Source organism: Cryptomeria japonica, chromosome 3 (assembly GCF_030272615.1).
Source record: "Cryptomeria japonica chromosome 3, Sugi_1.0, whole genome shotgun sequence".
NCBI classification, from domain to species: domain Eukaryota; kingdom Viridiplantae; phylum Streptophyta; class Pinopsida; order Cupressales; family Cupressaceae; genus Cryptomeria; species Cryptomeria japonica.
Genome location: NC_081407.1, coordinates 484,801,144 through 484,945,322, shown reverse-complemented (window position 1 = coordinate 484,945,322; position 144,179 = coordinate 484,801,144).

The following is a 144,179-nucleotide window of genomic DNA, read 5'->3' as shown; positions in this document are numbered from 1 at the left end:
TTTTCAGGACATTTTTCAATTTTTTTGGATTTTTTCAAGACATTTTTCAATTTTTTTTTTGAATTTTTTCAGGACATTTTTCAATTTTTTTTGGATTTTTTCAGGACATTTTTCAATTTTTTTTGGATTTTTTCAGGACATTTTTGCAATTTGAAAGCTCCAGTAATTGATCATGACAAGGGGCGCGCACCCAATGAACATTTGAAAAATATATACAGTGACCAGGACTGAAACATATGCATAAGGACTGGAAACCTGAGTATGCAAGACAATGATGTTGACCACCCACAAGCCTGGAACATAACATTGGGTCAGGACAAGGATAAGTGTGATAAAGCTATAGGGTCATGATAGATGATAGAGCAATAATCTTTTACACATGGCACCTATTTGCTAGGTTTTCACCATGGTACTTGCCCAAAGCGCCTGTTTGCCAAGTTTTCACTAGAGGGCGAATTATTTTTCTTTAGTTTTTTTGTTCTGTTCAATTTTTCACTTTTATTTGATTTTGTCAAGATCATATTTAAAGAACTACTGACAAAAAACTATGCCCAGTACTTGTGAAGGTGCATGCCATTTACAGGATCTGACAAAGGTTCACCTTCTGGGGTTGCAAGTTGATATGCCCCCAAGCCATAGGCGACAATAACTATGAAAGGCCCAACCCAATTAGGTTCAATCTTTCCTTTGATGATGTTAGTAGATTGTGCATTCTTCGGGTTCACCTTTAAGACCAAATCTCCCACTTCGAAGTGTTGCCCTTTGACCTTCTTATTATAAGAGCGAGGGAGATAGTTTTGATATGCTTGCAAATGTGTCAGGGTTGTCTGACATTTCTCATCTAACATCTCAAGTTGATGCAACCAAGAGACTCTGTACATCTCATCATCAATCAAATGTTGCAAGGAAACATGAAAAGAGGGAGTTTCCACTTCCAAGGGTAAAATGGCTTCCACACCATACACCAAGGAATAAGGTTTTGCGCTAGTAGGTGTGTGGATGGAAGTGCGATAAGCCCATAGTGCTGGATTCAACTGTACATGCCAATCTCGACCAGTGTCATTGACAACCTTTTGCAGGATCTTAATAATGGTTTTATTTGATGCTTCGGCTTGACCATTACCCTGTGGATAGTAAGGACTGGAGAAACGGTGTTGGATGTGAAACTTTTCACAAAGTTCCTTGACATCTTTGTTCTTGAATAGACGACCATTATCTGTAACAATTGCAAGGGGAACCCCATATCTGCATATGATATAATTCAGTAGAAACTTTGAAATTTGGACACCAGTGATATAGGTCATGGGGATAGTCTCGATCCATTTTGTAAAGTATTATGTTCCCATGATGATGAATTTGTGTCCGTTTGTAGATGTCGGATGAATCTTGCCAATAAGATCCAATCCCCATTGAGAAAAGGGCCATGGAGATATGATGGAGTGAAGTTCTTGGGCTGGTGCATGAATGTAATTTCCATGGATTTGACATTTGTAGCATTTCTTGACAAAATCATGAGTATCCTTTTCCATAGTGGGCCAATAATATCCAGCATGAATCAACTTTTTAGCTAGACTCAGACCATTGAAATGGCCCCCACATATACCATCATGAACCTCGTGTAAAGTTGTTTGTGCCTCATCAGAATCCAAACACTTGAGGAGGGTGTGGTCAAAGGAATGACGGTAAAGGGTGTCTGCGATGATGACATATTTAGTTGTCTGGAGGATGAAGGCTCGGCATTGGTTAGAGGAAAGGTTAGGTGGTAAAGTTTGGGATTTCAAATACTGATAGATATCATTGTACCATAGGGAATTAGGACCAACAAGAACACACATCACATCTTCTATCAAAATTTCAAAAGAAGGGATAAGCAACTATTTGACCAAAAATTCACATCTATCCATATTGTGAGGCATATTTAAAATGGAAGCAATAGTTACCATCGCATCTGCTGACTTGTTTTGAATTCTTGGAACTTGACTTAAATGGATAGCCGTAAATTTTGTCTTGAAGAAATCTACCATATGCTTGTAGGGAATAAGCTTTTCATCCTTCATTTCATAGTCATCATTCACTTGATGGATGACTAACTGGGAATCTCCATAGACTTGCAAATGTGTAATGTTCCAGTGGATCGCTACTCAGAGTCCTATGATGAGAGCTTCGTATTCGGCAATATTATTGGTGCAATGGAAATTTATTTTGTAGGATTTGGGAATAGAATCACCTTGAGGGGTGACAAACAATATACCTGCTCCGGACCCAAATTTGGTATGGGATCCATCAAAATATAATTTCCATTCATTAGAAGATGTGACAGCAAAGACTGATTCATCTGGAAAATCCGTCAACATTGGATGATCATCATGAATAGGTTCCTCTGCAAGTTGATCCACTATGATTTGTCCTTTTATTGTCTTTCTCTCAATGTACTCAATATCAAACTCACTTAGGATCATAACCCACTTTGCTAGGCGACCTGTCAAAGCTGCCCTGCTAAGCAAGTATTTCAAGGGATCAATTTTTGCAACTAGCAATGTCTAATGATTTAACATATAGTGTCGAAGCTTCTGTGTTGCAAAAACCACTGCTAAACATGCCCATTCAATAGTTGAATAATTCAGGTCATAGCCTACTAGTGTCCGACTGATATAATAAATAGCCCGCTCTTTGCCTTTCTCATCCTGTTGGGCTAAGAGAACTCCCAGTGCCATTTCAGTTGCAGAGATATACAATATGAATGGCTTTCCTTCTATAGGAGGCATTAGAATAGGTGGTGATAGCAGATAATCCTTGAGAGTTTGAAATGTTGACTAACATTGCTCAGTCCATTTAAAAGTGACACCTTTATGCAATAAATGCTGGAAGGGATGACATTTGTCTGCCAATTGAGCTATAAACCGGTGGATGGACTATAACTTTCCTTGCAGACTTCTTAGTTGATGAAGAATTGAAGGAGGAGGCACATCCATTATTGTTTTAACCTTTTCAGGGTCTACTTTGATGCCTCTGTGAGAAACAATGTACCCTAATAATTTGCCGACTGTGACACCAAAGACACATTTCTTTGGGTTGAGTCTGAGCTTGTAGGTTTCCATTCGATCAAAGATTCGGCCAAGGATGGCTAGATGACTATCTCTTGTGACGGATTTGCATAATAGGTCATCAACATAGTCTTCCATCAAAGTATGCATAAAATCATGGAAAATTGTCGTCATAGCTCTTTGATATGTTGCGCCAGCATTTTTAAGACCAAAGGGCATCACATTCCAGCAGTAGGTACCCCAAGAACATGTGAATGCAGTCTTATGTTGATCTTCAGGAACAATACGAATTTTATTATATCCAGAAAAACCATCCATCAATGATAGCATCTCATATCCGGTAGTCATGTCAACTATGATGTCGATATTTGGCAGTGGAAAGTCATCTTTAGGGCATGCTTTATTGAGATCCCTAAAATCCATACAGATTCTGATGCCCCAAGTTACTTTGCTAACAGGTACCAAATTTGAAATCCAGTCTGCATAATCAATGGGTCTGATAAATCCCACATCTAATAATTTTTTTAGTTCTACCTTGACCAAGAGAGCCACCTGGGGATGCATCTTTCTGAGTTTCTGTTTGACGGGCTTGGCATCTGATTTTAATGGCAAGTGATGAAGGACTAATTCTGGATCAAGGCCAGGCATATCTACATAGGACCATGCAAAACTGATCTTCTTCTCAAGAAAGAAATTGACAAAATCTATCTTTTCCTGTTTTGATAGAGAAGCAGCGAAATGAATGACCTTAGGGTTGTCGGGTGTACCCAAATTTATCTCTTCTGTCATTTCCACAAGCAATATTGATTTATCCTGACTTGATAGGGGTATGTCCAATCTTCCACCGTTGGGCGCCTCAAAGAGGTTTTCACCCACAGGTACGTCTTTTATTTTTACTTTTTCATGATCAAAGAGCGCCTTACGGTTTTCACTCAAAGACCTATTCTTTTGATTTTTTACTTTTTCTTTTTCTTTTTCATTTTTATAACTAGAAGACGGAATTGACTCCCCAAAATATGCTGTGGAATATAGATCAATAGTAAATCCTACCTTATGATCACCTTGTGGTATGCCTTCTCGGAGTCCAAGAAATTTGTCAATTGCTTCGTCATTTTGAAAATAATCTAATGTGAGTGGTTCTTGTTGGTCATGTTGGATAAGCTGTGGATAGACAAGGGGCATGTCATCATTGGTTTAAGGAGAGAGAGGGCCGAGATGGTAAAGATGTAAATGTTCATGGTATCACTGTCTGAACTGCTCGTATCTGATTCGGAGCTTGGGTCCCAGAATGACTCTATCCAAGAATTAGGGCACGTTTTAGGAGGGCAAGTTATTTCATGTTTATCTTCCATGGGCAAATCATCAGGGTCAAGGAAAACATTGTCAAGGGCATAGGAGCTAGAAGAAAAGGAACTCCACTCCCATTCATTGGAATCAGTTTCAGGTCAGGTATCCTTAGGTGTCGTTTCATCATCAAAGTCATGCCCCTTTCTACATGTGGTCACTTTGGTAGACGAGGGTCCAATTCACAATGGTACAAAACCTAAGCCTAAAGTTGGAGGTCGCATCTTGGGTATAATAGGTTCTAGTCTTCCTTTCTTGTCAGGGCCCAAGCCACTGCAGCCATCATATCCCTTTTTCTGCAGCATAGTAAACCCTTTGCCATACCGCTCTACTGGCAACCTGACAGGTGGTGTCTCAATGGGATCCTTATAAAGCCAATCTATGACATCATCGTCCAAAGTTTCTTTGTCAAGTTCACCCCATCTTGTAAATGTAGTGGGGGGCTGATATTGAATGACTATCTTAGGTTCCTTTTGCAACAAATGTGGTTTACCATGTGATTTTGGAGATATTGGTAAATTCCCAATGAGGAATGTTTGAGCCATTCAATACTCTCCACATCCTTGGTCCTGTATCTTCAATTTTCCTTTGATAGCATCTAACAATTCATTAGGATCCACATAATTATGTGAAGTGGCCTCTCTATTGACTAGGACTTGTTGCTACGGGGAATCCTTTAGATTAGCACAAAATTGAAATGGATTATGATCTCCTGGAATTGTTATCTCAGTCCCATTGTAAGGATATTTTAAACACTAATGATAAGTAGATGGAACTGCTTTCATTGCGTGGATCCATGGATGGCCAAGAATCATATTGTAAGGGAGATCGAGGTCTAGGACCTGCAGGAAAGTGTTTTCTGTCACTAGACCAACTCTAATAGGCAATGAAATTACCCCTTTAGATGGACGCTCAACATCATCATATGCTTTGATTGTAATTATTTTGGAAGAATCAATGTCATTTTCTGTATAACCAAGACCAATGACTACCCTCAAGTTATAGATGTTAAGACCTACTCCACCATCTATCAAGACTCATCAGATTTTGCAATTATGGACAAAGACTTCGAGATGTAAAGGATCATTATGAGGGAGCTTATTAGGAGAAATATCGTTATCAGAAAAGGCGACGTGTTGGGAAACAGCTAGATGTCCAATTCGGGCTTGAAACTAGTCAACATCAATGTCTGTCGGGATAGTGGACTCAATTAAAGCTTTGTCTAGGACTGCGTGATGCATAGGGGACATTTTCAACAACTCAAGAATTGATATTTGTGCAGGTGTCTTTCCCAGATGATCTAGGAGATTATACTGACTTATAGGAGTTGATTTGGGAGGAATTACAGGAGCTCCTTTCAGGACTATTTTGGATCGACGAGTGGTGACTGTGCAAGAAGGATCTTGTCCCTTTATTCTTATGGTGGAAACATACTCATTTGATGCTTGAAAACAATTGATGACATTGTTATAACCATTATTTGTATAATTAAGATTTGTTGTTTGGGTAGAGTTTGAAGAAGATGCTTTACCCTTGTCATGATCAAGCAAAGGAGTTTTGAAAATTGTATGATCAGTGTTAGAGGTCGCGTTGGGCGGGTCTACCTCAATTACTCCTTGATCTAACAAGTCTTGAATCATATGTTTCAATTGAAAACACGATGCGGTTTTATGTCCTTTTGACCGATGGTATTCACAATATGCATTATCATTCCACCAATGCGGCTTTACCAATGGTTCTGCCTTGATATCTGGTAACTTGATAAACTTTGCTTGTATTAATTGTTTCATTACTGACTTAGTAGGCTCTCCCAATGGCGTAAACTGTCGAGGAGGCCCATCCCTTGATCAGAAAGGTTTTTGTTGTTGGTTTTGTTGCTGACCTTGTTTTTTATTATATTGTTGAGTATATTGTTGGTATTGCAGCTATTGAGTAACATTGCTTGCTAGTGTTTGATTTTGTTCCATAGCCAACATATTAGGAGCACTCAATTTCTTTATTGTGAACATGGGTTGATTTGCATTCACTTCTCTTGCGTCAACAACTCCATCATTAGTGACATTCTTGTTTTTGTACCAAAGTCTATTTTTGTCCCCTGAATTGTTTGTGTTGTCACTGTCTTTGTTGAGCTTAATGATTCCCTTAGCTACAAGAGCAGTTTCAATGTTCATCCCTTTCTTAATGAGTTTCTCAATGGTACTGGGACTTTTCAATTTGAGTTCATACATCATTTCTGGGACCAAATTTTGAATAAATAAGTTCACTTGTTGTTCTTCAAGTATATCTAGGGAAGAACGACTATACAAGCTTCACCATCGTTGCAAGAAAGTCACTAATGGTTCACCTTGCTTTTGCTTGGTGTTGCATAAATCTGACATGGTCACTTCACTGTCAATGTTGAATACGAAGTGGGATATAAAATTTTGAGCCAATTTCGACCATGTCTTTATGTTTCCTGGAAAATGCGAATACCAATCCATGGCTTGTCCTATGAGACTTCGTGTGAATAAGCGCATTAAATATGTTTCCTCATAACTCACTTTAGTACATGCTACGAAAAATGCTCGAATGTGGTCTTGTGGATTGCCGTTCCCTTTATATTTCTCAAAATTAGGTGCCTCAAAATGCTTAGGGAAGGGAGGCATGTACAAGCTCTTGTCAAATGGATTAGGACATAAATCTTGATCTATGTACAATTTCTTTGTTCCTTTGGTTTCCAATGCATCGACTTGTCGTTGCAACTTCTCAAGTTGTTGTGCAATTGTGTCAGATTTTGAAGGTTCATCATTGATCCTGGTGGGTACTCTTTGTCGATACATCATGTTTCCCATCGGCTGTTGATGCTCAGAAATTGTTGTCTTTGGTGTCTCTGGCATATAATGTTCTTGGTACAGCTCTTGTTGCGGTGGTTGTGCCATGCCTTGATATTGACCATGTTGTTGTGCTTCTTGTGATGGGATCATCATTGGTAACCTTGGTTGATATTGCAATTGAGGGTGTTGTTAATATTGCATGGACATCAATTGTGGTTGTGAAGTATGATAACTTGTTTGTCTTGGCACATATTGAGGCTCATGTTGTTGTTGATGCTGACGAATCGGAATTTGTTGACTTTGTGCCAATTGTTGTTGTCTCAATGTAAATCCCATCATTTGCAAAAAACTTTGTTTGGGAGGTTTTTGTTGTTTCTCCTTGAGATGGGGTATGGCACTTGCATTGACTTGTTGTGTTGTTTGTCCAATCCACTGTGGTGGTTGCAAGTTTGAATTAACTTGTAATGGTGCAGAAGACACCACAACATGTTGTTGAATGCGATATTGTTGTTGTTGTGCATTGCTTGTTTGCGCATTCGATTGTGCTTTTTGTGTATTACTCAATTGTTGCAACATTTGTTGTTGGTGTAAACCGCTATTTGTAGCTCTTTGTGTTTCCATTATCGAAGGATCTGCCACAATATTTTGCATAACAGGCAGTTGAGTATTTGGCAAATATATTGAACTTAATGGGACATAGAAACTTTGTTGCATTGTGGAATTGTTTTGGACATTGGTGAGATCAGGCATTCTGGTTGTAAAGCTTTCTTGTATCTTAGATTTTGATCCACTTGTAATTATTCAAGGAATCATTTCTTGTTGAGGGATAGTTGTCAATATTTGTGTGGCCCTCATTTGATCTTGTGTTACAGGTGTTGTATTAAATAACAGATTGTTTATTGTTTCAAATGGTGACTTCTGAGGAATAGTCACTGTCAACGTTTTTGAAGCATGTTTACTCACCAAGGTGTGTTGAGTTTCTTGTTGCACATTTTCTTCATTTGGATGTGGAGAAAAACTTAACAACTCACCGCCTTGTTGTTTTTGCACATTAATTTGCTCACTTGAGGAGGTCACATTACTCATCATGTCAAGATATTTTTGTGGGAACATCTTAAATACCTTGTTCAAGAATTTATCCATCTTTTTTGTCAACTTTGGATCTTTAAGGAACATATCAACATCATTGGAAGCATCAAAGTTTGATGAAGAATCTGGTAAAACATTTGGATTTATTTCTTGTTGAATGCCTTGATCTGAACCAAATCCTTGTGAAAGAGTTTATTCCTCATGTAATGTTTGAATTTCATGTTGCAAGTTCGGTTGATTCCAATCAAAAGGTGCATTTTCTCCTGGTGTTGGTGGAACACTCCCATATCCTGGTTTCATGGGTACAAACACTAGTTCATATAATGGAGGTGGTCCAAGTTGAAACATTCCATATGGTGGTAATGATGTGTTTGACGAACTTTCAATTTGTACTGTTTGATTAGTTTGAGACTGTGAGTTTGATATGTTGTCAATGGGTTGATATGTTGGTTCGCCCATCTTCTTAGATTTTGACCTTGTTTCAATAGGCATGTCACTATGCAAATGCAATATTTTCAAGGATGATGTATGATATGCAACTAAATGCAAACTAAATAGACGAAAATGCAATCTATTGCAAGAATGCAACCTATGGTTTTGTTGTTTTTTCAAGATTTTGACAAACTCATGAACGCAATTCTAAAAATGAGACCCTTAGGAAATTTAAATGATGTCTAGACCTCAAAGGACAAAAGGACCAAGTGACAAAAGGACAAAATGACAATGTCTTCCCTATATGCTTGGATACTAAGCTAGGTTTGACCAAATGATATTGATGACAAAAAGACAAAAGTTTGATAAGGTCTAGACTTCCTAACAATGACTTAGGGTTTATTCAAAGATTTGGATTACTCAAGTATGAAAAAACCTAGTTTTTGAGACTACATGCAAGAAGGCAATGATTATGACAATGACTTAGGACATGAAAAGTATCTAAGGATATGATATGACAAGACAATGATAAGGATATGTGAAAACCAATGACTTGGAATATGCAAAATGCAACCTATGCAACCTAAATGGAAATCTGTCTTGGATATGACAATGAAATGCAAACTTAGGGAAAATGATCTTGGACCTAAGTGCAAAATGAGGACGCTTGCAATGAAAAGGACTAAAATGAAAGGAGATGACAATATGCCTTAGGACCTAAGTGGGACTATGCAAAATCTAGCCTAAAGTGACATTCAATGTTTTGACAAGCCATGTTCAAATGTTGGATGAATACTTGGACAAATTTGGACCTTTGTTCGGATTGCATTTTGAGTTGAATGTTGTTGATTTTGAAAATCCAAGTTGATTATGAGTACTTTTGAAAGTTTATTTTTAATTTAACCTTTGACAATCACGGAAGACAAAATGTTTGTTTGACCTTGACTCAAGACAATCAAGCATATTTACAACAAATCCTATGGTTGGCAAGGGCAATATCTATTGAATCCTCTAACCATAAAATACAACACTTAGCTAGATAGCTAGACGCTTCGTAGCACTGGCTCCCCCTTACAATGCACTCACTTCTTGGGCATACCAAGCTTCAAGTTCAAGGGGCATCACTTCCCAAGAACTTTCTATCTCTAACTAAGGAGTACATGAGAGGTGTCTTCGGCATGCACGTATCACAATGCCTAAGCCAACAGATAGAAGGTTTTTGGCATCTAAACAAGAGATTCTAGTAAGGGCATCCATTCGGGTGGGTATTGATCTGGCGAATAAACCGTCGCAATACCATTCCAGCACCCGTTGTCTACAACTTTTGTTGCATCCATAGTTATTTAGAGTGGTTCGGAAGAGCTTGGCTTTAGCCCGTCACCACTTAGGGTCGTTCCCTCTCACCAATGCCTATGCGAAGTGCCAGGCAAATCGGGAGGAAGACCCAATTCTAAGGGTTAAAACATGCAATCAAACTAAAAGCAAACAAAGCATGCATGGTGTTCATTAACCTTCAAGAAACTAAATGTGCAAATACTTTAAAAATCACATGCAAGATGTTTTAATAGAAGTCTTTGACCGCGTCCTGCATAAGATTTGTTAGTAGTTTCATTCTTAGTCTTTGTCACATGTAATTCCAAGGTGCTACATAGAGAATCAATACCAAAGAAAACCCAGAATATAAGAATAGAATGAAAACAAAGTAATTTACAAGTAAAAACACTGATTTTCACCTCTGTTTTTGGCCTTACACAGGCGTAGAATGTCTCAACACAGGTGCAGAATGCCTTGACACAGGCATAGAATGTCTTGACATAGGCGTAGGTCTCTTTGACACAGGCGCAGGTCTCCTTAATATAGGCACAGATCCCTCCTACACAGGCACAGAAGTGTCAAGAAAGCTCTGGGTCGCCCTGTTTCTTGATTTTTTCACCTACAAATCAGCTCAAAAGCACTCAAAAACATGGTTAGGGGGTTAGTTCAAGTCGGGTTCACCAATTAATGTAGATAGGAATTTGGAATTCATCAAAGCAAATAGAAATTAGACTAGCTCAATCACAAAAACTAGATTGCAATGATAAGAAATCCTAAACACATTCAATAGAGATATTGAAAATAAGGCATTCAAACCAAATGCAAACCATTACAAACACGAATGTCTCCTCTAGAATTCTCCATTGTCCTTCTTTCTCCTTCAAATTAGTGTGTTTGTGGATCTCACCTAGAAGTGCACAAGCATAGTATGAAAGCAAGATTGACAAGATGAGATGACAGCGTAAGGATACTAGAAGCGTGATTGATTCTCTGAAAAATGTGATTCGAAAGTGTGATTAATTGATCCATTGACAAAGGAACTCATCCAATTTATAGATAAATTGGAGAAAAGACAAGATTAGCATGAAGAGATTTGAAAGGAAATTCAAATCAAGAATAGCAAAATTATGACAAGTGTATGACAAATTGCTATGCAAGGTGTTATGACAAATTATGACAATTTATGACAAATTATGACAAATTGCTATGCAAGATGTATGACAAATTATGACAAGATTGAAATAGAAATAGAAATTAGGAATTAGGAGAAATTAGCAAATTAGAAAATTGAGGAAAAAGATGAAATAGAAATTAGGTGAATTAATTAATAGGTTTTCATCCATTAATTAATTCATTTATGACAAGATTGAAATAGAAATTAGGAATTAGGAGAAATTAAAAAATTAGGTGAATTAATTAATAATTTTTCATTCATTAATTAATTCACAAAAAGAGAGGGAATTAATTAGCCAATTAAATAAATATTTAATTGTGACAATAAGACTTAGGATAAATAAATAAATTATTTAACTAGAGGGAAAATGACAAACAAGATTAAATGAATAAATCATAAAACCCTAGAAGATGAATTAGAAATGCAAGGACAACAATTAGGTCTTGACAAAAGATAATTGATGTAGGGTCGATTTGATCATGATTTTGACTAACAAAGGACCAGTGTTGATAAATGATTAAAATTGGTTGACAAAAATCAATGACAAATTGACCAAGATGGGCAAGGAGATCAAATTGATAGACGCCAATTGACGAGGAACAATGACTAATTGATCCAAATTGACACGATTGAAAAGGACAATGATCGATGACAAATCGATCACAAGATTGATGAGATTGACAAGAGGATAAGGATCGATGATGAATCGATCGCAAAATGACAAGATTGAAAAGAACAAGGATCGATGACAAATAAATCGCAAAATTGATGAGATTGACAAGAGGACAAGGATTGATGACGAATCGATCACAAAATGACAAGATTGACAAGAGGACAAGACCCTAATTCAAAAGCTATAAAAATGAGGAATGCAGAAGAAGGACTCAATGCTTGCAAATGATAAAGACCAAGTACGCAACATAGAAGAAACGTTAATGTGACGCAAAAACCCTAAAATAAGGCAATGCGCAAATGTTAAAGTATGACTCTGCAAGCGTTGACCATTTTTAGATGTCTACAACCTCCTATCGTCATGATCATGACATGTACAAACAACCTAGGCCTACTACTCCTCATTACAATACCATACCAAGTGGCCCATATGCTATCTACAATTATGTCCCCCTTCCATATGAGCACATCTATGACCAATATCATCCATACATACATTATATCCCTCCTCCTCAACCCAATGGCTTAGGCATGGGACTAACTCAATGAAATAAGACACCACCTAAGAATGACTTGCAACAACAAATCAAGAATACACCAAAGAAATAATACACAATGAAAGACACATATCCTTATCCAAATGAAAAGAGCATTACCAATGCCTCCTTTTCCTCCATATTTTATGACATCAAAATTTGACAAGTATAGAGGCAAGGGAGATCCTAAAGCACATATAAGAGAACTGTTCACGGATTGCATTGAGGTAGTAAGAGAGGAAACATACTTGATGTGACTATTCCCACAAAGTTGAGGTGGACAAACTATGGAATGGTTCTCTCAACTCCCACCTGGAATCAAGTCATAGAGTGATTTGGCAGAAGCTTTCATGCAACATTTCTCATACAATATTGAAACAGATGTGTCAGTGACTACTTTGTGTAATACCAATGGAGATTCCTTTTCTTCATTCTTACAGTGATTGAGAAGTCTTACTAGTCGATGCTCTTGTGATATTCCTAAAAAAAAGGGTAAAATTTTTCACTCAAAACAACAACAAGGACATTGGACATGAACTAAGTAAAGCTTGTTTGTCCACTTTTAATGAATTTATTGAAACGGGATTAGTAGTAGAAAAAGTACTCATTGAACAAGGCACCATTAAATTATTCAAGGACAACAAAGATGAATCTAATGGGAAATATAAACCCCACTTTTGGAACAAAAACAAGAATATAATTAACGATGGGGTAGTGGATGCAAATATGGTAAAACCAAAGATGACTTTATTGGGTGCAAGTTCATCCAATTCTAATAATCAAGTGAACGCTCAAAGGCCATCAAAGCCAGCAAGAAAATATACTCCATTAGGAGATCCAATTGAGACAACATTTAAGAATTTGGTTGTGAACAAGCTTATAACAATACCAAACAATCCATCTTATGAAGCAAAAGTAAAACCTACATGGTGGAATGATGATGAGTTTTGTGAATATCACAAGAGAAAGGGACATAATACTAGCAATTGTCATAGATTGAATAACTTCATACAAGATCTTATTGACCAGGGTGATATAGAAGTTGATTGTCACACTTTGAATGAGGAACATACGATGTTTAAAGAACTGTTCCCAAAGCATGATAAGGGAAAAGCTTCTAAATTAGATTACAATGCCAATTATATTACCACAACATGTGAGAATATATTCAATCACATTTCCATGAATAATCATGTTTCAACTATTGTTATAAAGGATAAAACTCCCACAGGTCCTACCCGAAGGAGTAAATTTGTTTTGAAAGTAATTTGACCATCCCCTTCATCATCATCTAATGACGAAACCCCTAAATGAAATGTTACAACTCGACGGGGTAAAGTCACCTTACAAGGTGTTTCATCCAAGACCACAACTTCACCATCTACCATAAATGAGTAAGACCTTGTAAACCAATTAGGGAAGACACTTTCTCTTATCTCCATCCTTGAGTTATTGTGTATCTCTCCTTCACATATGGATATTCTTGACAAAGCATTGAGAGAAATCTTTGTTCCCACTGATCTAAACATGGACCAGTTTCAAGCCATGGTGGGATACCTTTCCACTCCTCATTGCCTCACATTCATAGAATTCAACGATGCATCTTCACGTCAACCACACAATTCACTTCTCCACATTGAAGCCTTTCTCCATAAAAACCATATCAAATAATTCATGATAGATGGAGGAGTAGGTCTAAAAATTTACACATTGAAAACAATCTTACAATTGGGATACTCTAAAAAAATTGTGGATTCAAGGAATAAGATCACTATCAAATCATATGATTATGAAGATCGCTCATCCAAAGGAAAAATCACCTTACCTTTAAGTGTCAACCTAGTGACAAAGGACCTGGTTTGCCAAGACCTTGACCTTGATCCCACCTACAACATAATTTTTGGACATCCATGGATACATGAAATGAGAGCAGTACCATCAACATATAACCAATGCATTAAGTTTCCACATAATGGAGTTGAAGTAACAGTAAAAGGTGATCAAAATCCATTCATATATTGCAATAATTTGCAACCAAGACCAAAAGTAATAGTCCCAATTAATAAAGAAGTGATTCCATCATCAGCATATGTTGATCTAGAATCATTGAAATCTTCTACATCAAAACAAGGTTAGATCAAAGGAAAATACAAAGATAAAGGCATGGGAGAGTATACTTTGAATCAAACCATGTACTTAACACAACAAATGGATTCCCCTAAGGACTATGGATGACCACATCCTTCAAAGAAAGTATCTGCAATTACCATAAAATGGGATCCCACTACATTCAAGAAATGGGATGAGATGGAAGATGAAGACCTTTATAAATTACTTTATAAATAACTTGAAGAAGAACTTGTTGTGTCATAAAATTGTGACCCCTACAATTTTAACCACATTTTAGGTTCTCACATCGACAATGACATCTTCTTCCCTAACCGAGACCTATTTTTGCATTCTCACCCCTTTACCCTTCCTCCTTCATGTCTTATGTCTTCTCTAGACCCTGTCCAGGCCCCAAAATAGGGCAGGATAGGGGCATGGTGCCCCTATCCTCCCAGGACAGAGGCATGGAACCCTTGTCCCCACCCCTTAGGGTTGCCCTATGTCAGGTCTACCTAGGCTCCTATGCATTATTTATCTTTGGGGTTTGCAATTCCTTCTTGTCCACCTTTAGTGGTTGAAAATTAATCCTTGGGGCTATTAGGATTCCCATAGATATTGAGAGGGGGGGGTGAATCAGTATCTGACTGGTGAATGGAATTTCTTAACTTAAAACATGCAGAACATAATATAACAGTGTACCGGTATGCAAGAAATAATGCAACCACATGAAAAGCACACCATAACACAAGATTTTAATGAGGAAACCTAGTGTGGGAAAACCCTCAGTGGGATTTGTGACCCACAATATTCACTCACTGGCCAATAAGAGAATATTACTTACAATAGGGGCCTGCACATGCAGGAAGGCCAACTGCCTAGAGCTCACTGCTCAATGGGAAGTCTCACTGACTTACAATGAGGATTATACAAATCCAATAACTTGTACTACTTTACAATAGCATCTTCAATGCCAGATTCAATACCGGTTCCTACTCTGCTCTTTACATATACCCCTTAACCTATATTTCGCACAATAGGTCTACCTAATATTTTCCTTATACTTATTGTCTCCTTCTTTTTTATGTCTACAATGATCTCTTTTATATATAAGAGTCATTTTACAATTTGCCAAGTCGGCTTACAAAGTTTTTCAATAATAAACAAAATATAATAAAACAAAAACTTGTCGGCCTTTGTGTCGGTATACTTCCTTTCTTCTATGCCGGTGCCAGTGTCCTGAGTGCCAATGTAGAGTGTGATCTGTTGATGCCGGTATAATTTCTTTGCCGATGCCATAGGATTGCAAGGTTGCCATCAATGACAAAACCTTCAATCACATACAATATCTCATTGGAGTGTGCATATGCCAACAATCTCCCCCTTTGGCATTAATGGCAACACTCATGAGAAATTTCAAAAATGATCCAAAAATGTGAAGTCCAAAAATTTTACCAAAAATGTGTCCAAAAATGTTACCAAAAATGTGTGTGCTCCCTCTGAGCATATGATTCCTGTGATATTGAATTTTCTCATCCTACTGCTCCCCCTTTGGCATCAATGACAAAGGTTGTCAAGATGTCAGTAGAGTTTGTAGTTTCAACCTTGTAACTGGGTGGTTACAATTTGAAAAAGATCTCCCAAAATCAAGTTTATACTGTCCATAAACTTTTTGCTATCCTTTATTGTTGTCTCTGTTCTCTTCACTGTACCGGTGAGATGTTGCAAATGCTCTGCCGGTGTTTTCTTTCCCTATATTAATGCCTCAGATACTTCCTTCCGTAGAGATTCTAGATAGTCAAATCTTGGACTTAGCTTTGATCTCAAATGCTTTTCCTTATTTACTATTCTTTCTTTCTCTCTTTCCAATTTAAGTAGTTCTTCCTCAAAATTTGTTATCTTTTCCTCAAAAACTAATAGTGTATCAGGTGAGTTGACAAAACTATCTGCAAGTTTATTGATCTCATCCTGTACCTTGCTTATTTTCTTGTCTATATCTACAGTCAAAAAGTTTGTTTTACAGGTATCTTTGTACAGATTTTTGTACTCTTTCAACAAATTACATAATTCTAGTAGAAGTGTGTCAAAATCTCTGTTACACTTCTTTATTTGCTCATCAAAGAATTTCTGTTTTTCAATTTCTACCTTATCCTTCAATGAGTCTTCCTTTATTTTCTCAATTTTTTCTATGATATATTTACATAGTGTATCAAGTTGTCCTAAAGAATCTTTGTTATCTATATTACAGTTAGGAGCAATTACCTTCAAAATTGGTATGGTATCATCAATTGCTTTGTAAGCTTGTGAGCTGCAGTCGGTTATTTTCTTGATTGAATCTAATAGTACCTCAGTCACATTAGTTGATTTGTATCTTGATGATGAATCAACAATCTGAGTACTGGTGGAAGTAACCAAGCTTGTATTGACCTCTGGTAGGTCTGTTTGTGTCTACATTTCTTTAAGCAATGGTTTTTCTGCTTCACTAGTTGCCGGTGGCACTGTTTCCTTATGTACCTGTTCTTGTTGTTGTTGTTGTTGCTGTTCCAGAGCCTTTTGCTCTGTTTGTTCCTCTATTTGTTGTGTTGTCTCAGTTCATGTCTGAGTCTCTACCTTTTTCTCTTTATCTTCTGTTGGTTTCTCCTGTGTGTTATTAGTTTCCTTAGCTACCAGAGGCTCACTAGCCATATTAGTCTTATCAGTTCTATCTTTGTCTACCACTATGTTGATCTTCTGAGTATCAACATCCACAGTATATAAGACTTCAGGATTAAGATTATTATCCTCTACATCCATACTCTCAGCTGTCGGTTGATCATCTATAGTTATTGTTTTTACCAGTGGATTAATTAAAGGAGGTGGAGGTAAGTTGTCTCTAACCTTGATACTAGGTGGTCCACCAACTTTTCCTTTCCCCTTGTCTCTATCTTTCTGATAAACTTTTATGGGTTTGGGGTTCCTGTATTCTTCTTGTTTTTCTTTCTCAACTAGGAATATGTCCCATCCATCTTTAGTTTCTTCAGTCACCTCATTTACTCTTCCAAACATTAAAGCAATGTGCCGGTGTGCAGTAGAAAATACTGTCTTGTTGGCTTGAGCGATTAGGTCATCAATTTCTTTGTGAGAGTTTACCGGATATATAGCAAGTAGCTTTTCAATTTTTATTTTCTTATCCAGTTCTATTACTACTTGTCTTCTTGCTTCTAGTCTTTTGAATAGTTCATCTGGAACTTCATTGACTACTTCCATTAAAAACTTCTTATACATATCCATGTGCAATATAACACTATTTTCAACTTGCTCTTTTTCATCAGCTATTAAGGTGTCATATATTTTCACTATGTTCTTCAATTTTCCTTCCTCTATGATTTCATTCAGCAGTATATCAAGAGGGGCCAAGTCTTTGTTTGTCCTCTTCTTCTTCTTGGGTGTTAGTTTCTTCTTTGGTGTGGCCTTTCTTACCGGAGATCTCACTGCTTGTTGTTTATGCCTTGTCCTTATAGGTGAAGGTGTGGTTGCTGGTGAGGGATCTCTTTTTCTTACAACTCTTTTGAAATTTGTAGGCATGTCTTCTTCTTCTGAAGTACCTACCGGTGATAGGTGAGTTTTAGGTTGTGGAGCTGCTAACTCATCCTCTGTTATACCGGTTTTCTTCAATACATCTTCTTTGATGGCTTTTGCCTGTCTAGAACCTTTTCTCACAACCGCTTCAACCTTTTTCACTCTCTTCTTAGATTGTATTTGACTTTCTATGGTTTCAGCACTACCAAATACTTCTTCCTTGGGTTCATTTGGTTCTTCCAGAAGTGCTTTAGCATAAGTTTCAACTATGTGATCATCAGTCTCATAACCCATCTCTGTTACCCAGATTGTTCTAGGGATGACTGCTTCCATCCAGATTTCATCTTTCTTGATTACAAAGCATATTTCATCTTTGTATTTGTCAACAATCTTTTGTGATAACCTTATTCTTTTCTTCATTTTGGCCTTTAATGCTTGAAAAAAGTCATGAATATTGTTTTCCTTGTCTTTTCCCATGTTATTGAATAGTTTCGTTAACTGTTTGTCTACTAGTATATCATATCCAAGTTCTTTGTAGCCTATACAGGGAACCTATTTTGTTATATGTAGCATCAGACATACTAACAGATTTCCAAACCTGAAAGTTCCTTTCTTGTCCTTCTTGATCTTTCCAAGGTTGTCAATTAATTCATCTTTTAACCACTCACATATATCAATTTTTGCATTATCTATGACCATATCATAAGCACTCAATGCATAAACTTGAAACTGAATTGAGTCTATTTACCTGAGTAGATTTATACCCTAATATCATGCTGATGAATCTCACATTAATGTCTATTTCATCATTAACTCTTAGGGACCTCTTGTCGAATGTTGCACCAGTTAGGTTTATAACTAGGTCATTGGAAACTTTCTTGGTTTTATCTAGTCTTTTACCGGTGGTCGGTAACCCTGTGACAGCTTTCACAGCTTCCTTGGTGATTTTGTGGACTGCATCCAACCAGAAAAACTCACCATGTACCCTACTTAAGACTATCCTAAACACATCCTTGGGAAATTCAGGAATGCTAAGGATCCATGTAAATCCTAGGGTCTCAATGATTTTGTGTTCATCTTTTACATTGCCGGTTTTATCACATATCACAATTTTAAACATGGTTTTAATTTCTTCATCTCCTAGTTCCTTAATGTTACAATGGATGTACATTTTGGGGTCTTCAGCATAAACAATTCCTTAGGAACTTGAGAAAAAAGCACCTAAGGTATCATATTTCTTTTCTATCTCGGGAACTAACTAAAATACAGGCCTAGGTCTTTTTATCACTTCAACAATAGTAGGGTTTGCTATATATTCAATTGTAGAGGTGGATGCCATGATTAAATACCTTTTACTACCTTTAGGATGGATGATTTCTTGGAGTGTTCTTGCTTCTTTCTCAAAATGCCTTAGCTCAGAATCTTCACGCTCTTCGTAAATTTGAAATCTCGGTGAAATGAAATGGAGCCAAAACCTTAATTTTGTAGTGTCTATTCGCCATCTACCATATTAATTGCATGCCGGTTAAGTATTCACTTAACATTGTTTGCCGGTAATAAGTAATTTTCAACTTCTTATCTCTAATCGAGGGAATAATAATACATGTGTCATTAGATTGCCAAACCCTGAAAGAAACTTTCTTCAATTGGATGAAGAACTTCCTACCAATGGAGCACTACTCTGTCCTTCTGGTGAAGCATCACTCTGTCCTGTCGGTGAAGCATTGGTTTGTTCTACCGGTGGAGGAGTATTCCCAATATTTAGATCAGCTTTTCCAATCCATTGTTTTGTGAATTCTTGCTTAACCTCTTCAACTTTTTCTTTACCTTTCAAGCTAGAACTTTTGTTGTCTACTGATGTTCCTTTACTTCTACAAAATTTAGCAATATGCCCAATTTTGTTACATGCATAACAAGTTACATTATTCTTCTGAATAGCTTTTCCATAACCTATGCCAGTGTGTGTTCTGCATTGATTAGATAAATGTCCAAATCTTCCACAAACATAACATCTCACATTCATTCTGCAGTTTTTAGAGTTGTGACCAACTTTGTTGCATTTAGAACATTGACCGGTGGGTGTGTTGATATTCTGATAATTTCTAGATCTACATTCATTTGCTCTATGACCATACTTATTACAATTAAAGCATTTTCCATTGAATTTATAAGCATTAGGTTATCTTACCAGTTTGTTGTGATCCTAAGTATTTGCAGTACCGGAGCTTTCACCAATTTCAAAGCCAATTCCAGAAGTGTCACCTTTAGGTTTTTGATTCTTCAGCAAGGTGCCAAGTTCCTTTGAGCTTTTCTTGAGTTTTTCTTTATGTTGATTTGCAGTTTCTAGTTCTCTTTCTAAGACTTCCTTTTGTCTCATCAGTTCATTTGAGTCATTCTGAGTATGCATCAGATCTGTCTTCAACATGTCATTTTCATAGCTAAGTCTTGTGTTCTCATTTGCTGCATCACTTAGTCTTCTGGTCAATTCTTCTTCATTCTTCTTCCTATCCTCAATCTCTTTGTAAAATCTCATAGTCATATCTTGCATCTCATTCTTTGTTGTCATGATCTCTTATTACAACTTGCTTATCATATCATTAAGTGATTCCTTTTCATCATTCTCATTTTGCAATTTTTCACAAAGTTCTCTTCTCTTATTTCTTGAAACAACAAAATTTTCTTGAAGTGCCTGAATGATATCCTGAGCTGCCCTTAAATCATCTTCTAGTTTCATATTTTTCAATTTCTCTACATCATCATTTGTAAGAGCTCCTTCAAGTTGCTTCATTATATTTTCCATCTTTACCGGTGTCAAGATCTTCCTCAAGTTGTTAGGCTTCTAAAAATAGAGGACCAAGCTCTGATACCAATTGTTCAGAATTCCACAGATACTGAGAGGGGGGGGTGAATCAGTATCTGATCAGTGAATGGAATTTCTTAACTTAAAACATGCAGAACATAATATAACAGTGTACCGGTATGCAAGAAATAATGCAATAAACATAATCAAGAACATCCACATGAAAAGCACACCATAACACAAGATTTTAACGAGGAAACCCGATGTGGGAAAAACCTTGGTGGGATTTGTGACCCACAATATTCACTCACTGGCCAATAAGAGAATATTACTTACAATAGGGGCTTGCACATGCAAGAAGGCCAACTACCTAGAGCTCACTGCTCAATGGGAAGTCTCATTGACTTACAATGAGGATTATATAAATCCAATAACTTGTACTGCTTTACAATAGCATCTTCAATGCTAGATTTAGTACCGATACCTGCTCTGTTCTTTACATATACCCCTTAACCTATATTTCGCACAATAGGTCTGCCTAATATTTTCCTTATACTTATTGTCTCCTTCTTTTTTATGTCTATAATGATCTCTTTTATATATAAGAGTCATTTTACAATTTGCCAAGTTGGCTTACAAATTTTTTCAATAATAAATAAAATCTTGTCAGCCTCTGTGCTAGTATACTTCCTTTCTTCTGTGTTGGTGTCGGTGTCCTGAGTGCCTATGTAGAGTGTGATCTACTGATGCTGGTATAATGTCTTTGTTGGTGCCATAGGATTGCAAGGTTGCCATCAATGACAAAACCTTCAATCACATACAATGTCTCATTGGAGTGTGCAAATGCCAACAGGGGCATGTATAAAAAGGAAATAAATTCCCTCATTTAGGGAGAGAGGAAAATAGATGATAAGGGATAAGAGGCATAAGGAGAAGATACAATATTTCAAGGTCATCATCAAGAATTCTAGCATTCAAGTCTTCTTCATTCATCCATTGGAGCAACATTACAACATTCATTTGCAAGCATGTGTGTGTGTTAGGGTTTTATCATGTTACATGCCATTTCATACAACATTTGTGGTTACATTCAAGAAGCAAAGCAATCATCATCAATAGTTGCAGATCTACAAGGTATACATTTCCATTGTTTACATTCAAGCATTTTCAATTAATTTCTTTCAAGGTTGATTCCTCAACCAGGGTTTGACTTAGGCAAACCCCTATCCAAAACCATTCTCCCTCTCTTTTATGTGTGTACGTTGAAGGTACGTAGTTGTAATTGCAGGTTTGGGCTTCATTTGTAGAGACGAAAGAAACCTTTTCATTTCACAGATTTTGTGGAGGACCATGTACGTTCCCGCCACGGTCCCGATGACTTTTCTCCAAATTTGTCGGGCAGATCCACATCAATCTAATTAGCTTAGATCCAAAGTTATAGCATGATCTCGAACTGGTAGCTCCTCATTTCCTCTCTTTTCTGCATAGTCAACAAGTCAACTTTCTCATTTACAGAAGGGGGTAAATCACCCTTCAACTGCTTACAATCCACTCAGAATTCACATCCTTATTTCCCTCGAATTTGGATCTAGCAGATTCAAGCCCCTCTTTTGAATGTAAAGTATTTCCCAAGTGAAAATCATCCCAGTGATTTCCTTTCTCTCTCCTAGGTGGGGAATCACTAAGGTTCAATTTTCCACTTTACATTTTGGTGAACCCAACGTCTTACACATTAATTATAATTTCTCATTCTTAGATTTATTAATTGCAATTTGGATTTCAAATTTTTATTTTCAAGTTTGATCTATTTGCAAATTTTAGAGGTTAATTGCATAAAAATCCTAATTTTTCATTTTGAGAAAATTAAGCTTGTGAAGTGTACAATTTTAATTGCTTGTTTTAGATTTGATTTCTATTTCAAAATTACAATTAAAATATGTCTCTTTATTCTGAAAATTCAGTGGTTAAATCATTAAACCCGAATTTTCAAGATTCTTCTATTTTCAACCTTTAACTGCATGTTTGACCGATCTAGACATCTCCAAATCGGCTGTTTTTTTGGATTCCACATTAAAATCATAATCTCTATCATCCTTGAAAACTTTGAAAAAAGTTGGTCGGACTGTGTGCGTTCCCGCCACAGTCCTCGATCTTTTTCCCAAAATTTTGGGAGACAGAATTGACTCTATGTTTCTGCTCAAATCTAGAAATTCAGCATACTTTATCAATTTTAAAACTCTCTAAGGTCAAACACAAATTCAAAATTCATCAAATTCACATCTTAAAATTGATTTTCATAAAAAGGTCCTAATTTTAGATCTATTTTTCCAGCAAATTCAGATTTCACTTAAGAGACTTTTAATGACAACTAATAAATTGGATTTACTTGCTCTTTCACATGTGATCACATTAATTTTTGCACATATTTATCATGTGTCAGATAAGAGTTTCTTCCATTTCTTGTTGCTTCTCTTCCTTCATAGCACTTGGTCATATTGTGTTGTTAGGATTTCCAAATTATTTTCTTTTCAATTAGATCTCAAAGCTTTCATGTATCATTTATGTTGCATTATGGTGATGTTGTTAACAAAATGCATTTCCTATGTTAATCACATTAAAGATTTTGTATATCCTAAACCTAAAGATCCTAATCTTTGTACCTCTCCTAGTGTATCTTGTGTAAATCATATAAGACCTAATGCTTTAACCAATGATCTCTCTAAAAAAGAGAAAGCATTGGAAAGTAACATGGATCCATCTTCTTCTCATACACATACCCTTGAGTAAGGGGGGAAATATGAAAACATCAACATTCTTACATCTTTAGATCCTCCTTATTCTCCTAAGACTTATCATCAACATCAAAGTCTATGTAGGGAGGATGATGTCATGAATTTTATTCATGACCTTTCTCCTCGCATAGAAATCACTAAAAATGAGCTTTTAGATGATGAATATGTTCTTCCCCAATCTTCCAAAAAGAATAATCTTGATAAAGGAAAAGAGATTCTCATTTCACATGATACTCCTCCTTCATCTACAAATCCTTTTCTACCTCCTTACACATCAGATTTCAAACAAGTTCATGATCCTGTTGCTCCATTTGGTCAATTGCAACATTCTTATAGTTGTGGCTTTCATATAATTACAAAACAAGGTTGTAAAGGACAAGGAGTTGGGAAATTTTAGCATGGAATTTGTGTCCCTATAAACCCTCCTACACAAACTACTACAAGAGGCCTAGGAAGTGGTACCTCTCTTTCTATGGACAAATTCCTTAGGCTTCAAAATTTTCAAGATTATCTTCAAAAACAACAAATCAAGAGAGCCTGCAAGAATGCTTCTTCTTCAAAGCATCCTTTTTGTTCATTTCATCAAACCCATGAACATAATGCTGATGATTGCCCTAATTTTTGAAAATCTATTCAAGATAGCATAGCTAGTGGCAAAATTAGAATTGTGGATAATGAAACTTCTTCTTCTAACAAACCCTCTCCTTCATGGAAAGACAATATTTACCATCCTGACATATTAGCTGCAAGAATCTATTGGAGATTGAAATATGACAAGAACATTTCCTTTCCTCGTCAAAATAAAAATAAAAATCTTAAGCAAGTGAAAGGTATTGAATATTGCATTTTTCATGATTCATATTCACATTCTCTTGGAAAATTTTATGCATTTAAGAAAAATTTTCAACTACAATAAGATCTTGCATACATTTGTCTCACGAAAGATCTAGCTATATTTCTTGGTAAAAACATCATTCCTTAGCACTTCTTTTCCCTTCAAGTTTCTCTCCACCCTATGGCATAATTAGCTCATTTAATGGGGGCTCTTTATCATTAGTGGTGGTATTGTTTCACTTTAACATACTTTGGGGCAGCAACATGAAGTCCATTTTTCTTCTTCTTTCTATATATTTATCTCTATCTTTGTGTATTATTCATTATTAGATCTCTTTTTTTGCGTAGGGTTATTCTTATGTGATCATATGATTGTTCTTTGGTTTCCCTCCTTTCTTGGAGAGGGGAATCTTTAATGAGTACTGCACTTCTTCTCTTTCCTTCATTCTCTTGGAAATCTTACCTCTTCTATGGTTTTGATTATTCGTCAGTATGATATGCCCCTTAGCAGGGAATGATCTCTTGAGAAGTATGTGTCCCTTCCTTGAAAGGATTTGGTCCACTAGGATGACATATCACTTGAAACTAATCACCATCATAAAATGTGTAATGTTTCTCCTTGTTCTCCTCACTTGGGGGGTAAGTATTTTCACTCCTTTTCCTTTCTTTCTTTCTCATTTATCATTATTTCCTTTAGGGGTTGTATTTTTCATATGTGATTATCATTTCTTACAATGGTATGTTTTTATGATTAATCCCCCTTGGAGAATCTATGATGCTTTTCCTCTCTTCCTTTTGAATATTACCACTTCTTGAGACATGTATTTTACATTTACTAATGTCTTTTCTTGCATGTGTTCATGTAAGTTCATCACACATTTTCTTATGTTTAATCTCTCTCTAGTAGATTGAGTAAGCTCTTCTCATTGTCCCTTATCTTGGGGGACAATGATCCTTATCTCTCGCTTTCTCTAGGGATCCAATTTTCCCTATTAAGTCGATGGTGTGAGCTCTATTACTTGATGTCATTCCTTGTGTGGAATTGTTGTTGTTCACTCAAGGATTCTCTCTTATACAAGAGGTGTTAGTCCTTGACAATGACCTCTTTTACACTTGGTAATGTACATCTATGATAAGTTCACACATCCCTCTGGGGGCTAAAAGTGAGTCATCCCTCACCAAGAATCCCTTTCACCTAGAAATAGGAGGAAGGATTGCATTATTATTCTTTTCTTTTCTTGTTCTAGAAGATGTTATATTTGTCTAAGACAACTCCTCTTGGGGGTAGATGTTTTTTGAGCAAAGACCTCTTCTCCTCCAAGGATCACCTTTACACTTACAACAAGATATCTCTTTTCAACTATCTTATCCTTGCTTGAAGAGTATTCCCTCTCTTGCTTTGATTTATGACATCCTTGCATAGAAGGTATCTTCTTTGTGATGAAGGTAGGTAACCTTGTTCTTGTTTCCTTAAGATATCAACATCAACCTATGTTGACATCTTAAGGGGGGGCACCCACACTGCTCCTTTGTACTATACTTCTCTCATGCATTGTACAGTGAGACATTCTTGGAACTAGAGGGAAGGCTATTAGAGAAAGATGTTGTCACTTTTATTGTACAATGGGACATTCTTGGAACCAAAGGGAAACCTCTTAGAGAAATATGTCATCACTTTTTGTATAGTGGGTCATTCTCGAAACCAGAGCACGGTCTCTTAGAGCGAGATGTCTTCACTTCTTCTTTTATTGTACAATGAGACATTCTTGGAAACAGAGGGAAACCTCTTAGAGAAAGATGTTGTCACTTTTCTCTTGTATAGTGGGTCATTCTTGAAACTAGAGCACGGTCTCTTAGAGAGAGATGATGCCACTTTTCTTTTATGCGGGGTGATTATTCTTGAAACTAGAGGACAAACTCTTAGAGCGAGATATCACACCTTTCTTGACACTTGTACTATACATTCAATATAGGTTGTAGCATACTCGGGAATAGACTCCTATGATGCACTTCAAACCTCACTTGCACACACATGCATGAGGTTGAGTGGAACTAATAGTGTTCTCACTCTCTCCCTTTACATGGATCACCTAGATAGGCTCTAGGGGTGAGATTTTCCATGTCCTTCTCTCCATGGATCACCTAGTTTTAGGGGCAAGACATCCATGGTTTCTTTCTTCTTCACTTTTCTTCTCATGGATCACCAAAGTGTGTATTCATGTTCTCTCTCTTCTTCCTATCATGAAATCATAGTTTTACTATTGATAGTTCATGGATGATGTCATATTTTCTCTTTTATGTGATCGCTCATGTTTATGTGATGGCATTGGTCTTTGTGTCCTATTTAGTCTATCATCTTGTGTCTTGTTCTTGTCGTGTGTCTTTTTGTGCTTTATCTTTGTTTTTGTGTGTCTTGTGCCTTTCTGTTTTGTGTTCTCTTGCATATGTTGGTGTGAGTTGAGACCCTAAGATTGGGGGATTTTTACTCCTCAATATTAGTGTTGTCTTATACTCCTTGTGGTTTTTCTCTACATCTCTCATCTTCATCTCTCTTTTCATCTACTTTATCGATAGTAGTGGCATAAGCCATACCCCCACTAAAGTGGGGGCTAAATGTAGTGTCATAAAATTGTGACCCCTACAATTTTCACCATATTTTGGGTCCTCACATCGGCGACGACATCTTCTTCCCTAACTTAGACCTATTTCTGCATTCTCACCCCTTCACCCTTCCTTCTTCATGTCCTATGTCTACTCTAGACCCTGTCTGGGGCCCAAAATAGGGCAAGATAGGGTTGTGGCACCCTTATCCACCTAGGATAGGGGTACATCACCCTTTTCCCCATCCCTTAGGGTGGCCCTCTATCAGGTTTGCTTGGTGTCCTATGCATTATTTGTCTTCGGGGTTTGCAATTCCTCCTTGTCGGCCTTTGGTGGTTGAAAATTAATCCTTGAGACATGTATAAAAAGGAATTCAATTCCCTCATTTAGGGAGAGAGGAAAACAAATGATAAGGGTTAAGAGGAATAAGGAGAAGAGACAATATTTCAAGGTCATCATCAAGCATTCAAGCATTCTAGTCTTCTTCATTCATTCATTGGAGCAACATTACAATATTAATTTGCAAGCATGTGTGTGTTTTAAGGTTTTGTCATGTTACATGCCATTTAATACAACATTTATGGTTACATTCAAGAAGAAAAAGAATCATCATCAACAATTTGCAAATCTACAAGGTATACATTTTCATTGCTTACATTCAAGCATTTGCAATTACTTTCTTTCAAGGTCGATTCCTCAATTGAGGTTTGACTGAGGAACATCCACAACCATTCTCCCTCTGTTTTTTGTGTGTAGGTTGTAGGTGCGTAGTTGTAATTGTAGGTTTGGGCTTCATTTGCAGAGACAAAAGAACCCTTTTCATTCACAGATTTTGTGGAGGACTATGTACGTTCCCACCATGGTCCCAACAAATTTTCTCCAAATTTGCAGGGCAGATCTGCATCAATCTAATTAGCTCAGATCCGTAGTTACAATGTGATCCCGAACTGGTAGCTCCTCATTTCACTCATTTTCCTCTCTCTTTTCCATATAGTCAACAACTCAACTTTCTCATTTACAAAAGAGGGTAAATCACACTTCAACTGCTCGCAATCCACTCAGACTTCATATCCTTATTTCCCTCAGATTTGGATCTAGCGGATTCAAGACCCTCTTTTGAATGTAAAGTATTTTCCAAGTGAAAATCATCCTAGTGATTTCCTTTCTCTCTCCTAGGTGGGGAATCACTAGGGTTCAATTTTCCACACTACATTCAAGAAATGAGGTGAGATGGAAGATGAATACCTTTATAAAACACTTTATAAAGAATCTGAAGAAGAACCTACACAAGACCATATCACAATACCATGTGAAAACTATGGAAAGGGCTTTAAGTTCTTACAAAAGTTTGGATATGATGGAAAATCCCCATCTTGGGTTAAAAAAGAAAGCTATTGTTGAGATGTTACAACCAGAGCTAGTACCAAAGAAGCAACGCACTAAAGGACTTGAATTTGCACCATTGAGATTGCATGGTCTTAATTCTCAAACAACATTACAAATGATAGGTTCTACCTCCACTAATGACCAACAACAAGAGAAACATTATTCCACAGACTCTAATGAATGGGAATGGGGTTTAGATAAGTCATCTAGTGATTATGAACTTACAGAAACATTCATACAACCAGGTGAACCCACTAGCAAAGAGAAGTTTAGAAAATAATTCAGAGTTGGTCAAGCAACATTATCAGATTCTACATATCAAGAAAATAAAGATAGTGGAGAACCATGGATAAATACTTTTTGGGATCCCAAGCCCTCTATCTCTCAAGGCTCTAGGTTAAAACCACAAAGATTGAAGACTCTTGTTGTTGAGTATCCTTATAGTGACATCAATTTGGATTCATTTATAATCAAGGTTGATGAGGAGAGTACTAACAATGACCCTGATGATTGCATTAAAATAAATGAAGACTCTTGTGTCTTTACAATAATATCTATTGACTTTGAACACACTAATACTAATGGGCTTCCCCTCATTCATCCACAACTCATTGACTGGGACTAGCAAGGACCTCTACGACTTGAAATATTTAAAAATGATGAGGCCTTTACTGACTACCTTGGCATACGAGATGATCTTCCACTTGGGGACCACAAAGTAGGATACATCATAGAACTCAATAGCATGGCATATTTTAGTGAGGGTGCCAAACCTTCCAATTGCAAAAGTATAAAAATAAAAAACAAATCATGGGTCTTATGGTGAAAACCATATTGTGGCACTATCTGACCCCAAAAAAGTAAAAATAAAGGACACATCCAATGATGAAAATCTCTCTGAGGTGCCTGAGGATGGAAGGTTTGGCACTCTTCCCATGACATCATAAGAAGAAAAATTATAAATACTAATTGAGGAAACCATCAAGACAAATATTGGGACAATAGAGGTACCGCACATCTTCTTGGCACAATCCTTGATAGAGATTGAAAGACCGAAATTCATAACATTCATCATAGAGTGACAAATCAACTTTGCATGGTCATATGTCGATATGCCTAGATTGGATCCTAATTTTGTTATGCATCATTTGAGGGTTACTCTAGGCACCAAGCCAGTAAAAAAAAATCTCTGAAAGATGCATCTGCAGGTGGCACTACTAGTAAAAGTGGAACTTGAAAAATTATTGGACGTTGGCTTCATCAGACCGATTGACAACCCAGAGTGGATCTCTAATCTGGTACCTGTCAACAAACTTGATCACAACATCAGAGTATGTACAAACTTTAGAGATGTGAATAAATATTGATATAATAGTGAATCTCACAACCAGACATGCAATTTTGTCATTGATGGATGGATTCTTTAGGTATAATCAGATTAAATTCACACTTGAAGATCAACATAAAAAAACTATCTTTCATGATCTCATACTGATCAATATTAAGAGGGGGGGTGAATTATTATGCCCAAAAACTAAACCAAATTCTTAATCAATTTTACTGCAGATCGATATAGTAGTTTAAACAACAAACCAGTTAAAACACAAACAAGACAAATAGAAAATAAAGTATTCAACCACAAAAGCACAATCACCATAACATAAGATATTTTGACGTGGAAACCCAAATGGGAAAAACCACAGTGAGTAAAAATCACAAGTCAACTATCTACAGAAAAGTAACCAGACTGGTTAAGGTCTGACCGGTTAAGGCCTTACAATGTCTTCACCAAAACAGATCCTATTAGTAATCCATATCTCTATTAGGAGATAAGTCCTGTTAAAGACTACCCTGTTAAAGGATTTCAGATCCACAATTGTGAACCACCTTGTTAGAGGATTTACAAAAGGCTTGATTGGGCCTACTCGGTTAAGGGTTTTAGAATTGTCAAAGAGAATAGTAATCAACAAATGAATGATCTAGAAAGTAGCACAAACAACTTGATTAGATCCTTGACTTCTCTATGTTAATGCATTGCAGTATTACTTCAGTCTTCTATCCTTTGCATGTTCAATATCTATCACATGATGCTTCTATATCAACTTCACTCCTTCAACATACATATTCACATACATTACTTCATCATGTAAAACCCTAGACATGATGTCCTTAAATAGGAAGCTGATTTCATGTCGGTCCAATGAGTTGGATTACAATTTTCTAGGTTCAAAGCATCTAGACACATTTGGTAACAGGACACAAAAACACCGCCAAAGTGTCGGTGGATGATAACTCATCACACTCTACAATTTTACCGGTTTAACACAGTATACCGATTACCGATAAACAAAGACTAGTAAACTAGAACATAGTGTTCCGATCAAAAAGATTGATTTCCGCTAGGGGTCCTCATTCTGCTTGAGGTCTTCATACCACTTGAGGTCTTCGGTCATTCTTAACACCAATAGTCTTCTACAAACAAAGACTATACATTTAATGACATATAATACCGGTGTGAGCAATACAACACATATTACCGGTGGAGAATAAATCATACATAAAATAAGTGTGTGTCCATCAATTACAATAACAACTAAACATCATCAAAATACCAACACATGCATGTCACTATGAAAGACTATGTTGATGAGGTCTCCAACAAATCAACCACAAGGGAAACACATTTGGACATTCTATCAGTATTTTTTGATCATTTGTAAAATTACAAAGTCAAATTAAATCCCAAGAAATGTGTCTCTGGGGTGACCTCCGGGAATCTCCTTGGATACATTGTCTCACAAAGGGGAATTGAATCAGATCCAACAAAAGTCAGCCATATTGGAAATGCCACCTCCAAAGAGTATAAACCAACTCTGATCTCTACAAGGAAGACTTCAATCAATAGGTAGATTCATAGCACAACTTGTAGATAAATGTCATCCTTTTCAACATCTTCTTCACAAAAATATCAAGTCTAAGTGGCATTTTAGATTCTCAAAGACTATCTTTTGAATCCACCAGTATTGATGCCACCTATTCAAGGCAAGCCCCTATTACTCTACATATCAGCTACACATATAGCACTAGGAGAACTATTGGAACACCAAGATCATGATGGTAAAGAGCAAGCTATATATTACATCAGTCACACATTGGTTGGGTACGAGCTTATGAAGAGGAAAAATGATTCCCTGAGGTTTCATTCAAGGGATGAAGACCACTAGAGATATTTTTTGCTTAGGGCCTTTACATTCAAAAGGGGATGGGGAATTCACTAGTTCTAGTCATGAATCAGATCAAGACTAAATGCTAAGTGAATTCGGATTGAAGGGGGGGTTCCTCTTTTGTTAGTTGAAGTGTTGAAATTAGGTAAAATGCTGAAAAATGAAGGTAAGAGAATGAAAACAGTGAGCTACAGTCACAGGATTGCGCACCTAGAATCAAGCAATGTAAGTTGAATTTGACCTTCTCCCAACAACTGCTCAAAAATTGTTGGGACCGTGGCACATCACAATGATCCTCCAATTCGAATCAAGGAACACTGAGAGGGGGGTGAATTAGTGTTCTGTAATTTTTAACTTTATTAACTTGTTCTCTCAACCGCTTAATGCAAATGAACAAAATAAAGATGGAGAAACACAAAGTAATCAGTAACAACTTCATAACACCAAGATTTTATACATGGAAAACTCGGTCAAGGGAAAAACCATGGTGGAAATGAGACCCATAATATAAATATACTCTACAGAAGTATAAAATATACTACATTGGGAATGCACATGCATTCAAGCACACCGCCTAGAGCTCACTACTCAAATATCAAGAGCTACAACCCTAAGAAGATTCATTGTCTTACAATGTCCTTTACAAAATATAATTGGAGTGTCTGAACTGAGAAACAACATCTACAAATGCGAAAGTACAGTTTTGGTTAACCACAAAATACTTAATCACACATTAATCTATTGCACTTCTTTGTTCCACTGTTCTTCAATATTCTAAAGCATAAATCCTTCACCTGTGCATGTAAAACTATGCACAATAAAACACACACACTTTCCACACATTCCTTGATATATAAAATGATCATATCAATAGGTCTTATATATTTGCAACATGAAATTTAGGCCTTCTACATGTCGTCTTCAAGAATACATAACATATAATGAAACGTGCCTACATAGTCAGCTCAATCCGAACTCCAATGCATATGTAGACCAAAATAAATTGTCCACATGCTTCCCAAATGTCAGCTAAACATCCTTGATCACAAAAAACAATCACCAATATTACTCCATCAATTTTGCATAACGATCAACTATCCAAGATGTCCATACCACACTGTTCAACCCAAACACCTGTACACCAGATCTTCCAACTCACACGACAATCATCACCAGAGGCTAAGATTTTGGAATAAGGTACTCTAGACATCTAACTATCTCCCTCTAGCTCTTCAACACAAATTATTGAACTGAAATAAAATTCTAACCAAAATACTACATTATGTCGGATGCACTGTTCTAGCTCACTAGACTTATCCAAATCTTTATTCTACCTTCTGGTAGGATCAAATCACACACTATGGATGGAATATTTGACTTTGGTTGCCATCAATGACAATATTGGATGACCTGCATAGTGTCTCTTGCCAGCAATCTCCCCCTTTGGCATTAATGGCAACACTTAGTGAAAAATGATTGTGTCAGAATCAATACTAGCATATATACATTAGAAAACTCAAAATGCACAATTTCAGAAATCCCCCTAAGATGAATACAACATTTTCACTACTCTACACTCCCCCTTTGACATTAATGGAAAAGTTAGGCATTCAAATGCCAAAATTCAAGCCAAAATTCTATATGCAGACCACATATATACACATACTTTACTTCCTTACAAAAAATTAAAGATATCTACAAAAGTGTTTTTCAATGAGCCCAAATGGATATCACAGCCCTTCTTGAGACACTCAAGAACTGATATGAGTCCACTAAATAGGTATACTTTTATCTTAGCTAATTTAAGATCAGAGGGTTCACTAGTGACCTGAGCATCCTGAGCATCCTTCAAGGCACTAAGCAATGTGTCCAACTTGGGAGTGATCTGACTCCAAAGTTCACCAATGCTGCCAACAATCTTTTCCCTGTCGTATCTTAAGAACTTAATTTTGTCAAGTAGAGATATTACTTGATCTTCGTGATTGGTCGTAGAGACTAAGAAGGGCTCAAATGATTGAGATATATTGGCTAATTGTTTTTCATGCTCCTTGGACTTCTTTTCAATATTCTTAGTGAATTTTGACAATGATAGACATGATTTGTAAATATTACCTCCTTTGGATAATGCATCTTGAATGATCTTAACATAGGTATCCAACACAACTCTATCATTTGCAATCATTCTCTTCAATGTCCTGATCCTTTTAGCATAAAATTAATTGTAGACTTTGACCTCACCTAACTTCTCTAATGACTCAAATGAGTACTTACACAATTGATCAAACTTTTCAGATGGCTGGAAGGGGAATCATATGTATCCTTTTGAAATGTAGGCATTATTTTCTCCAGGATACCAGATGGAAGACTCACAAGCTCATTGTCCTCTATGTGAGACTTAAAGATATCCTCTCTTGCCTTAGCCCATGCAAGTGATGCTAGCTTTAGCTTTTGGATGGGAGAGAGAGAGTCCAAGTTACTTGTCCCTTGGGAAAATGTTGGATCATCAAAAATTTGCTTGTCCTTTTCAAGAAAATCTTTTAAATCATTTGCAGTGTCTCTTGCTTCAACCTTTTTGTCTTGTGCATCTATTTCTATCTTAACTTGTTTAAGACCTACATCATCAACAACTGAAGCTTTAGTCTCAATCGAGGGTGTTATATCCATGGGTTGATTTAGAGGATTCTATGTATCCTCATCATCATTATTATTACCTATCTCCTCTTCACCTTTATCTAACTCATCTCCCTATATCTTTAACTACATTTTCCTTTTCTGGAAAAAGGGAACACTTGTTGTCAATTGAAACTCAATTGATTGGTTCCAATATGTTGTCATTGATGGCAACATGTTCTGGCTTCATATTTTGGTTTAGTAGTGTACCAAAAGACACTTCACCAGTAGGTATCTTCACCAGTTGGAAGAAATTCTTTGGGTACCGGCATTGCAAGCCGACATGGTTCACATTTAGGTTATAGGTATTGGAGACTGACATCAACAATTGATTTTGTTATATATGTGTGTTTATGTTATTGAGTCGACATGTATATTCATATTGTAATTATCTTTGTAAGTCGACATAAGGCATGATGGATTGTAAAGGGGTATATAGGTCAGTTGATTAGATCATTTTGATATAAGAAATGATATGGATATATAAGGTTATGGAATGTAATGGAGATGCGAAATATATGAGAGAGATTATATATATGAGGATATTTATGTAAGAGGGTATTCCGGTAAGGGTTTAGGGTTTTAGACCACAACAGACAGAGCTTAATTGAAACTATATTCAGGCATAGAAGATGCTATCATTGTAGTTCAATCATTTCTCTGGATTGTAGTCTAGATTTATATGTAATCAGTGAGGCTCCTTTTGTGATTGAGCAGTGTGCTCTAGGCTGTAAGCCTTCCTGGAAGTGCAGGCCCCTATATTTTGTAATATCTCTTCATATGGCCAATGGATTGATATTGTGGGTGACAAATCCCACCATGGTTTTTCCTCCTTGATCTTTTCCACATATAATTCTCTATGTTATGGTATTCATTTGTGTGATTGGCTTATTGGTTGCTTTACTTCTTTCAATTCTATATGTACCGATATACCGATTAGTGAATGCATGTTTTAATAAGGTTAAAATTGATCATTCCGGTAGAACACTTATTCACCCCCCCCCCCCCCCCCCCCGCCCTCTTAGTGTTATTGGATTCCAACAATTGGTATCAGAGCCTTATGCCTCAAAGGAAGTTTAACAACTTGAGGAAGATCCTGAATCCAAAATCCATGGATATGAGTTTGGAGAAGCAAATTGAGGTGGCACTTGAAGATTATGATGTTGAAAGGATGAAGAACTTGAAGTTACAAGATGAATTAAATTCTTCTTAGGAATTCATTCTTGTCTTACAGGAGAGTTTGTCATCTACTTAGGCTAGGAGGAAGGAACTTTTGTAGAGCAAGGATAATGAAGAGAAAGATGCACTTAATGAGAGATGTCAGAAGCTGAGTCAGGAGAAAATGGTCATGAGGAATGAAATGCAAGCTCTAGCTATGAGGATGTCTAAGGAGATTGAAGATTGGAAGAAAAAGGAAGAAAATCTTGTTGTGACTCTGAAAAACAAATTTGAAGAATGTGGTAGGTTGGAAATTATATGTTGAGAACTGATTTGGTACAATCCCAGAGTAATGAACAAGAGCTTGAGAGACAAATGATAATTCTGAGAGATGATCTAACTATTGCAAGTGAGTATAAAGAAAAATTCAAGATTAGTTCAGCATAGCTAGATGAGTTGTGGAAAAGACAAAGGCAGCATGGAGATTCCAGTGGACTTGGATTTGAACAAGGTCAATGTTCTGGTATTGCAAATGAAGATCAAAACCAAAAGGCACCAATAAGGCAGCTTAATGCTTATAAATTTAATAGTAGATGCTTTGTTTATAATAAACTTGGTCACATGGCTAGGCAATGTAGAAATAGAGAAAATCAAAACCCTGATTCTACTCTCACTCAATGTTCTAAATGCAAAATGTATGGTCATAAAACAAAAGATTGCAGAATGAATGTTAAATGTTATGCATGTGAAAAATTTGGACATATGGCTAATCAATGTAGGTCAAGAAATTATACCGGTTTTAGCAAAACAATTCAAAATAACAATGTTACATATTATGCATGTAATGAGGTTGGACATATCGCTAAGTTCTGTAGAAGCAGAAATCCACCTGTTGGCAATGAAGGATCAAATGAGAAAGGGAAAGAGAAGGTTAATGAAATCTGACAAGATCATACCTAGAGATGGGTCAGGAAGTCAGAAGAACAATTAGCAGATGGAAATGCTCCAGATACTCAATCGGTTGAGGAGATTTCTCCTGCACTAGCAAGAAGCTCATCCAATAACTGAGGAAAATGGCTTAGGGGTAGGAAAAATTCATGAAGATAGTGCATATACCCTGGGAAGAGGTTCTAGAAGATGTTCTAGACATTGGAGATGCTTATCCAGCATGGAGATGTTTGATCGAGATCTGGTATCTTTCACCAGAAGTCATTCATGTCAATGACTGATTAGGGTTTTTATTGGAGGTTGAAAGGATGAATTCACTTAAATTTTGATCGCTTTGCATTCAGAGCAATTCAAAGTGATTTAGAGTGAGTCTAAAGGAATTTAGTGCGATCGATATCTTCTTGAGTGATTTCACCAATGATCGGAAGAATTCTTTAAGGGTTTCACCTGCATTTATTCACAGGTATTTATCTTTCATGATGGAAGCGGGATCATCATCTGTACCTATGTTTATTGCATATCCTACTGTTCTTGAGGTCAAGGACAATCCTAGGCCTATTTTCAAGCAATATCCACATATTGCTACTTTTGACAATTCGGTTGGCGCTTTTTCCTGTGTCTCAGAAGGAGTCATGTATGTTGAAGATGTCAAAGCTTACATTCACTACCATATTGAGGATTTGGGAAAGAGTGATATTAAGAGTATGTACATGAGAAAATTAATGGGAGATTCTGGAAAGATTAAGCCTGAGTACCAGCATATTCAGGATCTAGGGTTTACCGAAATTCTGGATATTCTGAAATTTGAAGATGAGATTGTTAGATATGATTTAAGCAGAGTGCATGGATAATTTATCTGGTTGGACATACCATATAATATTTTGAAGGAGGCCATCAGGGAAATCACTGGTTTACCATAGGTTGGACAACGTCTAGAGAAGAAGGTTTCTAATGATCAGTTCAACAAGATCACCAATGCAACATCAGACAAGTGATCAATGAGGGTTAGAACTATCACCCACAAAGATATAAGATTCATAAGCATGATTATTAGTTACAAGGTAACTCATTCAAACCAACTAAATTCTATTTCTAGCTCCTGCATTTATGCAGCTCATAAGATGATGAGGGAAAATGAGAAGTTAGATCTCTGTGGTTGGATGCTAGATGAATTATTGATTAACGTAGGGAAGATCAAAGGATAGAAGAAGGGAACATCTCGGTATGGAAACCTAATTGTCTTTTTAATGCTATTTTTCATCAATGAAATTCCTTATTTTGGGAAGAGATAATGGGCATTTCATATCCCGGTAGGGAGGTAACTAAAACAATTCATTGCTACATTGGGTAGTCAGCGTGATGACAAAGTGTGGGGTTAATTTAAGGCATTCCAAAAGGCTATGAATTATAGGGAGAACCTCCAAAGTACATTGTTGAGAAATATTCAACCGAGATATGCTTCATGGTCAAGAAAGATGAAACTTTGATGGAGGCAGTCAGGCCCCGAAACATTTGGATTGAGGAGATGGGTTATGAAGTTGATGCATAGATTCTAGATGCTTATGCATAATTGCTAATTGATGCACCTATTGATGAAACTGTAAAAACCTTTGGCACTGCTAAGCAGAAGAAGCAAGAGGTTGAAAATGAGTTTAACTAAAAGAAGAGGGAGAAGCTGCAGGGCAAGGAAATCAATTTTGTGGAACAGGTTTCACAGGACATCAAGGCATTAATCGATGTTGTTTTGGAAAAAGGAAGGAAGAGAAAAGAACCAAAAATATTCATTGAGCCAATTGTAGTAGAATCTGGATTTGATGATGACACACCCTTAGCATTCAAGAGGGTATTAATGAAGATAACTAGAGAGACTAAGGTAGAAGCAAAGAAGTAATTAGTTAGGAAACTTACAATCAGGGTACTGGGACAGAAAAGAGCACCAAAAGAAACACCTTTTGCCCCATCCAGTACTGGAAGATAGAAGAAGATGGATGACATCAATCTTGCACTTGTATCTGGTAATGTAACTATTATTCCACCCAAGACTTGTGCAGAATTGGTTAATGAAATTAGTAAAGATGGTATGTTGAAGAATGTGTAATTTTATTATGAGCTTTTGGATGATGATGAATAGAGAGAAGTTGAGGAATCAGTTTTGTTGTATTTGGATATTTATAAGAAAGGCTTGTTAGAAATTGAAAATCAAATACCGATACAGTTATATGACATTTGAGATACTAGAAGATTATCGGAAAAGCATATAAATATTCAAGAGTTGTTATCTATTTGTTCTTCTATTACTTCAGAGGAGATGGAAAGGACACTTGAGGTTGCAGATAGAAAGATTTTTCACAGCAAGAACAAAATAGTAAGTCTTATGTTAGGTAGGGTTAATGAGATAGTCAAGGAGACCCACAAGGAATGGGTTCAATTCTTTGCAACAAACCATAGTTTTTATACTTCATTGGAACCTAAGAAAGATACTACAGATATCCTGGTTGAAGGGAAAGGAAAAGGTATTGTGGGTACTTCACCCTCAATTTTGAAAAATATTAAGATATTGGATATAGAGCCCCTGATAGAAACCAATGTACAGGAAAATATTGAGATACTGGAAAAATCAGAGAGTGTATAGGTTACTAATGTTGAGGACAATAGTCCTCTAGATCAGAATGTACAGGATAAGGACACAGTTCCTAAGGAGGAACCGATAGTTACTGAGACTACACCAAGTGGAGAAGCCACCAGTACAAGTGAGGAATCTATAAAAGTTGAACCATCAGAGGAGAAGAAAAGGGAATCTGGCAGGGAACCGGTAGTGAGCCCATCATTATTGTCAATTATCACCTCGCAAGTTGAAAAGAAAATCATACTGAAGATGAGTTCTATTGAGCTCATGATGATGGTTGCACATAAAATGATGAAGGATCTATAGATAAAGGAGTTATTGATCAGTCTATCCCAATTTTGCATAGACTTGTACTAGAGTAAAAATTTGACAAAGAAGCAAGCCCATCTGACAAGATTAAAGTAATCATAGAACACATTTCAAAGGACTTTCAGTCTTTACAACAAATATCAAATCGACGGGCATTGGAGAGGTTTACATAGGAAAAGAGAGCAACATTTGATCCAATGATTGAGTCAGAGAGGAAGGAGATTAATGAAAAGTTGAATTTGATAGATAACTCTTTGAGGCAGTGTACTAATATTTATAGAGTATGTTGTAACACAGGTTTACTTACACTTGATTTTGATAAAAGGATTAAGGATATTCAGGAGGAGATTTTAGGTATAGTCAATTCTTTTGATGGTTCACATTCTTTGAATACATCCATAGATTGTCAAATTTTAGTTTTGGAAGCCCAAGTTTTAGCTCTTGAAAGGGAAAAAGATAAAATCATAAGGAGAGCCAGAGGTCTTAGAGGATTGGTGAGTCCCTAGTTGGATTCATTAAGTGTACATAAGGAGTGTATATATATGGTTGACAAGCCCACACCAATAGAGTTTAATGAGAAAGAGTCATATGCCCATATGCTATATGAAATTGTATCTATTTCCAGGACTTTCAAATCAGGTTGCGATACTTATCTGGAGCTTTTGGAGAAGGCCTATCCATAAATTTTCAAATATATTCAGCTTTGGTAAGGTATTTTGGGACATTCATTGTACAGTCTTTCATTCTTCATCCCGTTTTTTGGTATTTTTTGGTATTTTTGGCATTGATGTCAAAGGGGGAGGTATACCTGAAAATAATTAGGAGGTATGGATTATTTTGTATTGATTATGATCATAAATGGATATTCAACTCAGGGGGAGTAGGCTCGGGATGAAACCGGTAGATGGAAACCATTATCATTTTTTCACGAGTGTTGCCATCAATGCCAAAGGGGGAGATTGTTGGCAAATGAAACTCAATTGATTGGTTCCAATAGGTTTTCATTGATGGAAACATGTTCTAGCTTCATATTTTGGTTCAGCAGTGTACGAACAGACACTTCACCAGCACCAACACCAATAGGTATCTTCACTAGTTGGAAGGAATTCTTTGGGTATCGACATCATAGGCCAACATGGTTCACATTTAGGTTATAGGTATTGGAGGCTAACATAATTTGGGAGATCCGACATCGACAATTGGTTTTGTTATATATGTAAATATATTATTGAGCTGACATGTATATTCATATTGTAATTATCTTTGTAAGCCGACATAAGGCATGATGGATTGTAAAGGAGTATATAGGTTATTTGATTAGATCATTTTGATATAGGAAATGATATGGATATGTAAGGTTATGGAATTTAATGGAGATGCAAAATATATGAGAGATATCATGTATGTGAGGATATTTATGTAAGAGGGTATTCTGGTAAGGGTTTAGGGTTTCAGACCACAACAGACAGAGCTTAACCGAAACTATATTTAGGCATAGAAGATGTTATCATTGCAGTTCAATCATTTCTCTAGATTGTAGTCTAGATTTATATGTAGTCAGTGAGGCTCCTTTTGTGATTGAGCAGTATCCTCTAGGCTATAAGCCTTCCTGGAAGTGTAGGCCCCTATATTTTGTAGTATCTCTTCATATGGCCAGTGGATTGATATTGTTGGTAAAAAATCCCACCGTGGTTTTTCCTCTTTGAGGTTTTCCTCATATAATTCTTTGTATTATGGTATTAATTTGTGTGCTTGGCTTATTGTTTGCTTTACTTCTTTCAATTCTATATGTACCGGTATACCAGTTGGTGAATGCATGTTTTAAGAAGGTTAAAATTGATCATTTCAGTAGAATGCTGATGAGCTTCCTTGAGTATTATTTTTATTTCCTCTACTGCTATTACCAGACATATGCTAACTATTACATATTCCTTCAGTCTTTCATCTTTAACTTTAGCAGGTTGTCTTCTCATTTAAAAAATATCTTATAAACCTTTTGGAATCTCTGACATTATTTCTATAAGTGCCCTATTGTAGATGTTCAAATATTTAATTGTAGCTTCCTCTAGATTTCTTTTGCCATCATCATCAAACTTGTCATAAAAATCAAAAAGAGGCTTTAGATTACCTTGTACGGTTAATGCTTCTTCCACCTCTTGGGCTGACATGCCAAACTTGTTAGAATCTATCTTCAACTTCTTCTTGGATTGACCTTCACCAGAGGACTTGTCTTTAGTGACCTTTGAAGCTTTAGTGTCCCTTTTCTCTTCACCTCTTCATTAGACCCAGTCTCCTCCTCATCCTTTATCATCACAAATATTACTTTCTTCCTTTTCTCACCCTTGCTGGATGGCTTGGCTGGAGATTTTACTATGATGGTTTCCTTTTGGGAACTAGAGGAAGGTGCAAAGCTTCTTGTTTCTTTGGCTTGGGAGCAGAGACTTCCAGTTTAGCCTTCTTCTCCTTAATAGGCTCCTCAACAGGTAGTATGTTCCTTTTCCTTGCTTCCTAGATAGCCTCCTCAGTGATCCCTATTCTCTCTACATATGCTTCCACTTCCTTCCTCATTTTCCTCTGAATTTATGGCTTCTTGAATTGTTTATGCAGCTTCAAGATCTTCTCAACATAAGTACCAAATCTCTCTTCCAAAGGATCTACTGGTTTGCTTAACAAAAGTTGAGCATATAGTTCTCATATTTTCTCATCTACCTCATACCCCATGGGCATGATCCATATAGTCCTGGGTTCAACAACCTCCATTGAGAATTGGTCTATATCCACCATGAAGCAAATGGTGTCCTGATACTTCTCAACTACTGACTTGGGGATCCTCTCCCTATCATGCATTTCACTCTATTTTTTTTAAAGTAACCCCATAAAACAACTTTCTGGGCTTTAGTATAACCAACATTGTATAGTAATTCTCTGATCTGCACTCCCATAGGTCTGTGATAAGCCCATTAGACTTGACCAACTTTTGTAACTTTATTCATGAAGTAGAAAAACAAGCACAAGATCAAGGTTCTATATTTGAATAGGTTTTCTTGTCTTGTTTGATTTTGGCCAATTTCTTCATTATCTCACTCTGAAGCAACTCACATAGGTCATACTTCTTGTTCTCTGGGATCATCTCATATGTTGCATATATTGTTGTTCCAGATAGAAGAATTCTCTCTTCTAGAATAGTATATCTTATGCCCAATCACCATTGAAGCAAATCTAACATCATGCTGTATAATATCATTGATTGTCATGGCTCTTTTGTCGAATTTCAAACTAGTTGCATCTATGATAATTTGGTTCTTCACCAACTTCAATGAGGATAGTTCATCAGATGAACACAACCTTGTTACAACTCTAATGGCATTTTTAGTGATCTTAAAAGGCTTGTTTAACCACATGAACTCATCATGCATTCTTCTAAGCACATACTAGACCCACTCTTGTTCATCGAACATCAGAAATTTGACAAACTTCACAAAACCCTTTTCCTCCAACACCTAGAATTCCAGTTTTAGCCTGAAATTCCCATCAATCATCTGCTTATTATAGAGATTAAACAGATGAAAGATTCCCAACTCCTCGATGTTGCAGTGAGTGTAAACCTTAATATCCTCAATATGCAAAACACGATGTGGAATTAATGAAAATGCATTCTTCGGATCATCTTCCTATTTGCAACAATGCAACAAACTAAGAGGGAGGGTTAATCAGTTTTCTCTCAAACTCTACACAACTCAAACACAAAATTTAGATATGATAATAAACAGTGAAAACAACACCACATCAATAACACACATAACACCAAGATTTTTGACATGTAAAACCTGGTTAAGGGAAAAACCATGGTGTGAACCTACCCACAATGAGATAATACCCTGTTAGGAGTATGTGAAAATATTACAATGGGGAATGCACATGAATTTAGACACACTGCTTAGAGCTCACTACTCAAATCACAAAACAAGAAGGGCTACAAACCTGGGGAAGGCTCACTACCTTACAAAATCATTCAGATTATATCCAAGTATCATGAACTGATGAAATAACATCATCTCATGCCTGGTTATAGTTTTGATTAAGCACATAATACAAACTCTTCTCTTTCATACTTCTTCACACTTCTTCACACTTATCCTTTGCTACTGAAAGATAAAATTGACATTTGCACATGCAAATACATCTCTCACATGAATATTACATATATTTATACAAATCATCAACCTATATTTCAAGGTTGGCTAAATCCTCAATACAAACTATAGAACAATAACCTCACACACTACAACAATACATGTAGACCAAAACAATGTTGGCTAAGACATAGTTTGGACCTAAACCAAAACTGCATGAAAGAAACACCTCGAACATTTGTAACATGCTACAATCATCACGAATGTCGCATAACATGAAGAACACCACTAGATTAGGAAAATGATCAATAACACGCACAATGATAAATGCAGAACAACAACATAGATAGAACATGATCTAGAAACATCCACAAGCAATGTGAATTACCACAGAAACAACTGTAACATCACCTTTTACTAGAATGTTACATTATTATTATACCAAACCTCAAGAACACACACTAAACTAATTGTCAAACTGAATTAAGGACACATATGAATGTCCCAAACACTCTGAAAACCAAGATATTGTAATTCCAGAGCAATGCAAAGCAGAATCCAGAATATCGAATAATAAGAACAGCTGAATAACCAACCTCAATACCGGATCTCTCAACTCGATCAGAACACCATGTGAACCACTGAAAATTTTTCTGAATCAACTAGAGATACTTATCTCAAAAACTATTAAACCACAACACCTCATCTACAACAAACTGACCAAGCCAACTCATCCAATTTGACTGCAACACTGGAATACATAGAAGAATATGTTGATATCAATGACAACACATCATTCCAACAAACTTCTCATCAATATCCAACAATCAATGCAACATATGAATGTGAAAAACAATCATTGCAAAGAAAGAAATCAACACTCAACAATCTCCCATAACTCTCAACAATCTCCTCCTGAGATCAACACATGATATAGCAGTTTTTCACATGTTTCTCTCCCCCTTTGACATCAATGCAAAAGGAACATACAAATCATTATTCTCTCACCCTTATAAGATAATCTCTCTCCCATTAGGAAAAACTCACAAATAAGAACATTTGAACCACAGACTAACTACTCTCCTTGAGTAGCAACCTCACTCATCAATCTGGACCATAAGATATATTTGTGAAGTCCATCGGACTAATGCAACTCCATGCATCTTAGTTCTCATCAAGAGGGGAAATCACCCCTAGCTTCTATATGAGATACTAAAATGTATCTTTAGGTAAAGGCTTTGTGAAGATATCTGCAATCTATTCCTTTGTATATACAAACTCCAATTTGACTTCCTTCTCATTCACCTTCTCTCTCAAGAAATGAAACTTGATTTACATATGCTTAGTCTTTGAATGCAACAAAGGATTCTTAGAAATATTTATAGCACTTGAATTATCACACTATATAGTAGTAAGCTCATCAAAAATAACTCTGATATCCTTCAACATCTGCTTCATCCAAATCATTTGAGTACAATTTCTAGCAGCAATAATGTATTCAACTTCTGCAGTAGACAAAGATATAGTATTCGTCTTCTTACTCATCCATGAAGCCAATCTCTTACCCAAGAAAAATGCACCACCACTAGTACTCTTTTTTTCATCAACATCACTTGCCCAATCAACACCAGTAAAATAACTCAAAGTGAAGTCATCATCTCTAGGATACCGTAAACCAAAAGCAACTTTCCCTTTCAAATATTTGAAAATTCTTTTTATAGAAACTACATGAGGTTCCTTAGGATCATATTGAAATCTAGCAACAAGACATACAATATTCATAATATCTGGTCTAGATGAGTTAAATACAATAGTCCACCAATCATAGATATGTATCTAGTTTAATTTTCTTTTAGAGAGTCATCATCCTTTGTCAACTTACATCTGGTCAACATAGGTGTACCAACAGACTTTGTATCATCTAAACCAAATTTCTTCAACAATTTCTTCACATACTTAGATTTTGATATAAAAATACCTTTATCCAACTACATAATTTACAATCCCAAAAATAATTTCATCTCACCAATCATAGACATCTCAAACTCATTTTGCATATCATCAACAAACTTCTTACACAAAACATCATTTCCACCAAATATAATATCATCAACAAAAACTTCAACAATCAATATGTTATCCCAATCTTGAAGTATAGATTACTATCATCAATACCTTTATTAAATATAAGCTTGATCAGATACTTATCCAATTTGGGATATCAAGCTTGAGCTTGCTTCAATCCATACAATGCTTTCTTCAATTTCCAAACCATATCTTTCTGATCTATCAACTGGAATCCATCTAGTTGCTCAATGTAAACTCCTTCTTCCAGCTCACCATTAAGAAAGGTTGACTTGACATCCATCTGATACACTTTCAAATCTTTGTAAGAAGCATATGCAAGAAATAATCTAACAACTTCAATTCTAGATATCAGAGAAAAAGTCTCCTCAAAATCAATACCTTCCATATGAGAATAACCCTTACAAACAGGCCTTTCTTTATACCTAACAACATCATCTTGCTCATTCAATTTATTCTGAAACACCCATTTAGTTCCAATTACATTTTAATCCTTAGGTCTGAGAATGAGAATCCATGTATTATTCCTTTCAATCTAATTCAACTCTCCTTCCATTGCTTTAACCCAGTTTTTTGTATTTACAAGCTTCATCAACATCTTTAGCTTCAATCATAGAAATCAAGCAATAATCTTCAACAATTATTTTCCTAGTCATCACACCTCTATTCTTATCTCCTATGATCTGATTCTCTGAATGATTCAATCTTACATACCTGGGAGTCTTAGGATTTTCATGATTCTCAGACTCTTGACCTCTTTCTTCTGCACTAGCACTTGCACCTTCTTCATTCTTAGGCTTTTCTAGAACAATCTAACTTGGATTCTAGATCGCACTTCCTTTCCTTTATCCACACTGACATCCTGATCATCTGAATCATATCCACAAAATTTGATTTGTCTCTCATTGCCTTCATCAACCTTCACATTTTCACTTTCAACTTTCTTTCTCAATCTCTTATTATAATAGTGGTAGGCCTTACTCTTAATAGAATAACCAAGAAATATTCCTTCACTTCTAGCATCAAACTTCTCTAGATATTCATCTCTTTTGATATAGCATTTAATACCAAATTTTTTGAAATATCTAACTATAGGAAGATGACCAAACCATAACTCATAAAGAGTCTTACCAGTATCACCTTTGATATGCACCTAGTTAAAGGTATATACTACAGTACTCATATATTCTCTCCAATATATATGTGAAACATTTCCTTCAATCATCATGGTTTTAGCAGCTTCCTGAATTCTCATGTTATTCCTCTCCACAACACCATTCTGTTGAGGGGTCTATGGAGCAGATAACTTTCTCTTCACCCCATGTTCTTCATAAAAAAAATTGAACTCACGAGAGGTAAATTCACCACCTCTATTAGATCTCAAACACTACAACTTCAATCTAGTCTCTGTCTCAACAATAGATTTAAAAATATTGAACTTCTCCAATGCTTCATACTTATCCCTCAAGAAAGTAACCCACATCATCCTTGAATAGTCATCAATCAGCAACATGAAATACCTATCAACTTGCAAGATTCTCACTCTAGAAGGACCACACAAATCAGTATGCACAAGATCCAATATCCCATTAGAAGTATATTGTTTTATTTTGAAAGAAACTCTTGTCTACTTCCCTAACTGACATTCCTTACATACCGAGTTACTAGGCTTTACAATCTTAGGTAGATCTCTCACTGTTTGAGTAGAGCTTATCTTAACCATGCAGTCAAAATCACATGACACATCCTTCTATGCCATAACCAACTTTCATCAATATGAGCAATCAAACAAAATTTACCACCAGCATTTAAGTGAAATATATTACCTTTAGTCTTTCTACCTGATGCAATCTCTATTCCAGAGCTAATCAATATCTCACATTTTCCATTCTTGAATTGAAAATCATATCCCTTATCAACTATATGTCCAACACTCAAAAGATTATGATTTAGACCTTCAACATATAAGACATCATCAGTGTTATGCTTGCCATCAAGAGAAATAGAACCTCTACCACAGATTATAGCAACTTTGTCATCTCCAAATCTTACTACACCACCATCATACTTTTCCATACTCACAAACTTACTCTTATCACTTGTCATATGATGAGAGCAACCACTATCAATAGCCCATTCATATTTCTCTTAAACTTTAGCAGCTAAAGCTTTTCTCTTCATTAATGGATCTAGAAGAATCAACAGTTATTAGATCATCTTCCTTGATAGCAATGAACACCCATTCATCACCTAAATTTCCTTTCTCGAACTCATCATCAGTCACACCTTCATCAGTAGCAAAATAACACTTCTTTTGATATTTAAGCTTGTATGCCTTTAATGGCTTCTTAGAAAGTCTTTTCGGACACCTTGAGGAAAAATATCCTATCTTATTGCATAAAAACATTTAAGAGGCAACTTTCCTTCATACTTACCATCACTTTTAGGCAATCTTCTGGTAATCAAGGCTTCAAGATCTTCAAGCTCTCTTTCTTCTTCTCCAATACTCTCATCTCCTTCTCATATCTAGACATCCTTGTATAATTTTCTCCCAGATCATATTTTTGCTTCCCAAATATAGTAGCTTTGAATGCAAGTTCAGACTTAAGAGGGGCTTCATCAAATTCCCTCAACTCAAAAGCAGCAAGCTTACCAATCCACATGTCTCTAGTCACATCTATCATAGTTTGGATCTCCTCAATAGAATCCTTGTGCTTGTAAGAAGGAGGCAAGGATCTCAACACTATATAAAATTGAGAGGGGGGTGAATCAATTTGCTTTCAAACACTACATGGCTCAAAAACAAATTTAGATCTGATAATAAACAATGAAAACAACACCACTGTTGGCATATGCACACTCCAATGAGACATTGTATGTGATTGAAGGTTTTGTCATTGATGGAAACCTTGCAATCCTATGGCACCAGCAAAGGCATTATACTGGCATCAGCAGATCACACTCTACACCGGCATTAAGGACACCGACACCAGTACCGACACAGAAGAAAGGAAGTATATCAACACAGAGGCCGACAGGATTTTTGTTATATTATATTTTGTTTATTATTGTAAAAAATTTTAAGCCAACTTGGCAAATTGTAAAATGACTCTTATATATAAAAGAGATCATTGTAGACCTTTGAAATAGGAGATGTAAGAAGTAAGGAAAAATATTAGGCAGACCTATTATGCAAAATATAGGTTAAGAGGTATATGTAAAGAACAGAGCAGGAACTGGTACTGAATCTAGCATTGAAGATGCTATTGTAAAGCAGTACAAGATATTGGATTTGTATAATCCTCATTGTAAGTTAGTGAGACTTCCCATTGAGCAGTGAGCTCTAGGTAGTTGGCCTTCTTGCATGTGCAGGCCCCTATTGTAAGTAATATTCTCTTATTGGCTAGTAAGTGAATATTGTGGGTTACAAATCCCATCAAGGTTTTTCCCAAAAGGTTTCCTCGTTAAAATCTTGTGTTATGGTGTTCTTTTCATGTGGATGTTCTTGATTTTGTTTATTACATTATTTCTTGCATACCAATACACTGTTATATTATGTTCTGCATGTTTTAAGTTAAGAAATTCTATATATTGGTTAGATACTGATTCACCCCCCCCTCTCAGTATCTGTGGGATTCCTAACAATTAGTATCAAAGCCTGGTCCTCTATTTTCAGAAGCCTAATAGCTTGAGGAAGATCTTGACATTGGTAAAGATGAAAAATCTGATGAAGCAATTGGAAGGAGCTCTTTCAGACTATGATGCAGAAAAATTGAAAAATATCAAACTAGAAGATGATTTAAGGGCAACTCAGGATATCATTCAGGCACTTCAAGAAAATTTTATTGTTGCAAGAAATAAGAGAAGAGAACTTTGTGAAAAATTGCAAAATGAGAATCATGAAAAGGAATCACTTAATGATATGATAAGCAAGTTGAAACAAGAGAACATGACAACAAAGAATGAGATGCAGGATATGACTATGAGATTTTGCAAAGAGATTGAGGATAGGAAGAAGAATGAAGAAGAATTGACCAGGAGACTAAGTGATGTAGCAAATGAGAACACAAGACTTAGCTATGAAAATGACATGTTGAAGACAGATCTGATGCATACTCAGAATGACTCAAATGAACTGATGAGAGAAAAAGAAGTCTTAGAAAGAGAACTAGAAACTACAAATCAACATAAAGAAAAATTCAAGAAAAGCTCAGAGGAACTTGGCACCTTGCTGAAGAATAAAAAACCTAAAGGTGACACTTATGGAATTGGCTTTGAAGTTGGTGAAAGCTCCAGTACTGCAAATACTCAAGATCACAACAAACTGGTAAGACAACCTAATGCTTATAAATTCAATGGAAAATGCTTAAATTGTAATAAGTATGGTCATAGAGAAAATGAATGTAGATCTAGAAATTATCAGAATATCAACACACCCACCGGTCAATGTTCTAAATGCAACAAAGTAGGTCACAATTCTGAAAACTGCAGAATGAATGTGAGATTGTGTAGGGGAAAAAGAGAGACTAGGTTAATCATGCCCTAATCCTACCTTTTGACACACATTACGGAATACGAAAGAGACTAGAGATATCGCACAATTGGCTACTTCTTTTGGTGAAAGAGAGAGCCACGGGATATCTATTAGGATTCCTATTCCCTTGTTGAAATTGTAAGATCAAGTAATGCAAGTTCAAACCCTAATCTCAAAATGCGAGTATGAACTAATAACAAGATTGCAGAATTGAGATTAAACAATGAACAGCTGTAAGTACAAGGATGAAATAAGAATGCAGATATGTACCCGGAGTCAAAATCGGACTGAAAATGTTCGGGACGGGGGCGCGGGCGCCACTGTCCTGAAAACTGCACCGGAAACCACTGTTCTGCACTCTGAAACACTGTCTGTAAACTGTCTGTCCGGAGGACCAGGGCGCCCAGCGCCTCTGTCCCAGGGACAAGGGCACCCAGCGCCCCTGTCCTGGCAGGACCAGGGCACCCAGTGCCCCTGTCCTGGTCTCCTGCTCTGCAATTTCACACAGAGTGTTGTTCCAACCTTCTCTCTCTGGATCTGTATCTCGCGGCGTCGTCCGAATCTTGAAACCTGCAATAATATCTGAAAAGGGGGAGGGGCGGCTATATAGGGTTTTTCCTTAGTCAAACCCCCGCTTCGGTGATTTCCACCTCCATGAATAGCCAGGTTGTTTAGTAAAATGTATTGTGTGTGCAGACCTAGTGTGTGTGCAAGGTCCAAAATGCAAGAAAGCAAACTAGAGCAACCTAGAAAGTAAACCCTAATTGCTTGCAAATGATAATGTAAATGCTCTAAATCAAGATGCAATGTGATCTAAAGCATGAATAGATGATGTATCAAAGCTTATGCAAAGACCTGAAAACAATACAAAATCATACCCAACCCTCAAGGGAGGAGTACAAGCCAATCTTCAGTCGGTAATCTCCTATTGTTCTTCAATGTCCTCCAAGCCCTAAGTGGATGAATGAATTTGATAGATGCTTGATAGAATGATGTTGAATATTGTTGAAATCCTCAAAGATCTGCTCTTTCACTGCATATGAAGTTCCTGGAAACAAAAATCCCATCCCTTCAAAATTAGGAAAGAGAACTTTTATGTATGAAACCCTAGGTCGTAAATTCATATTTTGGCCGACCTAGAGATTGAATATCCCGCCAATTTCTTGGGGTTAAGCTTTATTTTATGATTGGATCGTGCTCCTAAAATTTCGGGAAAAATGTCCGGGACCATGTGCACCGGGCGCCACGGTCCTGACAACTTTTCACCAAATTTTCAGGGCCATCGGATATGATGATTTTAGAGAGAATCCCAAAGTTACAGGTGATTTCAAGATGTTTTGACCCCGAAAGCAAGCCCCCAAGTTCAGAATAGGACCTAATTAGGGTTTTTGATTAAGTGATGTATTGAAGGAATAAAATGCGAAGGGCGCGCTTTAGTGAAAGGGCCCAACTTTGTGATGTAGGGAATGATGAAATGGAACCTTAGACCTAATTAATTTGATTAATTAAGTGCTTAAGGAGAAATGCAATGCAGAATGTAAAATGCACTAAGGCGGGTGCTAAACTAGGTATGAAATTGTACCACCCTAGCGAGTGCATACAATTTACGCTGGTACATTTAGCCCCCACTTTAGCGGTCATATGAGTACTACGTGCATATGCAAGCTAAAGTACAGAAAAGTAAACATTATTTGAAAAAAGGATATATCCATAAGTTGTCGGACGAAGCCCCCAGCGGTATCTGCAGTACACAGTTAGGAACCGCACCCTACAAAACAAACGTTAGATCACAAAATCACCTAATGCTTACTAGGGAAAGTGATGAAATCTGTGAGTAACTATATGCCCCCCCCTATTTTGACTTGCTTATTAGGGAGGTGAAACAGGGTAGCATGGTTACTTGCAACAAATTGTGTAAGAGAGTATTGATGAGGGGTGTTCACTAAATAGGCTTCATCAGAGCACTTTTTGGAACATCCCGAGAGTAGGAGAAGGAAAGTACGATTCCAATGCAACAAACGGCTTGAAAATCGCATCTCCCAAACTCAAGTTATGATAAGATGAATGACAGAGGAAAAATTAGGGTTTCAAAAAGTAAGAACAAGCAAACGAGAGTATATACCTTGAAAGTGACACTTGTATTCGTCACTTTGTCAATTTCAGGATACTATTTAGTGTAGCGGAGCCCACCTAGCCATCACCATGCCTTCATGATGACTGGAGCATCCCACGAGGATCGAGATCCTGCGCCAGGCCGTGATCGACGATGAGCCACTGGATGAGGTGAGTTGATTGAATGTTTGACTTTTGATTTTTCGCATGTTTGACTTTTCGTGATCGTATGCGGGCCTCGAAGGCTAACCGGGGCCCACCCAGGGCGCCATGGTCCCTGAGGGGTGCCCTGGTCCCCCCAGGGAACCATGGTCCCTGACAGGGGCGCCATGGTCCCTGACAAGGTGCCATGGTCCCTGACAGGGCGCCATGGTCCCCAATCAGGGCCTGGCGAGAGGTTCCGGGGCTAGCATACGATGTGCAATGGTTTGCATTTGCGATTTCGATGATCGAGTACTAATTATCATCATTTTTTCGTGTTGCAGGTCTCCCGTAGATGAGAGAGCACACAGCGGGACATATTCTTCGCACTTTGCGAGATCAGATTCCCTGTCTGACTCAGTCAGAGAGAGACACACTATCGATTGTAGGATTGTGGTACGTGATTTTGATGTCGGCCATTCGATTTCATCCTGCGATGCTGATGGCCTTGATGGAGCGATGGGATCCTGACACATGCACCTTTCACCTTCCAGTAGGAGAGCTGACAGTCACACCCGAGGATGTGTACCGTATACTTCGTCTTCCTATCAGAGGAGCGACAGTTACATACGCGACCGATCGGTCAGCGGAGGATCATCAGAGAGAGCAGGTGTATTGCATAGGGAGAGTCATGCCGAGTGAGATGAGAGGTCGCATCATGGTTAGCTGGCTCTTACATCCTACAGGGGAGGTGCCACTTCTGAGACGCCTTATGATAGCCATCATAGCACTAGCCGTCTGCCCTAATGGGTGAGGGACACACATGCATGGGGGCCTCACATGGTGTATCAGAGCGATGGAGAGACACAGGAGAGTGTATACTTGGGGTCGGAGTATGCTTGTGCATCTCTATCATGACCTTGGGGAGTATGTATTCGGACAGGGTTGTAGTTTGATGACATGCACACTTCTACAGGTGTGGATTTTAGAGCACTTCACATGCACCAGGCCCGTCGGCTTTCGGCTTTCCACTTACCAGAGAGTGGAGATTTGGCGATTTGTTGTATTGGAGAGTGATTGTTGACAGACTGACATCCGAGGTGATAGTGTGGAGACCTTACCTACTGATGCACAGATGGGATGGTATGGAGAGACAGTTAGCATGTCTACAGAGGAACCGCCTACTGCGAGGACGATATGCACATATCATAGTCCCTTTCTACTTTGACCGAGTACGGAGGCAGTTCGGACTAGAGCAGTGTGTTCCAGCCGATGTGCCCATCTATACTCGACACTCACGGGTCCTTCCTAGACCTGGAGCAGTAGCGAGACCAATGGTAGATGATATTGAGATGACAGACTTAGAGGGATCTGATCAGGATGTAGTCACTAACTATTTTGCAGAGCCTGGAGCACAGCGTAGATATGTTTCATGGTTCATGAGATCATATCCAGGTCCTATCTTTTCACCAGATCATCCGACAAGCTATCCAGGCCCATGGAGACATGGAGATCGAGATGAGGATGAGGGATCCAGGTCAGAGGAGCCAGAAGAGGGAGAGGGTCATGAGGAGGCAGAAGATCCTGATCCACCTACAGGCGATCAGCCCAGTGACGAGGAGGAGGATGAGGATGCAGATAGAGAGGAGGATGAGGAGGATGCAGGTGATGATGCAGATGAGGACAAGGATGATGATGATGAGGAGGACGATGACGAGGAGGATAGAGATGATGAGGAGGAGTCGGATGCAGCTCCCCACCATTCAGGAGACGATACCATAGCTCTGGATCCACCCCCTATTCTCCAACAGGGGGAACAGGAGGCGATACGGAGACCTGTCACCAGTACTGTCCAGCCTACACCCATCGTGGATAGAGTATACGAGCGAGGGGAGCCTAGCGGTTCTCAGTCACAGATACTACCATATCATGATCCCTACTGGCGCGAGGGAGATCCAGGTATAGTAGGTTTATATTGATTGATTAATGTTTTGATGATATAGCATGGTACTAACAAAAAATCTGTTCTACTGCCACAGCTAATGTGCAGGAATGGCGTTCCTTGATTCAGCAGGCAATGACAGACATTTCCATGATAGCACAGATCCCCAGTTCCTCACAGATTGCCTATAGGCCTCAGGGGAACGCAGGTCGGCATGAGGATTTGTTTTTCCCATTCCGAGTATAGGTATATATATGGAGGGAGACAGAGAGAGTCCTATCAGAGGACCTCCAGCAAGCGCGGCAGAGAGAGAGAGTCCTATCAGAGGACCTCCAGCAGGCATGACGAGATCTAGCAGCGGCTCAGACCGAGGCTACCACCTACCGTGTGATCCTTATGGATAGGGATCGTAGGAGTTCCTCTCGGAGTCACTCATGATTTGTATCGTGCTACACACCCATGGGTCCACCTTCACGGCCAGATCAGGAGGGAGCGTCCAGTCGACACTCTCCAGCCACTAGCCCTAGGGATAGGAGATGATTTTATGATGTAAAAGAGAGGTTACATTTTGGATGTACAGTGACCTAGATTTGTATACGATACACACATATATATGTATATATACATGCTTCCCTTTTGTCTCAAATGTGTTATCTTTAATGCTTAAAATGATTTATATTTTGTTTTGATTAAATCTAATACATTTGGTAAATGTACATGTATGTTCAGAATTTAATTTCCATGTGATTGACTTCTCAATGCTCCATGATTAAATTGATACATGTGTGACTTAATTAAAATGTTTAATCAAGTACTACATTGATGATAAGGAAGAAATATGCATTAAGCCTAAGAATCATATAACTAATGTGATTTAATTCTGAATTTAAACACAACATGATACGATCCTACTTAATACATAAAGAAACTGTATAATATGCTAGCATAATAGGAATGTAAATCTTTTACAATTTACATAAATGAATTCAAGACAAACTATAAAGTAAGAAGACACGCTTGTCAGGAACGAAGCAATATAGATTAAACAACATAACATTTAATTCTATTTTGCTTTAATTAAGGAATACTAACATATTATCCAATGTTGAAGAATTGAAAAAGAAGATAGATGAAGAATGAAGAATTAAGCATAATATCTACGCAAGTGCATAGCATTAATAGGTTCTTTAAGAGGTGTACCGTCTACATCCACTATTTTGTAAGCACCTGATCCATAATCCTCAATAACGATATATGGTCCAAGCCAATTAGGACTAAATTTTCCCTTTTCTACAGGTAAGGCATTCACATTGCGCTGATTCTCATAAAGGACTAAGTCACCTACTGAGAAGGAACGTTGAATAACCTTGTCATTATAGCTTCGTTGTAGAGTTTTGTGATACGCTTGAATATGCTCAAGAGCGTTTATGCGCTGTTCGTCAAGCATCTCAAGCTGTTGAAGTCGTTGTTGCCTATAAGAGTCATCATCTACTATACCTTTGAGAGAAACCCTAAGTGATGGAATTTCTAACTCTAAGGGCATAATAGCATCAACACCATAAACAAGATTATAAGGAGTAGTTCCTGTAGCAATTCGTACACTCGTTTGGTAGGCCCAAAGAGCATAGATCAGCTGGTTACTCCAATCCTTACCATGCTTATTCACGGTTTTATGAAGAATTTGTTCAATTATCTTATTGGATGATTCGGCTTGGCCATTTGATTGAGGATAATATGGTGTAGAAAATCGATGTTTGATATGATACTTCTCGAGGAATTTCTTCACATCCTTGTTTTTAAACGATGTCCCATTATCTGAGATAATAGTGGAAGGTATCCCAAATCGAGAAATGATGTTTTCTAGAAGAAATTGACAAATCACTTCAGCAGTAGTAGAGCGAAGAGGAATAGCTTCTAGCCACTTCGTAAAGTAATCTGTTGTAGTTATAATGAAGGTGTGTCCTTGAGATGAAGGAGGAGAAATTTTTCCAATAAGATCCAAACCCCATGTGGATAAAGGCCAAGAAGCTACTTGAGAACGAAGTTCTTGGGCAGGAGCATGAATCAGATTATTGTGTTGTTGACATTGATGACATTTTTTAACAAATGAAAAGGAATCCTTCTGCATAGTTTGCCAATAGTATCCCATACGAAGCAACCTATGAACCAGGGATTTGCCCCCAAAATGCCCCCCACAGGCACCTGAATGTGCCTCTTCAAGAGCAACAGGGATTTCCGACTTGTTAAGACAACGGAGGACAAGACCATCATAACCTCTTCGATAAAGGACATTAGAAAGGATGATATATCTAGCAGACAGCTTGCGGATTCTAGCCCTAGTGTTCCTATTAGCGGAATCAGGAAAGGTACCATCAATCAAATATCTTACGATATGTGAGAACCATTCATCTGAGTCTACAAAGTCACAACATGTTATCAAGCTAGAATCATCTTCAATAGCCGGAGAAATAAGGTTGTGAATAACGAAATTAAGATCGACCATAGGGTCCTCTGAAGATACTAGAGAAGCCACACATGCCATTGCATCCGCATGTCGATTATCTTTTCGAGGAACGGGTTCCATGGTATAAGAATCAAAATTTTGTAATAAAGAGATAGCAAGGTCTTTATATTGTGATAGTTTGTCTTGTTTTGCTTGATACATTCCTGTTACTTGTCTTATAATTAATTGCAAATCTCCATAGATATGTATGTGTTTTATATTCAGAGCTAAGGCTGCTTTTATTCCCGCTATAAGAGCCTCATACTCAGCAATGTTATTGGTACACAGGAAATTTAGATGATATGATAAAGGAATGGACTTCTTTGTAGGAGAAATCAGAACAACACCTGCCCCCGATCCCGTACGACACTTAGAGCCATCAAAGTATAACTCCCAAGTTTCATCTTTCTCTATAGAAAGAATGAAGTCGTCAGGAAAGGATTATGGGTTAGGGAAGGAGAAAGGTGAAGGGGCCTCAACTAAGTGATTGGTCAACGCTTGTCCTTTAATTGCTCTTTGTGAAACAAATTTAAGGTCAAATTCAGTTAACATCATAACCCACTTAGCTAGACGTCCTGATAAATCAGTTTTAGAGAAAAGATGCTTCAAAGGATCAAACTTAACCACGACATGGACTTCTGAATTTAAAAGATAATGTCTCAATTTCTGAGTCGCAAATACCAAGGCCAAGCATTGTCTTTCTATCGCAGAATATCGGGTCTCATAATCGAGTAAGGTATGACTTATGTAATAAACCGGACATTCCTTACCATCTTTATCATGTTGTGCCAACAATGCTGCGAGAGCATGAGAGGAAGCAGCTGTATACAGAAGGAAGGGTTTAGAAGGTTCAGCAGGTTGAAGAATAGGAGGACTAGCCAAATACACTTTTAAATCTTCAAATGCTTGCTGACAATCCTCATTCCATTGAAAAGTGATATCCTTTTTAAGAAGTTGAGTAAAAGGAAAGGTACGATCCGCAAGCTGAGACACGAACCTACGAATAGCTTGAATCTTTCCTTGTAAGCTTTTAAGTTGAGACACATTTCTAGGAGGTGGCATGTTGACAATAGCATCTATTTTCTTAGTGTCCACCTCAATCCCACGATGCAAAACTATGAATCCTAATAGTTTTCCACTATCCACACCAAAAACACATTTTCGGGGATTCAAGCGCATGTGATATTTACGAATTGTTTCAAAAATTTGTCGAAGGATTTTAACATGATCCATGCGAAGAAAAGATTTGGCCAAAATATCATCAACATAATCCTCTAAAATCTTATGCATATAATCATGAAAGATAAGGGTCATTGCTCGTTGATAAGTTGCACCGGCATTTTTAAGTCCAAAAGGCATCATTATCCAACAAAACGTACCCCAAGGAGTGGTGAAAGCAGTTTTGAATTGATCTTGAGGGTTTATGAAAATTTGATTGTAACCTGAAAAACCATCCATGAAGGATAACAAGGCATGTCCTGCCGTAGAATCAACTATCATGTCAATGTTTGGAAGAGGTAAATCATCTTTCAAGGAAGCTTTATTCAAATCTCGAAAGTCAGTACACATTCTTATTTTGTTGTCTGGTTTAGCCACAGCGACAATATTTGAAATCCATGGGGAATAGTCAATAGGGTGGATAAATCCAGCCTCCAATAATTTTTCAATCTCAGCCTTAACAAGCAGAGCCACCTTAGGATTCATTTTTCGAATCTTTTGTTTCACGGGCTTAGCGTCAAGAACTAAGACAATATTATGAGTAACGATCTTAGGATCTATACCAGGCATGTCAGAATATGTCCAAGCAAAGATCTCAGGGCATTCATGCAATAGTTCTTCATATTGTTTTTGTTCCTCTTCATCCAAACATTTCCCAATTTTAATGACTTTCTCTTTATTGCAAGGATCCATCTTAACATCAGTGGTGTCACTTATGAGAAGATTACTTTGTTGAGGAGTATCCTTTAACTGGGGGAATTCTTTCACAATCTTATCGTTATCAAACTCTTTTCCAAAATAGGCTTCGGTGTTCAAACAATAAGGGAGTCCCCTATTGTGATGATAACGAGGAAGAGTGTCATAGGCTCCCAAGAACTCAGCTAAAGCATCGTCAGTAGGGAAGATATCCAAAGCACAATCACCCAAAGAATCCTCGTCAATATACTCAGGGTGTTGTATTGATAGAGATGTAGAAATAGCATTAACACTAATGCATGGTCTTTTAGAAGCTTTAGTACGTCTGCAGGGATTATAGCCAAGTCCAAAGGCATAATTGTGAAAATTAGTCTCTAGAGGAACTCTTATCCCTTGTTCATTAGCACCACAACCTTTTCCATGATACCCATGCTTAGCAAAAATGCGAAAACCACGACCCTAACGATCAGCCATTTCAGGAAGAGAAGGTGGTTTTTCATAAGACAAAGAATCAAACTCTTCATAATTATAGATGTGAGGAGAAGAAGTTTGAGAAGCGGCCACAAAATTATTACTCATAGATTCAGGTAAGGTTGATTGATTTTTAGCTTCTTCTTTCTTTTCAACTTTATGATTTTCAGCCTCTTCCTTCTTTCCAACTTTAATTTCTCTAGAAGGAACCTTATATTCACCTACAAAGGTAGGGTTAAAATCAAGAGATCCCCAATCATCCTCTGCGAGAACCTTCTCAGGATCAAAATCCTTTTCATGTGTATTTTCAAGTCGAGAAGGATCTTCTCCAGGAGTTCCAGACTCATCCGAAGGATTTTGATCATCGGAGAGCGAAGACTCATCGATAGGTTTCTTGTTTAAAGAGTCATCACTAGACGAGGATGGCTTAGAAGAATCTCCTTTGGAATTAGATGTTTGTAGACAAGCTTGAAAATTAGTATCACCCATCAAGGTGTATGTCTTATTGTTATAAACGAATTTAACTTGTCTATGCACTGTAGAGGGGACAGCTTGCATGCTGTGAATCCAAGGCCTCCCTAATAACAAGTTATATGTTAAATTTCCAGGCATAACATGGATAGGAGTAGGCAAAGTAACAGGTCCCACTATGAGAGGTAAGGTGATGATACCTAATGAAGTCTTAGCCACATTGTCAAAGCCACGAATGGGATGAGAGTCAGGCTCCATAAGAGATGTATCCACATTCATCTTATGCAATAAATTAATGCTACACACATTAAGGCCAGAGCCATTATCTACTAGTGTTCGTCTTATAGCAGTGTCTTTCATGACAACCACAATCATCAAGGGATCATATTGTTGTTGAATTTCACTAGTAGGCAACTCATCTTGGGTAAACACAATTTGAGCTTTAGGATTCATCACAGAGTTAACAAAAGATGCTATATTACTAGATGTATTCGATGGAGGAACATTCAAATCTTTCAAGGCATCTTGTAACATTCCATGATAAGCAGAAGAAGTTTGAATCAAATCCCAAAGGGATATCTTAGCAGGGGTAGCTTTAAGCTGTTCTATGAGATCATATTCCTTACCCATAATTTGTGAAATACGGGGAGCTTGAGGAAGAATTGGTTGAGGATTAGGAAGAGAGACTGGAATAACAGGAGGAGGATTAGGTTGCCTATTATTTCTGGTATGATAGGTATGGGCAACCGCATGATAACTCTCTCTAGTTATTTGCTTAGCATAATTGTAAGGACTTATAGGTTTTCTTCCTTGCGCGGTGATGATTGGTTTATTCAGAGTACGAATGGAATCATGATCATACCTTCCTTGGATAGTAAGGAGAGGAGTTTTAGGAATTTGAAAGGTGGGAGAAGGATAAGCACCTTGGACTTCAAAGAGAGGCTTGTTATATTCATTCAAATTTATCATGTTAACCAATTTAGAGGTCTTGTTTTTATTTAAAGGTTTCGGCAAAGCCACAAAGTCATCAAGAGCATCATCCAACAAAGCATGATCATATCGGTTAAAAGGTTTGTCTTTTGATTCAAAAGGAGACATCTCCTCATAGAGGGGATTATTGAAAACAACCATGTCACTAGATTTAGGGGAAGAGTGGATAGGAATGTATCCTTGAGAGGAACCATTCGACTTATCTTTCTCATCACACCTAAATGGCATAGTAACAAGGTTTATGAGTTTTTGGTAAAATGAAGGTTTAGCATCCTTAGGGTTTAAAAACTCATCTAAAGCTTCATCTAATTCATCTTGGCTATACTCATAATAATCATCAAAAGCATGAACATTTTGCAAATAAAAATCTGACATTTTGAAAAGATTGCATAAAATTTGAACGCACAATGCAAAGAAACACACTCCTCTTCTTTTTTTTTTTTTTCTCTTTTAATGAAATGAAATGAAAACACACTAAATCTAGATCTAGATCTAATAAATGCAATGCAAGAGGAAGCAATGATAGATTCACGTCAGGTTCACCAAAATGTGTAGGGGAAAAAGAGAGACTAGGTTAATCATGCCCTAATCCTACCTTTTGACACACATTACCGAATACGAAAGAGCCTAGAGATATCGCACAATTGGCTACTTATTTTGGTGAAAGAGACAGCCACAAGATATCTATTAGGATTCCTATTCCCTTGTTGAAATTGTAAGATCAAGTAATGCAAGTTCAAACCCTAATCTCAAAATGTGAGTATGAACTAATAACAAGATTGCAGAATTGAGATTAAACAATGAACAGCTGTAAGTACAAGGATGAAATAAGAATGCAGATATGTACCCAGAGTCAAAATCGGACTGAAAATGTTCAGGACGGGGGTGCGGGCGCCACTGTCCTGAAAACTGCACCGGAAACCACTGTTCTGCACTCTGAAACACTGTCTGTAAACTGTCTGTCCAGAGGACCAGAGCACCTAGCGCCTCTGTCCCAGGGACCAGGGCGCCCAGCACCCCTGTCCCGGTCTCCTGCTCTGCAATTTCACACATAGTGCTGTTCCAACCTTCTCTCTCCGGATCTGTATCCCGCGGCGTCGTCCGAATCTTGAAACCTACAATAATATCTGAAAAGGGGGAGGGGCGGCTATATAGGGTTTTGCCTTAGTCAAACCCCCGCTTCGGTGATTTCCACCTCCATGAATAGCCAAGTTGTTTTGTAAAATGTATTGTGTGTGCAGACCTAGTGTGTGTGCAAGGTCCAAAATGCAAGAAAGCAAACTAGAGCAACCTAGAAAGTAAACCCTAATTGCTTGCAAATGATAATGTAAATGCTCTAAATCAAGATGCAATGTGATCTAAAGCATGAATAGATGATGTATCAAAGCTTATGCAAAGACCTGAAAACAATACGAAATCATACCCAACCCTCAAGGGAGGAGTACAAGCCAATCTTCAGTTAGTAATCTCCTATTGTTCTTCAATGTCCTCCAAGCCCTAAGTGGATGAATGAATTTGATAGATGCTTGATAGAATGATGTTGAATGTTGTTGAAATCCTCAAAGATCTGCTCTTTCACTGCATATGAAGTTCCTAGAAACAAAAATCCCATCCCTTCAAAATGAGGAAAGAGAGCTTTTATGTATGAAACCCTAGGTCGTAAATTCGTATTTTGGCCGACCTAGAGATTGAATATCCCGCCAATTTCTTGGTGTTAAGCTTTATTTTATGATTGGATCGTGCTCCTAAAATTTTGGGAAAAATGTCCGGGACCATGTGCACCGGGCGCCATGGTCCCGACAACTTTTCACCAAATTTTCAGGGCCATTGGATATGATGATTTTAGAGAGAATCCCAAAGTTACAGGTGATTTCGAGATGTTTTGACCCCGAAACCAAGCCCCCAAGTTCGGAATAGGACCTAATTAGGGTTTTTGATTAAGTGATGTATTGAAGGAATAAAATGCGAAGGGCGCGCTTTAGTGAAAGCGCCCAACTTTGTGATGTAGGGAATGATGAAATGGAACCTTAGACCTAATTAATTTGATTAATTAAGTGCTTAAGGAGAAATGCAATGCAGAATGTAAAATGCACTAAGGCGGGTGCTAAACTAGGTATGAAATTGTACCACCCTAGCGAGTGCGTACAATTTACGACGCTACAAAGATGTTATGTTTGTGGAAGATTTGAACATTTATCTAATCAATGCAGAACACAAACCGACATAGGTTATGGAAAAGCTATTCAGAAAAATAATGTAACTTGTTATGCATGTAACAAGATTGGGCATATTGCTAAATTCTATAGAAGTAAAGGAACATTGGTAGACAACAAAAGTTCTAGCTTGAAAGGTAAAGAAAAAGTTGAAGAGGTTAAGCAAGAATTCTCTAAACAATGGATTAGAAAAACTGATCTAAATATTGGGAATACTCCACCAGTAGAACAAACCAATGCTTCACCGGCAGAACAGAGTGATGCTTCACTGGAAGGACAAAGCAGTGCTCCACCAGCAGGAAGTTCTTCATCTAATTGAAGAAAATTTCCTTGAGGGTTTGGCAATCTATTGACACGTGTGCTATTATTCCCTCGGTTAGAGATAAGAAGTTGGCAATTACTTATTACCGATAAACAATGTTAAGTGAAAACTTAACTGGCATGCAATTAATGTTGTAGATGGCAAAAAGACACTATAAAATCAAGTTTTTGGCTCCATTTCATTTCACCGAGATTTCAAACTTACAAAGAGAATGAAGATTCCGAGCAAGAAGCAAGAACACTCCAAGCAATCATCCATCCTAAAGGTAGTAAGAGGTATTTAATCATGGCATCCACCTCTGCAATTGAATATGTAGCAAACCCTACTGTTGTTGAAGTGATAAAAAGACCTAGGCCCGTATTTCAGCTAGTTCCCGAGGTAGCGAAGAAAGATGATACCTTAGGTGCTTTTTCTCATATTCCTAAGGGAGTTGTTTATGTCGAAGACCCCAGAATGTACACTCACTACAACATTGAGGAACTAGGAGATGAAGAAATTAAAACTATGTTTAAAACTGTGATATGTGATAAAACTAACAATATAAAAGATGAACACAAGATCATTGAGACCCTAGGATTTACAGAGATCCTTAGCATTCCTGAATTTCCCAAGGATATGATTAGGATAGTCTTAAGAAGGGTACATGGTGAGTTTTTGTGGTTAGATGCAGTTCACAAAATCACCAAGGAAGCTATGAAAGCTGTCACAGGGTTACCGGCCACTGGTAAAAGGCCAAATAAAACCAAGAAGGTGTCCAATGACCTAGTTACAAACCTAACTGGTGCAACATTTGACAAGAGGTCCCTAAGATTTAATGATGTAATAGACATTAATGTGAGATTTATCAGCATGATATTAGGGTATAAAGCTACTCATGCAAATAGACTCAATTCAGTTTCAAGTTTATGCATGAAGAGTGCTTATGATATGGTCACAGATAATGCAAAGATTGATATATGTGAATGGTTAAAAGATGAATTAATTGACAACCTTGGAAAGATTAAAAAGGACAAGAAAGGAACTTTCAGGTTTGGAAATCTATTAGTATGTCTAATGCTACATATAACAAAACAAGTTCCCAGTATAGGCTACAAAGAACTTGGATATGATATACCGGTAGGCAAACAGTTAACAGAACTATTCAATAACATGGGTGAAAACAAGGAAAACAATATTCATGACTTCTTTCAAGCATTAAAAGCCAAAATGAAGAAAAGGATCAGGTTATCACAAAAGATTGTAGACAAATACAAAGATGAAATATGCTTTGTAATCAAGAAAGATGAAATCTAGATGGAAGCAGTCATCCCTAGGACAGTTTGGGTAACCAAGATGGGCTATGAAACAAATGATCACATAGTTGAAACATATGCTAAAGCACTTTTGGAAGCCCCCAGAGAACCTAAGGAAGAAGTATTTGGTAGTACAAAAACCATTGAAAGCCAAATACAATCAAAGAAAAGAGTGAAAAAGGTTGAGGCAGTTGTAAGGAAAGGTTCCAGACAAGCAAAAGCCATCAAAGAAGATGTATTGAAGAAAACTGGTATAACAGAGGATGAGTTAGTAGCTCCACAACCTGAAACTCACCTATCGCCAGTAGGTACTTCTTTGGAGGGTGACATGCCTACAACTTTCAAAAGAGTTGTAAGGAAAAGAGATCACTCACCAACAACTACACCCTCACCCAGGAGGACAAGACAAAAGCAACAAGAAGTGAGATCTCCGGTAAGAAAGGCCACACCAAAGAAGAAACTGACACCCAAAAAGAAGAAAAGGACAAACAAAGACTTGGCCCCTCTTGATATACTGTTGAATGAAATCATAGAGGAAGGTAAATTGAAGAACATAGAGAAAATATATGACACCTTAACAGCTGATGAAAAAGAGCAAGTTGAAAATAGTGCTATATTACATATGGATATGTATAAGAAATTTTTGATGGAAGTAGTCAATGAAATTCCAGATGAGCTATTTAAAAGACTAGAAGCAAGAAGACAAGCAGTAGTAGAACTAGATAATAAAATAAAGATTGAAAAGCTACTTTTTGTTTATCCGGTAAACTCACCCAAAGAAATTGATGACCTAATTTCTCAAGCCAACCGGTCAGTATTTTTCTACTGCACACCGACACATTGCTTTAATGGTTGGAAGAATTAATGAGGTGACTGAGGAGACAGAAAATGGATGGGATATATTCCTAGTTGAGAAAGAAAAACAAGAAGAGTACATGAACCCCAAACCCATAAAAGTTTATTAGAAAGATAGAGACAAGGGTAAAGGTAAAGTTGGTGGACCACCTAGTATCAAGGTTAGAGACAACTTTCCCCCACCTTCTTTAATTACTCCATCGGTAAAAACAACAACTACAAAAGATCAACTGGTAGCTAAGAGTATGGATACAGAGGATGATAATCCTAATCTTGAAGTTTTATATACTGTGGATGTTGATACTCAAAAGATCAACATAGTGGTAGACAAAGATACAACTAATAAGACTGATATGGCTAGTGAGCCTCCGATAGCTAAGGAAACTGGCAGAAGACAAAGAGAAAAAGGTTGAGACTTAGACTCAGATAGAGGCAATGCAACAAATAGAGGAACAAACAAAGCAAAAGGCTCCAGAACAGGAACAAGAACAACAGGAATAGGTACATAAGGAAACAATACCACTGGCAACTAGTGAAGTAGAAAAACCATTGCTTAAAGAAATGCAGACACAAATAGACCTACCAGAGGTCAATACAAGCTTGGTTACTTCCACTGGTACTCAGATTGTTGCTTCATCATTAGGCTACAAATCAACTAATGTGACTGAGGTACTATTAGATTCTATCAAGAAAATAACAGACTGCAGCTCACAAGCTTACAAAGCAATTGATGATACCATACCAATTTTGAAGGTAATTGCTCCCAACTGTAATATAGACAATAAAGATTCTTTAGGACAACTTGATACACTGTGTAAATATATCTTAGAAAACATTGAGAAAATAAAAGAAGAGTCATTGAAGGATAAAGTAGAAGTTGAAAAACAAAAATTCTTTGATGAGCAAATAAAGAAGTGTAACAGAGATTTTGACACACCTACCAGAATTATGTAATTTATTGAAAGAGTACAAAAATCTGTACAAAAATACCTATAAAACAAACTTTTTGACTGTAGATATAGACAAGAAGATGAGCAAGGTACAAGATGAGATCAATAAACTTGCAGATAGTTTTGTCAACTCACCTGATACACTATTAGTTTTTGAGGAAAAGATAACAAATTTTGAAGAAGAATTACTTAAATTGGAAAGAGAGAAAGAAAGAATAGTGAATAAGGCAAAACATTTGAGATCAAAACTAAGTCCAAGATTGGGCTATCTAGCATCACTACGAAAGGAAGTATCTGAGGCACTAATATAGGGAAAGAAAACACCGACAGAGTATTTGCAGCATCTCACCAATACAGTGAAGAGAATAGAGATAGCAATAAAGGATAGCAAGAAGTTTATGGATAGTATAAACTTGATTTTGGGAGATCTTTTTTAAATTATAACTACCCAGTTACAAGGTTGAAACTACAAACTCTACTAACATCTTGACAACCTTTGTCATTGATGCCAAAGGGGGAGTAGTAGGATGAGAAAATTCAAATCACAGGAATCATATGCTCAAGGGGAGCTCACACATTTTTGGTAACATTTTTGGACTTCACATTTTTGGTGGATCATTTTTGAAATTTCTCATGAGTGTTGCCATCAATGCCAAAGGGGGAGATTGTTGGCATATGCACACTCCAATGAGACATTGTATGTGATTGAAGGTTTTATCATTGATGGCAACCTTGCAATCCTATGGCACGAGCAAAGGCATTATACTGGCATCAGCAAATCACACTCTACACCGGCATTCAGGACACCGACACCGGCACCGACACAAAAGAAAGGAAGTATACCAACACAGAGGCCGACGGGATTTTTGTTATATTATATTTTTTTTATTATTTTAAAAACTTTGTAAGCTGACTTGGAAAATTGTAAAATGACTCTTATATAAAAGAGATCATTGTAGACATTTGATATAGGAGATGTAAGAAGTAAGGAAAAATATTAGGCAGACCTATTATGCGAATTATAGGTTAAGAGGTATATGTAAAGAACAGAGCAGGAACCGGTATTGAATCTGGCATTGAAGATGCTATTGTAAAGCAGTACAAGATATTGGATTTGTATAATCCTCATTGTAAGTCAGTGAGACTTCCCATTGAGCAATGAGCTCTAGGCAGTTGGTCTTCCTGCATGTGCAGGCCCCTATTGTAAGTAATATTCTCTTATTGGCCAGTAAGTGAATATTGTGGGTGACAAATCCCTCTGAGGTTTTTCCCACATTGGGTTTCCTCGTTAAAATCTTGTGTTATGGTGTGCTTTTCATGTGGATGTTCTTGATTTTGTTTATTACATTATTTCTTGCATACCAGTACATTGTTATATTATGTTCTGCATGTTTTAAGTTAAGAAATTCTATATACCGGTCAGATATTGATTCACCCCCCCTCTCAGTATCTATGGGATTCCTAACAACCACATCAATAACACACATAACACCAAGATTTTTGACATGGAAAACCCGGTTAAGGGAAAAACCATGGTGGAAACCTACTCACAATGAGATAATAACCTGTTAGGAGTAAGTGAAAATATTACAATGGGGAATGCACATGCATTCAGCCACACTACCTAGAGCACACTACTCAAATCACAAAACAAGAAGGGCAACAACCCTTGGGAAGTCTCACTTCCTTATAGAATCATTCAGACTACATCTAGAGGATCATGAACTAATGAAATAGCATCTTCTCATGCTTGGTTACAGTTCCGATTAAGCTGTAGACACCTAAATTTGTCATGTCTAATTAAATAAATATTTTATTTATTTAATTATCTAAGCCTAATTCTTCTATTAATTAAATAAATTTTTATTTATTTAATTAATTCATTTATCTTCTTCTAGCCTTATTTCTCATTTAAATAAATACATTTATTTATTTAAATTATCCCTTTCCTAAATTAAATAAATATTTTATTTATTTAATTATCCTACTTCTTCTATTAATTAAATAAATCTTTATTTATTTAATTAATTCATTATCTTTTTCTACACATGACACATGTCATTCATCTCTTATTTCTTACACTACCTACCTCTTTCATTATTTTGGTATTTCTTATACCTACCCTCTAATCCTAGCCGACCTCTCTTTTTACACCTCTCAATCTTAACCCTCCATTTCTTATTGTGTCTTCTATTTAAGGAGATACTTTCTTCATTGTAAAACCCTAACTACTTGATCAATTGACTAGACTACAATTCTACTTGCAACCACATTCCGTTCTTTGTTGAGCTCTTGTGCATACAAAAAATCTGAGAGCAAGTATATCAAGCAAGATCAATGGAGATAGGAAGAATGGAGATCAAAACCCTAGTGGACATGTGATGGTATAATCTTTGTGATTTTTGAGTTATTTTGCATTGTCTTAGGTTATCTTCATATGTTATGGTGGATCTTTGTTCATTGTTAGGCTAGCGTTTGGTGGTTGAATCCATTTTAGTCTTTCAATATTGTTGTTATTTGCTATCCATTTTTGCAGGTTCCTGAAAGTCGCGTCTGTGATTCCGAATCGCGTCTGTGCATCATCTTATCGCGTCTGTATTATAAAGAAGCGTCTGTGTTCTGTGGCCGCGTCTGTGAATCACAAAACCGCATCTGTGTCGGACAGACGCGTCTATGTCCGGTATAACAGCGTCTGTGCATTCTGTTTTGCATTTTTTTTTTTAAGTTTTCTTGATTCGGATTTTCGGATTTTGTACTTAGGGTTTCAGATCTGGTTTATTTTTGCCTAACCTTTGCAGATCTAGCTAACCTGGTTTGTGCAGCTTGCTTTGGAGGCAAATACGTTTTTGTTGAAGGCCCCTTTTCACAAAGTCTTTTTGGGTTTTCTAAAAATTTACCTAACTTGTGTGCTTGCAGGAAGGGGTTATCATTTGAAACAACCCAAACTACTAACAATTTTGTTGCAGGGCCTTAGCTAGGGTTTTGTAGTTTTGTTGTGTGCCTTGTTTTCATAGCTTAGAAAACACTTCCATTGGTGCACTAAAATTGAATCATTGTCTTTTGTGTCTTGAGCATTAGGCTCTTTTTGTTTGATCTTTAAAGGGCCTGTCTTCCCGTGTGGTCATTAGGACTACTAGTGAGAAGAGAACGACCCAAGTGGTAGCGAGGAAAACCCACCTCATCCAAACCACTATAATCAAATGTATTCATGGTGAAAACTATGAATAACGTGTGCTGATTAGTTCATACCGACACTATGTCTCCCCATAAACCCGTTTGATCAAATTTATTTGATCATTTGTAGGGCGTAACCCCTACCGGCTGGGAGCCTTCTGTATTTACAGAGCTGAAAGTGCCGCATGTATGGCCACATGAGCGGATGCCCTTACTAGCACCTCTTTGTTTTAGATGCCCAAATCCTTCTAGTTGTTGAGGCAGGAGGTCAGACCTCTGGTAGCGGCCCACACACATACGGTTCTTAGTAGAGATACAAAGTTCGCCATGGGGAGTTTTCATGGGGACTGATGCTTGGCTGACCCAAGAAGTGAGTGCCGAGGGTGGAGCCAGTGAGGTCAAGCATCTAAGTATCCGCTCTGAATAGCGTAGCCTCGGGGGTAAAACCCCATGTGGGATCAACAACTATTGTCTTGGCCAGCCATAAGAATTGTGCTTGACTTATGATAAACATTCAAACAATCAAGACAAAACAGCAAAACATTGTGTCTTTTGTGTCTTCAAGTGTATGCAAAAAACTTTTTACATCAAACAACACACTTTCTTGGAGTCATTTTGGAGTCTAAACACTAGCAGACATTGAGTCATCAACACTGTGTCCTCTTGTCACGAAAAAAACAGTCGAACAATCAGATTTGGTCACAATAAAACAACTTCACAGATAGGAAAGATTGCACGAAGGTTACAGAAACGCGTCTGTGTCTGTTAAAACCGCGTCTGTGTCAGATAAACGCGTCTGTGAAGTACAGAATAGCGTCTATGTTTTTATCAGCGTCTGTGTCGAACAGATACACGTCTGTGTCTGGGAATCACGTCTGTGAAGTATACAGGCGCGTCTGTGTCCACAATAGCAAAAAAAAAAAAACTGTTACAGTCCAGCAAACATCAACAGGAAAATCTCAGAATCACGTCTGCGTTAAACAGAGTAGCGTCTGTGTCTTAAAACCGCGTCTATGAAGTATACAGAGGCGTCTGTGTCAGGATTTGAAAATTTTAACAGTCAAACACACAAAGAAATCAGTTTCGGCATACTTGAGCTTCCTAGGTTGTCTCTTCAGGTTTCATCTAGCATTCAACCTATCTTTGGGTCTCACATAGTCCATCATTGCTTCACATCTCATTTTACATTCATACTTGTCTAAACTTGAGTCAAAAGGTCACTTGCTTGTCCTCATCATACTTTGTCAACACACTACATACAACTACACTTTGCTAAGTGGTCCCTCATCAAGGTTTCTTACCTTTGGGTCTCATTTGGTCTTACTTAGAGTCAAGGTCAGCTTACCTCATCAAGAGAAATGATCATCTCTTTGGAAGTCACACCTACTCTACTACTTACATACTTGGTCTTACACTTTGGACATTGCAAGTACACCTCAAGATTCATTTACACTCCATACAACTCTTGGTCTTCCATACTCTTTTCATTTTTCATCTAGTTTCTCACATATTGCCAAACACCTAGTTCATGGTTGAAACCCGTCTTCAAAAATCTAGGAGAATAGTCAAAGAAGCTCAAGAATCCGTAAACATGAGTTCTTATGAGTATGACAATGATGTCTTCTACAATCTTGAGCACACTACATTACCAGACATGAATGTTTATAGACACAATCCTAATGTGGAAAGCGCAAACGCTATAAACAATAATGCTACACACAATGACAATGTTGACAATTCTTCAATACTATCAGCAGACATACAAGAATCTATAATGGATCCTCAATTCAATAGATTGGTTGAAGAGATAATGAGGAGAGATCGTCAATATTTCCTAAACATGATGGCACAAAGTGGAGCTAAAATACCACATGATTTTGACTTATCTCAACTTATGGAAAGTAGACCTTCACAACAAACTCAACTTAATAGTGGAGGACCAAATAATATGATGCCGGAGTCACCATCAGTTTTGCTTCAGAAACCAGCGATCCCACATACACAAGCTCAAATATATGATACTTACACTCAAAGACCATTATGGAGGCCCTATGCTCAAACACATGCTCAAGATATGGGTCAACCAAGACAAATGGATACTCAAGGACTTCCTCAAAATTTTGACACAAGGAGACCTCATGCCAAAATTGGGGGCAACACAATGGAAAATGAAAGACCTGTTGAATATGGTTTATACACACAAAACAGATATGGGGTCCCTCAACAAGAAATTATGCCAAGTGCTCCATACATGTCGCAACAATATAGACCTCCATATGGACATGTCTACGATCAGTATCATCCATACATGCAACAAGCTCCTCCTCAAATGGGTGTTTCAAACATGGGATATGCTACAAGAAATCCATCTCCTCCCAAAAACAATTTGGAGCAACAAATTAGAGATCTACAAAAGAAAGTGGAAGACATGGGCACATCAAAACCCACATATACTATGAGAGATATATGCCCTTATCCCTTCGATAAGAGCATTCCAATGCCTCCGTTTCCTCCGCACTTTGTGACACCAAAATTCGACAAATATAGAGGGAGAGGAGACCCCAAGGCACACATAAGACAATTCTTCACAGCTTGCATTGAGGTAGCGGCAGAAGAAACATACTTAATGAGGTTGTTCCCACAGAGCTTAGGAGATCAAGCTATGGAATGGTTTTCTCAATTACCTCCCGGTATTAAGTCATGGGGCGACTTAGCAGAGGCATTCATTCAGCATTTTTCTTACAACATTGAAACAGATGTCTCAGTTACTACCTTGTGCAATACGAAACAAAAAGAAGGAGAATCTTTCGCATCATTTTTACAAAGATGGAGAAACCTAGCTAGCAGATGCTCTTGTGAGATCCCGCAAAAACAAATGGTGGAGATGTTCACACAAAATGTTAACAAGGCTATTGGCTATGATCTCAGAAAAGCTTGTTTGTCTACATTTAAGGATGTCATTGAAAAGGGCCTAGCAACAGAAAAGGTCTTAATTGAACAAGGAGTTATCAAGCTATTCAAAGAAAACAAAGAGGACTTCAAAGGAAAGGACAAACCAAAATTTTGGAACAAGAACAAGAACACAGTTAATGATGGTGTTGTTGATGCCAACATAGTGAGACCAAAGTTCGTCTTTTCGGGATCAAGTTCTACCGACAATCAAGTGAACAATCAAACAACTGCTAAACCACGAAGGAAGTACACTCCATTTGGAGAACCACTTGAATCAGTATTCAAAAAGCTTGTAGCAAACAAAGTGATCATGGTCCCAGATTTTCTTCCATATGAACCAAAGGTAAAATCGAATTGGTGGAATGATGATGAATATTGCGAGTTTCATAAGAGCAAGGGTCATAAGACAAGTAATTGCCATCGATTGAAAAACATTGTAGAAGATCTCATTGACAGAGGAGATATTGAGATTGAGGGACATTCATCTAATCAAGAGCATGAGGTGTTTAAGGAACCATTCCCAAAACATGACAAGGGAAAAGGCAAAGTCACAGATGATCAAGCCAATTACACCAGAGCATCTTACAATTATGATTCCACTATTAATCACATCTCAATGGACAATCATATTTCTACCATTACTATCAAAAATAAAAATCCTGAGAATCCTCCTCAGCGACCTAAAATTGTCCTAAAAGGTGTGGGATCTTCGTCCACATCTACCTCCGAATGTCATGTTACAACCCGTCAAGGTAAGATCACATTGCCAGGTACCTCTACTAAGAATACCAATCTTCCGTCAACTAAGCCTGAGTACAATCTTGTAGAGCAATTAGGGAAAACACCCGCACTCATCTCTATTCTTGAGCTCTTACGTATATCTCCTGCACATAAAGCTGTCCTTGACAAAACCTTGAGAGATACTGCTGTCCCTACTGATCTAAACGTGGACCAGTTTCAAGCCATGGTAGGATACCTATCTGTTCCACACTCCCTCACATTCACAGAAGCCGATGACGCCTCCATAAGTCAGCCTCATAATGCACCTCTACACATTGAAGCCTTCATACATAAACACCGAATAAAGCGAGTCCTGATAGATGGAGGAGCAGGTCTTAATATTTGTACATTGAGCACCATCAGACAATTGGGATATTCTGACAAAGCTGTAAATTCTACAAACCAAATCACTATTAAGGCTTATGATGATGAAGAGCGTTCGTCCAAGGGCACAGTCATCTTACCACTAAGAATAGGGCCAGTCACAAAGGACGTGGTTTGTCAAGTCCTGGATCTAGACCTCACGTATAACATATTGCTAGGACGTCCATGGATTCATGAAATGAGGGCAGTCCCATCAACATACCATCAATGCATTAAGTTTCCTCATAATGGAGTCGAGGTAACGGTCAATGGTGATCCAAATCCATTCATATATTGCAATAACTTGAGATCACATACTGAGATTATCATTCCCAGCAATCGTGAGGCTACTCCTTCTTCAGCATATATTGATCCTGAGTCATTAAAGCCCTCGACATCCAAACAAGGTGAACTTAGAGCCAATTTTCAAGACAAAGGCATGGGAGAATACACTCTGAATCAAACAATGTTCTTACGACAAGTCATGACCTCTCCCAAGGAATATGGGAGGCCACATCCTAATAAGAAAATCTCCATCATGCTACTCAAATGGGATCCTACCGTCTTTCAAAAATGGGGTGAACTAGAGGAAGAAAATTTATATAAAATGCTATATAAGGACGCTGAAGAGGATGCACATGATCAAATTATAATACCCTGTGAGAACTATGGCAAAGGTTTCAAAATTTTGCAAAGATTCGGGTATGATGGAAAGAGTCCTCTTGGACTACGCAAAGAAGGTGTCATGGAGCCTTTACAACCGGAGCTAACTACAAGAAGGGAACGCTCCAAGGGGCTTGGTTTTCTAAATCCCAAGATTAAAAACAAAAGAACAAAACAGATATGGTGAGTCAAAGTGGCTGAAGTTCAACAAGAAGATGACTATTCTACAGATTCCAACGAATGGGAATGGGGTTCAGACAAATCCTCCAGCGACTATGAGCTCCACGAGACGTTTAGAGAGCCAGAGGAACCTACAGAGGAGGAGGAGTTTTACAAGAAATTCAGAGTTGGTCAAGAACCGACCCATAAGGATCCCGTACAAGCTTTGGTTCAAAGCCCTAGGTCCAGATCACATAGGATGAGGACACCTGTCCCTGAGGGTGCTACTAGTGATGATAATTTGGACTCACTCACGATCGAAACTGATGAGGAGAGTTCCATTGACGACCTCGATGACTATCTTGACATACCTGAATATAACCACATCTTCACTATTAGCCTTGCGAACTCTGAAAACACTAAAGACCTTCCCCTCATTCACCCCCAACTCATTGACTGGGATCAGGATGGACCAGCACAGCTTGATACATTTCAAAATGACGAAGCTATTGTCGATTATCTTGGCATTCGCAATGATCTTCCTCTTGGAGACCATAAAGCAGGATACGCCATAGAGCTAAATAACATGGCATACTTTGGTGAGGGTGTTGGGCCTTCTAGTCGCAAAAATGTGAAAATAAAAACAAAACAAGGGTCTTATGGCGAAAACCACACTGTGGCGCTATCTGATTCTAAAAAAGTAAAAAGAAAGGACGTATCTGAGGGTGAAAACCTCTCTGAGGCGCCCGAAGATGGAAGGCTTGACATTCTCCCAACATCATACGAGGAAAAATCATCCATGTTGGTAGAGGAGACTATAAAGACAAACATTGGTACGACAGAGGTTCCACATAACATATTTTTGGCTCAATCATTGACAGAGGCCGAGAAAGCAAGGTTCATAAGCTTCTTTAAGGAACGACAAGCCAACTTCGCATGGTCTTATGCTGATATGCCTGGACTGGACCCGGATTTGGTAATGCATCATTTAACAGTCAAACCGGGGGCAAAACCAGTAAAACAGAAATTGAGGAAAATGCATCCACAAGTGGCATTATTAGTTAAGGCAGAGCTGGAGATATTACTAGATGTCGGATTCATACGCCCAATTGATTATCCTGAATGGATTTCCAACTTAGTACCTGTTAGCAAACCAGATTGCAGCATCCGAATATGTACAGACTTCAGGGATATCAACAAGGCTTGTCCAAAGGACGATTTCCCATTACCCAACATTGATTTAATTGTTGATCTCACAGCAGGCCATGAGATGTTATCTTTAATGGACGGATTCTCTGGATATAATCAGATCAGGATTGCACCTAAAGATCAACATAAAACATCATTTACTTGTCCGTGGGGAACCTTCTGTTGGAATGTCATGCCCTTTGGGCTGAAAAATGCAGGTGCCACGTATCAACGAGCTATGACTACTATCTTCCATGATCTCATGCATGTAACGGTGGAAGATTATGTTGACGACCTTTTGGTTAAATCAATAGACAAAAATACACACTTGGACATACTTTCAGTTGCTTTTGATAGGCTGGAAAAATACAAGGTAAGATTAAACCCAAAGAAATGTGTCTTTGGAGTAACCTCCGGGAAGCTCCTAGGATTCATTGTGTCTAAAAGAGGAATAGAAGCTGATCCAGCAAAAGTCAAGGCTATCTTGGACATGCCGCCACCCAAGAATATCAGTCAACTTCGGTCTTTACAAGGGAGACTCCAGTCCATACGAAGATTCATAGCACAACTTGCAGATAAGTGCAATCCTTTCCAGCACTTGCTACACAAAAACATCAAATTCAAATGGGATGAGAACTGTCAACAGGCTTTTCAGGCACTCAAAGACTATCTTTTGAACCCGCCAGTTTTGATGCCACCAATTCCGGATCAACCATTGCTACTTTACATATCAGCTACTCCAACAGCGCTGGGGGCACTCCTAGCATAGCAAATACCTGACGGCAAGGAAAAAGCAGTCTACTATATCAGTCGCACATTGGTGGGATATGAGCTGAACTACACACCAATTGAGTGTGCATGTCTCGTTGTGGTCTTTGCTTCACAAAAATTACGACATTACATGCTTACTCACAAGACCAAGTTGATTGCCAGAATTGATCCACTAAAATATCTGCTCAACAAAGCTACACTTACTGGGCGACTGGCCAAGTGGGTAATGATTTTGAGTGAATTCGACATTGAATACGTGGACAGAAAAGCCATAAAAGGACAAGCAATTGCAGATCAACTGGCAGATGCTCCCATGATAGATGATGTTCCTCTACAGTCAGAATTTCCAGATGAGTCCATTCTAACAATATCACCTGCAAAGCCATGGCAACTATACTTTGATGGCTCATACACACAGCATGGGGCAGGAGCGGGTGTACTCTTTATAACTCCCCAAGGCAATTCTATACCAAAGTCATACCGCTTATCATTTTCTTGTACCAACAATATAGCGGAATACGAGGCATTAACAACTGGGTTAAGAATTGCAGTTCAGTGGAAGATCCAAGAACTTCGTGTTTTTGGGGATTCTCAACTTGTCATCCGTCAAGCAACTGATGATTATCAAACAAAGGATGAAAAGCTAATGCCTTACAAACAACTGGTAGATGATCTGAAATAGCACTTTGCAAAGATAGAGTTTGAGCAGATACCAAGAGAACAGAATCGTGCTGCTGATGCCATGGCTACAATTGCTTCGCTCATTGATCTGCCGCAAAATGAGACCTGCTATGAGTTCCTGGTTGACAACCTGCTGATTCCATCATATGAGATCACTCCTACGGAAATGATATGTGTTGTTGGTCCTGAATCCCAGTTATATGGTTCCATATTCACATACCTTCGCGACAATATCTTACCTCCCGATCTATCGAACAACCAACGCCGCACTTTCATTCGCCAATCCTCCCGATACATTATCCTAGCTGATATCCTATACCGACGAGGTCTAGATGGCACCCTTCTTAGATGTTTAGAGAGTGATGAAGCTCAGATTGCGTTACGAGAAGTGCACGAAGGGATATGTGGTCCGCATACTAGTGGTCCTACCTTGGCCAAGAAACTCATCAGGACTGGATACTACTGGCCTACAATGGAAAAAGATGCATATCAGTTTGTCAAGAAGTGTAAGAAGTGTCAAATTCATGGAGACCTTATACATGCACCAGCACAGGAACTACAGCCACTTGCATCTCCTTGGCCCTTTTGTTAGTGGGGACTCGATCTCATAGGCAAGATTCACCCTCCTTCTTCCAATGGACATAAATTCATTATCACAGCCACAGAGTATTTCACAAAGTGGATTGAAGCTGTGCCTCTCACACAAGTTACTGGGAAACAAATCGCTACTTTCATCCTGAACTATATCATTTGCCGATACGGGATTCCTACTTCCATTATCACCGATAACGGGCGTCCTTTCAAGAACTAGGATGTTCGTGAACTCTGTGAGCGCTTCCATATCTCTCACCGTTTCTCCACACCATACTACCCCCAAGGTAATGGCCAAGCTGAGGCGTCTAATAAAACAATTCTCAAAATACTTAAAAAGACAGTCGACGACGCTGGCCGTAACTGGCATGTCCAACTCAATCCCGCACTTTGGGCCTACCGTACCAGTGTCCGCACACCTACAGGAGCTACACCCTACTCACTTGTCTACGGCACTGAAGCCATCTTTCCTATTGAGGTTGAGCTACCTTCTTTACGGGTCTCCTTGAGAAGCATAATCAACGATGAAGACTACAGGGTCTCTCGCTTACAAGAACTAGAACTGCTGGAGGAACGACGACACACTGCTTTTAATCATCTCAAGGCTTACCAACAACGAATGAGTCGCAGTTACAATCACAAGGTCAAGCCTCACACATTTGAGGTAGGTGACTTAGTCCTCAGAGAGAACCCCAAAAATCAGCAAGACAGAGATAAGAAGGGCAAATTTGAACCCAACTGGCTTGGTCCTTACATCATTACAGCAGCATATGGATCTGGGGCATATCAGCTCTCAACTACAGAAGGTGAATCCTTGGAGGATCCTATCAACAGCATGCACCTTCGCAGGTTCTACACATAAGCTCTTTTTGAGTATCCTAATGCAGAAATACAAAAAAAAAAAAAAAAAATCAAAAAAGTTCAAAAATACAAAAAAAATTATAAAAACAAAAAAATCAAAAAAATTGAAAAATCCAGAAAAAAGTAAAGAGAAATAATTTCGTCCAACGGTGAAAATCACTTCGGTGGCGCCCTGGGCAAGTACCATGGTGAAAACTGGGTCACCAGCGCCATGCGTAGGGACTTTGCTCCTCCCTCCTTCAGGATTCTCTTTCATCCTTTCACTTTGCACACGCTCACAACCTATTCACTCACAATAAACTTACCCATTCCCATCATGGCTTGTTATTGATCTACCTAAGATTGGTTAGCCATCCATAACCCTCCCTTTTCACTCCCTTTTCCATCCATAATAAATCAGATCCTATCTGTGACTATGGCCAATTCCTACGTCTAGTAATGGGTGTGGAACTAAGAACATCACATGTTTCGAGGAGTACAGTTTCTTTCAGCTTTCTTCAGTCTATCTGCACACAATCCGCAATAAAGCAGCATTTGCATTGCCAGTTCGCAATAAAGGTCCGTCTTCTCCGCAATAAAGTATCAGTTTCATGGATTCAGTCAGTTTCAGATGAGACGCGACAGCAACAATGAGCTTCAACAAAATCAAATCTTTCAACAGACTCAGACAACATATGGTTCAGTGCTATCTATCCTTTTGTGAAAGTGAACATTGTGACCACAATCAAACATGACTTAAACAAGTGACAAGAGACACTAAACTTGAGGACTACAGTGGATGTTGGTGTCGAGTCTTGGTTTTCTTTTGATTTTATCTTTTGGTGACATGTCTTTTAGCTTTTCTAGGATGTCTTTGACTAGAGATTCTGTCTCCAGGATGTCTTTGACTAGAAAGGTGAGGATGGGGTATCATCACCTATTTGCATTTGCTGTCTGTGGATTGTCTTTTAGTAATGTTATGACTTGTCCAAGGATATGAGGACACTGTGAGTCTAGTATGAACTGGGGCATTCCTTGTTTGTGATTGTCCTATCTCCATGCAAACAGGTACAATGACTTTCTGGGCCGAACAAATGCCTCGATTGTCATAACCTACCTGCCATAATAAAGCTCAATGATGATAACGCACAAGAATCTCTTTCACATTCATATCTTCTGTCTTCCATCCCCCTTTCTTGATTGACTTCCATTGTCCTTCTCGAGTCCGCGTAGCCCGCTATCACATGACTGAGTATAATGACACACCAAAAACATTTGCATTTCATATAGTTACACCTACATCACCACATATAAGCATTTCATACGTACATATAGATATCACAATTGCATCACATCCTGCATACAACACATGTTAGCACATCTCACATTTTCATTATGTAAATAATCATTTGCATTATCATATTCATTTGCATTACATACATTCACATTTGCATCATGCATTACATATACAACATAAAAGAACAAAAAAAATATTGCATTACATCATATAAGCATCCATATCATAAAATAGGCATCACATAAGAACATTTCATCACATAAGGTACACATGCATATAGCTGCCGCAAAAATGGATCATCTCTCATATATAATCAAAAAGTGTCATGATACAATGATGTCAAAAGAATCATATGGCTACAAAAGAATCACCCGCAGGTGTCTACAATACAACAATGGTACATCTACTGATACAATGGGAGCCCACTATAGCTATGAGGAACTCCCTCCCTCGGAGCCGCCTCGCCTCGACGGAGTCTGAGCTATAGATGGACCCGCCCCTGGATCCCCCTGTCTCTCTGGTGGTGGTGGAGGCCCCATGACCCCACCGCTGGATGCCTGTCTCCTGCGGCTCCCTCCCGTAGCCATCGCTGTGCGCAACGATCTATGGAAGCTCCTAGCCCGCTGATCTGCTGGCACGGCTACATAGTATAGATCCCTCCAGTAGGCGATCTCCTCTCCGGCTCGCAAAACATATGCGTAGCCTGCCCCTGCATCCTCTGCTGCCCGCCTACCTGCCCTCAGAGCTGTCTCGGCCTCTGTGTATCTCTGGATGGCCTGATCCCTCTCCCGCTCTATGTCTCAGACCCTGATCCTGAGGTGATTCCTCTCTCGAACCAAATCCTCAATCTCATCTGCCTGGCCCTGGCAGATCTCCCGCAGCCTCACCACCTCATCCTCCTCAGAGTCTCCGCTCTCTGCCTCTGCCTGTGGCTCCTCCTCTACAGGTGCTTGTCCCTCAACCTCTGCCTGCACCTGTCCCTGTGCCTGTATAGGTACCTGTGGCTGTACCTGTCTCTGTCCCTCTGGCTGCACCTGTCTCTGTCCCTCTCTGGGACCCTATGCTGCTGGCACCTGTAGGGGCAGTCCACCCCGTCCTCTCACCACTGGAGCTGCTCTCTCCTGTCCTCCCTCCCTCCGAGGTGTCACCCGCCTCTCTCCCACCACTCCCCTCCGCCTCCGTCGGCCCCTACCTCCATCCCCTCCTCCATCATCATCCTCTCCTCCACCCTCTCCATCCACTGGCTCTGCTGGATCTGTCAATCTAGGAAATGGATGCTCTGCCCAGTACGCAGAGTACTCTGCGTCCATCCCTGCATCATCTACCTCTGGCCACATGTCCCATGGCATCGGCATCATCTCAGCTAACTGTGTCACTGCCTGATCATATGATAACAGTGGGCCAAACTGCACCTGATCTCTGACCGTCCGGGCATACATGCCCGAGCCTCGTGGCATCCGCTGAATCCGCCCGAACTGCCTGCACACCCTGTCTACCAGCTGCCTCTCTAGAATATAGGGCATCTGCCCCATCAGATACCTACTCCTAAACACATATGGTAGCTCCAAGGCATCGTCCTCCCACTCCTCGCACCCCAGGTACGGCCTCCAGATCACCATGTCAATTTCATCAATGACTCGCCTCCAATGCTCTAATCTCCCAATCCGAGGCTGGGATGTGATCATGTCATACAGGTGCACAAAACTCTGTCCCTGTCCTCTGCCTCTGAAATGAATGGGTCGTGTGATGGGAAGGTGCTCATAGGCCCACACCTGTAAGAGAGTCACGCCGCAGCCCAAACCCACTGATCCGTGGTATACAAACTGATGCAGCTCATAATACAAATGTGCTAGGACACATGGCCCCCATGCATACCTAGTGTGCTCTGCCATCAGCGTCTCCAAGGCCCCTCCCCAGCCCACTGCCAATCCTCGTGTGGCCCTGTCTGGACACAGATATCCACTGATAACTCCCCCAACAACTGCCGGCAATGCTAATCCTGTGGCAGTCATGGTGTCCCAGGCTACATGACCTACTCGCATCTCCACCTCAGGATCCTGAAAAACCTGTCTCAATGCCTCCCTGTCACCGTCACGGTCATAGGGAATCAACTCTCCATCAATAGGAACATGCAGAATCCTATATACATCCTCTAATGTCACTATCATCTCACCCATCGGCAGGTGAAACGTGCATGTCTCTGAGTGCCATCTCTCGGCCAACGCAGTCAGCAACCCCATGTTTGCCCGAAACTCGGGCACATAGAGCATATGTGTGAGACCCATCTCCTCAATGGAAATCATGTCCTGGATCGACAACTCTGGTCGCAGTCTCTGAGTCGATGGGAATCTCTCCCGTGACTCCAGCATCGGCAAATACTCCTGCAGTCAAGCAACTCAATCATGTCAGTTATCGTGGCATTCACTGTTTATCACAAAATGCTACTGGCTACCTAAATGCATCTGGTTATCTATCCTAGTGACACTCACTGTTCATCACAAAGTGTTGCTATCTACCCTAAGTAGTGCTCCCTGTTCATCACAAAGTACTACGTGTGTGACATTCCCTGTTCATCACAAGGTGTCACTCACATTCGCACTCCCTGTTCATCACAAAGTGCTGCCTATCTTGGTGCTCCCTGTTCATCACAAAGTGCCTGGATCTATCCTAATCTTTCTAGAGGACCTGCTTGAGTGTATCCTCTCAGCAGCTTATCCAATCGACAGCGTATTTTCATCACAGAACTGCCGATTTGACCTAAAAAACTAAAACCATGCATTTAAACACACAAACGCACTTTTACAACACACACGCACTTTTAACTCATAAACGCGCTTATAGACTGCCCAAACGCGCTTCTGCTACACAGACGCGCTTTCTGAACACAAACGTGCCTATGCCAGACACAAACGCGACCAGGGAACACAGACGTCCCTACATGACATAAACGTTCCTATAAAGCACAGACGCTGCTACATTTCTCAAACGCGTCCGCATTCAACACAAACGCGGTTCCAGGCACAGACGCGCCTGGACCCGACACAGACGCGCCTGTTGGACACAGACGCACCTGGCGCTGACACAGACGCGGTTGCGCGTTTTTGCACTTTTTAAATATCCTATTCCTAGCGCATTTATTGCTCCTAAACATGCATTTATGACAAAACTCGAAATGCGTGAAAGTACGAGGAGGTTTTCGGGTACTTACCGGCTCTCCTGCATCGGCTGGTCGCTGGAATCGGCGGACACGGTCGAATCTATGAATGAATGCCATCGCTGCTAACTGTTGCTGCTCTTTTCTCGCTCTGCACTGTGATCTTCTAAGGGTGTGGATGACAATGAGGATGTCTTTTGCCCGTGGTCTATCTTATAGCCTACCCTAGCCCTGGCCTTCATTTCCCGAGTCAGTATTCTTCATCCTGTGACTTTGTCACATTATCCAATCAGTCCATTCTATCCCGTCTTTCTTATCGAGAGATTGTCTGCACTCTTTCCAGACTTTTTCATCCAATCTCTCGAGGGGGCATATTATTCCCATATTGGGGCAACTCTGTATCAGTTCATCTTATCTTCTTTGAAACAACGCGACAAGCCGCATTGTCTCAAAGAGGGGCAAAATGTAGACACCTAAATTTGTCATGTCTAATTAAATAAATATTTTATTTATTTAATTATCTAAGCCTAATTCTTCTATTAATTAAATAAATTTTTATTTATTTAATTAATTCATTTATCTTCTTCTAGCCTTATTTCTCATTTAAATAAATACATTTATTTATTTAAATTATCCCTTTCCTAAATTAAATAAATATTTTATTTATTTAATTATCCTACTTCTTCTATTAATTAAATAAATCTTTATTTATTTAATTAATTCATTATCTTTTTCTACACATGACACATGTCATTCATCTCTTATTTCTTACACTACCTACCTCTTTCATTATTTTGGTATTTCTTATACCTACCCTCTAATCCTAGCCGACCTCTCTTTTTACACCTCTCAATCTTAACCCTCCATTTCTTATTGTGTCTTCTATTTAAGGAGATACTTTCTTCATTGTAAAACCCTAACTACTTGATCAATTGACTAGACTACAATTCTACTTGCAACCACATTCCGTTCTTTGTTGAGCTCTTGTGCATACAAAAAATCTGAGAGCAAGTATATCAAGCAAGATCAATGGAGATAGGAAGAATGGAGATCAAAACCCTAGTGGACATGTGATGGTATAATCTTTGTGATTTTTGAGTTATTTTACATTGTCTTAGGTTATCTTCATATGTTATGGTGGATCTTTGTTCATTGTTAGGCTAGGGTTTGGTGGTTGAATCCATTTTAGTCTTTCAATATTGTTGTTATTTGCTATCCATTTTCACCATATACATAAGCATATTACACAAACTCTTCTCTTTCACACTTCTTCACACTTCTTTATACTTCTCATCTTCTATTGAAAGATCAAATTGATATTCACACATGCAGATACATCTCTTATATTAATATTACCTATATTTATACAAATCATCAACCTATATTTTAAGGTCGGATAAAACCTCAATACAAACTACAAAACAATAATCTCACACTCTAGAATAATACATGCAGACCAAAACAATGTCGACTAAGACATACTATGGACCTAAACCAACACTGCATGCTAGAAACATCTCCAATAATTACGCCTCCAACATCTACTTCATGCTACAATCATCATGAATATCGCATAACATGAAAAACACCACCGAATCAAAAAAATGATCAATAAAATGCACAATGATTAATGCAGATCATCAACACAAATAGAACACAATCTAGAAACATCCACAAGAAACATGAATCACTATATAAATAACTGCAACATCACCTTTTACTAGAATATTCATCATCATTATACCAAACCTCAAGAACACACAGTGAACTGACTGTAAAACTGAAAGATTCACTTGTGAAATTTCAAATCGCGAACCATCTAAATTTAGGACACATATGAATATCCCAAACACTACCAAATCTGCAAAGCAAGTTATTGCAATTCCAGAGCAATACAGAGCAGAATACATAATATTGAATAACATGAACAACTGAATAACCAACCTCAATACAAAATCTCTCAACTTGATCAAATCACCATACAAACCACTGAAACTTATATTGAATCAATTAGAGATAATTATCTCAAAACTCATTAAACTGCAATAGCCCATCTACAACACACTAACCAAACCAACTCATCCAATCTGACTCCAACATTGGAATACACAGAAGAATATGTTGATATCAATGACAACACATCATTCTAGCAAACTTCTCAGCAACATCCAACACTTCCATAGAAATAAATGGGTGTTTCTTAAAATCTGGTCAAGCTCTCTCAATAATATCTATAATAAGAGGTGTTGTCATACCAGAAGCAACCATTTCAGAAAATTTATAACTTGAAAATTTTAGCCGATAAATACCTCAATTGTTGGATTAGGTTTTTTCTTGGGAAATCATTTTCACACTCTGGTCTCTTGGATAATCTTCTTGCAGAGCACTCTCTTCTTCTTCTTCTCTCAAATGAAAATTGAAAAATCAATGAAAAAATGACTTTTTATTGTTCACTTATCTAACTTTTAAGGTGCAGTAAATGCGTTTAGCCCTAACCTTCTAGATACTCATCTTTTATGGAAAACTCACAAAGAATCATCTACAGACCTTCATTATTGCTCAGATTCTTCCAGAGATCATCTTACATCATCTACAATACCCTATCACAAATTCTACCAACCTGTTGGATTCAATTATCATCTACTACAGGGGGTGTATAAGATTTTAATGATAACCCCTCTAGGCTGGAGGCCTTAATTCAATTCCCAGAGGAATTTCTATCACCAAATTCAGGTGCGGATCCATTTCCTGCATCTGAATCACTCTTCTTAACCCATGTCTTCTTCATCTGATCTTTGATCTCCTCCACTTTTTCTTTCCCTTTTTCATCTACCTTCACATTCTTATTCTTGTAGGTTGGATTGTTCCTATTCATATTTTTTCTTCTATAGTATCTTTCAATGTGACCGGATTTGTTGCAATTGTAGCACAACACATTTCCTTGTCTAGGCCTAAAATTCCCTTGATTTCCTCTTGATCTACACTGATTAGAAACATGTCCAAACCTACCACATGCATAAAATCTGACATTCCTCCTATTTGAAAATTTATTCATCATACTTTTGCATTCATTTGACTTATGTCCATACTTGTTACATTTAAAACACTAATTAGAGAAAGATGAACCATTCTGATTCATTATATTTTTGCATTGACTAGCCATATGACCAAATTTATTGCAAACAAAACAATTACCATTAAACTTATGAGCATTAGGTTTCCTTGTCGAAGACCTTTTATCTTTGTTCTTCTGATGTTGAGACTTAGGATTGCTTTGACCAGATTCAGAGCTTTCACCTTTCTCAAATCCAAGTCCTCACTTGTCATCTTCACTCTTTTGACTTTCAAGAATCTCATTAAGTTTAGTTGAACTAATCCTGAACTTCTCCTTGTAGTCATTTACAACTTTAAGATCATATCTAAGAAGGATCTACTTTCCAAGCACTTCCTCATGTTGTCTGGATTCCTGTAGGTCAAGCTTTAGTTGGCCATTCTCACAATCAAGTTTGCAGCAATATTCATCAGATTTATCTTTTAATAACTGAGCAAGATTCTCCTCATTCTTCTTCCTTTCCTCAATCTCCTTTGTCAGTTTCATCACAATATGTTTCATCTCATTCTTCTAGATTGCATTATTTCTAGCAAGTTTTTCACACTCTTCTGTCTTTTCCTTCAGGACTTGGTCATCAATGCTTTGGATTTCTTTCTTCATTAGCTTATTAATAAGTTTCTTTCTCTTCTCTCTTGACTTGTTCAACCAATATTTCAATGACTAGATGAAGTTCTCAGCATCCTTAAGATTCTCTTTCATTTGCCAGACCTCAGCTTGGGATTGATCAAGATCCTCAAGTGCCATAATAAGATGATGTTGAAGACTACCTGAATCCATTGATTTACCTTCCCAGATCCTCCTCAAGTTGTTAGGCTTCTTCTGAGGGACTAGGATCTAATACCAATTTTTGGAATCAAGGAACACTAAGAGGGGGGGGGGGGGGGTGAATCAGTGTTCTACAATTTTTAACTTTATTAACTTGTTCTCTCAACCACTTAATGAATTTGAACAAATGAAAGATGCAGAAAGACAAAGTAATCAGTAACAACACCATAACAACAAGATTTTATACATGGAAAACTCGGTCAAGGGAAAAATCATGGTGGGGATGAGACCCACAATATAAATATACTCTGTAGAAGTATAAAATATATTATATTGGGAATGCACATGCATTCAGGAACACTGCCTAGAGCTCACTGCTCAAATATAAAGGGCTACAACCCTAGGAAGACTCACTATCTTACAATATCCTTTATAGAAGATAATTGGAGTGTCTAAACTATGAAACAACATCTACAAATTCCAAAGTATAGTTCTAGTTAAGCACAAAACACTTAATCACACCCTACTCTACTACACTTCTCTGTTCCACTGTTCTTCAATATTTTGGAGCATAAATCCTTCACTTGTTTAGGTGAAACTACACACAATCAATCAAAAAAAAATTCCACACACACCCCAATATATAAAATTGATCATATCCATCGGTCTCACATATCTACAACATGAAATTTAGGTCTTGTACATGTTGGCTTCAAGAACACATAATATATAATGAAACATACATACATAGTCAACTCAATCCGAACTCCAATGCATATGCAAACCAAAAGGAATTGTCCAAACGCTTCCCAAATGTTGGCTAAACATCCTTGATCACAATAAAAATCACCAAAATTACTCCACCAATTCTACACAATGATCAACTATCCAATATGTCCATACCATACTATTCAACCCAAAAACCTGTACATCAGATCTTCCAACTCACACGGAAATCATCACTAAAGGATAAGATTCTAGAATAAGATACTCCAGACATCTAACTATCTCCCTCTATCTCTGCAACACAAAATATTCAATCGAAATGAAATGATTACCAAAATACAACATTCTATTGAATGCATTGTTGTAACTCACTGGACTTAACCAAATCTTCATTGCGACTTCTGGTAGGATCAAATCACATACTATGGATGGAATATCTGACTTTGGTTGCCATCAATGACAACACCGGATGACCTGCACAGTGTCTCTTTCCAACACCTACGAACTTTTCACGCACCAAAGGGAGATGATTCATCATTGTGAATGAAGCCTAATCTAAAGAGTACAACTCTATACCTATTTCTTCCACACAAAAAGAAAAGGACATGTGTTTGGAATAGGGGTTTGCCTTAGGTCAAACCTCAGTTTTGAAATTAAACATGAAATTGAAATAAATGTAATTGAAATGACTAAAAGAAAAGGATCTCCTTTTGAGGGAGATGCTGAATTATGATTGAAAATTGAATTATGATACCTCCTTGTGAAGTTTTGCTTGCCTCCACATGGAATTAGGGTTTAGAAGTCTTAAGAAAAATAGGATGAATAATGTCTCCTTCAATGCTTGAAACTTGACTTTATTGTTGCTCCTAAGCTAAAAGAAGACTGATGATGCTCAATTGCTTGAATTCTTGAATACTTGATCTCATGTATGCTTTATATCCTATGTGTGTATGTCAAGTGAGAGGAGATTTCCTCTTTATATACTTTCCCATCAGTGAAATTGGCTAATGTTTCGACATGAGCCAACACAAAGAGGGAAATCCCACTCAATTTTGAAATAGGACCAAGGGGTCAAATTGGGTCCAATTTAGGGGGGACCATGGTGTGGCGTCATGGTCCTACCCTATTTTGGGGTAGGTACAAGGTGCTAGGTGAGGTCCAATTTGAGTTTAGATTCCATTTTTGATGTGCAAGAACATAATCAGGTCTTCAATCGGGCAAAGGGGTGCAAAAACTAAGGTGAAGACCCAAATGCGGTCAAAATTGCAAAGGACGCAATTTTAGGACGTTGCATTTAGCCCTCACTTTAGTAGGATTATGAAGTCAATCATACTCTCAGTAACATACAAAGGGTTCAGATTGAAAACTTTCACCAAGTCATCAAGGAGGCAAGATACACGAAGCCCCTAGTGGACTTTAGGATCTTACAACTTCGATAACAAGATAAAAGGGACATTGTGAAAGGTATAGAAAGAGAGAGAACCATGAATACAAACTACAAAGGTTCTCTTACTATGATTCATGAAAAGAAAAATACAAAAAATTAGAAAACAAAAGGAAAAGTTTGCTAAGTAACTTTAGTATCAAGAGAGACATCCATTGAGCGGAGTGTATGCCCCCACGTTAAAGTGATTGTGCACGCCTTATCGGGGAAATTGCTTTAAGGTAGGATACATCCCAAGAAGATAAGCATGTTATCACAATGATTTATCCCCCAAGAAGAGAAAAATTAAAGGATAATGATCACAAAACACAAAACACAAGGTGGTTTCACGTATCCTTGGGGTCAGTATGCTTTTTTATGATAACTCATGTATATCATGTATATGTATATGCATAGAATTATCCTCATTCCCCAAAGAAAGGAAACTACCTTGGAAGAAGGGCACATGTGTCTTTTGAGTCAACATGGGAGAGACCAAAAGAGATCTCAATGCTTTGCATCACCCTCAAGTAGACAACACGAGGGATAACAAATAGAAGAAATAAGATGAATAGAAGAATGTCACAAACAAGCAAGAGAAGAGAGGGAGAGAGAATATACGATGCTAATAAAGCTGATCAAGCACCTTATCCACCTTCCGATCTTTATCATCATTATTTTGGGAAGGTGGACAATATGCAAGAGGAGACACATTAAGCATGGGAGATGGAGCTATCACAATTTCCAAACAAGGACCATGCTCTAATGATGGATCACTTTTTTCATTACTAGGAGCTAGGATTAATGCTTTTGAAAATTTATCAGATAAATAATTGTCAACATCAAAATATCCATATTCATCATCAAAAATACTAGGATCAACATTTTCATTATTAACAATATTCTCACCTATTTCTTCATCAAGATTAATTAAAATAGGGGCTCTAATAGGAATAGAAATTGAACCATAATTTGTCTTAAGCATTTTGCATCTTGGAGAATTAGGTTGAACCACTTATTTAGGAGAAGTTTGATCAAAGGGAATTATATCATGTTAGTGTCTTAGGAGAAGAATGTTTGGGAAGAAAGTTCACAAACTCTCGCACGACATCTCCTGCGATGTTCTCTCGCACAATGGTTTCATTTAGTTTTAGAGGAAGGTTGTGAAGGTGTAGGTTAAACTAGTATAGGATCTTTTTCTTCTTTTAAGGAAGGATAAATGGGTTGAGGTCTTTTAGGTTGAACAATAGGAGGTGGAACTACACCATATAGAGGAGGAATAGGAGGTGTAGGAAGGAGACCAATTCCATCAAGAGGAGGAGGAATAGGTTTAGTCTTAGGAGGAATGATATGTTTATTCTTAGGTTGATGCTTAGGAGGAAGAGATTTTCTACCTTTGGGAGGAAGAATAAACTCATTCTTAGGAGAAAGAATGGATTCTTCCTTAGATAAAATAATATCGCTTTCCTTAGGGGAAAATATAGTCTCATGAGAAGGGATTTATTTATCTTTGGGAAGAACTTTATTTCTTTCCTTAGGAGGAAGAACAATCTTATCGTCAAGAAGAGGTATATGGTGATTAGTTGAGGGAAGACTAAGTGTTGGATTTCTAGGTTTACTCAAGGATAAAATCATCTCATTTTTTCACTTTTGATAAGATTTAAAAAGAACATCACTTCTAGGTTGAAGAGGTTGGAATTGTTTGGACCAAAAATAATCAAGACAAACATCTCCATGCCTCATTTTAGGTCGATACATGCTATGAGGAAATTTAAAACACTTATGAACAATAGAAGCAATCACTTTCATGGAAGAGAGCCAAGGATGTCCCAACTTCACATGAAATTGATTGGATGTAGGAATGATAACAAAGACAACATTGAAGCATTTAGTGCTAACCTGAATAGGAAGTGTAATAGAACCAATAGTGGGACAAGAGAAACCATCATAGAATTTAAATATCACATTAGATTTATCATATTTCACTTGATGCAATTGCAAGGTATAGATAAATTATTCAGTGATAACATTAACCATACAATCAGGATCAATAAGAATCCCTCATGAGGGCATGCACTTGATCTTTGAAGCAATATATAGAGGTCCATCAGGTGCTTTCAAGGTCTCACTAGGATAAAATGTAATGCACAAGTCCTTAGGTGGTTCATTTTATCAATAAGGTTCACCACATTGCTAGATTCAAGGCCAACTAATTTAGGAGAATAGGCACATTTTTCAGTTCCAATCACATTAGCAGAATGGGACAATAAAGGATCAGTGAAGATTTGAAGATTTTGGTTAGGAGGAGAAATAGATTTGTTTCCTTTATCATTCACTCTAGCCATATAAATAATAATATTATTAATCAAATCTTGAATCTTACTTCTCAAGGAGTAACACTTTACAATGTCATGACTAGGTTGATGATGGTATTGGAAAAAGGCTTTGGCATCATAAGAAGCTGGAAAAGGCTTAGTTGTGTCAATTGGTTTAATAGGGGGAAGCTTCAACACATTCTGTTGTAACAACTCTGTCATGATACTATGCAAATATTCATTAAGAGGAGTAAATTCTTTTCTAAAATACTTTGATAAAGGAGGCACACCTGTTGTGGCTACTACTTGAGTGTTGTTGTTGTCATTGAATTTGATGAATCCCTTATTCAGCTTGAAATTCACAAAAGGTTGTTGAGAACTTTCACCTTTATCACTTGGAGACATTGAAGAGGATGATTGTTCCAATTTTCACGGTAAGATGATAGTTGTGAAGTACTGCACACAACTGCGTAAATGAAGTAAACTCAAAAAAGAGAAGTTTATCCCTAATATATTTTTGCAAATTAGAAATTAAAATTCTTTGAATATCTTGATCAATCACAGGAAAAGAAATTTGAGAATACAAATGCTTATATCTACCAATAAAATCAGTCACTTTTTCTTTAACATTATAATGCATCAAATCAGTCAAAGTGATCTTAGGACCATGTTATTGTGAAATTGTTGAATAAAAGCATTAGCCAATTATTGAAAAGAAGTAATAGAATAAGGAGGAAAAGAACAATACCATTGCAAAGCTTTATCCCTTAATGTTCTAGTAAAAAAATTAGTCAACAATATTTGGTCATTAGAAAAGTCACTACACCATTTGAAATTTTTTCATATGAGTTATGATAGACCTATAAAGCACTGAGAGGGGGGGTGAATCAGTGACAACAAAAAAATACCACTTTAATCACTGACCAGTAGAGATACTTAACAAGTTTACTAAACACTATGCATGCAATCCAAAATGATATTAAAGCATCCACAACAAGTAAAACATCCACACCATAACACAAGTGTTTATACGTGGAAAACCCAAATGGGAAAAACCATGGTGAGATGGGACTCACAAGTTAACAATCTATAGTAATAGTTAAATGACCAGTTAAGGTCTACAAAAGTGCTCTACTAGGAGCAAATCTTGTTAAAGATCCCAAATCTCTGTTAGGAGCTATACCCTGTTAAAGGTAGTACCCTGTTAGGAGTAACCTTGGTAGAGGATTTCAGAATACAAACTAATGGGTCACCTTGTTAAAGGATTTGTACATTGAATCTTGTTAGAGCCTACTCGGTTAGGGGATTTGACTGTTGTAGTGATTAGCAAACAATAGGTAGTGTGATCTAGAAGGAGCACAACTTTCTTGAATAGATCCTCTTCTGCTCACTCAAAACTGCATCACCAACATATTCTGCAATGCCCTCAACAACTTAACACTTCTATCCCGCATCATAAAAATAGTTCATCATAAATTATATAGACATTAGATTTCATGTTGGCTCAGGAATCATATCACAATTTCCTAGGTGCAGTGTATCTAAACAATCTAACATAACTTTTCATAGATTTCCACCAAATCTATCAGTTAGGGATAACTCATCACGGTTGGTGATAACTCATCATACAATCAATGAATATTGGTTGGAACACTGATACTAGTTAAGAGTTAACCTCATTCAACACATAAATTGATTGTCCTTCATTTTATTCTTTGATGGTCTTTGTTGTATCTCCAAGCTGGTGTCAAGCCATTCTTGCATATACCGGTTGTCTAAATATACTAGTTTGACACCCTCTAAACCATCTTAAACTAAAGATCCAATACCAGTTGCAATACAAAGACTTTTTAGGAGTAATACCAGTTTGTCTTAACTAAGATGACTAAGACAATGTGATCATATGTGTGTGTATACATGTGCCATCAATGACAACACATGAAGTCATCTATTACAATCATCATCAAGCCATCAAGTTAAAGGGTCACCTTTTCCATTATAAAGTTCCAATTGAGGGACTTCTACATGTTTAGGAGGGACAACTCGAACAATGTCATTGGATAATGGGCTCGCTACATCAAATGTGGGAATGCTATACTTATATTGATTCATAGAAGCAATTTGTTGTTGTAAGGAGGACATTGTTTGGGCTAGAGAATTGATTGTATCTTTCGTAGAAGGATTAAAATTGGACATGTTAGATTGAGAAGGAGGGGTGATGTTGTTGTATGAAGGTGGGGGTTGAGAATAAGGAGGGATATTGTTATAGGAAGGTGTGGGTTGATAATAAGGAGGTGGAACACTAATGTAAGTAGGTATTGGAGAGAATTGGGTAACAAATGGAAGAATCACTTGAGGAGGGATGAAAGAATTAAGATTAGAGGAGTTGCCCCCTTGATTAAAACTTGTAGGTATGACATTTTGAGTAGAATTAGCCATGATCTTGGATGTAAATGTAGTAACACCAGCCATAGGGGTAGTGTTATGCCCTGCATATCTAGTCCCATCATTTTCATTTTTATGAAAATACGGGTCCCCTCTTTTGTCTTTTTCTGTTAGTTTTTTCCTTTTCTTTTTAGCTTTTGTTTTGTTCACCTTGAAACCCAGGTTCCCGAGTTCCTGAGGTGGGTTATTTTCTTGTTTTTGTTTCTTTGTTTAGGAATCTGGATCCCCATGTTCTTGAGTTTGTTGTTTGTGTAGCCCTGGAAGTTTGGGTTTCCGAAGTTCTAGGTCATGTTTCTTTTTTCTTGTTCAGAAGTTCGGGTTCCCGAACTCTCAAGTTCGCTTTGTGTCATTTCAGAGCATCACTTCAGAATAGTTCCTGGATTCCCAAAGTGTTTGTTCATCTTTTGGTTTTTGCCCCGAAATTTTGGATTCCTGAACTCTCGGGTTGTTTTTTTATCTATTTTTCGGAAACTTGGATCCCTTAGGTTATGATCTTGTCACTTGTGTGTCTTCTTCTTGGTCGTTGTTATCATCCTATCATTACTTGTTCATGTTTATTCCATCCTTCCTTTTTTGGGTTGATATTTCGTTTCCTTGTCCTTGTTTTCTCATTTTTTTCGTGTTTCCTATTTTCATAGTTTAGGGTTTAGAGTTAGATTTCATGTTTTCAATAAAATTGACTTTTATCGATCTGTAGGTTGTTGGCCTTGTTTCTTGGATTCCTGAAATCCTCAAAAATGAACCACAGAATCCTAAAATTATGAAATGCTTGCCTCTAAAGCATTGTCGCGAAAGTGAGCAGTGAACGCTAGTTTCATAACAGTTAAGTAGAACCCCAGAACCCCGAAACCCCAAAATCCTCAATAATGGACCCCGAAACCCCAAAATCTCAAAATCATCAATAATGAACCCCGAAACCCTAGAATCCTAAAATTACAAAATGCTTGCCTTTGGAGAGCTGTCACGGAAGTGAGCGATGAGCACTAGTTTCGTAATAGTTAAGTAGAACCCCGGAATCCAAAAATTTCAGTCCCTTATGATTTTGCTAATATGATGAAGTTGATTATTTATCTTGTTTTGCATGTTATGAAATACCTACCTATGGAGCACCGTTATGGAAGTGGGCAATGCACTAGTTTCATAACAGTTGAATTAGACTTATGGAACCTTCCACCTCATCCCGAAAAAAGACTAGAGAGTACAGAGGAGGTGCTCAGAGTTTTTTAAATTCAGAATGGAGTATATTGCTGACCCACCAGCCACTTCCATAGAATGTTTCATCAGCAACTACCAGAACTACAAGAGGAATGAATGACAAACATGCAATTAGAAAAAGAAAAATGCATGTTGGAGAAGTGCCACCATCACAACCACTATAGCTTCAACTGATACTAGATGTCACACTTGCTTTTTGGGCATTAGTTTTGTATGATTATGAAGTGTTGGTTCATTCAACACCATTTTCATAATGCTCACCCAGTCATAGTTTTGTAACAGTTAAGTGGAGTTCACAGGTAGTGACTTGCATGTCGATTGCATCTCCCACCATTTTGTAATGCTAGTTTTGCATGCTGGATTACCATCACCACCACTACATTGAGACTTCAACTGCTGCTCCAGCACGTACCTTGATTATTGAGAAAGTTTTGCATGATTACAAAGTGTTGGTGCATGCAACACCATTTTCATAATAGTTAAGTCGAGTTCACAAGTAGCAACTTGCATTTTTGCATGATTATGAAGTGTTGGCTCATGCAGCACTATTTTCATAAAGCTCACCCAATCACAGTTTCATAATAGTCAAGTGGAGTTCATAGGTAACACCTTGCATTTTTGCATGATTACGAAGTGTTGGCTCATGCAACACTTTTTGTAATGCTCACCTAGTCGCTGTTTTGTAGTAGTTAACTGGAGTTCAAGGCAAAGACTTTTATTTTTGCATGATGATGAAGTTTTGGCTCATGCAGCACTGTTTTCATAATGCTTGCCCAATCACAGGTTTGTAATAGTTAACTAGAGTTAAAGGTAGAGACTTGCATGTCAACTATGACTCCTTTCTTTTTAGTGCTTAATTTAGATAGATTTATTACCTAGAAAGTAGGGCAAGAAACTCTATAAATTAATATTTTTGATTCATTGTAAGGGTCCACAAATTGATGATTTGAGGCCCACTTAGAGATTTTAGATTATTGTTATGAATTTGAGTAGTTTTGTGATACGTTCTTTGGAGTTAATACAAGAGGCAGCTTATAGATTGTTTGATATATGTGTATGTGTTATGAATTAGTTCTTTGCAGTCTATTGTTTGAAATCAACAACTTATTTTGGTCTTATGTTTTATTTCTTTATGAATCATATTACGCACGTAAGTGGTGTATGAGAATTAATGTGATAGAACAATATTGTGGTGATATTCTTCCATGAATTTTTGAGGTTGCATGACTTTGCATTTTTATTGGAGGTTCGTTAATGAATGTTGCTTTGAATGATATTGATGATTTTTGGATTGCAGGGTGCTAATTGCATAGTTCATTAAGTTGTTATTGTATTGGTTTCATTGTTATTTTCTTGTTTCCCTAATTTATCTTTTCAGTTTATTTCGAAAGAGAATCTAAATTATAAAATACAAATAAAAGTTTTATTATTGGAAGTTATTGGAATTTGTTTCAACCAACAGGCCCCTTGACAGGTATAACCACATCAACCATTGAGCTACCCATCACCATCGAGACCCGACTATAGAGACCTTGGGGTAGTTAGTTTCCCAAAACTTATTGCTTTTCAAGAGAGGTGGTGAGTGTTCACATAAACTACCTGACTGTTGGTGAGTGTGTCAAAACACCCGTCAATAGAAATTGGTGCTAGAAGGAGGGCCGCTAATGATTTCTAAATTATTTTCTTAAGTTAGAGCGAGTTAGACCTTGGGAAAGTTTAATTCCAATGGGCAGTCCATTGTGCATACCCGGGATTGTTCATTCAATTCCTCATCATGCATATAATGGGCTTCCCATGTTCTTTCCTGAAAAATAGACAAAGTGCTTCAAACTATGTAAATCTTTGTAAACATCAAGTTTTTTCCCTTCAAAGAACACCAGAGGATGTTGCTTGCAACTTGTTTGTTCAAACTCTTCAAGGTTCAACATCACAATGGTATAAAAAAAATTCTCCTAGCTTGATTTTGTCATGACATGAATTTGAATTCCTTTTCTTAAGTCAATTCAACCCTTTCACAAGAGCGAAAGATGCACTAATTCAATTTTCAAGTGTGAAAAGAGTATCTGGTGAATCAATTTCTCAATTCAATCATAGATTATTGCTTATGTATCAAACAATTGAATCTACAGGCAAATTAATAGATGCAAGATTTTTGAAAGGTCATTACTTTTGGGGTATTGGTAATATATTTGCAAAAAATATTAAAAGTTTTGGTGAAGTCAAAGATGCACATCAGGTACTTGGAATAGCCTTAATCTTAGCACAATCTGGGTATGACGTTGTGGATAATAATTTTTACCATTTTAATAAAATTGTGTTAGGGGGTTGTTTATATGTACAAACTTGTGCTTAGGAACACACCATGCCTATCCAACACCAAGCATTCAAAAACTATAATGTCCCAAATCTGCCCACTTTGACTTCAAATAACGCAATAGATCAGTCAAACTATAATCACCAAATGCAACTATCAAATGTGAATGAAAATAGTACACCTGCTAATGAAGTTTTTTTGTCTGTAACTTCTTTCTTTGGTCATGATTCAAGAGGAAGAACAACAAATTATAATAAAGTTGTAGCTACAAAATTCAGTGATCAATAATTCCACATGAATTGGTTGCTTGAAAATAAAGAAAAAGTGGTTGCAAATTCTGTTTACAAACAAAAAATCAGATTTGGAGGTGATTCAACTACCACTTTTGGAAAAGATTTGGGAGAAGTTGAAGTTGCCACAACATTGCCCCAACACTTTTGCAATGAAGAATCAACAAGTGGAAGGTTTTTTATGCATTTTCAAGGTGAATTCCATGATGATCAACAACATGATGAAAGTGTGCAGAATTTTGGTTTATGGTTGGATACTACACCTACGCATAAATATTTAGATGAAAGATTGAGAGAGTTGGGTGTCTCTAAGTCTTTGGAGGATTTTGCATGGGTAGATGGATTTAGAATACACTGCACAAACAAACATTATGAGATTAATTATTGTATTTTCCATGAGAGATTGGATAGATATTTTAAACACATGATTAAACTTGAGGATGTATTCACTCCCCTGGAAGATCATTGGGACCTCGAGTTGAAAAATGAGTTGAGAGAACAACTCCTACTATTTAAGGCACAAGAGGATTCACAACCATTCACTCATGAAGGCAATTTGCTTGATGAAAGCCAGCATGGTGGAGAACTTATGACAAGTACGGATGAAGTTGTTAAGGTGGTGTTTATGCCTTCCTCTATCAATGAACATGAGAGAGATGTTGAATTGAATTTACCATGTAAAACCAATGTTGATTAGTGTTCAGATTTATTGAATAAAGAAGTCGAGTTGATGATTAATATTGATGTGATTAGAGTAAGGAATGGTAGTCCCAATGGTTTTTAAATTTTGACAACACTGTCCCAACATTGTTACAATGGAGAATCAACAAGTAAAAAGTTTCCTGTTCATTCTCAACATAATTTCCATAGTAAGCAATCACAAAACAAAGTTGAGAAAAGTTTGTATTCCTTAGAAGACATTCTATTTGCACATAGTAGCTTGAATCGATATCTGAAAGAAATGGGTTTTTCCAAGTGTGTGGTTGACATTGAATTATTATATGGCTGTAGAATACACCTCACAAACAAGCATTGTGAAGCTAGTTGTTTTGTTTTCCTTGAGAGAATGGACTTATACTTGAAGGAGGAAATCAAATTCACCAAAGTATTCACTCTAGTGGAAGACCATTGGGACCTTACAAATGAAATCATAGAGAAATTTTTATCATACATATCTCAATAAGACTCACAACCAGACCCTCATAGGGAGTTTATTGGCAAAGACCAGCATGATGGAGAAATAACTACAAGCAAAGACAAAGCTGGTATGTTAATGGTTGACTCTTCTTCTCCTGATAAAATGAGTATTGAATTAGTCCCAGATGATGAGGTTGAACTTAATTTGGGTGTGGATTCAATTTGTAAAGAAGATGATTCAATAATGGATGATTTCTTGGACAAAGTCGTGAATGATAATCTTTCATGTTTAGAGGTTGATAATGTTGATCTTGTTATGGATTTTGTAAGCAAGGAATGTGATACTAGAGAAGATTTGGAAGTGATTGTGAACAATAATAATAAGTTGACTTTGTTTGGACAAAGGTGATGTGCTTGAGGATGTTTTCATGACCAAGAATGGTATGAGTTGCTCATTGGAATGTACAAGTACTGATTTGGTTGAAAAGAATGTAATATATTCTTGGACGAATTAGTGGAAGACCTCTTCCTTGTTCATGACAATGACTTGGACATTGAGACTTTTGATACAAACATAGAAATAACTCAAAGCCACATTCAAACTTGCCAAAAACTTTTTGATGAATGTTTAGATCAGGTTTGTGTTAATCATGAGAGAAAGTTGGAAGTTATGAAAAACAAAAATGAAAACGCATACATACATGAGACTGGTCTCTTATTGCAACAAAGTGTTTGTGATATGTTCCAAGTTGAAGGAGTGCAATGAAGTGAAAAGTGTATGCAAGAGAAACAGTCAGAAATGGAAGTGCTTCACCAATACCAACAACATAAAATAGGGAAGTCATCATTTGATTTCACACATTCTAATGAGCTTTCAAGAAAAAAAATTTATACATCAGTTATTCATAACCTTGGTAATGAAATTGCTAATGTTGATGATATTGTGTAAGGAATTGATGTTGTACATCATGAAGAGGAGTTTCAAACTTTGCAAGGAAAAGATAGCATGCAGCCTACCTCAGTAGAAGAAATGGAAAGGACGATGAATCTCGTGTCTGAATTGGTCATAGAGATGAGTAGTCATAGCTGCTCATGCAACATGTTAGATTTTGCAACATGTGATTCATGTAGGATTCATCCTTTGGAATCACATTCTGAGGTAAGTTGTCTAGACTTTGTAATGGATTGGGAGATTGCCATGGTAGGTAACACTGAAGGTAAACATTCTGATTTTAATAATCTGGAGAATGATGAACTTAAATATTTTGACTTACTAGAAGAGGGGTTTGAAGTAAATAGTCCACTAGAAGTTAAGTATCCCAATTCACTGCTTGGTGTTGGTCTTCATGATAATGATGTATGGAAAGTTAAAGTTAATGTTGATGAACAACATATCACATTACTAATGGATGGTGTTTCTCTTGACATGTATGAACCTGAGTGGGAATACAAGTTGCCCCTCGAGCTGGGACCTCATAATGATGAAGTCACTATGCGAGAGAATGCACCTACAACACAATCAAATCAGGTGGCTTCCTTCCTTTTCCCTCCATGTGTTGATTACTTTATATTTGAATATGAGGTGGGGGGAATACCAACATGTTTGTGGGTAGATCACGGTCATAATGAAAACCCACAATTATTGATATTTAAAGTTTTGTGCTCACAAAATGAATTGAAAATGTTAAAACTTGACATTTCTAAAATTTGCTAGACTTAGGACTTGGCCAACTAAGTTGTTACTGTTGAACATAATGAAAAATCAATCAAAAAATGGTCAATTTTTTTGTTGTCCCATCTTGTTAAGATTGAGTCTTAAGTCGTCTTAGTATTAGTTTAGGCTAGCTAGGTAGGATTAGTTTAGTTTTCTTTTTGTTTTCGTTGCTTTTCCTTGTTGTTTGGTCTTTCCTATCTTCCGGTCTTCTTGTTTGTCAGTGTTGTGTCTTCTTTTATTTCTTGTGTTTTGGTTTATTTGTTTTGTTCATTTTGTTGTTTTTATTTTCTAGGATTCTAAGGAAGAGATGTTCTTCGTATAACAACTTGGGAAGATATTGAGAGACTTTGACTCTTTTCTCTTTACAACTTCATTATTGTTTGGTTAATTTTGAAATCTTTGTCAAGATTTGTCCAAAGTGATATATAATGGTTTGATTATGATTTGATTTTTTGACTCTCAATTGGAGAAGGCTAACCTGATTACTCAACACTACCATCAGACTAAGTTACATCAATTTTTTTTATAAGATGTTAGATGAACTTGTTTCCAAGTGAAAAATATGAAGTCAGGATGTTTCACATTGTCCACCATGGCTCCCAACCCAGTAATCGGACTTCAATGTTTGAAAGTTGCTTTTAGGTTACGAAGAAATATTCCTTCTATATATTCTTTGATGTGAAAAATGATCTAAAAAGAAAAAAGAAAAGAGAAGAAAGAAAGAGAAAAGAAATGATTCACTTGCATTAACTAAATTTGGGTGTTTCAAGTAATCTCCATCGGGGCTATGAATGTCTAGCTGGTAGTGGGGCGCTACTTGATGGGAGCCAGAGGTACCTCTGTTGAGGCTATGGATGCCTAGCTAACAGCAAAGTTATGCCTAGGATGACCTTGCACGAAACACGTTGATTAAATTCACCTACGTAGCTTGGGCCCAATTTCCTTTGTTTATCTTCATTATTGAGAATGATGGAGTAATTAATCATGCGCATACACTTAAGAGTTGATCTTGTTCAGTTCTAGATTTGGTTGCTTCTTCATTAGTTCACTCATCTTTTCTCTCTTATGCATTGTTTTCAATGATAGTAGCCTTAGGCGTCAAGTTAGACCAAAGATTCTGAAGTTCTAAAATTCCTAGCGTCATTTTTCCCAGATAGTCACCATTTGTTATGCCCTGCATATCTAGTCCCATCATTTTCATTTTTATGAAAATACGGGTCCCCTCTTTTGTCTTTTTATGTTAGTTTTTCCATTTCTTTTTAGCTTTTGTTTTGTTCACCTCAAAACCCGGGTTCCCAAGTTCTTGAGGTGGGTTGTTTTCTTGTTTTTGTTTCTTTGTTGGGGAAACTAGGTCCTCGAGTTCTCGAGTTCATTGTTGTCTCATTTGTTTGTTTGTGTAGCCCCAAAAGTTTGGGTTTTTGAAGTTCTGGGTCGCGTTTCTATTTTCTTGTTTGGAAGTTTGGGTTCCTGAACTCCCAAGTTTGCTTTGTGTCATTTCAGAGCATCACTTTGGGTTCCTAGAGTCCTAAAGTGTTTGTTCGTCTTTTGGTTTTCGCCCTGAAAGTTTGGATTCCTAAACTCCCAGGTTGTTATTCTGTCCTTTTTTTTGGAAACTTGGGTCCCTGAGGTTCTAAGCTTGTTGCTTGTGTGTCTTCATCTTCATTGTGTGTCTTCTCGTTGGTTGTTGTTGTCATCCTATCATTGCTTGTTTGTGTTTCTTTTGTCCTTCCTTTCCTAGGTTGATCTTTCATTTCCTTGTCCTTGTTTTCTCATTTTTTTCATGTTTCCTATTTTCATAGTTTAGGGTTTAGAGTTAGATTTCATGCTTTCAATAAAATCAACTTTTATTGATCCATAGGTTGTTGGCCTTGTTTCTCGGATTCTTGAAATCCTCAAAAATGAACCCCAAAACCCTAGATTCCTAAAATTACGAAATGGTTGCCTTTGGAGCACTATCATGAAAGTGAGTGGTGAGCACTAGTTTCGTAATAGTTAAGTAGAACCTCAGAATCCTGAAATCCTCAATAATGGACCCTGGAAACCCAAAATATTGAAATCATCAATAATGAACCCCGGAACCCCAGAATCCTGAAATTATGAAATGCTTGCCTTTGGAGCACTGTTCCAAAAGTGAGCGGTGAGTGCTAGTTTTGTAATAGTTAAGTAGAACCCTAGAATCCCTAAATTTCAGAGTCCCTAATGATTTTGCTAATATGATGAAGTTGATTGTGTATCTTGTTTTGCATGTTATAAAATACCTACCTCTGGAGTACCATTATGGAAGTGGGCAGTGAGCACTAGTTTTGTAACAGTTGAACTAGACTTATGGAACCTTCCACCTCATCCTGAAAGAAGACTAGAGAGTACAAAGGAGGTGCTCAAAGTTTTTTAAATTCAGAATGGAGTATATTTCTGACCCAACAACCACTTCCATAGAATGTTTCATCAAAAACTACTAGAACTACAAGAGGAATTAACGACAAACATGCAGTTAGAAAAAGAAAATTGCATGTTGGAGAAGTGCCACTATCACAACCACTATAGCTTCAAATAATATTGGATGTCACACTTGCTTTTTGGGCATTAGTTTTGCATGATTACAAAGTGTTGGTTCATGCATCACCATTTTCGTAATGCTCACCCAGTCACAGTTACGTAACAGTTAAGCGGAGTTCACAGGTAGCGACTTGCATGTCGATTGCATCTCCCATCATTTTATAATACTAGTTTTGCATGCTATATTACCATCACCACCACTACACTGAGACTTCAACTACTACTCTAGCACATACTTTGATTATTGAGCAAGTTTTGCATGATTACAAAGTGTTGGTTCATGTAGCACCATTTTTTTAATGCTCACCTAGTCACAATTTAGTAATAGTCAAGTGGAGTTCACAGGTAGTGACTTGCATTTTTGCATGATTATAAAGTGTTGGCTCATGCAATACCTTTTTCGTAATTCTCACCCAGTCACATTTTCATAGCAGTTAAGTGGAGTTCACAGGTGGCGACTTGCATTTTTTCATTATTACGAAGTGTTGTCTCATGCATCACTCTTTTCGTAATGCTCACCCAATCGCAGTTTTGTAGTAGTTTACTGGAGTTCAAGGAAGATACTTGTATTTTTGCGTGATTATGAAGTGTTCATGCAACACCATATTTGTAATGCTCACACAGTCGCAGTTTTGTAATAGTTAACTGGAGTTCTAGGCAGAGACTTGCATGTCAACTATGACTCCTTTCTTTTTAGTCCTTAAATTAGATAGATTTATTTCCTATAAAGTAGGGCAAGAAACTCTATAAATTAACATTTTTGATTCATTGTAAGGGTCCACAAATTGATGATTTGAGGCCCACTTAGAGATTTTAGATTATTGTTATGAATTTGAGTAGTTTTGTGATACATTCTTTGGAGTTACTACAAGAAGAAACTTATAGATTATCTAATCTGTGTATGTGCTATGAATTTGTTCTTTGCAATCTGGTAATGTCTATTGTTTGAAATCAACAACTTATTTTGGTCTTATGATTTATTGCTTTATGAATCATATTGTGCACGTAAGTGGTGTATGCGAATTAATGTGATAGAATGATATTATGGTGGTATTCTTTCCATGAATTTGTGAGGTTGCATGACTTTGCATGTTTATTGGAGGTCCGTTATTGAATGTTGGTTTGAATGATATTGATGATTTTTGGATTGCAGGGTGCTAATTGCATAGTTCATTAAGTTGTTATTTTATTGGTTTCATTGTTATTTTCTTGTTTCCCTGATCTATCTTTTGCAGTTTATTTCAAAAGAGAATCTAAATCATAAAATACAAAAAAAAAAATTATTATTGGAAGTTATTGGAATTTGTTTCAACCAGCAAGCCCCTTGACAGGTACAATTGCATCAACCATTGATCTACCCATCACCGTCGAGACCCGACTATAGAGACCTTGGAGTAGTTAGTTTCCCAAAACTTATTGATTTTTCAGGAGAGGTGGTGAGTGTTCACATAAATTACCTAATTGTTGGTGAGTGTGTCAAAACACCCTTCAACAGGCAGTCAAGGGAATGGAGTGATTAACTTGACTAGGAGGTTATGTATAACCAAGAACTTCAGCACAACTCTTCATAGGCATAATATTAGAATCAACAATATGAGAAATACAATGAAAGATATCAACACCAAGTTTATCACTTTGAACCATTCTTTTTAATCCTTCAATCAATGAGAGAGCTTCATTTTTTGGGTATTGTTGACTCATCCATTGTTGAAGATTTTCAAATTGATTGTCAATCTTCTCCAATTGGTCAACGAAAACCCTAGTTAGTGATTCATCCACATAATGCAAATTATCTAAAGAATGAGGATAAATTGGAACATTTAAAGGATTGCTAGAATCACCAACATCCTCATGGAATAAGTTATCCAAATTAGGCTCCATCTCCTTGGTAATTAAACCTTAGGAAGCCTTAATTCTACAACTTCTCATGGGGATATTATAGGTTGGACTACTAATAGTAGTAAAAATCATGCACCAAGGGACGAAAGTTTGGAATTTTGAAATTTGAAACTAACCTTGAAACTTGCAAAACAAATTGAATAATGCAAAAAATTTAGAAAATATGATTACTCAATTAAATAAGCAAATTTATTTAGAAGATAGAAATAATTGTGAGAAATCATGCAACCCACAAATAAATTTAAATTTAAAATAGGGCTCTATAAAATAACCTCTTAATTTTAAAAATTTAATTTTAAAATTATGCACAAGGGATTCAAATTTAAAATTAGGGTCTTGTAAAAGGAACCACTTAATTTTGAAAATTTGAAAATTAGATGTAATGTTGAAATTTTGCACAAGATTAATTTAAATTTAAAAATTAGGTCTTTTTTAGTTAACCAGTTAATTTTAAAATTTGAGATTTGATCCAAGATTGATAATTTGAATTTGAAGCCACACTAAAATGATAAATTCAAAATTTAAACTACCCACAAGTCCAATTTTTTCAAAAAAAATGAAAATTAGGGTTTTTGCAATTAACCACTTAATTTTAAAATTAAACATGAAATTTGACTTGCAAGTGAAAATTTGAATTTTGAAATTGAATAACACTCAGATCTAAAATAATTAACCCAAATTATGCAAATCAAAGTTCAACTTTGAAATTAAAAATTAGAGTTTTAGTGGAATTAACCTCTAAATTTTCAAAATTTGCATGGAAATCAAAATTGTAAATGAAAATTTGAATTGTAAATTGCATAAAAAATCAGATCTGAAAACAAAAATCAAAATCCAACATAGGAAATGTTGAGTTTACCAAAATGTGAAGGCAAAAAATGATTCCCTAGGGTTTCATTCAAGGGATAAAGACCACTAGAGATATTTTTTCCTTAGGGCCTTTACATTCAAAAGAGATGGGGAATTTAGTAGATGTAGTCATGAATAAGACCAAGACTAAATGATAAGTGAATTTTGATTGAAGGGGAGTTTCCTCTTTTATTAGTTGAAGTGTTGAAATTAGGTAAAATGCTAAAAAATGAAGGTAAAAGCATGAAAACAGTGAGCTACAGTAACAAGATTTCATGTGCACCAGGAATTAAGTAATGTAAGTCGAATCAGACTTGCTTCCAAAACTTGCTAAAAATTTGTTGGGACCGTGGCGCATCACAAAGGTCCTCCAAAATTTTCACACACCAAAGGGAAATGATTCATCGTTGTGAATGAAGCCTAATATAAAGACTAAATCTTTGTACTTGTTTCATGCACATAGAAAGAAAGGGAAATGTGTTGGGAATAGGGGTTTGCCTTAGGTCAAACCTCAGATTTGGAATTAACCATGAAATTTAAATAAATTTAATAAAAATGACTGAAAGGAAAGGGTCTCCTTTTGAGGGAGATGTTGAATTATGATTGAAAATTGAATTATGATACCTCCTTGTGAAGTTTTACTTGCCTTCACATGGAATAAAGGTTTAGAAGTCTTCAACAAAATAGGATGAATAATGTCTCCTTCAATGCTTGAAACTTGACTTTACTATTGCTTCTAAGCTAAAAGAAGACTGGTGATGCTCAATTGCTTGAATGTTTGAATGCTTGATCTCATGTATGCTTGATATCATGTGTGTGTATGTCAAGTGAGAGGGGAAATCCTTTTTATATACTTGTCTATCGATGAAATTGGCTAATTTTCTGACATGAGCCAACACAGAGAAGAAAATCCTGCTCAATTTTGAAATAGGACCAAGGGGTCAAATTGGGCCTAATTTAGGGAGGACCATGGTGTGGCGCCATGGTCTTGCCCTATTTTGGGGCAGGCACAAGGTGCTATGTGAGGTGAAATTTGAGTTTAGATGCCATGTGTGATGTGAAAGAGCATAATCAAGTCTTCAATTGGGCCGAGGGGTGCAAACACTAAGGTGAAGACCCAAATGTGGTCGAAATTACAAAGGGTGCAATTTTAGAATGCTACAAATCTTAATTACACTTCAATTGAGTATGTATGTCTTGACATGGTTTTTTCTTCACATAAATTGCATCATTACATTCTAACTCACAAGGCAAATCTCATTGCAAGAATAGATCCACTCAAATACCTTCTCAACAAATCAACACTTACATGGAGACTAGTTAAATGGGTCATGATGTTGACTAAGTTTAATAATGAATACATCAACAAAAAATCCATAAAGGGACAAGTGATTGCAGATCAGCTAGTAGATGCACCTATGACCGATAACACTCTCATTGTTTCAAAATTCTCAAATGAATTTGTCTTCATGGTGACAAATTCAAAGCCTTGACAACTATATTTACATGGTTCTTACATGCAACATGGCGCAAGAGCTGGTATTATCTTTATCACACCTCAAGGGGATTCCATTCCTAAGTCATGTTCATTATCATTCTCTTGCACAAACAACATAGAAAAATATGAAGCATTAACAATAGGTCTACGAATCGTAGTTTAGTGGAAAATCTAGGAACTTCATGTGTTTGGGGACTCTCAACTTGTGATTCATTAAGAAAATGATGACTACCAGACTAAAGATGAAAAATTAATGCCATACAAGAAAATGGTGGATGATTTCAAACAATACTTCGCATAGATAGTCTTTGAGCAGATTCCAAGTGATAATAATCGAGTTTTTGATGTCATTGATACTATTGCTTCTTTGATTGGCATGCCTCAAAATGAGACTAGTTATGAGTACTTGGTGGATAATATTTTGGTTCCCTCATATGAGATCAATCCTACATAAATGATATGTGTTGTTGGTCCTCATTCCCCTTAGTACAAAAGTGTAGTGGAGGAAATTTGCTACCTCAAGGATGATGGATATATCATTGTAGATCAGGAAATTGAAAATCATCAAAACAATAGCAATTAGGACAACCACAAAACCTAAAGCTGCTATGAAAGTAATCCCAATCCAATCAATGAAGACATAAAGACAAGATATTCAAATCAAATGAAATTGAAGCAAACCGACGTAGATATCTCCTTCATGTGGCTCCATTGTTCTTCTTTCACCTTCAAATTTGATGTGGATCTCACCTACAAGTGCAAGATGCAAGTGGAAAGCAAGTTGTTGAGAGATGAAATTCGTAGCATAAGGTTACTCAAAAATGTGATTGATTCTCCTCTTTCATTGAAGAAAATCATCCAATTTATAGACAAATTGGAGAGAGGAAAAGATTAGCATGAAGAGATTTGAAAGGAAATTCAAATCAAGAATGGCAAAATTATGACAAATGTATGACAAGTTGCTATGCAAGATGTATGACAAATTATGACAAATTATGACAAGATTGAAATGCCATTCCCATGATAAAAGGGAAGAGAGAAAATAGCCTCCATGATTGCAACAAATGGAAGCATAAACATAGGAGAAAATGAGGGAATGAAATTAGGGGAAATATTAGAAAAATTAAAGAAAATAGGAGAAATAGAAATTCGGTGAATTAATTAATAGGTTTTCATCCATTAATTAATTCATGAAAGAGACCTAGGACTAAATAAATAGATTTATTTAACCCACAAAGAAGAAGAAAAGGATTAAATGAAAAAATCATAAAACCCTAGAAATAAGAGGACAAGGAATTAGGTCAAGACAACACGAAATTAATGTAGGTTCGATCATGATTCTGATTGACAAAGGACCAATGTTGATAAATGATTGAGATTGGTTGACAAAAATCAATGACAAATTGACCAAGATTGACAAGGAGATCAAATTGATAGGTACCAATTGATGAGGAACAATGACTAATCGATCCAAATAGACATGATTGAAAAGGACAAGGATCGATGACGAATCGATCACAAAATGACAAGATTGACAAGGACAAAGATCGATGATGAATCGATTTCAAAATGATGAGATTGACAAGTTGATAATCGCAAATGATTACTAACAAGCTAAAGATGATTGAAAGATTGACAAGAGGACAAAATCCTAATTCTATCATCGATTAGGATTGACGATGTCCAAAATGATGATAAATGAGCACGCACCATGATGCGATAGGATAAGATCGACCAAAATCATGATTGAAGATTGCTATCGCCAAGACCTAATTCGAAAGTGAGAAAAATGAGGAATTCAGAAGAAGGACTCAATGCTCACAAATGATAAAGACCAAGTGCGCAACATAGAAGAAATGTTAATGCGACATAAGAACCCTAAAATAAGGCAATACGCAAATGTTAAAGTATGACTCCACAAGCGTTGACCATTTTTAGATGTCTACATTTTGCCCCTCTTTGAGACAATGCAATTCTAAGCGTTGTTTCAAAGAACAATAATGAAAATGCCCCAGACAATAACAATAACATATGCATGCCCCCTCGAGGAATTGGCTGGAAAAATCCAGAAAAGAGGCCAAGTGATTGATAAGAATGACAGAAGACAATAGGTTCAAACGGATCAAAAATCAAAGGTGAGATGCACAAAGGACAAGTAGTGGAAGGCACAAAAGACCGCGACCATCATAAGATGGAGAGCATGCATGTCCATCTAGGTACTAACAAAGATCTATATAGGAGACAAGGAAAAGGAAAAGAGTTCATTTGCACTAGCCAAAGTGGAGGAGTTGTTGCTCAGGAAAAAGGACCCTTGCAGAGAGATGGTGAACATTCCAGTGGCAGATCACCTTGGGGAATGTGTACGCACCTACAGATGACCGGATGATGCGGGAGCAGCAGTATGTGGCTCAAAAACCCATATGTTCAATTTCATGAATTTTGCTTGATTGTAGGACATTGCAAGGCCCACAAGGGAGAGAAAAATGCAGATCTACACTTGTGTGGGCTCGTTCTGTGCCTGTGTAATGATGTTTTGCGCCTGTGTAAGGTACACAAGCATAACTTGATGTTGCACAAGCGCAAGACTGACTGAAGAAATGTTAGTAAGAAGAAATTAGACAGAGGACAGTTAGAGATGAAGGAAAACTTGCTTTCACAAATGCACATAAGTAGGTGAGAACCTTTATTTATTGTAGCAAAGCGGATGCAGAGGATCATGGCATTGAAGGCCAGAGCTGGAACGCAACCCTTTTGCAAAAGATGGACACATCACACACAAGGAATGAGTGAAGCATCCTAGGGTGCATACATCAAGGGTCAAGGTATGTGCGGTGTTCACAAAGCGAACGTACTTATCACAGACACCCAATGATATAGTTGCCCCAGTTTGTGACAAACACTCCACAAACAACAAACACAACAAAAAAAGGAAAGGGACCATGAACCATCCTAGTCACTCTAAATCACTCAGTGACATCATCGAGCAACATAGGAACATGATCGAAGCCAAAGATAAATCAGTAAAAAGATACGACACACAAATTCAACCAAGTCAAACAAACAGTTTGATCGTCATTGTCAAAAGTGGAAAACAAGAATGATCATGTTGTCTGGTTTCAAGGAATGCGGTACCCCGTCGAAGATGGGACACAGTCTAGTTTTGAGTATACCACACCCTATATAAGACCCATGATAATATTGACAAGGACCAATGGTAATGTTGATGCTATTTGGATTGATGTGACAACTATGATTAGGTTGAATGCTTGCTTGGTCGAACAGTTCATCTGTTAATGCATGATTTCATTAAAGCGCAATGTTTGATTGATTGTCATTGGATGTATGCTCAATGATCTGTCTATGCACAAAGGGGACCATTTATTGACAAAATGCAAAATGCCAAAGAAATTGTTTTTGGATTTTGATGTTTTTCACTTTGTAGGAATTTAGAGTTTTTTACAATTTTTTTGTTCGTTTTTCAGGACTTTATTTGACTTTTTAGGGATTTTTTTCAGGACATTATTTGATTTTTAGGGATTTTTTCAGGACATTATATGATTTTTTTTTAGGACATTTTATGATTTTTTTTCAATTTTTTTGATTATTTCAGGACATTTTTCAATTTTTATGATTTTGCCCCTAGTGTCTAGCAAGGCAAGGAATATGATAGGTGAATAAATAGGCTTTTTGAAATGTTGGTGGATAGAGGGAAGACAAAGGCCTTTTATCATGGAGACAATACGGATGCAATTTTCAAGGGCTATTGTGTGATGGGACAAGAGACTGGATATGACAATGTAAAGCAGGAACATGGCATGAGGGACATGTCAAGAGGTTTTTGAAACTATGTTTAAATTTTACATCCTTATGTTAGATCAAGATCAAGGAATGAAAAAGAGTGTATGGATAGAGATAAGATATGGATAGGATAAGCAAGACCAAGAATGGATAAGGGACATGAACTGAAGGTCGGGGTAGGCTAAGGGATAGTGGCAGAAAGTTGCAATAAGCTAGGGAATATGGATGAAAGGTTATAATAAGCAAATGGATAAAGACCAAAAGCTATGATGGACTAAAAGCTACAAACAAGATGTATGATTCTCATGATGATCCTCAGCCTTGTCAAGATCAAAGGTGGAAAGGGAAACTAGACATGAGGGACAATAGGATATGAAGGGTAATGACAGGGGTTCGATAGGATAATGGAACAATGAAGGACAAAAGGATATGATAGGATAAAACCTGTCCCCAAGTATGGTATGCAAGAATTTCATAGATTACGCATGATGCTTGTTTGCCAGGTTTTCATCACGGTACTTGCCCAAGGTGCCTGTTTGCTAGGTTTTCACCAGTGGACGAATTATTTTTGCTTTACTTTTTTTTTTTCTTTTTCTTTTTTCTCACCTTTTTTTTTTTGGATTTTGACATTTTAGTCAAAAATGGACACATGATAGGGGATGGAAGAAGGACCCAAACATCTTTTTGTTTGGATAGTAGCCTTGAAAAAAAATGGACCATGACCTTTAAAATTATGCTCAAAGATGTTGGTAGGATAAGGACATGGAAAAAGAGATGAAATTAAGGCAAGGATTTATGCAAAGGATGGGATCAAAGGGATCAAAGGATGGAAAATATGCATTGGATAATGGATAGGGTATTGGAATAATTGGGCTTCACTCGATGAAAATGAAGGCAAGATCAACATTGGAACACAACTTGACGGGTGGTGGATTGATGGAGGAAAAATGGATCTCAGATTGTGAGATTTGGATGGAGGAATAGCTTGGGATTTTGGGACATAAGGGCCCAAAATGGATGAAGAAGATGATGGAGGAACAAATTTGAGAGGGTTGGATGGAGGAATAGCAACTTTGGATGCCAATTTGGATGTTTCTTTAGGCTTTTGTGCTTCAAGGAGCCGCTTAGGGATCCACATGGTTTTTGATTTTTCATGCTTTTGTGGTTCCTTGGAGTGCATTGCCAACACAAGGGATTTAGGAACCCATATAGATTTTAACTTTTGTTTTTGAGAAATGGGCCTTTGTGACCTTTTGGATTTTTCCTTTTCTTTTTGGATCATATTTGTCTTTGTTTTGACATGTTGATTATATTGGACATGTTGATCCTTGAATACATGTGGATTGCTAGACTTATGACGTTTATACTTGGCATCCAAATTGCTTGGAGGGGGAAAGGAATGCATGGATGGATATGAATGAAATGGACTTCTTTTGGATTGATGAAATTTACTCAAGGATGTGTGCCTTTTCTGACCTTGCATAGAGGATGAAGGAATATAAGGACCTAAGATGGATGGAAAGTATGATGGGGAAGGTGTATGTTTTGATTTTGATGGAGGGATACCAACTTCTTGAGAGTGAGTTGTGTAGACATAACCCTTAACATTTTCTTTCATATTGAGGAGTTCTTTCTTGTGAAGGTCTACCCCTTTGCCTTTATGAATATTTTGACATGTAGGATACTTTGTGCTTTTAGAGGAAGATGCAAGTCCATTATTAGGCGGACATGACATGAGATAAATAATGAGATCATTAAGTGGATCGGAATGGACCAAAGTGGAAGAGCCCATTGTGCATATAGGGGGTTCATGAACATCTTGCACCAACATGTTAGAATCATGAGGGGTATCAGGATCACTAGGGGGATCAGGATCACGAGGGAAACTAGGATTGTGTGGTGGACATGGATCAATGATAGGCTCGTCAGGAGATAGAATGGGGGGAATAACGAGATCATCAAAAGAAATGAGATCTTGGAGTGGATATGCGGGATTAGGATGTGGAGATGGAGGAACAAGTGGATCTTGTGGAGGATCTGAAGGAATGATAGGGTCTTGTGTTGGAAATGAATTTGGAAGGATACTTTGATCTTGACAAGGAGGAAGATCATTGGATTCCTCTTTAAAGGTGCTTTTATGTTGACTTTCAATGGGATCATCGGAAAGGATGGAAGGAATATCTTGATCTTTCTTTGGAAGTGGAATGTCAATGGGATTTGAAAGGATATTGTGTTCTTGGATATAATGGATAGGAATAATGGAATCATTGCGAGTGTCTGGGGAAATGGGATCCTGGTCAACAATTGGATGGGATGATAAGGTTTCAGGATCTTGATCTTGATCTGTTTCAAGACGTGTTTCTTTGTGCTCTAAATTACCCTCTTGACATGGGGTCGGACTTTGAATATGCATGGGGTATTCTGACAAGGAATCAATGTTTTGGGATGAAGGAAATGTACTTTAAACATTTGTGATGGATTCTGGCAAGGAATTAATGCTTGAACATGAGGAAGAGGGACTTCGAATGGGGTCCTCTAAAACAAGTAATGGCAATAAAGTATGGTGGCATTGGGTCTAGTATTTCTGAAACATGACAAGGATGTGCATCATGAATTGGATTATCTTGGTAATCAATTATGGATAGCCCTTGGATAATTTCATCCTTGGGTGTATTGTTTGATGAGGACAATATGGAAGGTTCTTGTGAAACTTCTAAAGGTGTAGGGATAGATGCCATTGGAGAGTCAATTTGTTTGTGGGGGGATGAGGCATTGCTAGAAATAAGTGTATTATCTTGATCTTCCTCAAAGAACTCACTTGGTAATTTCCTTAAGATCCTTGCAATAAGGCCACCTTTCTTTCGAGGTTTTGACATAGTTGTATCTAGAATTTGAACTTGTTTGGAAAGGAGTTGGTTCTGGTCTGATGTCATGTTTTGATTTCAAACTAGATGTTGATCAAATTGGTTTGACATGTTCAAAATTTGGCTTCGTGCATGTTGCAAGTTTTGTTTTTGAATTTGTGATTGTAGTTGTTGACATTGATATGTTGATTGAACTTGTTGATATTCCACCATTGGTTGAACTATTTGTGGACATTGTATAGTTGGTTGGACATATTGTTGAAATCAGACCATTGGTTGTGTTTGTTGGAAATGTTTGAACTGTTGAACAATTGGTTGTGATGGTTGAAAATCTGATTGATAGTAAACACCTTGTTCTTGTTGTGAGGGCACATAATGTTGTTGTCTCTTTTATTGAAATTGTTTCATCATCTCTATTTGTGAGAGGAGATCTGGTATGTTTGATTGTTCGATAAGAGATCTTACATCAATTGGCTCAATATTTGGATTTCGACCTGGAAATTTTTGAAACATTTTGGACATTTGTGATCTATTCTTCTCAATGTTTTTAACTTTTTGTTCCAAAATCTCCTTTTCTCGAGCTAGTTTCTCCTCTAGTTTTTGTATTTGGACATTTACATCATCATGATAAGTTTGATCCAAGTTCTGAGACATGTAGAGATTGGATTGACATGATTGATTTCTCAATTGTGATGACATGGCTTCGTAAGAAGGTTGAGACCTCCTTTCAACAAACATGTCACTATGCAATGCAACTAATGTGACTAACAAATGCAACCTAAAAGGATGACAATGCAACTTAATGTTTTTGTACCTTTTGAATTTTTGGAGACAAACTTTTGAAATGCAAATCTAAAGACACGACCTTGGGAAATTGAAATGAAGTCAAGACCTTAAAGGACAAAGGACCAAATGACAATAGGACAAATTGACAATGTCTCACCTATATTTTTGGATACTAAGCTAGGTTTGACAAAAATGATATTAATGAAAGGACAAATTTTAGACAAGGCCAAGACTCCCTAACAACAACTTAGGGTATCATCCAAAGTTTTGATTTTTTAAGTTTGACAAACCAAATTTTTGAGACTAAATGCAAGAAGGAAATGATTATGACAATGACTTAGGATATGACATGAAAATGATCTAAGGATATGATATGACAAGGATAATGCATTAATGTCACCTGAATGGAAATCTAGCTTGGATATGACAATGAAATGCAAACTTAGGGAAATGATTTTGAGCCTAAGTGCAAAATGAGGACGCTTGCAATGAAAAGGACTAAAATGAACAGAGATGGCAATATTTGACTTTATTTGACATGCCCTAGGACCTAAGTTGGACTATGCAAAACCTAGCCTAAAGTGACATGAATTTTGAAACAAAGATATTCAATGTTTTGACAAGCCATGTTCAAATGTTGGATGAATACTTGGACAAATTTGGACTTTTGTTTGGATTTTGTTTTGACTTGAAGGTTGTTGATTTTGAAAACCCAAGTTGATTATGAGCACTTTTGAAAGTTTGTTTTTGATTTAACTTTTGACAATCACAGAAGAGAAAATGTTTGTTTGACTTTGACTCAAGACAATCAAGAACATTCACAACAAATCCTATGGTTGGCAAGGGCAATATTTGTTGAATCCTCTAACCATAAAATACAACACTCAGTCGGATAGCTAGACGCTTGGTAGCACTGGCTCCCCCTTACAGTGCACTCACTTCTCGAGCATACCAAGCTTCGAGTTCAAGGGGCATCACTTCCCAAGAACTTGCTATCTCTAACTAAGGAGTACATGAGAGGTGTCTTTGGCATGCACATATCACAATGCCTGAGCTAACAGATAGAAGGATTTTGGCATCTAAAAATAAGAGATTCTAGTAAGGGCATCCGTTCGGGTGGGTATTGATCCGGTGAATAAATCATCACAATACCATTCTAGCACCCGTTGTCTACAACTTTTGTTGCATCCACAGTTATTTAGAGTGGTTCGAAAGAGCTTGGCTTTAGCCCATCACCACTTTGGGTCGTTCCCTCTCACCAATGCCTGTGCGAAATGCCAGGCAAATCGAGAGGCAGGCCCAGTTCTAAGGGTTAAAACATGCAATCAAATTAAAAATAGACAAAGCATGCATGGTGTTTCATTAACCTTTAAGAAATGAAATGTGCAACTACTTTAAAAATCGCAAGCAAGATGTTTTAATGAGAGTCTTTGACCGCGTCCTGCATAAGATTCATTAGTAGTTGCATTTTTAGTCTTTGTCACACGTAATGCCAAGATGCTGCACAGCGAATTAGCACCAAAGAAAAACCAGAATGCAAGAAACAGAATGAAAACAAACAAATTTGCAAGTAAAAACAATTGATTTCACCTCTGTTTCTGGCCTTGCACAGGCACAGAATGCCTCAACACAGGCGCAGAACCAATCAACATAGGCATATAAAACTTCAACACAGGTGAAGAAAACTCAAACACGGGCACAGAAAACTCAAACACAGGCGCAGAAGTGTCCAGAAAGCTCTGAGTCACCCTGTTTCTTGATTTTTTCACCTGCAAACAGCTCAAAAGCACTCAAAACATGGTTAAGGGGGTAGTTCACATCAGGTTCAGAAGGTTGCATGTTTGATTCACGTCGGGTTCACCAGAAATGTAGATCATGAAATTGAAAATCATCAAAACAATAGCAATTAGGACAACCACAAAACCTAAAGCTGCTATGAAAGTAATCCCAATCCAATCAATGAAGACATAAAGACAAGATATTCAAATCAAATGAAATCGAAGCAAACCGATCCAGATATCTCCTTCATGTGGCTCCATTGTTCTTCTGTCACCTTCAAATTTGATGTGGATCTCACCTATAAGTGCAAAATGCAAGTGGAAAGCAAGTTGTTGAGAGCTGAAATTCACAGCGTAAGGTTACTCAAAAATGTGATTGATTCTCCTCTTTCATTGAAGAAAATCATCCAATTTATAGACAAATTGGAGAGAGGACAAGATTAGCATGAAGAGATTTGAAAGGAAATTCAAATCAAGAATGGCAAAATTATGACAAATGTATGACAAGTTGCTATGCAAGATGTATGACAAATTATGACAAATTATGACAAGATTGAAATGCCATTCCCATGATTGTAACAAATGGAAGCATAAACATAGGAGAAAATGAGGGAATGAAATTAGGGGAAATATTAGAAAAATTAAAGAAAATAGGAGAAATAGAAATTCGGTGAATTAATTAATAGGTTTTCATCCATTAATTAATTCATGAAAGAGACCTAGAACTAAATAAATAGATTTATTTAACCCACAAAGAAGAAGAAAAGGATTAAATGAACAAATCATAAAACCCTAGAAATAAGAGGACAAGGAATTAGGTCAAGACAACAAGAAATTAATGTAGGTTCGACCATGATTCTGATTGACAAAGGACCAATGTTGATAAATGATTGAGATTGGTTGACAAAAATCAATGACAAATTGACTAAGATTGACAAGGAGATCAAATTGATAGGTGCCAATTGACAAGGAACAATGACTAATCGATCCAAATAGACATGATTGAAAAGGACAAGGATCGATGATGAATCGATCGCAAAATGACAAGATTGACAAGGACAAAGATCGATGACGAATCGATCGCAAAATGACGATATTGACAAGTTGATAATCGCAAATGATTACTAACAAGCTAAAGATGATTAAAAGATTGACAAGAGGACAAAATCCTAATTCTATCATTGATTAGGATTGATGATGTCCAAAATGATGATAAATGAGCACGCACCATGATGCGACAAGATAAGATCGACCAAAATCATGACTGAAGATTGCTATCGCCAAGACCTAATTTGAAAGTGAGAAAAATGAGGAATGCAGAAGAAGGACTCGATGCTCACAAATGATAAAGACCAAGTGCGCAACATAGAAGAAATGTTAATGCGACACAAGAACCCTAAAATAAGGCAATACGCAAATGTTAAAGTATGACTCCACAAGCATTGACCATTTTTAGATGTCTACAATCATAAAGAAAAAACTGACCCTCTAGTACCTCTTCTATACTGGCACTAAGGGTGAGCCAGGGGATACTAAATAACAAAGCTAGGCTAACACAAGATAGACAGCCCCCTAGACAATCCTGACAAGTCTTTGTGGACAGGACGAGCATGTGTATTTGAGACTACAACATCATGTGTTGGTATCTTGTACAAATAGAAACAAAGAGCCATATATAAGGACACTAAATGTTTGTACGGATGCACAGAAGGCAAAATAACTAAAAGATATGAAAAATGTAGATATCAGAAATAAAATAAAAGGATGAAGGGTAAGGAAAAATATGAACACACAAGAGGTCCAATCTATGAAGCCTCCCATTAAGTGAGCTCCTCATGAAACCAAATATTCACACGTGTAAAGGAGGAAAATGTTCAGGTTGTGTTTTGGATTCTACTTCAATTAGACCCCCATTTCGATGTTTCCACCTCCACAGACAACCCAGTAGATTCAACAAGAAAAGGAAGATAAAGAAGGATATACAAGAAATATTAAAAGATGAACAAAATATAGATTCAAGGAGAATGTATAAAATAATATGAGAGAGAGAGAGAGAAATAGATAACTCCCCTATGAAGATCCAAAGAAGATGCTTTGAAAATATTTTGTGTTATCCAAGCTTGCAGCAATGGCAGACTTATGAAAACCTATGTATATTGCTCAAGAAGATCTCCAAGAGCTTCCACCTACAAGAAATGATCCAGAATCCTCCAAAATGCCTTCAAATGGGAGAGATATAGGTCCTAGAGGGAAAATCGACGTTATTGGGTGCATGCAAAGGCGTTGCATTTTCTTCCAGGTGCATGCATAACACTCAAATGGCCACCTACACACTATCAGATTCATGGGACACTAACGCATCACGTGGATGTCTCTGCGTTGCACTAGTGTCCTAAGGATGACAAGTCAATAGAGTTGGTAAGATTCCAGTATGGAGCTGACAAAGCAATCTAGGTGGGAAAAAAGACAAAAGAAGTAGTACACGACCTTTGATGACATGGAGGAAGGCACCATTTGTCGCGTTGAATTGTATAAGGTGTGATTTTTAATATTATATTTTTCCCCCACTTTGGCGAGCATGTCTTTGTTGAGAGATGTGAAGCTAAAGTAGAGGAAGATAAACAAAAGAGTCATGACAGGGAGGCAAAATTTCGTTAATCAAACGAGGTTGTCCCTAGTGAGATGAAGCTAAAGTTTGATGTAGAAATTGCTAACCGATGTATCGCAAACACACTAGCTATAGACTAACATGTCAGATGTTAAGATAAAGGATAGATTAAGATGGATGATAGATAAGATAGTGTAACTTAAATCAACCTCACTTGGAGGAAAGCCCCTTATTATGAAAAGATACAAAATAAGAAGCCACTATGATATGAGATAAGATATGAGATGTGTTAGTAAGGATATCAAAGTGCTTTATGCTAGATAGCCATATGATAGGGCGATGATGTTTGTGAGATCATGCCAATATGGATAACCATACGATAGGATGAGATTTTGCTGGGATGGGTAGTGATACGCTAGGTAGCCATGGATTTGGGTGATCAAAAATAGATTTGATAAGTAGTAGATTGTCCCCCATAAAGGCAAAAAAAAAGATCAAGTGGTTTGGCCCCCACCTAGGCAAAACATGATAAAGAAAAGGATCAAGTGGTTTGGCCCCCACCTAGGAAAACATGATAAAGAAAAAGATCCTGTGGCTTGGCCCCCACCTAGGCAATCATGAAAAAGTGATCGACAAGAAACATGAATAAAAGAGGCTAAATAAAAATTGTAGATCATACAAAAATACAGATATGATGATGCCCCTTAGAATGATATGCATGAGAGGCATGTTATTCTATGGAGAAGAGAAATTGTGGCACATCAACATAGCAAGATGTTTCTGTGAAATGTCACCATTATCTAGTGACACATAAATGTCCACAACATCAATGATGAATGCAAGAGGATAGGGGGATTTGATAGTTTGGTGTTAGAACCCATAACAATGAGAAAAAAATATGTAATACAACAACGAGATGGGTATATCATCATAATGTCAAAGTTCTTACATCTGAAGAAGAGCACATGAAGACAAAGATAAAATATAAAATTGGGTCAACATGGAAGAATGCCAAAGATTCCCCCAACACTTTGCATCATTCCCGAATATCGCAAAGCAAGATATGATAGATAGAATTAGAGAGACAAATAGAAGAAGGTGCATGATAGAAAAATCTTGTATTTGAGAACCTACGAAGTAACGTGGGTCCTCCAAAAGAGCACAACAAATAAAGACAATCAACCTCATGTATCCAAGCACCTATAAAATAACTTGGGTAATCTAGGAGAGAATAAACATATAAAGAAAGCGTAGGGGAACAAAATCAATCTCACATGCAAAAAGATGAAGATAAAATATAAACATCCAAAAGGTTATCCCGTAGGAAATCATCATCCACCCAATCTAGATCATAGTGAGAAGGAGGACGAGCTCATAGAGGGACTACTAGAAGAGAATCACCAGGAACCTTACCAACAATGAGGGCAAGGGATGAAGCAACAACAATGTCTATGTCTACAAGCTTGGAGGAGGTAAGGGTCAATGATCATGAAAAGATCGTAGACAATTCCGGTATGTCCTCCAAGGAGTTGAATAAGCAAGCCTCAGTAGAGGAAGCAGGTGACTCAGTCAGAGGAGAAGAAAAAACAATAGGATTGCTAGCCTCTGAAAGAGGGGTAGTGATAAACTCGGGAGAAGGTGGAGCCTTCTCAACCACAAACACAGAAACAAGCAAAATAGTAGGCACTAAAACTAGCAGAGAAAGGGATGAGTAAAATACCTATGAGGATTTTCATCATCAAAACTTCGGTATGGATCCCTACTCAAACTTGTGTTTGGTTTGGATAGGAGAAACATGTCTCCTATCAACTTTAGTAGGATGAAATACCCTGAGAAAACTCTGATGCGGGAAAGGCTACAAAATAGGGGGAGTAGACAAAGTTGCACTGGACACCACCTAGCTATGCAGCATATAAACAAGCAGAGATGACAAAGGTACATCTAGAAAGGAGGTAATGAGGGTTTGCTCCAAAGAAGGAGCAATGAAAACCTAAACGCATTTAGATGGAGTTTCATCGACAAGCCCTAAAGTAGCAGGAAGTAAAACTAAAGATGATGCAGAAATAGGAGTAGCCAACAAAACAAGATATGATGCAACAGAACGAGGTGCTAAAGATGTACTAGCAGATTACAGAGTAGAATCACGCTCTTGAACCTTGGCTCATTGATAGAACTTACGCTCACAGAAACACTGATTATGATAGAGATGAGGGCCACCAACTAAAGCCTAAGAGGAGTCAGGAGAATCATGATTTATGGGTGAGGCCTTTGGAACCATGTCAAGGACAAGAGAAGGCCCAACAGAAACTATCAGTATGACATTCATAACCACAAGCACCCTACCTCTCTTTGCTCGAGGAATGATCGGAGGAGCAGGGGCTGTTGATGTGGGTTGTGAATAAAAATACAATGGAGACAAATGAGAGTGACGAGAACACCTACTCCTTTGATAATGAGAAGGTTGAGGGATGCCGGCCAAGATTCAGAGCTCAAAGCGAGGGCAGATCACAAACTTGGATGTCACGAATGCCTTTCCCCTATCCACATTAAGGGAGGATGAGGGGATATAAAACACTGCTAGAGGTTGCAAAGTTTGGGATGGATGAGGAGGTCTACTTGAGGGAGAAGGTTTAACCTCAGCCCCTCATGATGAAGGAGTTGAATACACCACCTGCTCTAGCACCATAATGGATGAAGCAATAGTCGATGCAGGAAGCGGTAACAAATAACAAGGCTACACTGACTTAGGGGAAAACTCCCCGGTCTTATATTGATAGTAATAATGATACATACAATCACCAAGGGGAATCATGGGCCCCACCAAAGAAAGCTAGAAATGATCAAACAAAAAATATCCGCAAGCTACGAGGATTCAGTATCTAGTGTCCTCAATGACATGGAATGAACCCTCATGGGATAACTTCAGACATTTATGAACAACTGAGGGGACCGTGTCAACTATTATCAGCCAGGGAATTCCCAACTTAACACGAAAAAGGTTCAACTCAAGAATGATAAAAAAGGTTTACAAAGCAGCCTTGGGCCTGACAAGGACCGTCAAGGTGATGCTGCCCAAAGGAGGGATAGTGAAATCGTCATGTGTCATCAAGGTTGCTCGACATTCGTCATATGCAGGCCTATGCCAATAGTTCACAAATAGAGTCTCCTCCATGATGACATCGACTTTGCATGTGTTGGCAATTTGGAGGAATTGATTATGTGTTGCATTGATGTTTGTCATTGATAACAACACTAGCTTGTTTGGTTGTCTATCGGGTCCCGATAGAGTGGTTGGATTGTGATGTTGATCTAAAGACTATCTCTGGTATTCTCTGGTATGTTTAGTTTGGTGGAATTGGTTTGGTTTGGCCATTCATGTCTGTGTCACATTTAGTTGGTTTGGGATTTGATGATCCAAATTCTGTCATATATTCTAGTAAGTCTTTTGGTTACCGTTAAGGGTTTTACCGATAGAGCTTTGTTGAAGATATTTTGATGGATTCAATAAGTGGTGTTGGTGCAGCTTCTAGAAGGTTCTTGGGATGTTGATGGTTATCATGTTCATGTTCTATTTGATTCGTGGTGTTATTTTTGACTTATGGCAACCTATTTCAGGTTCGGTACTATTATGTTAGGTTATGGACTAGTTTATGTAATGTGTTGGTAGATGCTCCCGATGCGTTACTGGTTGGATTTATTATTTGGTTAATGTTGTTTCAGTCTTAGGATGACTTGGATTATCATTAGTTTTTGGGTTTATGTAATGGATTTATTCTATTATCTTTTAGGTAGCCGACCTAATTGTTTAGGTCCTGGGTTTGTATAAATATGATGTAATATCTCTTTGTAGATCATCGATCATGGGTATTGGGATTATCTGTGTGTGAATAAATTTTTAATCATATGCAGAGGTTTTGGTCGATCATAAGTGATCGAATTGGGTTTGAGTAAGAGATTTAAGACCTACGGTATTGAGCTTAACTGGAACTGTACTCAGGCATAGGAGATGCTATTCTTTGAGTTCATGCTTATTTATGGATTTTAGTCTAGATATATTTTGTAGTCAATGAGGCTCCTTTGCGATGAGCAGTGTGCTCTAGGTTGTTGGCCTTCCTACAAGTGTAGGCCCCTTATTATAATCACATACTTACTACAGAAGTATCATCTAACTGTGGGTAGGCTTCCCACTATGTTTTCTCCCTTTACCAGGTTTTCCACGTACAAATATTGGTGTTATGTGTTGTGGATGCATGGTATTAGGTTTATGATTTATGTTTATGCTTAATTGATATATCTACTATTCCGGTAAAAGGTTTTATGTGCTTAAAGCTTCATAATCTATTGACAACTGATTCACCCACCGCCCTCTCATTTGTCCACTGGTTATCCTAACAAGTGGTATAAGAGCTTGGTCCTCTCTGTAGAAGCTTAACCGCTTGAGAAAGATCTTATGGTGAGTAATCATTCAACTTCAATTGATTACTGAAAGGACAACCCTAGGCTTGAAGGAACAAATTACAGAGTATGGAAGCTTCGAATGGAGACTCATCTGAGATGTCTTAGCAAAGATATTTAGGAGATCACTGAGAAAGGATATACTCCTTATGATCCAACATCTAGCAATCCTCCTCCGACAGACTTGGATAAGAACATTGAAAATGACTACAGAGCTAGAGAAGCCCTTTTTAGCACCCTTTTAGATCAGCAAGTAATGGGATTAATGGACAAATCATTTGAAAAATCTATATGGGATAAGTTGGAGACTCTCAATGAAGGTGACCCTACTATTAAAATTACTAAACTTGATGGTTATCGAGTGAGATATGAGAACCTGAGAATGGACAAAAATGAAAGAATTGTAGCTTTTATGGAAAAAATTCAATGAAATTGTCTTGGGAATTCAATGTTGTGGTGGATCTCTGAGCGAAGATGAGATTGTTTCTAAAATATTGAGAGATTTTCCATTGACTTACAACATGAAGGCTATTGCAATTAATGAGCTGAGAATAATGTCCAACTCTTCTATCAATAGGGATATTTTGGTTGGAAAGATATCTTCTTTTGAGCTTTCATAATTGGGTCCTCGAGGAGCTACAAAGACTGAATTTGCTTTCAATGCATTTACATCATCAACCGACAAGAAGGATTGGAAAGCATTATATGTGAAGGAACTAGAGGATATGAAGAAAGAAGATGAAGAGCTTGAGCAACTTGAAGCCCTAATTTCTACAAGGGTACCTAAAGGTCCAATGGGAAGTAAGTATGAAGGAAATCTCCTTTCAAATGTTTCACATGTAATAAGATAGTTCATTTTGCATCTAGATGTCCTGAGAGGAATTCAAGATTTGAAGAAAAATCTAGAAGATATTTTAAGCCTAACTATGAATATCAGAACAAGCATAAGTATAGGAGGAACAAAGACAAATCATGCTACTATGCTAATGAGGAAGGTGTAACTAATGATTATGATGATGAAATGGCAAAAGATTCAGCTAGTGGATCTGACAATGGAAAGGAATGGGTATTCTTAGCTATGAAGGAAGATGCTCTAGAACCTGTCATTCAAAATGAAGAGAAGGCCCTTGCTACTAAAGTTGAAGACAAGGATGAATGGGTGATAGACAGTGGATGTTCACATCATATGACTAGAGATAAAAGGAAGTTTCTATCTTTGCAAGAATTTGATGATGGTCTGGTCAGATTTGGAGATGACAAAGCATGCATGATCATAGGAAGAGGAACTATATCATTGGATGGTAAGCATAACACTGATAATGTTTATTATATAGAAGGCTTAAGGCATAATCTTTTGAGTGTAGGACAATTGGTGGATAAGGTATTTCAATTACAGAACAAGGATGGAAAATGCAAAATTATCAACAGATCTGGATTGGAGATTACAACTGGTACTCAGACTAGAGGTAACATCTTTCATTTGAACTTTGGTGCGAAGAAATGTTTTATTGCACATATTGATGAGAGTTGGCTATGACATAAGAGGTTATGTCATGTGAATTTTGATTACATTGCAAGATCAGTTCAATAAAGGCAGTTAGAGATATACCTAAGATTGTGAAGCCTCATAATCTGGTATGTAAGGGATGTCAAATGGGTAAGAAAGTTAGAACTTATTTTAAGAGTATACAAGACAAATCTAATTATATTCTTGATCTTATTCATACTTATTTGTGTGGTCTTGCTAGAATAAGAAGATTTCAGGGTGATAGATATTTCATGTTAATCATTGATGACTATTCTAGAATTATGTGGGTTACTTTTCTAAGGGAGAAATCTAAAGCCTTTGAAAATCTTAAGATCTTTAAATCTATGGATGAGATAGAGACATGATTGAAGATCAAATTCTTAAGATCTGATCAAGGTGGTGATTTCACATTCGGTGAATTTAACAATTATTGTGAGAAAAATGGGATAAGGAGACAATTGTCTGCACCCCAGACACCTCAATAGAATGGTGTTGTGGAAAGATAGAACAAAACAATCCTGGATGCAGCTAGATCTATGATGATGGAAACTAATTTTCCTCATATCTATTGGAGAGAAGCTATGAGAATGACGGTATATATATTCAATAGAGTTCATATCAAAGGAGACATCAGTAAGACACCTATAGTTAAGTACTTTAGAATCTTTGGTAGTAAATGCTATATCAAAAGAGATGATTCCATTAGAAAGTTTGATCCTAGATGTGATGAAGGGATATTTCTTGTTTATTCAAATGAAAGCAAAGCATATATATGATAACAAAAGATTGCATAGAATTATGGAGAGTGCTAATGTCAAGGTGGATGTGCAGTGCAAAGGTCAAATCAGAACTTATGAAAGAGAACCAGAAGTAGAAATGATCATAACTAATATGGTAATGCCTACAACGGAACACAATGTTGAACCAGTTACCCCAGTAGTATAAGAATATTCAAAATTAAATGAAGATCAGAGTAGAGAAACAAAAAGTTAGAAGACTCCTAGGTATGTAAGGTTGAATCAATCAGAAGATCAAATCATTGGAGACAAGAGCAAAGGAGTGATGATAAGGAGAAGGTTGGCAGCTGAAGAGGTATGCTTAATTTCTCAAATTGAACTGGCATCAGTAGTTGAGGCATGTAAGGATGAATGTTGGATGAAAGCTATGGAAGAGGAATTGGATCAAATAGAAAAGAACAACACATGGACTTTAGTTCCCTAGCCTAAAAATAAGAATGTTATTGGAAATAAATGGGTTTTTAGGAATAAATTGAATGAAGATGGACAAGTTGTGAGGAACAAGGCTAGATTGGTCTGCAAAGGATATTCTCAAAAGGAAGGAATTGATTATGATGAAAAATTTTCTACGGTAGCAATGATTGAAGCTATGAGATGATTTCTTGCTTATGTTGCCCATAAGAAATACAAGGTTTATCAGATGTATGTTAAGTGTGAATTTATAAATGGAGATCTTGAAGAGGAATTCTACATTGAGAAGCCTAATGGATTTTCACTTTCAGATGACAATAACATGGTTTGCAAATTGAGGAAAGCTTTATATGGATTGAAGCAAGCCCCCTAGATCTTGGTATGCTTGATTGGACAAATATCTTTTGAAGCTTGGTTTCACTAAAGGTAATGCTGACAATAACTTGTATTATAAGATTACTAATGATGACATATTGATTGTTGAGGTCTTTATTGATGATATCATTTTTGGAGGTGAAGAAAAGTTATGTATGGAATTCTCTGATAATACGAAGAATGAATTTGAGATGTCTATGATTGGGGAGATGATATTTTTCTTAGGTTTGTAGATTACTCAGACTGATAAAGGTATTTTCATCTATCAAACTAAGTATGGTAGAGAGTTGTTAAAGAAATTTGGTATGGAAACTTCTAAACTAGTTGGTACTCCTATGGTTACAAGTGAGAAATTGACAAAGAAAGATGTATCAGCTTCGGTAAATCCTACAAGGTATAAATCTATGATTGGAGGTCTATTATATTTGACTCAGACTAGACCGGATATAATGAATGTTGTTTGTATTGTATCAATATATCAGAGTGATCCAAAAGAGAATCCTGAGAGTGTAGTAAAAAGGATTTTCAGATATTTATAAGGAACAACTAAATATGGTTTGTGTTATCCTAAAGATGATGACTTTACACTATGTGCATATATAGATGTAGATTGGGATAGAGATATAGATGACCAGAAAAGCACATCTGGTGGATCTTTCATTCTTTGAAAGAAACTTGTTTCATGGATCAATAAGAAACAATTATATACTTCTTTATCTATTGTTGAAGCTGAGTATGTTGTTGTTGTTACCAGTTGTACACAAGTTCTATGGATGAAGCAAAAGTTGAAGGATATAAGGGTAGATTGTGATAAATCAGTATTTACTCACTATGATAACTCTGCTACTATCGACATATCAAAGAATCTGGTATTTCATTCAAATACAAAGCACATATCAATCAAGTATAACTTTTTGAAGGAAAAGGTAGAAGCAAATGAAGTTAGATTGGTTTATGTGAACACTAAAGAGAAAATTGCAGATATCTTCACTAAACCTTTTCCCAAGGAATCATTTGATTACTTTAGAGATAGATTGGGGGTCTTTGCCTCTTTGGTAGAGACTTAAGTGATGTTGATTGGCATCAGTTTGGTATGAATTATTAGAACTATCATTCATTCTGGATTGATGATTTTGTGCTACTACTCAAGGGGAGTAGTGAGTTGTGTGGTTCAAAGGATCTATGGTTTTTCTTTGATGTTTATGTCAAATTTATGGCATTGATTTCAAAGGGGGAGAGATATACGTGTGAAAAATAGAGCTTAACAGAGATATCAGTCAAAGGGGGAGTTTGGTCTATGGATGGTTAATTGGTTCAGAACTTCATTAATATATCATTTGTTGGATGTCTTTCATTGGGGGATATTTGTTTGGCATTTCTTGGCATTTGGATGTTTTTTCACATCTAGTGTTGCCATCAATGCCAAAGGGGGAGATTGTTGTAAATTTGTTGGAATTGATTATGTGTTGCATTGTTGTTTGTCATTGATGTCAACACTAGCTTGTTTGGTTGTCTATCAGGTTTCAGTAGAGTGAAGCAATCACTGGTGAGGAGGGACCTCAAGGAGATCAGTCTAGACCAGTCAACAAGAGTAAACACAATGGAAACACATAAATATGATGAAAGCAATGCAGAACATATAGTTTTATTACATGAAATTTGTTTACATCCAACCGGTAACAATCGGGTTACAATATACCAACACATAGGCCTGGTAGAATAGGTCACAACCGGGACTTTGAATCGAAAGATCTATCTTCTAGGAATAGTTTATCTATCTGATACTCTGGTTGATTCTAATTGATTCTCCTTAATCAAATTCTAAAGCATGATTACAAATATATATATCAATCCAAAGGATCCAGTCGGCCCAAAAGGGATCAAAACCCGAAGAACAAGACCTAATGTGAAAAGTGAACAAGGTTGGCCTCTGCCAAGAGATTCCTCCAAAAAATCCAAAGGATGAAATGTAGATTATGGTACAAGGTTGGCCACACACCAAGGAACATTGAAATCAATTATCAAGGCTTCACAAGATTTAGAATGGGTTCCGGTAGATCACCGAAATAGGTATCAGGCAATTGGTAACAAAGGAAACCCATAACAAGAAACCGTCATGAAAATCGGTAGCGATATCTTGTCGATAAGTGATCCAAATGACATGCAGTTTGAAAGAAATAAATATGATCAATTCTTCAAGAAGAATCCCACTCCATAGGATCCGGTGAGCCAAAACCGAGACACATAGAAAGGAAAACTAAAACAGCAAACAAAACAAAAAACAGAAAGGAAAATGTTTTTGGTTGATGCAAGATTATTGTGAACTGGGGATGCTCTTGCATCAGACATCTGAGGTTAATGAAAAAGTGATCCTCTCACTTTTCTAGGGTCAGAGGGAAAACAAGGCGGTCTACCTCTTCCTAAGAAATCCAAGATGAATCTTGAACTAGTCTTTCATTCCACTTCACAAGATATTCTTTGTACTGATTGGTCTAGGTACTACGCCCAATCCTACTGTCCAAAATATCTTCAATCTAATCCAGTTCCTTCTAGAGAAATTGTTTCTCAAGGTCTGTAACAGTGTCCTCATTGAATTCTGGTTCATGGTACTTATGAAGGTCTACACTTTTGAATATAGGTGAAATACTTAGACTATCTGACAGCTCCACTTCATATGCATTTCCAGAACTGAACTCCCTCAAAATCTTACAGGGTCCAAACTTCTTCATCTGCAACTTATTATAAGTTCCAATAGGGATTCTCTCTTTTTCTCAAATATATCATCACTTCATTGCCAACTTCAAATTCCTTATGTCTCCTCTTCTCATCTGCCTTCTCCTTATACTTGTTGTTCATGTCTTCCAAATGCTATTTAACCAGAATGTGCAATGTTTCCATGTGCTCTGCAAAATCTTCTGCTTCTGAATGCTTCTAGTCTTCACTGCTAATGTCTCTCAATTTTGATATTCCTCTAGGATATACTCCGGTAACAATCTCAAAAGGTGTTTTTTGATGAATAATGATGAATAGTAAATACCCAACAGATACTGAGATGGGGGGGTAAATCAGTATGAACAAAAACTTCTTCAACAACTTAAACTACAAAGACTGCACTAACTAGTAAACAAAATCACCGATCTAAATCAAGGCACTGCTGGTAAAACACAGTATGACTGTAACAGACATAAATTGGTAACACTTAAATCTTCACAAAACCTAATATCTCATTTCCACTTCACCCATATTCTTAAACAAGTAATACATCAGAAATATAATGACCACTGGATCAACATGCATTACCGCTTAACAGAAAACACTAAAACATCACATGAAAAAGCATCACACATGACACACTGATTTTTCACATGGAAACCCAACTGGGAAAGACTACGGTGGGGATGAATACCCACAAGTTGTTCTTGAACTCTTCTGAAGTTCACTCTGTTAGGAGCCTAGTCCAGTTAAAGACTTTACAACAGGTTCTTCTAGGAACCGATCCTGCTAGGGATCACCCGGTTAAGGGATGGCTAAATCTCGGTTAGAGGTTAAAACCCTGTTAAAGGTTACCTTGTGAGAGGATTTGAAAAACTCAATGATTTTGAGTCACCCTATTAAAGGATTTACAAAAAGCCTGTTAAAGCTACCTGGTAAAGGGATTTTCCAACTGCTGAAATGGTTAGAAGTCAATAGGTAATACATTGATCTGATAACAGCACTTAATGCCAAGGCAGATCCACTTTAGTTCCTTTACATTTGCAATTACACTCTGTAGGTATCTACTCACTTCTCTGGTCTGGAAAGAATCACCTCACATACAATCATTGGCCAACAACTTCAAATGAAAACCATCATCAATCTTATAGACAACAATTAGGTCGGTAGCTAGAACCTAAAACTGTAGTACCTTTCTTGATGAGTACCCAGTTCATAGTGTAGACTACAGTGCTCACCGCTTCTCTCCAAAAAGTGTGAGCAACCTTCCCTTGAATCAGCATCATTCTAGCTACTTCAACTATAGTCTGGTTGTTCCTTTCTGCTAGACCATTCTACTATGGAGTCTGGGCAGGGGTAGACAATTGCCTCTTGATGCCATTCTCTTCACACAGTACTTATTGAATTATCCAGAAGTGAACTCTCCTCCTTGGTTGGTTCTAAGGCATTTAATCCTCTTACCGCTTTCCTTTTCAACTAGTGCTCTGAAGGCTTTAAACTTTCCAAAGGCTTCAGACTTGTCTTTCAAGAATGTGACCCACATCATTCTTGAGCAATCATCAGTAAGAATCATAAAGTACCTATCTCCCTGAACACTCCTAGTTTTCATAGGACCACACAAATCAGTATGTACAAGATAAAGTAAATTATCTATTGTGAAAGATTTACCTTTGAAGGTTGAGGAAGACATTTTCCCTAGTTGACATTCTCTGCACAAAGGATTCTCTGGTTTGTTCAGCACAAGCAATCCTCTAACTGCCTTGATCTTACTGGCCTTCATAATATTATCAAAATTTACATGGCAGAGTCTCCTATGCCATATCCAACTATCATCAAACTTAGCCATTAGACATTGACTGATATTTCTATTTAACTTAAATAAGTTACCTTTGGTCTGCATACCGGTGGCCATCAGTTCACCACTCTTTCCTTTTATTTTGCATACTCCATCTTTGAATTCTAGAGTGAGTCCTTTATCATTCAACTAGGAAACACTCAAAAGGTTATGCCTGAGACCTTCTACCCAATACACATTATCAGCACTACTTTTTCCATTTAGAGAGATGGACCCTTTGCCTTTTACCATACAAGGTGCATCATTACCAAATCGAACTACACCTCCATCATACTCTTCCAAATACAAAAACTTTCTCTGGTCACCAGTCATGTGGTGAGAACAACCACTCTCAATAATCCACTCATTAGAATTATCAAAGCGGGAGACGAGCCTTCTTGTCTGACACATCTTTGTTAATGGCTACAAACACTATGTCTTTGCTTTCTTCATCTTCTGATTCATCATCAGTGACACCTTCATCAACTGCAACAACATAGTTTCTCCTATTTCCTCCTTTGAACTTTTTTAACTTCTCTGGTTTGTCCTTATTATTACTATTGGGATAGTTTACAACAATGTACCCTATCCTATTACAAGAAAAACATTTCAAAGGGAGCTTACCTCTATATTTTCCAGTTCCCTTAGGAAGTCTCTTGGCAAGAAGAGCTTCAAACTCCATCAGGATCTCCTCATCATCCATATCCCTTCTTTGTCTGGGTTCACAATTGGTATGAACTTCTTTTTCCTTTCTAGATAGTGCAACAAATTCTCTAAAGGCTGATCCAGTCTTTTGAACACTACCATCATAATTGTTTAGCTCATATGCGGTCAACTTAGCAATAATGGAATCAAGGGATACCTTTGTCTTGTCAATAGATCTCAACTCCTGAATAGAGGCAACCCTTATTGCATAGACCGGTAATAAGGTTCTCAAAACTTTGCTAACAATGGTGGAATCATCCATTGTACCTCCTACACTCTTCATGTCTCCAACAATAGTTTTAATCCTTATCCCATATTGTTGAATGGTCTCTCCTTCAACCATCCGCATGTCTTAAAATTTTCCTCTAAGGCTTTCTTCCTTAGCCTACTTCACATGCTCATCACCGCCATAGATAGACTCCAGAGTATCCCATACATGTTTGGGATTGTCTTTATCCTAAACATCTATAAACTCAATATCAGATAGACTACTGATAAGAGCTTCCATGACTTGCCCATTCTCCTGAATTTCTCTTCTTTGATCATCGGTGAGATTACTGGTAGGGACAACATAAGTATTCTCAACATAGTTCCAGTGTTGAGCACCCATGCTTTTAATGTATATCTTCATTCTATCCTTCCATATCTTAAAGTTATCTCTGTTGAACTTAGGACCTTCCATCTTCATCATTAGAATAGGATCTTTTCCTCAAGTGGTTAAGCTTATAACACAGAGGACCTAGAGGGCACTCTGGTACCAATTGATGATTAATGATGAACAATAAATACCCAATAGATACTGAGAGGGGGGGGTGAATCGGTATGGACAAAAACTTCTTCAACAACTTAAACTGCAAAGACTACACTAACTGGTAAACAAAATCACTGATCTAAATCAAGGCACTACCGGTAAAACACAGTATGACTATAACAGACATAAACTGGTAACATTTAGATCTTCACAAAACCTAATATCTCATTTCCACTTCACCCATATGCTTAAACAAGTAATACATCAGAAATACAATGACCACTGGATCAACATGCATTATCGCTTAACAGAAAACACTAAAACATCACATGAAAAAGAATCACACATGACACACTGATTTTTCACGTGGAAACCCAACTAGGAAAAACCATAGTGGGGATGAATACCCACAAGTTGTTCTTGAACTCTTCTGAAGTTCACTCTATTAGGAGCCTAGTCCAGTCAAAGACTTTACAATAGTTTCTACTAGGAACCGATCCTGCTAGGGATCACCCGGTTAAGGGATGGCTAAATACCCAGTTAGAGGTTAAAACCCTATTAAAGGTTACCTTGTGAGAGGATTTGAAAAAATCAATGATTTTGAGTCACCCTATTAAAGGATTTACAAAAGGCCTATTAAAGCTACCTGATAAAGGGATTTTCCAACTGCTGAAATGGTTAGAAGTCAACAGGTAATACACTAATTTTATAACAACACTTAATGCCAAGGCTGATCCAATTCAGTTCCTTTACATCTGCAATTACACTCTGTAGGTATCTACTCACTTCTCTAGTCTGGCAAGAATCACCTCACATACAATCATTTTCCAACAACTTCAAATGAAAACCATTATCGACCTTATAGACAACAATTAGGTCGGTAGCCAAAACCTAAAACCCTAAGCATCTAGGTTAACAATATAGTCGGTCCAATCCTGGCCATTTAATCACATTACATAGGGTAAAACAATCTTGAACAAATCTCAAGACATTCTGCTTCATTCGTTCTTTGCCGCTTCTGGAAGTTGATAACCCATCATGCGTTCTCCACTGTTTACAAAGATTTTGCACATTCCTGAGGTAGATAGAATCAATCTTCTTCATGCAAGATCCTCAAGGAGATTTTTCACATGCACAAGGCTGATGTGGCAACACGATCTCATCTTCATTTCAATGCTAACTCATCACAGGATGTCATCAATCAAAGCACACAGACTTGGAATGCATCAACCAGAAACCCTGAAGCTGAGACTACCAATCGATAGTCATATCAAATTAAACCCTGATACAAAATTTGCATATACTAGTTCACATTCCAACATATCGGCTCACTTTTTGCATATACCAGTTCATACCATCATACCGGTTCTCTTGCCAGTTTGCTTTCTTCGATATATCGGTTCACACTTCAACATATTGACATCAATGACAACATACAATCCTATCATGTCATCAAACTCTGCACATATGCCAACATTTTTCCGGTACTTCTATTCACTGAATTGCTGTAGGAAAATTTTGCTTGTGCAAGGATAAAATCCCAACTTCCAATTTTATCTCCCACTAAACATCTCAATAAGTTCCCCAAAATCTGGTCAAAAACTTATGTCTCTCCATCACTCTGTGGATGAAAAGTAGAACCAAACTTCAAATCTATCTTCATCTTCTTCCAAAGTGTTCTCCAAAGATAGCCAACAAACTTAGTGTCTCTATTTGAAACTATTCTCTTAGGTAATCCATGCAATCTCACCACTTCCTTGAAAAATAGGTCTGCTACATGTAATGCATCTGATGTCTTCTTAAAGGGTATGAAATGAGCCATCTTTGAAAATCTATCCACTACCAAAAATATAGAATCATTCCCTCTTGGTGTCTTAGGAAATCCAATTACAAAATCCATGCTTATATCCTCCCAAGGTCTTACCAGTAATGTCAAAGGTTTATACAATCCCAAATTATGACTACTACCTTTTGCAACTTGACAAACTCTACAACTCTACACATATTCTGTTAACATCCTTATGAATTTGGGGCCAAAAGTACTACTCACTCACCAATGCAACTATTTTGTCAATGCCAAAATGTCCGACTAAACCTCCACTATGTTTCTCCTTCATTAGGTTCTCTCTCATGGAACTCTTAGGTATGCACAATTGAACTCCCTTGAATAACATCCCATCCTGAATGAAATAATCCAACCATTTTCTCCTATCAACCATAACTTGTTCTCTACATGCTTTCTAAGGTTCTGCAAAATCTGGGTCTTCATCATACAAGGTCTTTAAATATTCAAAATGTAATATAGCCACTCTCATCTCTGTCAACAAATTCCTTCTCCTACTCAATGCATCAACAACTTTGTTAGATTTTCCAATTCTATGATTCAACATGAAGGTGTAAATCTACAATAATTCTACCCATCTCACATGTCTCTGATTCAACTTACCCTGACTATTCAAATACTGCAAAGCTTGATTATATGTATAGAACACAAACTCCTTAGGAAACAAGTAGTGTATCCATTTCTTCAAGGCTTGAATTATGGCATAAAATTCCTAATCATACACTGAATATCTCTTCTGGTCATCATTCAATTTCTCATTGAAATAGGCTACTGCTCTCCCTTCTTGACTCAAGACTTCTTGCTCCTATTGTTGTTCCACTTGCATCACAATCCACATGAAATACTTAACACATGAGAATGAGTCACTTTCTACTTCAATAGTTCAAAACTTTTGTTTTCTTTGGTGGTCCACTTGAATTCCTTTGGATCTCCTGTCATGGTCTTAGTCATAGGGTAACAAACTGAACTAAAATTTCTGATAAACTTCTGGTAAAAACTAGCCAATCCCTGAAATGATCTTACCTCCCCAAAGCTTTCCGGTGTAGGCCACTCAACAATGGCTTTCACTTTCTCAGGGTCCATCTTCAAACTATCCTCAGATATCACAAATCCTAAATAGACTAACTCATCCTTCATGAAAGTACACTTCTTGATATTGATCAACAACTTTTCTTCTCTCAATATTTGTAAAACTTTTCTTAACTACAACAAATGCTCCTCTTTTGTTTTATTGAAAAATCAGAATGTCATCCAAATACACAATTAAAACCTTACCCAAGAATTTCTTCAATACCTCATTTTTTATGCTCATGAAAGTACTTGGTGCATTAGTCAATCCAAAAGGCATCACCAACCATTCATATAGTCCTTCATTTTTCTTAAATGATGTCTTCCACTCATCATGTTCTATGATCCTGATCTAATGATATCCAATCTTCAAATCTATCTTTGTAAAGCATTTTGCTCCACTCAAAACAGTCCATTATGTCATCCATCCTAGGCAAAGGAAACTGGTATTTCACTGTGATCTTGTTTATTTCTCTTCAATCGGTACACACCCTCCATTCTCCATTCTTCTTAGGTGCTAATACTACTGGAAATGCACAAGGTCTCAGACTCTCCCTGATCAAACCTTTCTTCAATAGCTCCTGCACTTGTCTATTCAGTTCTTCATTCTCTGTCGGTGTCAACCGATGTGTAGCTTTGTTAGGCAAACTAGCTTCGAGAATCAAGTCCATGCAATGACTCATACTTCTAAGAGGTGGAAATCCATTAGGTACATTATATGAAATGATGTCCTCATATTCTGTCAGCAAATATTTTATCTCTTCTGGGTACTCTCTTTCTGGTTCCGGTCTCTTAGTCTTCTTAGGAATTAAGGAAAAACACACATTCTCATGTCTCAGTTCATCCATGAATTTCTTTCCATCTACTAAACATATTATGGCATTTGTACAAACTTCATTCTTCAAAGGTTCCTCCAAAGGTAATAAGGTTTGATTTATCCCATTGCCCACAATAGTGTAAGTATTATTCCTCCCATCATGTATTGCCTGTCTATCAAACTTCCAAGGTCTACCCAACAAAAAATGACAAATATCCATAGGCATAATATCGTACAAAACTTCATCATGATAATTCCCAATTTTCAATTTTACCAAACACTATTCACTTACTAATAACTTATGTTCATCCTAAATCCATGCTATCTGATAAGGCTTAGGGTGTTTCAATCTCTCCATTTTAACTTATTCACCATCTCTTCTAAAACAAGATTATCTGAGCTACCACTATCAATAACAACTTTACAACACTTATCGGATACCTTACATCTGGTCTTGAACAAATTATTCCTTTGCAAGGGCTCTTCATCTCCTCTGGTATGACACAAAGTTGTCCTCATCATCAATAGTTCTCCATGTTCTGGTTTATTTTCTGATCTGGTGGGGTTTTCTTCCACCACTATTGCTCTTCTGGTAGCCTCTATCTTCTTACACTCAAATGCACGGTGTCCTTCTCCTCCACACTTAGAGAAAGTTCCTCTAAATTTCCTCTTATCTTGTCTTCCAAATTTCTCATTTTGGTAACCATCTCGTTCTCTCCTCTGGTAGAAATTTCTATCATCCTTCCAATATGAATTACCTTCTATGCTCACTTCCTTGTCCTTGTTTTGATTTGTACTAGTTCCTTTTCCTCTGGTATATCCTCTTCCTCCTTGAAATCTTCCTTCGGTAAACCTTCCACCTCTACCTCTCTATCTCTTCTCATGTCTTTTGTTCAATTTATCTTCACCCTTTGGTGCATACTGGTAAGCCTCTTCCACACTCTCTAATTTGATCATACTGAGTTCATGTTTTATAGACATCTGCAATCCGTTCAAATATCTTACAATTTTCTCAACTTCATCATTAACATGTCTGGATATGATGTTGAATTTGTAAAATGCTTTGGTGTACTCCACACTAGATTCCTTTTGTCTCAGGTTCTATAACTTCCATAACAAATTCACTTGATAATTTTCCAGAACAAACTTTGATTTCAACACTCTCTGGTATTCTTCAGTACGTTCAATTTGGTGGAATTGGTTTGGTTCAGTCATTCATGTGTGTGTCACATTCAGTTGGTTTGGGCTTTGATAATCTGGAAGCTGTCATATGTTCTAGTAAGCCTTTTGGTTATCGGTAAGGGTTTTACCAGTAGATCTTTGTTGAAGATCTTTTGATGGATTTGATAAGTAGTGTCAGTGCGGCTTCTAGAAGTTTCTTGGGATGTTGTTGTTTATCATGTTCATGTTCTAGTTGATCGGTGTTGTTGCATTTGGCTTATGGCAACCTATTTTAGGTTTCGTGCTATTCTATTAGGTTATGGACCCGTTTATGTAACGTGTTGGTGGATGCTCCTGATGCATTACCGGTTGGATTTATTATTTAGTTAATGTTGTTTCGGTCTTAGGCCAACTTGGATTATCATTGGTTTGTGGATTTGTGTAATGTATTTATTGTATTGTCTTTTAGGTGGCCAACATAATTGTTTAGGTCTCGGGTTTGTATAAATATGATGTAAGATATCGTTGTAGATCATCGATCATGGGTTACGGGATTATCTGTGTGCGGATAAAGTTGTAATCATATGTAGAGGTTTTGGCTGTTCATAGGTGATCAAATTGGATTTGAGTAAGAGGTTTAAGACCTCTGATATTGAGCTTAACTGGAACTGTACTCAGGCATAGGAGATGCTATTCTTGCAGTTCATTCTTATTTCCAGATTATAGTCTGCATATCTTTTGTAGTCAATGAGGCTCCTTTGTGATGAGCAGTGTGCTCTAGGTTGTTGGTCTTCTTGCATGTGCAGGCCCCTTATTGTAATCACATACTTACTATAGAAGTATCATCTGACTGTGGGTAGGCTTCCCATTGTGGTTTTTACCTTTACTAGGTTTTTCACGTACAAATCTTGTTGTTATGTGTTGTGGATGCATGATATTTGGTTTATGATTTATGTTTGTACTTAATTGATATATCTTCTATTTCAGTAAAAGGTTTTGTGTGCTTAAAGTTTCATAATATGATGACAATTGATTCACCCCCCCTCAGTTGTCCACCGGTTATCCTAATAGCATGATGGGTCGACCATCACAACTATGATAGTTTGACCATTCAATTTAGCAATGATGTATAGAGGAGCAAGCTCTCCACAATATGAGACATACAGAGGGGTGAAAGATAATGACATGTCAGAAACTTTATCCTTTTGTCTTAGAGGCAAACAAATAGGAGTGATGGTGACTATATCCACAAATGGACCATCATCCGAAGGAGGATCTGATGTATAAATAAAATTCATTGAATATAGGGGAAATAGATTGATGTAGATCTGCAAATCTGATGCAGGAGCATCCCCGATTCATAGCAATCTTGCATCAACCAAAAACATTGTCTTTATGTTTTTCTTTTTGTTTACAATTTCAACATTTATTTCTATGTGTCCTAATTTTAGCTCATCGGATCCTATGGAATTGGATTCTACTTGAAGACTTGATCATATTTCTTATTTCCAGACCACATCGCATTTGGATCATTTTCCGACAATATATCACTATCGGTTTCCTTGGTAGTTTCTTGTTATCGGTTGCCTGGACATATATTGGTAATCTACTGGAACCCCTTCCAAAGCTTGTGGAGCCTTGTGCATTGATTCCAATGTTCCTTGGCATGTGGCCGACCTTTTCCTGTGATCTACATTTCATCCTTTGGATTTTCTGGAGGAATCTCTTGGCGGAGGCCGACCTTGTTTATTTTACATGTTAGGCCTTGTTCTTCATGTTTTGATCCCTTTTGGGATGACTCAATCCTTTGGATTGATATATATAATTTTAATTGCGCATTAGAATGTAAGAATAGATCGAAGAATCAAGTAAGTATACTGTGCATAGAAGATAGATCTTCTGATTCAAGGTCCCAGTTGTGACCTATTATGTATGTCCTACCAGCCCTGTGAGCTAGTTATGTTGTAACTCGGTTTCTACTAGTTGGTTGTAATCAATTTTCATGCAATAAAACAATTTGTTCTTCATTTCCTCCATCATATCTTTATGTTTTCATTGTGTTTACTCTTGCTGATTAGTCTGGATTGATCTCTTTGAGGTCCCTCCTCACCAGTGATTGCTTCAAGTGGTATCAGAGTGAAATTTCATATGGAGGTTGTGTGTCCATAAATTTTTGTTGTAGGGTGGTGGATTGTGGATCCAACCTACAGCTGTAGAGGATTGGCGTTAATGATGGCACGAAGATGAGCTAGGAATGGTGGCGCATGTGGGAATGCAGACCCTGTTGTGATGGAGATGTTGTGAGATATAGCATCCCAGTTGGAAGCCATGGAGATAGCCCAAAGAAGAGGCTAACATATCAGAGATGTAAGTGAAGATGAAGGAGAAGAAGCCCCAAAAAAACAAGCAAACCTATCGATGGTTGCTCCAGATGAGGAAAGGTTTTTGAGGGTTTTGAGTAGGGCGAATACTAAACCTCATTTTACCCCACTGGAATGATAGTTCTGATACCAAATATGATTAGTACAGATGCCAAGCTAACAATATGAGAGGGGGGGGTGAATCATTCAAACTTAATCTTCTATAAAAACAACAAATTCAACCTCGGTAACCTTATCAGAAAAATAGTTATGCATGCAGACCCATAAATAGATAAGATCACAAACATATAACACCAGATTTAACGTGGAAACCCAAATAGGGAAAAACAACTATGGGATTTCGGACCCACTAAGAAATATACTCTTCTAGAGTATGCTCGGTTAAAAGAAAATCATGTTAAAGATTACAAACACATTGCTAGATGTGACCCAGTTAAGGGATTTCCCATAGATCTGTTAGGATCTTCACCTTGTTAGAAGTGACCTTGTTAAAGGATTTCAAACACTCAATAAGAATGTCACCTTGCTAGAGGATTTTACAAATAAGACTATTAAGTCCACTCGGTTAAGAGATTTTCTGCTACTTCTCAAAATAACAGTAATAAAAATATGTCTGCAACTTCACATCTAAAAATGTTGAAGTAGATTCTTATTTGCTCAATACAATCAATTCATAGGACTCATCTTGTCCCTCTGCTAGGCTCTATACTCTGTTATCAAAATAGGTCTTCAAGAGTTTGTGCTCGGTAATCTCTATGTAGCATCCCTGTGCATACACTTGCCCGCATACATTGTTTATCAACAGTTTCCTATTTATAAACAATCTTCCAACCACTTAATCTCCTTGATCGCATTTCCCATGATCAATCATAGCCATCAGATCTTCAATCTTGTCCAGGTTCAATGTACCCTTCGATCTGAAAACATTTTACCATGCCTTGGAACTTGCATTTTCACCTTGGAACTTGTGTTAGGGTATTGCGGTTCAATCTGAGCTGTAGATCTTCCTGTCGATCTTTCTTTACCATAGATTCTTTAACAATCTTCATACACGGCTTACCAATCATTTAATCCTCTCCAGCTCATCAGCTTTTTTCATTAAATATCACATGCAAACATTTAATGCATTCTGTTATAGCTCGGTTGTAACTCGGTAAATACTAAACTTCACTCGGTAGACATTCTGCCTTCATTAACCGATAGCGATAACCTTAGGCTTTACCGACTAGGTTCTTTGCTCAGTAACATAGTATAGTATTAACCTTTCAAACAATAGCATATGTAGGATATCAAAACAATCTAAACATCATGATCTCATCATTGTCTAACTCGGTAATAGTTGCCCATTGAATAACTTATTCTTCCCCTTATTCATCACATTCTTTATGTGTCTTTTACCGACATCTTTATACTCATCAAATCATACTTCTTAAGATATGGCAACATCATACAGAATTAGAAAATCAATTTCTTGACATCAATGACAAAATAATAATATTAAGACAGTAATCATCTTTAATCAGTTATATCCATAGTCATCAACAACCTTCTCAATATCCTTATTGAAATGCCAACAATCTCTCATTGTAATTGGAATGCCAACCTTCTTCTTGTCTGTTATAATGCCAACAATCTCCCCCTTTGGCATTGATGGCAAAACCAATTGATTTGACTTTATTGATTCGGATTCAGATTGCTATGAAATTTTGAAATGCTCTCCCTCTGTCATTAGTCTTCTCCTCGGTTCTGAAATGTAGTCTTCTCCTTCGGTTAGTAGACTTCTCCTCCATACATTAGTCTTCTCCCCCTTTCACAACAATGCCAAAAATGAAAAGAACTAAAAACATAATTTCTTCCTCTGAGAAGTGAATTCCATGCTGTTATGTATCAATTCAATCTCGGTCAGAGCATTTTGTCTTCAATTCCCATTCCCTATTTATTGTTTCCTGCACACCTTTAGAAAACCTCCTAAAGTGTGTAAATCAACATCAACTCCTAAAAGATATTCTGTAGAGTCATCGAATTTATGCTTTCACCGAACTCAGTCAGTGAATGGAAGATAGGGGTAGGACCCCTAACTAACTTCTGAGATACTCGAAAGTGTCCTTTGGCAGTGGCTTGGTGAAGATGTATGCAATTTGTTCCTTTGTGCTAACATACTCCAAAACCACTTTCTTCTCTTCAACTTCTTCTCTAAGATAATAATATTTGATAGAGATGTGCTTTGTCTTAGAGTGCATAATAGGATTCTTTGAAATGTTAATGGCACTAGTGTTATCACAGAATATAGTTACTGGCTTGTTAACTTGCTCATTTATACCTTCCAATAGTTGTTTGATCCATGCTATATTGGTGCAATTCAGTGCTACAGCAACATATTCAGCTTATGTTGTTGATTGAGAAACACATCCTTGTTTCTTGCTAAGCCAACTCACTAGTCTTTCTCCTAAAAAGAAAGCTCCTCCACTTGTGCTTTTCCTGTCATCAATGTTGCCTGCCTAATCAGCATCAGTATAAACTTTTAAATCAGAAACATTTCCTTTCTGATATACTAAGCCATAAAGTTCAGTGCCTTTTAAGTATCTGAAAATTCTTTTGATTGTTGTCATGTGTGTTTCCTTAGGATCTGCAAAAAATCTTGCAGCAATACCTACTGCATGTGCTATATCTGGCCTGCTATGAACAACATATTGCAACTTTCCAATCATAGATCGGTAAAGTGTCTCATCAACAGATGTAGATTCATCTGTTCTTTGATAGTTTACAGTTGGTAGTCATAGGAGTACTTACTGGTTTTGAATCCTCCATTCCAAATTTCTTCAAGATTTCCTTTATGTAGTTGGATTGGGTAATGAAAATCTCATCTTTCATTTGCAGAATTTGCAGACCTATAAAATATTTTATCTCACCGATTAATGACATCTCAAATTCTTTACGCATTTCATTTCCAAAGTTCTTGCATAGAGAGTCATTTCCACTAAAGATAATATCATCAACAAATATGGCTGAGATCAGTATTCCATTTTCATCATTCTTCATGTACATATTGTTGTTTTCACTTGTTCTTATGAAACCAATTTTGATCAAATATGAGTGCAATCTCTCATACCATGCTCTAGGTGCTTGTTTTAGACCATATAAAGCTTTGTTCAATTCACATACCAGATCATTATTTTCTCCTTCAACAAATCCTTCAAGTTGTTCAATGAAAACTTCTTCTTCTAATATACCATTCAAAAATGCAAATTTGACATCCATTTGATATACCTTGAAATTCTTGTAAGCAGCATATGCCAACAATGTTCTTACTCCTTCAAGTCTTGCCACAGGTGCAAATGTCTCACCATAATCAATTCCTTCTTCTTGGGCATAACTTTGCAAACTAGTCTTACTTTATTCTGAATGACCTCACGTTTTTCATTTAGCTTGTTTCTGAAGATCCACTTTGTACCGATTACATTTTTGTCCTTCGGTCTTGGGACCAGTGTCCATGTGTCATTCTTCTTGATTTGATCAATCTCTTCTATCGTAGCATTTATCCAATCTTCACTATTAAATGCCTCTTTTACTATTCTCGGTTCAAATTCAGATATTAGACATGTGTTCTGTCTCAGTTTGTTCCTTGTCATCACTAGATCATTCTTATCTCCTATAATCTGACTTGGTGCATGATTCCTTCTGACATACTTGGCTAATACAGGCTCGGTAGGCTCTGTATGATCTACTTCATCACTCGGTAACTGGATATTCTCTTCATTTTCTTCAGCAGTCTTCTTGATACGACTTCTTGGTTGAACATAGACAAATCCTTCATAATCTTCTGGTTCTTTGGAGTTTCCTTCATCATTTCTTTCTGCAAATTCATCAATTTTCACATTTGCACTTTCTACTATTTTGTTAGATGATTTGATCAGACATTTAAATGCTTTGCTTCTAGAAGAAAAACCTACAAATGTTCCTTCTTCACTTTTCTGATCAAACTTACCATTTCTATCATCTTTATGAACATAGCATCTACTCCCAAAGATTTTAAAATAACTTACATTAGGTTTCTTGTCATACCAGATTTCATAAGGTGTCTTCAAAGTTCCTTTCTTCAGTTGTACTCAGTTCAGGGTGTAAACAGCTGTGCTTATTGCTTCTCTCCAAAATGTTTGTGGAACTTTCTTTTCAATCATCAAGGTTCTGGCACATTCCACAATAGATCTGTTCCTTCTCTCAGCTATCTCATTCTGCTATTGAGTTCTCGGTGCAGAGACTTGTCCTTTTATACCATAG